The sequence below is a fragment of the Corythoichthys intestinalis genome, chromosome 8 (assembly GCF_030265065.1).
Source record: "Corythoichthys intestinalis isolate RoL2023-P3 chromosome 8, ASM3026506v1, whole genome shotgun sequence".
Lineage (NCBI taxonomy): Eukaryota > Metazoa > Chordata > Actinopteri > Syngnathiformes > Syngnathidae > Corythoichthys > Corythoichthys intestinalis.
This window is the reverse complement of record NC_080402.1, coordinates 21,790,700-21,934,146: the sequence shown is the minus strand read 5'-3', so window position 1 is coordinate 21,934,146 and position 143,447 is coordinate 21,790,700. Positions and strand designations below refer to the sequence as shown.

At 38.7% G+C, this 143,447-nt stretch overlaps 10 protein-coding genes and 1 non-coding gene across 17 annotated transcripts in view; 4 read left to right on the top strand and 7 right to left on the bottom strand.

The window, feature by feature from the left end:
• The window catches only part of LOC130919879 (uncharacterized protein C4orf54 homolog), a 25,456-nt gene extending 23,158 nt beyond the window's left edge, over window positions 1-2,298 (top strand). Inside the window, exon 2 of the mRNA XM_057842500.1 lies at window positions 1-2,298. This exon is cut by the window's left edge and continues 1,290 nt beyond it. The gene's annotated coding sequence lies outside the window, so the exon portion shown is untranslated.
• A 6,375-nt stretch (window positions 2,299-8,673) lies between these two features.
• On the bottom strand, window positions 8,674-35,370 carry mttp (microsomal triglyceride transfer protein). The gene is made up of 20 exons (XM_057843415.1): window positions 34,164-35,370; window positions 33,999-34,051; window positions 33,693-33,912; window positions 32,747-32,934; window positions 32,494-32,637; window positions 25,308-25,415; window positions 25,114-25,230; window positions 24,913-25,052; window positions 24,687-24,837; window positions 24,450-24,607; window positions 22,656-22,824; window positions 22,463-22,570; window positions 22,128-22,340; window positions 20,961-21,172; window positions 20,770-20,867; window positions 18,648-18,769; window positions 18,355-18,582; window positions 15,432-15,556; window positions 9,439-9,609; window positions 8,674-9,364 (listed from the first exon to the last, which is right to left on the bottom strand). Exons 3-20 carry the CDS (start codon window positions 33,751-33,753, stop codon window positions 9,217-9,219), a joined length of 2,661 nt encoding a protein of 886 aa, XP_057699398.1. The 5' UTR covers window positions 33,754-33,912; window positions 33,999-34,051; window positions 34,164-35,370; the 3' UTR covers window positions 8,674-9,216.
• A 143-nt stretch (window positions 35,371-35,513) lies between these two features.
• Window positions 35,514-58,768, bottom strand: LOC130920308 (tetraspanin-5). Its single transcript, XM_057843416.1, has 10 exons — window positions 58,367-58,768; window positions 49,904-49,954; window positions 46,075-46,221; window positions 45,818-45,988; window positions 45,576-45,701; window positions 41,618-41,665; window positions 40,938-41,054; window positions 40,778-40,839; window positions 39,999-40,050; window positions 35,514-38,288 (listed from the first exon to the last, which is right to left on the bottom strand). Exons 1-9 carry the CDS (start codon window positions 58,448-58,450, stop codon window positions 40,038-40,040), a joined length of 819 nt encoding a protein of 272 aa, XP_057699399.1. The 5' UTR covers window positions 58,451-58,768; the 3' UTR covers window positions 35,514-38,288; window positions 39,999-40,037.
• A 2,455-nt stretch (window positions 58,769-61,223) lies between these two features.
• On the bottom strand, window positions 61,224-74,883 carry acer2 (alkaline ceramidase 2). Its single transcript, XM_057844602.1, has 6 exons — window positions 74,555-74,883; window positions 74,177-74,291; window positions 72,441-72,582; window positions 71,010-71,147; window positions 65,285-65,422; window positions 61,224-63,084 (listed from the first exon to the last, which is right to left on the bottom strand). Exons 1-6 carry the CDS (start codon window positions 74,666-74,668, stop codon window positions 62,898-62,900), a joined length of 834 nt encoding a protein of 277 aa, XP_057700585.1. The 5' UTR covers window positions 74,669-74,883; the 3' UTR covers window positions 61,224-62,897.
• Window positions 74,884-75,431: 548 nt separating this feature from the next.
• rps6 (ribosomal protein S6) lies at window positions 75,432-79,543 on the top strand. Its single transcript, XM_057843565.1, has 6 exons — window positions 75,432-75,518; window positions 76,250-76,381; window positions 78,303-78,513; window positions 78,813-78,959; window positions 79,067-79,224; window positions 79,419-79,543. The coding sequence occupies exons 1-6, from the start codon at window positions 75,513-75,515 to the stop codon at window positions 79,512-79,514; spliced, it is 750 nt and encodes a 249-aa protein (XP_057699548.1). The 5' UTR covers window positions 75,432-75,512; the 3' UTR covers window positions 79,515-79,543.
• A 2,266-nt stretch (window positions 79,544-81,809) lies between these two features.
• Window positions 81,810-87,343, bottom strand: LOC130920778 (perilipin-2-like). 5 transcript variants are annotated; one of them, XM_057844233.1, is made up of 8 exons: window positions 87,179-87,343; window positions 87,052-87,083; window positions 86,694-86,889; window positions 85,235-85,317; window positions 82,961-83,005; window positions 82,765-82,888; window positions 82,547-82,683; window positions 81,810-82,301 (listed from the first exon to the last, which is right to left on the bottom strand). In XM_057844233.1, the coding sequence occupies exons 2-8, from the start codon at window positions 87,067-87,069 to the stop codon at window positions 81,936-81,938; spliced, it is 969 nt and encodes a 322-aa protein (XP_057700216.1). In that variant the 5' UTR covers window positions 87,070-87,083; window positions 87,179-87,343; the 3' UTR covers window positions 81,810-81,935. The 5 variants fall into 5 exon arrangements, with proteins under 5 accessions (XP_057700216.1, XP_057700217.1, XP_057700215.1 ...); XM_057844234.1 differs by having other exon boundaries at window positions 82,765-82,885; window positions 87,179-87,340; XM_057844232.1 differs by having other exon boundaries at window positions 82,765-83,005; window positions 87,179-87,317.
• A 1,767-nt stretch (window positions 87,344-89,110) lies between these two features.
• LOC130920437 (WD40 repeat-containing protein SMU1-like) lies at window positions 89,111-103,950 on the top strand. Its single transcript, XM_057843658.1, has 12 exons — window positions 89,111-89,226; window positions 90,499-90,709; window positions 91,293-91,445; window positions 91,524-91,640; window positions 91,931-92,050; window positions 94,195-94,314; window positions 94,399-94,515; window positions 94,601-94,728; window positions 96,421-96,547; window positions 100,616-100,777; window positions 101,031-101,183; window positions 101,308-103,950. The coding sequence occupies exons 1-12, from the start codon at window positions 89,201-89,203 to the stop codon at window positions 101,404-101,406; spliced, it is 1,533 nt and encodes a 510-aa protein (XP_057699641.1). The 5' UTR covers window positions 89,111-89,200; the 3' UTR covers window positions 101,407-103,950.
• Window positions 103,951-105,074: 1,124 nt separating this feature from the next.
• On the bottom strand, window positions 105,075-114,331 carry dnaja1 (DnaJ heat shock protein family (Hsp40) member A1). Its single transcript, XM_057843278.1, has 9 exons — window positions 113,715-114,331; window positions 113,472-113,623; window positions 113,180-113,372; window positions 112,958-113,062; window positions 108,511-108,738; window positions 108,313-108,427; window positions 106,231-106,346; window positions 106,052-106,152; window positions 105,075-105,956 (listed from the first exon to the last, which is right to left on the bottom strand). Exons 2-9 carry the CDS (start codon window positions 113,601-113,603, stop codon window positions 105,723-105,725), a joined length of 1,224 nt encoding a protein of 407 aa, XP_057699261.1. The 5' UTR covers window positions 113,604-113,623; window positions 113,715-114,331; the 3' UTR covers window positions 105,075-105,722.
• Window positions 109,176-129,188, top strand: aptx (aprataxin). 3 transcript variants are annotated; one of them, XM_057843281.1, is made up of 7 exons: window positions 109,176-109,261; window positions 114,805-114,851; window positions 114,941-115,207; window positions 115,757-115,816; window positions 115,887-116,113; window positions 116,278-116,381; window positions 116,686-129,188. In XM_057843281.1, the coding sequence occupies exons 1-7, from the start codon at window positions 109,237-109,239 to the stop codon at window positions 116,862-116,864; spliced, it is 909 nt and encodes a 302-aa protein (XP_057699264.1). In that variant the 5' UTR covers window positions 109,176-109,236; the 3' UTR covers window positions 116,865-129,188. The 3 variants fall into 3 exon arrangements, with proteins under 3 accessions (XP_057699264.1, XP_057699262.1, XP_057699263.1); XM_057843279.1 differs by lacking the exon at window positions 109,176-109,261 and adding an exon at window positions 109,268-114,557; XM_057843280.1 differs by lacking the exon at window positions 109,176-109,261 and adding an exon at window positions 109,268-114,557 and having other exon boundaries at window positions 114,941-115,198; window positions 116,686-129,187.
• On the bottom strand, window positions 119,494-119,567 carry trnai-aau (transfer RNA isoleucine (anticodon AAU)). The gene has a single exon. It is a non-coding gene; the product is annotated as a tRNA-Ile (tRNA).
• scpp1 (secretory calcium-binding phosphoprotein 1) lies at window positions 120,812-126,570 on the bottom strand. Its single transcript, XM_057843425.1, has 10 exons — window positions 126,517-126,570; window positions 126,308-126,352; window positions 126,029-126,088; window positions 124,963-125,019; window positions 124,842-124,865; window positions 124,680-124,745; window positions 124,479-124,544; window positions 124,309-124,371; window positions 122,934-123,273; window positions 120,812-122,786 (listed from the first exon to the last, which is right to left on the bottom strand). Exons 1-10 carry the CDS (start codon window positions 126,568-126,570, stop codon window positions 120,970-120,972), a joined length of 2,592 nt encoding a protein of 863 aa, XP_057699408.1. The 3' UTR covers window positions 120,812-120,969.
• Window positions 129,189-143,447: the final 14,259 nt, after the last annotated feature.

Sequence of the window (143,447 nt, the reverse complement as noted above, 5' to 3'; positions counted from 1 at the left end):
CATGACTTGATGCATTTGGAAAAGCAACACTGCACAAAATGTGTACATGTTAGGAAAGCTGTCATTTGGGACTACCTTAAAGAAATTGTGTGAGTAATTATACAGCCATAGACTTCACTATCAGTTGACGGGTTGAGGGGCCGCTCCCTAGGGGGGCCTATTTTCAAAAACTTAAAATTCAACTAATTTTCAAAACCAAAGCCGCTAGCAACCTAAAACTCACACAGGTACCGATGAGGCTAACACAGTGCCCGCCATAATTATTGGCACCCCTGAAAAAGATGTGTTTTTTAGCTTCTAATAATTTAATCTTTAATTCAAATAATATGGGACCTAAATGGAAAAAAAAGAGAAAAATCCAACCTTCAATACAAGTGCATTCATTCAGTGGGGAAAAAATCCCACATAAAGAAAAAAATTATTTAACATCAAATAATGTGTGTCACAATTATTAACACCCCTGGTGTTAATACTTTGTACAACCCCCTTTTGCCAACATAACAAGGTCTGGGGACTAAGATGGCCATGGGAGGAGCTTGATTTTGTGTCTGGTGAACCGTTTCTGTGTAGATTTGGCCATATGTTTAGGGTCATTGTCTTGCTGAATGACCCAGTGACCACCCATTTTCAGCTTTCGGGCAGAGGGCAACAGATTTTGATTTAAAATGTCCTGGTATTTCAAAGCATTCATGATGCCATGCACCCTAACAAGGTTCCCAGGGCCTTTGGAAGCGACCCATACTGTGAAGTATGGGGGGGGGGTCAGTGATGCTGTGGGGCTGTTTCGCTTCCAGTACTGTAGCCGATAGCCTACAAACTACGCCCACATGATGCTTCGGTAGATATCACATATATAAAGAATTAGATGCAAATTACAGACACGGCGGCATTAGCAACATTTATAATAAAGAACTAGATGCGTTAGTAAACAGCCGCCATCTTAAAGCAGTAAACTTCTCAGGAAGGCTCTGTTGTAGAGAACCTTCCGAGCGAACCTAAGTAACTTTTTATCTAAAATGCTCCTAAATCAGCAATACTTTTAATCTATCTTTAAATAGTTTAAAACTTACACATGTCATAAGCAGTGTTGGGCACGTTACTTTAAAAAAGTAATTAGTTACATTACTCACTACTTCTTCCAAAAAGTAACTGAGTTAGTAACTGAATTACTCTATAGTAAAAGTAACTAGTTACCAGGGAAAGTAACTATTTCCGTTACTTTAAAAAGAACTTGCTGTATGTCACCGAATTTGAAATTTTCTGAGCAGTATTTGAGTCAGTGGAATAGAGAAGAACAGACGAGTAGTTAACTCGTTAGGTGCTTCAGCAGATTTGAATTGCTTACCACAGATGTCGATAAAAGCTTTGCCCCGGGACTTAAATTATACATTACATGCAGGTTCTGTCCTTTAATTTCGACAAACTTGAAATAGTGTCTATATCTCCACCTCTTAAAGGACAATTTTTCTTCTGAATGCTCTGCCATCCCGACCCTATGCATCTGTTTTGCGTGTGTGTTTGCCGCACGCACTGTTCCGGTTTGCTTGTGAAATCACCGGCTCTGATTGGCTTTCCAAGACACATGACTCTAACCCTCAGCCAATCACAATCACTTCCATCGCATCTCTCGAGGGGGCCGCATTCAGGTAGGCTCGTTTCCCGACAATTCACGTCACTTTCAAAGCGTCTGCCGTCCTCAAGATGGATGCAGAATTATTGCTGGCTGACAGTGGGAGATGGGAACGAGGCTAGCATCAGGTGTAGCAAACACAGAAACGTTACCAAACTTTGGAAAACATTGTCTAATTGAATGAGCAGGGACAAACAGCTTGGAGTCAGAAGTACGTGCGCTATTCTCGAACCTGAACGCACCCCAAGTCTTGGATGACAAATCAAAAGAGCAGAGAATCAACTCGACACGGCTGGTAGCTTCTTCAATTTATTCAGAGTAAGTAACGCACCGCTTTTGACCGTCAGTAACGGTAACGGCGTTGTAACGGCGGAAAAAGTAATTAGTTAGATTACCCCGTTACTGAAAAAATAATGCCGTTACGTAGCGGCGTTATTTATAACGGCGTTACTCCCAACACTGGTCATAAGTAGACAGAAGGGAACTAATGCAATAACGGGAGCAAATTTAACAACTTTAACGGTTGATTCACAACATTAAATGACTGCCACACATAGCAAAGGTTACTATCTAGTTATCGCAATATCCGCAATACCCCTGTGTCTACTTAAGTTTAGGGTAAAGAATTGGGCTAGGGCCATTTGTCCCAAAAACCCTTTAAACTTCACATTGTGTGACCTGTTTTTTTTTTTGTTTTGTTTTGTTTTTTTTTGAGAAAAAAAAAAAACCCATGAAATTTATCACCAGTTACTCTGCCAAGTAACTAATTACGCTTACATTCAGGTAACTGAGTTACTAACGCAATTACTTTTTGGGAGAAGTAATTTGTAACTGTAATTAATTACTTTTTTGAAGTATGAAACCAGGGATGTGACAACCAGTGTTGTTAATAACGGCGTTACAATATAACGGCGTTACTAAAGGCGTTTTTTTTTTCAGTAGTGGGTAATCTAATTAATTACTTTTCTCATCTTGGCAACGCCGTTACCGTTACAGAGGACAGAAAGGCATGCGTTACTATGCGTTACTATATTGGTCGAAAAGTCTGAGGGAGACGGACTCACCGAGAAGACAGAGCAGAGCAGGAGTGGGGAGGAGGCAAGAAAGTTGTGACGCCGAGCAAACGCGATGCTAGGTAGCTCCAATAATACATGTTGTAGCCGATAGCCTACAAACTACGCCCGCATGTTATGGTAGATATGGTAGACATGGTAGATATCACATGTACTGTATATAGATATAACTAGATGCAAAATGACAGACATGGCAGTCAATGCGTTGGTAGACAGCCGCCATCTTAAAGCAGTAGACTTTTTAGGACGGCTCTGTTGTAGAGAACCTTCCTAGCGAACCTAAGTAACTTTTTATCTAAAATACTTCTAAATCGGCAAAATCTTGACTTGAATCTATCTTTAAATGATGAAACAGTTTTAAAACTTTCATATGTCGAAAGTAGAGAGAAGGGAACTAATGCAATAATGGGAGAAATTTTAACAACTTATAACAGTTGATTCAGGGTAAAGGGTAAATTAGGGTAAAGAATTGGGCTCGGGCCAATTGTACCAAAAACCTTCACAAAAAACTTCACATAGTGTGGCCAATGTTTTTTTTTTTTTTTTTTTTTGAGAAAAAAAAAAGAAGAAGTAATTATCACCAATTACTTTGCCAAGTAACTAATTACTCTTACATTCAGGTAATTGAGTTACTAACGCAATTACTTTTTGGGAGAAGTAATTTGTAACTATAATTAATTACTTTTTTTCAGTAAGATTAACAACACTGGTGACAACACTGTTTGTCACACCCCTGGTTTCCACCTAAATCCGGCGTTAGAACACGGCGTGTTTGAGTTTATCGAAATTAAAGTTTCCGGGATGCTCTGCCCGGTGCGGCCCCCTACGGAAAGCCGTGGCACAACTGCAAAAGGGGGCTGCCTCGTCAACTGATTGTGAAGTCAATGATACAGCATTGAGATCAATTCATGTTGAAGAAAAATAATCGCATATCCCTAATGTTTGCTCAATATGCTTTAACGCCAAGCTGTGCAAAGGAGGCTCAAATGTTTATTTATTTATTGTAAAATGTTGATTATATGCTTTTCATTTTGACCCTGCTAACAATGATTCTCCATTGAACCTGTGTTTTTTCTGATATGAACATAAAGGCCATATAATACTGATTTACATCTGCAGTTTTAGTCTGTTGTATAATTTCTTTCAATGAATATAAATGAACTAAATGCACTTGGATTGTTTCCGTGACATATTTTTTTTTCATGACATTTCCCAGAAGTAACGTGAATAAAATATTCTTAAAGGTTAAACAAAGCAGTTGATCAAAAAATAATGATTAAAAAGTTCTGTATGGGTGTTTGCTTAGCAAACAAAGAGGGTTACTGGAAGTTTTGATGGTTTGAAATAAGTCGAAGTAGGATGTGTTGTACTGTAATGACATTATAACACAATGGTGTTGTTCTGTTGCACTGTGAGCTACTGTATGTGGCATGTGCAGGAAAAAAAAGACAAGGTCAGGATGACAGCAGAGAGACATTTTGAAAGGAGAAATGCTGTAAGCTGATGCTGGACTGTGAAAATGAATGAGTGTAATGTAGACTGATAAGCCTACATACCTCTGGAATAAATTCAAAATTCAGGGAACTGAAGATGTTTGCATTTTTTGGTCGGATTTCAGCTGTATGTTCATATTTTACAGCAGAAAAGGTGAGCTATGAAATATTTCAATTGTATTTGTCTAATATAAACTCATGTTGCCTCTTTTAACACGAGCGAAAATTATAAAATGGTATTAATAGTTCATATAATAAATACCCCAAGATTTTGAAAAGGTTTGAAAAATACATATTTAAAGAAAATTGGCTAAATATTCAAGTTTTGTTGTTATGAATTAGTTTTTGCAAATCCTTTGAGGACAATGTGTAGAAATAAGATTTTCAAGTCATTTAATTTTTCTACGCAACGAATTTTCAGTAGGGATAAAAAAAAAAATTCAATATTCATACCGAGTGTTAAATCATGACAGATTTATGGCAGCAGAAGAAGAGCACATGTGCTGTCTTGCCAGCATGCAAATTTAGCTTTGTGGCGACACTGAAACATCACCCGGCTGAGGCTTAAGTTTAACCTGAGCGTTTCCTGCTGTGTTTACTCGGTCGTCATGGCTGCAACGAGACTGGCAGACAGCGCTATGCCCCCAGCTGCTCTCGGTGCTTTTGGAAGAATCTGCATCAATGTCCAGTTGTTGGCCTTGGATGCCAACAGGAACTCTGATGTTACGCCCTGTTACATGAAAAAATATATACTCTTACCTAGATGTCGCCAAGCTAATACTGTACAATTAATGCCTTGTTGGCATGGGGTACTACGAGAAATGTGTCAGTATGTACACTAGATAAGTGCTTAGTGTATTTCTTTAAAGGGAACCTCGGATTTAAAGACTTGTAGGCTCTAATAAGCCACAATTGTTCTCTTTTAATAAAATATGTTAGTAGGACCAAATAAAATATTGCCATTGATTTAGAAATTTGACTGACACAGGGCGCCATGATTTATGCGCGCAATGGACGCTTGGGGTGATGACGTAGTTTGTCACTGTCACTAGACCGGGGGCAGTGTTGTTAATAACGGCGTTACAATATAACGGCGTTATTTTTTTGAGTAATGAGTAATCTAATTAATTACTTTTCTCATCTTGGCAACGCCGTTACCGTTACTGAGGCGGGAAAGGCGTGCGTTCCTATGCGTTACTAAGTTGGTTGAATAAAAAAAGTCTGAGAGAAACGGACTCACGGGGACGAGAGCAGAGCAGGAGTGGGGAAGACGCCCTTGCAACCGCGATGCTAGGTGGCTCCAATGATACCTGCCTGTAGCCATAGCCGACAAACTACGCCCACATGACACCGTAGATATCATATTATAGAACTAGATGCAAATGATAGACACAGCTGCATTGACAACATGTTTTAAGGACTACATGCGTTAGTAAACAGTCGCCATCTTAAAGCAGTAGACCTCTCAGGAAGGCCCTGATGTAGAAATCCTTCCTAGCGAACCTAAGTAATTTTTATTTTATTTTATTTTTTAATTTAAAATGCTCCTAAATCGGCAAAATCTTAACTTAAATCTATCTTTAAATGATGAAAATGTTTTAAAACTTACACATGTTTAAAGTAGACAGAAGGGAACTACTGCAATAACGGGAGCAATTTTAACAACTTTAACGATTGATTTAAATGACTTCCACACATAGCAAAGGTTACTAGCTAGTTATCGCAATACCCTTGTTTCTAGTTAAGTGGAGGGTAAAGAATTGGGCTAGGGCCAATTGTCCCGTAAACCCTTTAAGCTTCACATTGTGTGACCTGTTTTTTTTTGTTTTTTTTTGGAGGAAAAAAAAAAAAAATCACTAGTTACTTTGCCAAGTAACTAATTACTCTTACATTCTGGTAACTGAGTTACTAACGCAATTACTTTTTGGGAGAAGTAATTTGTAACTGTAATTAATTACTTTTTTAAAGTAAAATTAACAACACTGACCGGGGGTCAGCATACCGTGGCTCTAGAGCCACATGTGGCTCTTTAGCACTGCCCTAGTGGCTCTCTGGAGCTTTTTAAAAAAAATGGCCTAGTTTAAAACCGTTTTCATGTATAGGGCGCACTTGTTATACAGTGTATCACAAAAGTGAGTACACCCCTCGTCTATCTTTTCATGGGACAACACTGCCAAAATGACACTGTGACACAATGAAAAGTAGTCTGTGTGCAGCTTGTATAATAGAGTTTATTTTCCCCTCAAAATAACTCAAAATATAGCCATTAATATCTAAACCCTGGCAACAAAAGTGAGTACACCCCTTAGAACAGGGGTGCCCAAGTCCAGTCCTCGAGAGCCCCCATCCAGCTTGTTTTCCATTTCTCCCTCCTCCAACACACCTGACTCAAATAATCAGGATCATTATAAGGCTCCTGCAGAGCTTGCTGATGAGCTGATCATTTGATTCAGGTCTGTTCAAGGAGGGAAACATGGAAAACAAGCTGGATAGGGTCTCTTGAGGACCGGACTTGGGCACCCCTGCCTTAGAAACTACGCATATCCCTAAATGTCCAAATTGAGTACTGCTTGTCATTTTTCCTCCAAAATGTCATGTGACTCGTTACAGGAGTGCTGTCAGCATTGCTGCAGAGATTGAAGAGGTGGGGGATCAGCCTGTTAGTGCTCAGACCATACGCCGTACTCTACATCAAATTGGTGTGCATGGCTGTCACCCCAGGAGGAAGCCTCTTCTGAAGATGGTACACAAGAAAGCCCGCAACCAGTTTGCTGAAGACATGTCAACAAAGCGCATGGATTACTGGAACCATGTCCTATGGTCTGATGAGACGAAGATTAATTTGTTTGGTTCCGATGGTCTCAAGCTTGTGTGGCGGCGACCAGGTGAGGAGTGCAAAGACAAGTGTGTCATGCCTACAGTCAAGCATGGTGGTGGGAATGACCCCCCCACCTCTTCAATCTCTGCAGCAATGCTGACAGCACTCCTGTAACGAGTCACATGACATTTAGGAGGGAAAATGACAAGCTGTACTCAATTTGGACATTTAGGGATGTACGTGGTTCCCATGCGGTGTACTCCCTTTTGTTGCCAGGCGTTTAGAAATTAATGGCTATATTTGGAGTTATTTTCAGGGGGAAATACATTAACTCTATTATATAAGCTGCACACAGACTACTTTTCATTGTGTCAAAGTGTCATTTTGTCAGTGTTGTCCCATGAAAAGATATACTTAAATATCTGCAGAAATGTGAGGGGTGTACTCACTTTTGTGATACATTGTAAGGCGCAGTAGAGGTAGTAGTAGTAGTAGTAGTAGTGGTTGGCGTTGCGTTATGAATCCACAAGATGGAGCTGAGCTAAATGGAATGTCATGCCACGATTAACCAATATTGATTCATATATAAGGCACATCGGATTATATGGCGCATTGTCTGCTTTTGAGAAAATTCAAGGCTTTCAGGTGCGCCTTATAGTGCGGAAAATATGGTAATCATGGAGGCTTATTATGTATTTGTAGCTAACTTACTCATTTCTATAGTAGGCTGATATAGCTAAGATCGATACATACAGCAAGCATGTGTTGTCTTCATTATAAGGCTCCAGACGTATTTGTTTTTTTGTTTTTTTTTTGCTTCAATATGGATCTTTCAACATTTTTGGGTTGCCAACACCTGCACTAGACGAACACTACCGCTGTACTGTAATTCCTTCTGTGCGGCGAGACATCCAACACATGCGCACATCAATTAAAAGTGGCGGGTACTTACTTTTTGTGTTTTTATTGAGTCTTTTATTACCTTTTCATTGCTTCAAAATACTTTTTGCATGTGTTTCCCTCTCATAATTTTAAGCATTGTGTTTTCTTGTGGTAGCTTTAAAGCAGATTGATCTGTTGACCATATTCGTCTCGAAGCGTATTTAAACCACGCCTATTTGATATTACAACATCGAAGTATTTTCTTAAGGCACATTTGTGTTCGGTCTGTATGGATCTAAACAAGCTAAAAGTGCATGGTGGTGCTTTGGGTGTAAAATTCGCTTCTTGTAGACGTTTCGCCGGTGTAGCACATTTTGGAAAAACTTTTTTTCTACTCTCGTCTCATCCCATCCCAACCCATCCCATCCCGTCATTCCTGTTCATTTTGCTTTTGCTGCTTGTTTTGTGAAATATCGACAGTGCTGTCATGCTCGTTGATGTTCCTCATGGGTTCAAACTGAAAGGGTTAAACAGATGACATGTTTATGTCGCTGGAGTCATACTCTGGAAGCCCGGCAGCGTAACCATTTGACGTCACCGCCCTGCGACGTCAACAACAATGGGGACCTACCAGTTAAACTAATTTAACAAATTGTATAAAAACGAAAACATCGAGAGGAGTTTTCATATCAAATTATTTTAACTCATAATGTTTCTTTTAAGAACTACAAGTTTTTCTATCCGCGGATCCCTTTAAAGAAAAAAAAAAAAATCAGAGTATACAGTATTTCATTAGACATGGAGTCATCAGTGTAAGTTTATTTCCATCAAATTCTATTAAAACAAGGTGTTTGCAAAACAAGACAATAATGTCATATTAGCGCAACATTTACAGAGCAGTGATCTAATGGGATTTTTTTTTCAAATGTAGATGGTTTAATTGTAGATTTTTCACCCCAGCCCAGATCTTGTAAGTACAGTGTAAAACAACAAGTGAATAATGTAATACTAATACAGGGTTACAGTACATTACATATCCAACCCATTTTTATACTGTAATGTTATGTGCCCAACATAAATATATTTTCAAATAAAGCCATAACAAGACAACACAAGAAGTCCCAATTGCAAACAAAACATCAGATTATTTAAATACTCACAGGAATGTAAACATTCATCACATTTGTCTCAGGGTGTTTCACTGTGTGATACCGAGGTATGATGTATACTTGCTGAAATGCACCAAAACCTCATAGAGGGGAAATATAAACTGCCCCAAAAATGAAAAATAACTCCTCTTGAGAGTTAGTGGTGTCTCCTCTACCCGCTGGAGTCAAAAACCTTCTTGCACATGTTTGAGTTTTCCTGGTGGAGTGGGAATTCCGAGCCGGGAATGAGGAACTTCTTGCTCTTTTGTGAAACTACGCTTTTCCCTGATGAGAGGCTCTCATGCTTCTTCGTGTACTCACTGAAAAGTAGTAAAGATTGTCAGATTGTTTTTTGGGGTTGAGGAGGTTTAATTAATTTGGGATTCTCTAGTACCTGACAGGAAAGGTGGTTTTATCCATCTGCATGCACACCAGGAAAGGATATTCAGAGAACTGGACAGTCGTGATGAAGTCAAGGGATGCCTCAGTTTCAAAGCTGACCTCCAAACCGGCACTCATGAAGTCCATGTCTACTGTAACATTACCGGAGACCACTAATGCTCCCCTGCAAAACATCACATATGAACGCTCAATGAAAATGATTATTTTTAAAAATGTACTTATCGTCTGCAATCTACATTGACTCTGTGTGAGGCCCAAAGAAAACAGCTACTGCAATTTCCGGACTCCAAGTTGCACTTTTTCTCATCGTTTGACTGGGCATGCAGCAATACTTAGGTGTGACTCACACATTGACAGCTGTGAGAATGGTGAGCTAAGCATGGTTATACTTTCAGATTTGGCGGAGTTGTTTGAAATGGATACTTATGACTTTAATGGATTTGGTAGAGATTTGGATTGAGGCTGAGTGTTTGGTAAACAAGTTTTGTAGTGCTGTCTAGGCTACAGTTTCTGAATAACTTAAGTTTACAGACACCTATTTAGCCTGTTGTTCTTCATTTCATTGTTATTACTATAATGTATAATGTAAGGTCTTGGTCTCAGATAATATAAAATCCACCCCAAAATGTGACTTCTACTCCAGTGTGAATTATGTATGATTTTTCCTATTCAATGTGCATTTTTTGGCTGGTGCGACTTTTTGTATAGTCCAAACAATACGTAATATAATACTACCAGCAATGACATAAACAGTGAAATAATATATTCATCCACCTTGGACTGGTCGCCTGACAATCAAGGGCAAATACACAAGCCACCATTCATTAGCAATTGAGAGCAGGGGTCCACAACAAAAGGCTACAATTTAAAACAATGCATGAACAAAAAAATCTTCCTGTGACAAGTGCTTCCCCATCTTTATTTACTTATTTACTTCATCCAAACAACTTCCCACATACTCAAGGGCACACGGTAGGGACATAACACTAGGAACTTTTTAGGATGTTCAAATTGTCCCCACCAACTTTTAAGCAACCTTATTTGCATTTCACTGCTGGCCAAAAGTATTGACACCCCTGCAATTCTGTCAGATAATGCTCAATTTCTCCCAGAAAATGATTGCAATCACAAATGCATTGGAAGTAATATCTTCATTTACTTTGCTTACAATGAAAAAACACAAAAAACTGAGAATTGAGAATTGGGCGGGGGGGAATTATTTTACACAAAACTCCAAAAATGGACCGGACAAAAGTATTGGCACCCTTTGAAAAATCATGTGATGCTTCTCTAATTTGTGTAATTAACAGCACCTGTTACTGGCAATAACTAAATCACACTTGCAGCCATTTAAAATGGATTAAAAGTGACTCAACCTCTGTCCTTTGTCCTTGTGTGTACCACATTGAGCATTGAGAAAAGAAAGAAGACCAAAGAACTGTCTGAAGACTTGAGAAGCAAAACTGTGAGGAAGCATGGGCAATATCAAGGCTACAAGTCCATCTCCAAAGACCTGAATGTTTCTGTGTCTACAGTGCCCAGTGTCATCAATAAGTGTAAAGCCTATGGCACTGTGGCTAACCTCCTTAGATGTGAATGGAAAAGAAAAATTGACGAGAGAGTTCAACGAAAGATTGCGTGGTGGATGAAGAACCTCCACTAAAAATTCAAACAAGTTCAAGCTGTCCTGCAGTCCGAGGGTACAACAGTGTCAACCCGTACTATCTGTCAGCGTCTGAATGAAAAGGGACTATCGTAGGACACCTAGGAAGACCCCACTTCTGACCAAGAGACATAAAAGAGCCTGGCTGGAGTTTGCCAAAACTTAGCTGAGAAAGCCAAAAACGTTTTTGGCAGAATGTTCTTTGGTCAGATGAAACAAAAGTAGAGCTTTTTGGGAAAATAAATCAACAGAGTTTACAGGGGAAAAAACAAGGCAAACAAGAAAATAACACGACCCCCACAGTCAAACATGACGGAGGTTCCCTGATGTTTTGGGGTTGCTTTGCTACCTCTGGCACTGGACTGCTTGACCATGTGCATGGCATTTTGAAGTCTGAAGACTACCAACAAATTTTGCAGCACAATGTAGGGCCCAGTGTGAGAAAGCTGTGTCTCCCCTCAGAGGTCATGGGTCTCCCGGCAGGACAATGATCCAAAACACACTTCAAAAAGCACTAGAAAATGGTTTGAAAGCAAGCACTGGAGACTTTTAAAGTGGCCAGCAATGAGTCCAGACCTGAATCCCATAGAACACCTGTGGAGAGATCTTAAATGGCAGTTTGGAAAAGGCACTCTTCAAACCTCAGAGACCTGGAGCAGTTGGCCAAGGAAGAATGGTCTAAAATTCCAGCAGACTATTGTAAGAAACTAACTAATGGATAGTATTGGCTGAGGGTGTCAATACTTTTGTCCGGCCCATTTTTGGAGTTTTGTGTAAAAATGATAATGATTTAGTTGTTTTTTTTTTTTTTCATTCTCTTTTGTGTTTTTTCATTGCAAGCAAAATAAATGAAGATATTACTACCAAAGCATTTGTAATTGCTATCATTTTCTGGGAGAAATTGAGCATTATCTGACAGAATTGCAGGAGTGTCAGTACTTTTGGGCAGCAGTCTATATAATGACTTCAGTTGTATAGGTAATCTAGATTGTCTTTCCATATGTTGTAAGGATAGAATAGATCCTTCAGTTATTAAGTGAATTGCTTTCATTATGTTCAGACTTACATTTATTACTTTTCACTTTCTGAATGTGCCAGTCCATTTTTCCCCCTCAAACGCACGTTTGATTGGCTGATGAATTGCCCCGCCCCCAACCACACAGACACACTCACACAGCCCTGACAGATTCATGTCCACAACATGCCGCCCGCTTCGAAAAGGAGGAATTTTTTTTTTTTTCAGCTAGCAGCAGCCACTGTAAGTAATGTAAAAAGACATCAATGTTGTGAAGGTGGTGGAAACACCCTTAATTTTGTTACTGAAAGTGCGACCTGCATCAGAGTTAGCATAACATTACGCTTTGTGAACTTGCTAACCTGAAAGTTACTGCGGTCAGCCCAGCATCCACAGGGAACAGCAAAGTCAAGACAGCAGTCCCTCATTTGGATCATTGTTTGCATTATGTGCATTACGGTAATGCAACACGTTGCCTTCAGAGTGCAAGTCCCATGATTAAAAAAAAGACAAAACGGGGAGCTATCCAAGAATGGGTCCACTTCACGGGGACACTGACATGAAAAAAAAAAAATCTGTGAAATGAAGTTACACATCAGAATTTAATGAGAGTACTTTGGTCCGAGCCTTAGGGTAGTCTCGTATGCCTCAGATGTAGATCGGTCCTTGGATATCACAGATTTTTTTTCATTTTTTCCCAAATCACTTTTATTTTACAATACTTCAGTTTGAGTCTAGGAGTGCACCAGTGTCCTCCAGAAGTGGACCCAATCTTGGATAGCTCCCAGTTTTTTTAATAAAGAGACTTGCACTGAAAAATGTTTCTTCAGTCGTTTTTGAAAACAAAGGTTTGAATTGAACGTTGTATCACCTGAACCAATACACATGAAAGTTAGTATAAATCAATACAGATTTATTTTGCATTGATCATTTAGCCCAGGGGTCCCCAAACTTTTTCCTGTGAGGGTCACATAATTTTTCCCTTCTCTGATGAGGGGCCAGGGTCAGTTTGTAACAGAAAAAGTGTGACGATTGCAGGAGTGCCTAAATGTAAACATTTATTGTTTTTAAGAAAGCCACAATCAAATAACCCTTTCTAGATTCTTCACGGAACAAAAGTAAATGAAATAAATATAATATAATATAATATAATCAGGGGTGCACATATTTTTTTTGCCCAGGTTCTCAGATGAGGACCTGGAGATGTGACTTGGTCCTCAATGAGCTTGAGAGCCGACCCACCTGATGCAACAGAATTATGACAAGCTTTACTAAGAGCCAATTACCTTTAATTAATTACATTGACAACTAACGCTTGACTAACATCAACTGGCACAACAACATTTCCATTACTTTGAAGTGAAATGTAAAGAAATAAACATAAAGGCTCTAATTCAAAATAAAGGGCATTATGCGGCTCCCACATTAACTCCAAGCCTTTGTAAAAGTGGGAAGTCCTCCTCATAAGAGCTCATTGAACGTGCATGTTTAGCTTTGTGAAATGCGAGCAAAAACACGTTTGTCAGTGGAGTGCATGGCGCTGTTCTTCATTAACTTTATTCCGCCACTTATTCATAGGGCGAGTGGGGTCCTGTCTGACATCGCCATATTGCCACAGGCTCTGTTTTTTTTCGTGCTTTTCAAAGTTTGGATGGCTGAAATTATTTGATATAAAATGCGCTGCTCTTATCAGCAACATTGGGATTCTCACGGCAATTTTTGCACCACATTTCCGTGCGAGCATCATTTGCTTCTAGCCATGGTACCTCCTGCAGCCACTTTTCAGCAAAAGTCCTTTTTTTCGATAACTCCGGTGACGTCTCTGTCGTCTGTCTGTCTTTTGACGGGGGTGGGGAAACACGGAAATAATTACTCAGTGGTGCCTGCCCCTTTGAAATTTTGAGAAGTGATTTTCTCGTGTACGCCGCAAATACAGTGGTCAGCCATCGGTACGCAAAAGCGTATGGAAGCCGTTGAGGGCCAGCGCGTTTGTCTACGTCCAGTATGCATGCGTGCATGCGGACCACTTATGTGCACCCCTGAATATAATAAAAAATAATAACACTATTAATTAAATAGATTAGAACCAAATAACCCTTTCTGGGTTATTCACAGAAAAAAACTAGGAATCATATAGCACTATTGAAAAAAAAAAAAAAAAAAAAAATTTTTTCAGGGGGCCGGAACAAATGTGGAGGCGGGCCGTACCCGGCCCGCGGGCCGCAGTTTGGGGACCCCTGATTTAGCCTATCAATTAATTAGGTTCATATTCGTGAGCAATGTAGCCTTGATCCGCGTTCAATAATCTGGTCCTATTAATGTCCCGTCCACAGCTAAAAGTGCACATGCATTTTATACTGTTATATGGTCCCTAACAACGTTGAGACCAAACCTACGCCCTTGCATCTACTCCATGCAACAAAGTGCACACCTATTCAACTCCATTCAAAAATCCACCTGTCTGTAACTTTGGCCAAGGGGGCATGCCCTGGGAAAGATGCATGTGTGTGGTTTGTTCTGTGTCTATAGTTAGGCCGTCAGTCTATTATCAGGGTGAAAGAGGCACAGTTATGCTGATCCATTCACCTGCTTCTGCCATTCGATTGCACTGACATGTCAGGTCCTGCTTTTTCCCTTAACAGTGAAAAGCCTAAAGCCCTATTTCCACTTTCCTTTTTGTAGTCATCCACCGACAATGGTCAGCAAAACGTCTTGCAACTCCAGTTTTATGTTTGACATTTGCACATCCCGACATTATCAAAGATACTTATGCATTTTAAAAAACACTATTTATGCAACCATACAATGAATTGTCACAGCAAATTTTCAATTCAGTGGCACTACACACCACCAAATACCACCAAAGACATCCGATACACATGCCTGCTCTCATGTATTATGTTCTAAAATAGCGAGCCAGACAGCGCTGACGTCACGTTTCATGCGAGGCCTTAAAGTGAGATAGGTGTGAAGCACAATACTGGATCACTTCCAACTTGTCAAGTGGAACAAGTGAATCAGACAACACTTATAGAGCGTTTAAAGTTCACATGACTCCTACATCAACACGGGTCTATTTGAGGCGCATTGACATGGCAAGAACTTCAGAAACAACCATAAAGGTTATTTTTCTAAGAATTGCAGCAGAGGTCTCCAGAGGTGTTCCATCACACTTGTATGTGCAGTTGTTAACAAACATACCGCAGCTTATGTAGACAAGGTTGTGAACTATTCACTGTATGTGATCATTACAGAAAGGAATTGCTTTGACTTTGGACTGTTTTATTGTGCGGTTTCTGGAATTTACCTGTTATTTACGCTGGTTTTTGACTCCCTGTACCACAAACTGATCTCCATGCCACCAGAGATGTCAATGGCCAGCCCTCCCTGGAACTCTGCGCGTGCCTTCAGACCAGACTGCAACTGAATGACCTACAAGTAAAAAAGTAGGATGATATCCGAAACAGTGTTATGCATATTGTATACATACAGTGGGGCAAATAAGTATTTAGTCAACCACTAATTGTGCAAGTTCTCCAACTTGAAAATATTAGCGAGGCCTGTAACTGTCAACATGGGTAAAACTCAACCATGAGAGACAGAATGTGGGGAAAAAACCCAGAAAATCACATTGTTTGATTTTTAAAGAATTTATTTGCAAATCATGGTGGAAAATAAGTATTTGGTCAATACCAAAAGTTCATCTCAATACTTTGTTATGTACCCTTTGTTGGCAATAACGGAGGCCAAACCTTTTCCGTAACTCTTCACAAGGTTTTCACACACTGTTGCTGGTATTTTGGCCCATTCCTCCATGCAGATCTCCTCTTGAGCAGTGATGTTTTGGGGGTGTCGTTGGGCAACACGGATTTTCAACTCCCTCCACCGATTTTCTATGGGGTTGAGATCTGGAGACAGGCTAGGCCACTCCTTTATTGCCCTGGCTGTGTGTTTGGGATCATTGTCATGCTGAAAGACCCAGCCACGTCTCATCTTCAATGCCCTTGCTGATGGTAGGAGATTTTCACTCAAAATCTCTCGATACATGGCCCCACTCATTCTTTCGTTTACACAGATCAGTCGTCCTGGTCCCTTTGCAGAAAAACAGCCCCAAAGCATAATGTTTCCACACCCATTCTTCACAATGGGTATGGTGTTCTTCGGATGCAATTCAGTATTCTTTCTCCTTCAAACAAGAGAACCTGTGTTTCTACCAAAAAGTTCTATTTTGGTTTCATCTGACCATAACACATTCTCCCAGTCCTCTTGTGGATCATCCAAACGCTCTCTAGCGAACCGCAGACGGGCCTGGACGTGTACTGGCTTCAGCAGGGGGACACGTCTGGCAGTGCAGGATTTGAGTCCCTGGCGGCGCATTGTGTTACTGATAGTAGCCTTTGTTACTGTGGTCCCAGCTCTCTGTAGGTCCCCCCTGTGTGGTTCTGGGATTTTTGCTCACCGTTCTTGTTATCATTTTGAATCCTCGGGGTCAGATCTTGCATGGAGCCCCAGATCGAGGGAGATTATCAGTGGTCTTGTATGTCTTCCATTTTCTAATAATTGCTCCCACAGTTGATTTCTTTACACCAAGCGTTTTACCTATAGACCCTACCCACCGACGTCACAAAACCACGTGCTCGCTGTATGGTTCCGCCCACTTGTCCGTCATTTTGTCTCTGTATTAGCATTGGTTTCAATTGATCGAGGAATTTAAAATGCATTTCATGGAAGACCCGGTGCTTTCTGATGTAAACTCCGTAAACTCATTGGATGTGTTGCATAAAAGGCGTTATGTGGAAAAGCTTCGTTCTATACAGTCGCCAGATCCATATTTGATGCCCAAATCGATGTTTTTCGACCCACTGTCTTCGCCCTGTCTGCCTGACATCTGCTACGCTGATATTTACAATTATCTTGTCCACACAAAATCAGAGCTTGGAGGCTTATAAATACTTCGTTGCTGGTTGGGTGAAACAGGTCCTCGTCCACGAAAATTCGGCAGGAATCTATCTTGTGCTTGGAAAGGTGAGTTACGAAATTTTCAATTCAAAATCTTTTGTTATTGCTAACATCCACTGTCAAGTCTAATGTATTTCATGTCGTTTGTCAATGGAGTTAAGGCTTTTAATGTTTATATGGTTTAGCGATAGCACTCTCACTGCATACATACGTGTATGTTGTCGGCGATTAGCCTAGCAATGATCTTAATTGTGGTTATTTGTCAGCCCAAAACCCTCTAAGTATATCTTAAATGCATCTTACCGGATATAAAATGACTACTACATAGTCTGTGGTGATTTTTTGGTGCCCAGTTTTCACGTCGAATTGCAGCCGTCCATTTCGCTCTCCTCTTTGGATCCCTCGGAATACGGTAAAACTTCAAGTCTCTCCTTCCATCTTCTCTGTTGGTGCAACCAACAGCCACACACGCCTTCACCATTTTGATTATTAATGTTAAGGAGCAGAAAAACACGCCGTAAATAGGAGGAATGTACGTAGCCGTAACAGGTTAACACTATGTTTTGACGGACAATTGGTAGGGTCTATTGCAGATCCAGTCTTCCCACCCTGGTGCAGGTCTACAATTTTGTCTCTGGTGTCCTTCGACAGCTCTTTGGTCTTGGCCGTAGTGGAGTTTGGAGTGTGAGTGACTGAGGTTGTGGACAAGTGTCTTTTATACCGATAATGAGTTAAAACAGGTGCCATTAATACAGGTAACGAGTGGAGCCTCGTTCGCCCTTGTTAGAATAAGTTAGACCTCTCTGACAGCCAGAAATGTTGCTTGTTTGTAGGTGACCAAATACTTATTTTCCACTCTAATTTGGAAATAAATTCTTTAAAAATCAAACAATGTGATTTTCTGTTTTTTTTTTTCTTCTCCACATTCTGTCTCTCATGGTTGAGGTTTACCCATGTTGACAATTACAAGCCTCTCTAATCTTTTCAAGTAGGAGAACTTGCACAATTGGTGGTTGACTAAATATTTATTTGCCCCACTGCATTACAGGGTTCTTGCACTTTTATAAGTCAAATTTAATGCTTTTAAAGACATTTTTAAGAAGTTAAAAGTATAACTACACTGCTTTGTCCAATCAAAGGTTTAAAAATGATTCATCTTGGTCTCGTGTTTCAATATCATAAAAACCTTGTATTTGAACAGCGGCGTGTAGTATTTTCATATGCACTGTGTGCATGGAATGGACGTTCGCCCAAGTGCGTCAGCTGCATACCTCGGAATGATCAGTGAGCAGAATGAGACCCTTCACCACATTCATGGGTTCTCCAGTCATGGAGAACATTTTGGACATGAGGTCGCTGTAACCCTTGAAGAAGGTGACAGGTCTCAGCTGGACATCAAAGAGCAGAGCCGACATCCCAGCAAATGACTCCAAGTCTCCCTCGCCCTCATCCGGTGTGGCGGCAATGAGGGACTCCAAACCCTGTGCCTCGATCGCAACCTAGAACACAGCAGAAGTAAAATTTGATCTTCGTATGTTTCTCTAAAATGGCTGATTATCCAAACCTGCAATCCGTGTAGTGTGGCTCCTTTACTAGCAGCGTAAATGTTCATATTGCTTCTTCTCAGGATTCCAGAGCCGGAGTACAAAATGTCCAAACTGTATGTGGAGGTAACGTCAACAGATTCTGTGGGAAGGGAAGGATAACAGACACTTCATTTTTCTGCCTTATTATTTTGGTGGATATGTGACAGCATTTAGGAGTTTTAATAAAATACAAGTTATCAACAAACAAACAAAAAAATCAGAATAATGCACATGAATGAATCACATTTACTGCCAGCCCAGGTAATTATATAGTCCAGTGATCCCTCGCTACTTCACGCTTTAAACTTCGTGCCCTCAGTCCATCGCAGATTTTTTTCCCCCAATTAAAAAAACAAATAAATACAGATGAGATATCCTGATCCGATCACGTAGTCTCACTCTCAGTCCTGCTACTTTTCTTAGTCAGGCAGTGCACTGGACTTGCTTATTAAAATTAACAATGACTGACAGACATTAAGGTTTCATCTTGCCTCATGCGTCAATCATCGTTTAGCTTGTTAAACAGTTGCTGTGGCAACTCATTGTGTGTGAGTGAGCAACTTGAGAGGATTTGAGTGGACACACTCAATGAAGCATTTAATAAAGACGAGCATTGTTCTACTTTATTCTTGTTTAAAAAATAATTTGGTGGGCAATAACATGTTTAAAACATCATAATTATTAAATTTGAAGTGCTTAAAAAAACATTTATTAAAATATGTATGAACGTTTAAGTTTTTTTTATATGATCTTTTTGGGGAAAAAAAGTAAAAAAAAACATGTCTTATACAGTGTTGTTAATCTTACTGAAAAAAAGTAATTAATTATAGTTACAAATTACTTCTCCCAAAAAGTAATTGCGTTAGTAACTCAATTACCTGAATGTAAGAGTAATTAGTTACTTGGCAAAGTAATTGGTGATAATTACTCCCCCCCCCCCGCCCCCCCCCTCAAAAAAAAAAACAAAAAAAAACATTGGCCACACTATGTGAAGTTTTTTGGGAAGGTTTTTGGTACAATTGGCCCGAGCCCAATTCTTTACCCTAATTTACCCTTTACCCTGAATCAACTGTTAAAAGTTGTTAAAATTGCTCCCATTATTGCATTAGTTTCCTTCTCTCTACTTTCGACATATGAAAGTTTTAAAAATGTTTCATCATTTAAAGATAGATTCAAGTCAAGATTTTGCCGATTTAGAAGTATTTTAGATAAAAAGTTACTTACGTTCTCTACAACAGAGCCGTCCTAAAAAAGTCTACTGCTTTAAGATGGCGGCTGTCTACTAACTCATTTAGTGCCATGTCTGTCATTTTGCATCTAGTTATATCTATGTACAGTACATGTGATATCTACCATGTCTACCATAACATGCGGGCGTAGTTTGTAGGCTATCGGCATGTATTATTGGAGCTACCTAGCATCGCGTTTGCTCGGCGTCACAACTTTCTTGCCTGCTCGGCTCTGTCGTCTCGGTGAGTCCGTCTCCCTCAGACTTTTCGACCAATATAGTAACGCATAGTAACGCATGCCTTTCGCCCTCAGTAACGGTAACGGCGTTGCCAAGATGAGAAAAGTAATTAATTAGATTACCCACTACTGAAAAAAATAACGCCGTTAGTAACGCCGTTATTAACAACACTGGTCTTATATCATTGTATCTCTTTCCGATGCTAAATCTAAATAAATACATTGAACACACAATACATAAATAAATTTAAAAAATTGGGGGCGGGGAGGGGCGGGCTACTTCGCGGTTTTTCACTTATCGCGATGGGTTCTGGTCCCCATTAACCGAGAAAAACGAGGGATCAATGCATACACAAAGTATGTGCTGTTGTAGTTAGTAAAATTGATAATTAAAAATACACATTCATTTTTATAGACGTTCAATCCATTCACTTCCATCCAACCCTCCCATTTCAAAGGGACTGGACGTTTATAGCTGTAAATGGCAGCCAAAGAGTTAATGTAATGTGCATATTTGAAACTCTTATTTACTTAAATTTAGATGGAATAAAACCAAGTTATTAGATCCATTACAATGGCTCTAGTTGTACTTGAGAGCAAAAGCCATGAATGCTTCAAATATTGACTACTTACTTGCCATGAATCCTGAGTATGCAGATGATGACCCGAATTTTGAAAACCGATCATAGTTGTGTGAATTTATCTCTCGCATAACTTGTTTCAAAACTTTGCTGAAAGAAAATAGGATATAGTATGTTTTTTTGTCCCCACGTTACTTTTCTGCTCAGAGCAACAATTTTCAATTTTAATGATGTACAACGCACCTGGCAGGCATGTGGAAGCGGAGGATGTCCTGGATCTTCGACAGCATATACTTGTTCATCTCATGTGGAAAGTGTCCGATGGACAACAGGAGATTTTTGATTTCCATGTAAGAGGGGTTGCTGCTGAGGATGACATCTGCTGCGGCAGCTCGCACATTTTTCTCATAAATCCTTCGATTCTGGTGGTAAATTCTGTTCACCGTCTTTTTAACCTGAAATCACAAATATATAGAGCCATCCTGTATATTTGTCCGACAACCTATCCTCCATATTGTTCTCATAGATTTGGTGTTTTTCAAAATTTATTAGTAAAACAATTCATTTGAAGATTCTTTTGAAATGTTATAGTAGTAACTTGCTTTGGGATATATGCTGTAATAATGTTTTGGCGGTGTCAAATATGCTAGCTTTAGCAGGGAACCACAATGTCTTAAGAAGAACTACCGCAATTTTCGGACTGTAAGGTGCACCTGACTATAATCCGCCACCCACCAAATTTGACACAAAAAACAGCATTTGTTCATGGATAAGCCGCAGTTGTCCTCATTGTATTATGGGATATTTACATCATAAGATATGAACCAGGAACACATTATTTGACAGCGGTATCATAACACTGTCGTAAGACCAAATGAATCACCATGATTCATTGCTTCAAGAAGCTTCATTTGGCCATCACTTGGGGGAGACAGTCAACCTCTGCTGACACCTGCTGTCAACACTGTTGCCATCCAACATGCCTCCTAGCATGCATTGCATTGCTACAGATGTAAATAACAATCAAAATTCATGTTCTGTGCTAATTATTTCTTCAGTTATCCTTCCAGTTATTTCATTAAATGGTAGCTCTAGTATTTGGCAACACTTTGACAGTGGTGCCATAAAACTGTCTAATGTTTGAAAATTACATCTTCACTTTTACTAGCCGTTTCAACACATTGTTTTATATGCCGTTGTTTACAAATGTTGCTATTCCTTGAAAATGCTTTAATATTTTCTTTCCAAATTTGCCACAAAATGATATGCTTACTAGTCTAATTAAATTATTCGCTTTAGTTTTCAAGTTGTTGCTAGCAGAATTCTGATGGGACATTGTTATATGAAAAAAATAATTAAAATTGTCGTTGTGATGTATGAGTATCAGATGAGTATGTGCTGATTATTAACCTCATCACTGATAAGTGAGACGTCGTATCTCTGCAGGCTGGTAAGTGCGATGGTGCTGTATGCGCCCACTTCAGACTCTGTGTATTTGGTAAAGATGGGAATGGCCTCAGGGAGCAGAGAGTTTTTTAGAGCCAGAAGGAACATCTGGACCTCGGACTCTTCTTGTGTACTGTCTGGCCCCTCCAGAATCATCTTCTTAACCTCAACGACTGTCTGGGAATTTGAAGATCATCAGTCAGACAGAAGCGCTAAACCTCATCATGAACATAAACAGGCTTTGAATGGCCTAAAATTATAGCGCCACTTTAGTTTTTAAATGTTTGCTTGCTGCTCACCGATAAGTCACATCCTCCTTTCTGGCAGAGTTTTTGGACAAGGGCTCCCATAATAATCACCACAGACTCCTTGATGTCAGGGCTACCAATCCTTCCTTTCGAAATGTCCTGTAAGGAAAATCCAGCATCAGCACAACAAATTTTTGTCAGCTAGTGTTTTTGTTTGTTTTTGTATTTCATAAGATGGACTCACCAGCAGTGTCTGAAGCATCCTCTCATTAGGATGTGAAGCAAATCCACAGGCATAAAGAAACCTCTCCTGCAGAACCATACCTTTGGCATCGGTGAAGTTGAGGAATTCAAGCATGGCATCCAGAGATGCTGTAGTTTGGGAGGAAGTGACAGCATCCACCACCTGAGGACTAAAATTAAAGACAAAAATTTAGGGTTAAACACTCTACTGAACGTAAAGAGAGAAAGAGATGCAATCATTAAAGTGCCTATGACAGCAAAAAGCATGTTTATTTCATATTTTACGCGGTATTTTATGCTCCTGAATGAAATGGACCGCTTGGATGTGTGTGGAAGCGATCGATATATTTATTCAATTTTTTGAATCCCGCGCCATGAAAATGAGTGACTTCCTGGATTGACGAAGAATGCGAAAGTGACGTCAGCCGGCTAATCATCTTCAGTATACAGCCAATACTACAGTATGCAGAACGACTGTGGATTTATCTGATTTTGCAGATTATTTCGTTTATTTTTCACATCACTCCAGCCCAATGTGCTGCAGACTTTTGTTGCTGCACCAGGGAGAGGCGTGTGTGCCTTTTTGGGTTTCAAAAAGTTCACGTTCACCGCGGATAATGGCCAAAACAAGTCCGACAACTGTGGGACCATTGGACCTACAAGGAAGTGAGTAAGATAAGTGTTTTGTATTATGTCAAAAACTGGGATCATGGCACACGTTCTAATAAAGAGTTGGCTTGCATTTTGTGGGTGACAAGGCTTCTTGTCCACTGAGAAGGCCACTCGGCCGACAACCGGCGGCTTGTCACACACCATGGTCACTTCCACCCCCTCGGTCCTATCCGCGTGTCCGCCGAGAATGCGCTTTCCTCGGCTTGGCGTCGAGCAGTCCCCCGCTCCAATGTTTGGCTGGCCGATGCAGCTCGCTCGGTCCTATTTGCGTGTCCACCGAGAATGGGCTTTTTTCGGAGTTCATTCCCTCGACGAGCACTGCCATCCTGCCGTGGCCGCAGCAGAACGACAAGCCATAACTTGCTCACCACTGGGAGCTGGGCGATCGGTGAAGACAATCAACCCCGCCAGCGTTTGTGACATGAGTCGGGGTAGTTTTGTGTCATTTTTCTTTTCGAAAGGCAACGATAAGACTTAAAAAAGCTGCTCGATTTGAGTTTGCATTTCGGCTAGCTGTCACGCCTCATGTTTTGTTTACGCTCTTTCCTCTGTCTCCGAAGCCGGGGAAGGGAAATGACAAAAGCTGGATTTACTCCGGTGGCATAAAATACCGTTCGGGAGAGGAAGTTTTGACCATTATGCAGTAATTTTGCCCTGTCGTACTGAATAAATGCATTTTTAGTATTTCATATTCCATTTAGCACAAGACTGTTATTCGTCATTACCATACCATTTATTTAGTAATTGGGGAAAAATACTTAGATAAAAAGAATATGCTGTAAATATATTGGAGTAGAGAAATTGAAACAATCATGACATTTTGCTGCTCTCTGTTGTATTTTCCTCGTTCTGAATCTTTTCCCTCAATGGGCTGAATTCTAAATCAGATGAAATCGTGACCCCGCCAACGTTATCCAGCTGGGGACGCTAGAGCACTATAATGACAGGCGGGTCTAAATGGCAGATTAAAAGACTAATTTCTTGTCATCTGCGCTTTGCCGAATTGTTGTATATAGTCGAATCGTCTCAAAATATGATTCTAATTCACATAATAATGCTATTAAGATTTTTTTATGCCGTCACAGGCACTTTAAGTTAATGAAAGGGAAATCCAGCTACTAACAGAGATGTTTTGCTGGCACTCTTTAGCACTTTGAGAATATCGCCTTTGGTCGCCTTCCTGATGCTCTGGATAAGCTCCAGGAAGCTGCGAGGGGCTGATGCCTTAGACAAGCTACCCGGCTCCAGTTTAGTCTCTACAGCCTGCCAGTGTTCGAAGAGCTGAAAGAGGACAAAGTTAACTGATGAGTACATTAACCGGTGATATCTCCAAAGTATACAATAGAAGAGAATTACTCACTGACGGACAAGTCTTGCACCGAGTTTTCATCTTCTCTGCTCTGATACCAACAGCTGCTAGCTTGGCATCGATAGACTTGACAACCATGGCCGCATCTTTTCCAGCACTCTCCAGAGGTCCGGCTTCCGTGCCTATCAGTGTGAATCTCTGCCTGTGAAGCCATCAAATGCATTTACGTCTTCAGAACAATTATGTGTTTAGAAGAATTCTCGCTGAATCCCTTTACCTGGATACAACATTTGCAGATGAAGACCGGTGGGCGTTGACAATCAGTAAGTGTTTTTCTCGGGACACGGCTGAGCGGATGAAACCATCTTCGATTGTGAACACAGTGATGGAGCTAGACTTCCGGGTCACACCCAAAACCTGAGGCGTGACCCAAATCAATACAACGAATCATGGGTGAGATGGTTGTCCACTAACTGACCTGGCTGTGTGTGGTGAATCCAGTTTCTTCGGTCTTACATGACTCCAGGAACTTTGTCCTCGTCACTTTGTTGTTTTCTGCCTTGTATGCAACCGTGCACCTTCCGGACACATCATTCTGTTTCCACACAATTTCTCTTTTAAACTCATCAAACGTCCATCTCATCAAATTTCGTGTCCGAGTATAACGTTTACCTCGATAACTTTTCCCGTATTGAGTTGCAGTTGCAGTAAACTGGACACGCCCCGTTTAAGGTTCTTGATGATGACAGGTTCCGCCCAGTAGGAGTAAAATGCTTTAACCTGCAGAAAAAAATGACAATTGAATTTAACCTACAGATGTCACAACCAGGCATCCGGGCTTCAACCCGAGCATTCCTTTATCATGGTGTCAGAATTCCTTTGCACACTTGCGCATAATAGTGCCTGGTCATGACATCAGTTGCTATTTACATGACAATATTGGACATCTAGATTGAAGCAAAAAAAAAAAAAAGTCTTGGGTACACATGATATAGTAATTACTGAAGAGTAGAGTGCAGATGGACATAGGCAATGATTTGCTTGATTTAATCAGCTCTGATAGTAAAATGCCAAATTAGCTGACAATTCCAAGCAAAAAATAAGTGGATCCTACATGTTTGCTAAAATGCCTCTTTTCGGAATCTATATGTCAAATGGCATGCTATCATAAAAATACTGCCACAAGTGTGGGCCATTGACTGCAAAATTGTTTTGTCAATTTACAACAAATGTATAATTAACTTTTTATCTTGCAATGTTGATAACAGTTTGTGAAGCACCAATATCGACTTTTAGAAAACGAAAGCTTAATTTTAAAGCAATGGGTGTCAAATTCGCCTCTTGTAGGACGTTTCGCCGGTGTAGCACCATTTTTTTTTCTACTTTCGTCCAATCCAGTCTTTCCTGTTCATTTTGCTTTTGCTGCTTGTTTTGTGAAATATCAACAGTGCTGTCATGCTCATTAATGTTCCTCTCCGGTTCAAATTGAAAGGGTTGAACAGATGACATGTTTATGTCGCTGGAGTCATACTCTGGAAGCCCGGCAGCATAACTATGTAACGTCACCACCCTGCGACATCAACAACATTGGCGACCTACTAGTTAGGTAAACTGATTTTACAAATTGTATAAAAAACGAAAACATCAAGAGGGTTTTCAATTTCAAATTATTTTAACTTATAATAATGCAAGGGCGTAAGTTTGGTCTCAATATTGGTAGAGACGATATAACAGCATAACATTAATAAGACCAAACATATTGGGTGAACGGGGGACAGGGCCAAGTTTCTCACCAATATGAACCTAATTAATTGATAGGCTAAATGATTAATGCAAAGTAAATCTGTATTGTCATGTACCAACTTTCACACCTAAAATTTATAACGTCTTAATCTTAATCATTTTTGTTAAATCTAGTCAAATAATTTTCTCCATCTTATTTTGAGTGTTAAAGGCTAGTTAAAAGATTAATGCATCAGATTCTTCCACTTTAATATTACTATTTGTTCATATTGCGTCCATACATCTAAAAGTTAGTAATTTTTCACCCAAATCATGAAAACATTGCTATAAAATGTTTTGAACAATATTCTTGAATTATGAACATTTCTGACAAACAAGTTTTTCTTTTAAAATTAAATATACAAACTTTTTGCTTAAAATATGTCTGTTAAGCTTATTTTCAGCTAGCTCTTATTTCAAGAATTTTAAGTAAAAAAAATTGAATTGAAGCACTGTAGCAGTAGCAAAATTAGTGGTGTGTTCCCCACCTCCACAACATTGACGTCTTTTTACATTACTTACAGTGGCTGCTGCTGGCGGAAAAAACCCTTGTCTTCGAAGGGAGGCGGGGGAGGCGGCATGTTGTATTTCTGTCGGGCTGTGAAGGCGTGTGTGTGTGTGTGTGTGTGTGTGTGTGTGTGTGTGTGTGTGTGTGTGTGTGTGTGTGTGTGTGAGGGGGTCAAGTCATCAGCCAATCAAATGTGTTTTTAAGTGAAAAAAATGCACTGGCAAATTCAGCGAGTGAAAAGGGGTCAATGCAAGTCTGAACATAATGAAAGTACTGTAATTCACTTAATAATGGTAGGATCCATTCTCTCCTTACAACATATAGGAAGACAATCTAAAATCATTATATAACGCAAATAAGTTTGCTTAAAAGTTGGTGGGGATAATTTAAGCATCCTGAATAACTGGTAGTGTTATGTCCCTACTGTCCCTATGCAAACCTACGCCCTTTTAATAATGTTAATCTTTTAAGAACTACAAGTCTTTCTATCTGTGGATCTCTTTAATTACAGTCTTCAACTTTCCTATATTTATGAAACTCTGGCATACAGTGGCAGAACAAATGTGAACAGGGCCCGGGTGCGATAAGCATTGAACGAGACCCCCCCCCTCCCCCCGCCCCGACTGGACCGTCCAACACTGGGGGTGCACGCGGCCCCTCCACACTTTCACAGGCCTCTCAAGATGATGGTCTGGTGTGTGTGTGGGGTGCTAGTGGAAATGTCTTGGGGGCCCCTCCAGACAACCAGCCAAGTGGCTGGCAGAGATATTTTAACACTATATTCCAGCTCAGTGCGTCTCCTTTCAGTTTGACCCTCCCTTCGCCTAACCACACCCCTTCATACCCACAAGCCAGGCCCCTTAGAGGGGCTGGCCCAGTCGCACACCTAGCACCGCCCCTGCTGGGATACAAAGATATTAAATAAAACTTCTGCCTCATTTTTCAGGAACAATTTGGCCTGCTCCATTACAGTATTTTAATGTTGCTCATGAGCCAAATATTTTTTGAGGTGGTGTAAAGAGTTTGAGAACTTCTGGTGTATATCATATATCATATAAATATCATATTTTCAGGTCATGCTCCATGTGCTCTACAAGTCAAGCAAATGACATCATCCCAAAGTGACCCCCGATAACTATGTCATTAATTTGGTATTCAACCACAACATCAGATAGGACTACCAAAAATAGCACATCCATTGCTTCTGTCCCACACTATGTGTGTATGTGTTCTTGGCTTTGTGAATTCCCACAAATAACCACGGGGGAAGACAGTTTTTAGACTCATTATGTCAAAGATTACTCAAAAAGTAAAGCTTTATTCTCCGACGCAGCTGGAACTAGGAGTGTAAATCACGACAATCATGACGATACGATATTGCATCTTTGGACACCTATACAATATTTGCTGATACAACAATGTCTGCTACGATTCAATTTTGATTTGAGGGCCTCCTACAGATTTAATATGATATTATGTACATGCAGTATTTAATAAAACCAGTCAGATTGAAGATTATGCAGTAAAAAAACATTTTGGGCTATTTTCAGACGTTTGAATGAAAACTATTCTTTTTAACAAAATGGCATTTCTAAAATTTCATGATATTGTACAATGTTTTGTATTTCAATCAAGTGCATAGGTTTCCATAGGGACAGTAGGGACATAACAGTACAAACTTTTCAGGATGCTCAAATTGCCCCCACCAACTTATAAGCAACCTTATTTGCATTATATAATGAGTTCAGGTATATAGGTAATTTAAATTGTCTTCCCATATGTTGTAAGGATAGAATTGACCCTACCATTATTAAGTGAATTATTTTCATTATGTTCAGACTTACATTTAGGCAAGGCAAGGCAAGGCAAATTTATTTATATAGCACAATTCAACACAAGGCAATTCAAAGTGCTTTACATCACATGAAAACCATAAAAATCACATTTAAATCAACACAACGTAAAAACCAAGACAAAAGATCGCATTTAATCACAGAATAAAAATAAATAAATGAAAATAAAACAAAAATAGAAATAAAGCCAAAACTACTACTAATAATAATCATTGAAATCAGCAATGGAGATATGCACAAGAGGAATAGAAGGCAGGTAGATTGAAATATATAGACAGTTATGGATATGCAGTGCTAAACAAAAGCGTTTTTAGCCCTGATTTAAAGGAGCTAACGGTTTGAGCATACTTCAGACGTTCGGGTAACTTGTTCCAGAGGTGAGGAGCATAATAACTAAATGCTGCCTCACCCTGCTTGGTTCTGGTTCTTGGAACATGCAGAAGACCCGTTCCAGACGACCTTAGGGGTCTAGATGTCTCATAGGAATCTAACAAGTCAAGCATGTATTTTGGTCCAAGGCCATTAAGTGTTTTGTAGACGAGCAGTAGTATTTTATAGTCTATCCTTTGACTCACTGGAAGCCAGTGTAGCGATTTCAAAACCGGTGTAATGTGGTCCAGCTTCCTTGTATTTGTGAGGACTCTGGCTGCAGCATTCTGTACTAGCTGCAGCTTCCTGACTGATTTTTTATCAAGACCTGTAAATATACCGTTGCAGTAGTCCAATCTGCTGAAAACGAATGCATGCATAAGTTTTTCCATGTCTTGTTGAGTCAGAAGCCCCTTAATTCTGGTTATATTTTTTAGGTGGTAATAAGCGGATTTAGTGACGGACTTTAGATGGCTATCAAATTTTAGGTCTGAGTCAATAATTACGCCAAGGTTTCTGACTTGATTTGTAGCTGTAAGTGACATTGTGCTAAGTTGGCTGCTTATCTTTGACCTTTCCTTTTTTGGCCCAAAAATGATCACCTCTGTTTTCTCCACATTTAACTGGAGAAAATTCTCGCACATTCATTCATTGATTTGATGAATGCATTTACTCAGGGAGACTAAGGGACTATAATCATGTGGGGACACAGAAATGTACAGTTGTGTGTCATCTGCATAGGCGTGATAGGAGATGTCATACTGTTCCATTATCTGAGCTAACGGAAGCATATAGATGTTAAATAAGAGTGGTCCAAGAATTGACCCTTGAGGGACTCCACACGTGAATTTGGTTCGTTCTGACTGATAATTTCCGATTGACACAAAGAAATCCCTATCATGTAAATAGGATGTGAACCACTGAAGAATAGTGTCAGTAAGCCCTACCCACTGTTCCAATCTGCTGAGTAGTATGTTGTGATCAACCGTGTCAAATGCGGCGCTGAGATCCAATAGTAGCAGAACAGATGATTTGCCTGCATCGGTATTCTGACGAATATCATTTAGGACTTACCCCTTTTCATTTGCTGAATGTGCTGGTAACCCCCCCCCCCCCCCCCCAAACACACACACACACGCACGTTTGATTGGCTAATGACTTGACCCACCCCCACCACACACACACGCACCCCAACACACTCATGCTCACACTCACACAGCCCCGACAAAAATATATGTCGATTGTTGACAACATGCTGTCTCCTCAGCTCCCTTCGAAAAGGAGGGATATTAGAAGTTTTTTTTGGCCAGCAGCAGCCACTGTAACCAATGTAAAAAGCTTAACCTCATATGTTTCTCACACAACATAATTAACTATGTGCATTAAAATGATGCTGCATAACCTCATATGTTGTTCGCACTACACAACATAATCATAATTACCTTGGGATGCTGCAAGCTACCTACACTAGCGTTGCAATCAACTGGTCGATCGCAATCAAGTGGTCGATCGCGATCAACGTAATCAGGGCCCCTGATTTAGCCTATCAATTAACTTATTTGCTCCCAGAAACGTATAAATACGTTCTATTTTTAAATGCTTCATTGTCCCCAAAAACATATTTTTACATCTTTTGCGTTTTTTTTTTTTCCCCCCCAGAAAAGAATCTATAGCTTCCGATTGATCTGAGAAACAAAAAACAAGGCTCCAAACCCATTTTAAAGCAATAAAATTGGCCACTGGAGGGCAGTAGTGCATTTTGTAAGACATGCAACCTGATTCAACAGCAATGAACGGCCTAGCAGCACGATCGGAGCGCTGGCGGCATGATGCCAGGCGGCGTTCCAACCGAACAAAACAAGCGAGAGGATGCCTGGGAAGCCAGGCGCTGGACGACCGAGCAAAACGAGGGGGACCCCAGTGCAGCGGCTCGCCGAGCAGACCCCGCAGAGACGCAAAAATAATCCATCTTTGTGAGAGACAACGATGAGGGAAAAGTTTACACGGCTGACGCGGCGACAATGGCGTCATCTCAGCGACAAGGCGTCATCTCTCAGTAGTCAAGTGTAAATAAATTGTTACTTTGCTATCAAAAGCTCTATTTGTCTGGTTGTTCATGGTATTTTGTAAAAGGAAAACATTCAGATGTTTGGGATGTAACTAATTAAAAAAATAGCTTTGCTAAAGTCAAAGTTATGTTTGAATGTATGCATTTACATAAAGCTCATTTTCTCCGTTTTTTCATCAGAAATGGGAAAATTGCTCAAACTAAGCTATTTTCCAATGCTGATTTCTAAAGAATGGAAAAAGATATGAACTTACTTTTTTTCTGCTGAAAGAAGAGAGTCTAATCTTTCTTTTGGTGGGTTCCATGTTTATATAGCAATAAAACAGAATTTTCTGTGGGCCTTGCAAAATCAGTCAAAATCCAGAAAAACGGCCGGGAGCGAAGGGCCTTGCTCTGGTAAAAATGGCTAGGAGTGAATGAGTTAATTAGGTTCATATTCGTGAGAAATGTAGCCCTGACCCCCGTTGACCCAATCTGTTTGGTCCTATTAATGTCCTGTTCCCAGCAAAATGTTTACATGCAGGCTATTCTGTTATATCATATCATCCCTACCAATGTTGAGACCAAACCTACGCCCTTGGTTTCAAATTTTAATTGATTTGATTGGATCGTTTCTTAACCGATCGACATATCAATCCGGATCGATGTTCACCACGATGCCATACCCCATACAATTTCGTTTTTTTATTGGATGACAATAAAATATTTGCCGGATAGTCAGCTAGGACAATAGAAAGATCTCAGTTCGATGTATTGTTTCACTCCACTTTGTTCATTCTGTACATCATGATTATTATTTTTAAATCACACAACTCAGATGGATATGCCAAGGATTGCTCAGCATAGGTCTAGTCTAGTCTCTTTTTCTGTTCTAGACATCATCTGATTTCCAAAATTCTTAGCAGCATGTTGCTGAGCAATTGAAGGCCACTATTGAACGCCATTTCAACCCCAAAACAGACCTATCAAATACACCTATGACACAACCACTACGAGGCATCACACGATTGACAGTGGAAGTTCATTTTAAATCATATAGTGTCCTAGAAGCGTCTAAAGTGGAAACGATTGTGCCACCTGAAGCTTCCACAGGAATACCGAATGCGTTGTCATGCTCAAGGGCCAACATTTTACTGCCAGTGCCAACATCATCACCCATGAGAATCACGTGACCAAGTTAAGAGGACAACAGTCATTAATACTCTAGAAGCAACCATCTAAAACACTGATAATGAATGAGTATTTATGTCAATGTAACTTTTTAATTCTGACAAGTACCTTTCCATTTCTCAGGTGCAGAAAGAAAGGCTTTGTCAGGGCTTCCAGTCTTGTTTTACCCAGTAAATCTTCAATTGTGGTTCCATGGAGGACATTCTTATTCATGGATCGATGAGATACTGGGTCAGCTCTCACATTGGAGATCTAGCGGAGAGACACAAGAAGCAGGCTTGAGCAGTATTAAACCAAAGTGAAATCACATGTCCTGCTCAGGTAACTTTTTTTTTTCCGTGCAAAAAGATATGGAGACAACCTTCAGCTGGATTAACTGCTCATCCTTGTTGCCGGGATCTCTCCACACCAGATTGACATCCACATTACTGGAGATCTTGTAACCGACGCTGCCCTCTTTTGACCTCTGGGCTTTGTCCACCAGCAACTCGGTGGTGTAGCTGAATTTATACAGCTGGTTGTTATTCAGCTGGGGTCCCGCTGCACCACCTGTGGAAACACAACCATCTCAACTTGAGAATATGCAAAACAGCAGCATTCCCGTTCATTTAATAAATCCAAATGGATAATCAACTGATGATATAACTCCAATTAGCAAATTAACAACCTTAACTTTTTCCCCTTAAGATTTCCCATCCAAAATACATTGGGTACCGAAAGAACATGTTTGTTAGGAGGGGAAGATCACATTTTTTCTAGCTTTTAGTTTTAGGTTTGACAACAATTCTGACAGCTGTTTTTATGCTATTTTTTGGGTGTGGATTCCAACACTAGTTTTAGTATTTCCTCTATGATATCATGTTTTTGTTCTGTGTTATTACAAAATGCCCACAACCAGCCAAATTAGTTTCTATTCTATAAATGAGTTTCTCTTGTCATTTGCCTCAAACAAAGTCTTCTGATGCAATCAGTGGCCGTTTCACTAGGTGTGTTCAAGATAACATTTCGTCCTCTGTGCTACTAATGACCAGCTCTTTCTCAGATATGACTCTCGTAATGAATGAAGATGTACTGACGTGTCAGAATAAGATTTCGTCACCACTCATTGATTTCAACAAATCAGGTAATAGTACCTCCAAGACATTCACAGCGTCCACTCAAGGATGTTTTGATTTCATTTTTAAAAACTGGGGAATAAATTGATTTGTCAAATAGATCGACATCCTTAGATTACACAATAAAAATATAAACATCTGAATTTTCCAAAAAAAAACGAAGATAGCATCCTTACTGAGCAGAGTACTCACCACTGACTGGCGTTACCACACAGGAGGCTGCACAAAGCAAGAACACAGCAAGAGTTAACATCGTGTGTTCTCTCTGCAGCCAAATGAATCAAAGTGACACACAAACGTGTCCGAGTGTGTCAAGTGGCACCGAGGGCCAAAAAGAGGCAAAGAAAGTCCAAGCTTCTCCGATTATGTTTTATCAGAGGGGAGGGCAGACTCCAAACTCCATGCTCAAGTACTAAGTATACGAGATAACAAGCAAATCATTAACCTGATGAGCACAGATTTGGCAGGAAACAATGCTAGTGATTGGTGCTTACTTACCCGTCTGACCAAGTGATCAGTGAATCAATGAAATTATACTAGTGGTCATCAACCTGTAAGGAAGAGGATTTCATTTGGAAAACATGGCCAGATCAGTCAATAAATAAAAGCAGAAGTTATATTTTTAAAAAATGCACCCCAAAAAATGTGAATGAGTCTATTTACCCAGCAGATGTGAAGACACGTCCTCTTGTTAGATGCCTTATTTCTACTTGAGGGAACAATTGTGACTTTGTTGATGCAGAATAGCAGGAGGTCTGTGCTGAGTGAAACCAGCCCGACTCAAATTACACCTCTTCAGAAAGCACCAGGTTTATTGGCATTCCCCCAAAAGTTGATTGTGAATTAGGAAAGTAATATGTGTGAGCAATTAAAAAAAGATTTAAAAAATTGTGAATACTCAACTGTCAATTGACCACAAAAATTGTTTAATTGGGGGGGAAAAAACACAAAGACAATGTACGAATTTTATATAAAGACCGACATTTATTCAGATATAGTTACAACTTTCCACAATCCAGTTATTCACACACGAGACGACAAAACAAAAATTTCAGAAAAAAATATTCAAACTAATAACCAAGAATATGCTGAGCTCACATATTTGGCACTGAGTGGTAAGAAAGAGTGATCAATCGACATTAACAATCGTTTTAAGTTTTTGGTGATTAAAAAAAAAACATGACTGCAAAACCCTGTCAAGTAAATTCTGCAGTATTTAAATAATGCTGGTGATGGTGCATGTGTGCCTTTCTTTTAAATGCCATTTATTTATAAGCTATAAATTACTTTAAGTGCAAATACCAACATGTTATACATTACATGCCTTTAAAAAAATCTCCCAATTTCCTGTGAAAATCTACCAGCTAATACAAAAAAAAAAACGGAAAAAAAAAAAAAAAACGCTGACTTTTCTTTTTGTTCTCAGAGTTCAAAAACAAACACACACCTGAAAACCATCAATGGAGAAGAAAGCTGCAAGTGTGATTGACATCACTTGTTGGCAATACAGCACCAGAGGTTACTGCTTCCGAACAGAGTGCCTCCTCTAGTGGTCTCCTGCTGAACTAATATGAAGAATTGAAACAGTAGCTGATCCGCCCAATAAGCGTCATTATTCCTCCATGAGGATTAAAGTGCTTAAAATTGACTTTTGCTGAAAACATTTTCATGCTTCTTCTAAATGATATATATATATATATATATTTACTTTTTAAAAAAAAAAGTCTAAAATAGTAGAAACTTTTCAATACCTACAATAATCACCTTCATTATATACAGTGAGGAGCAGAAGTATTTGCACCCCTTGTGATTCTGAAATAGGCATATGGGGCGTCGTTTGTAAAGCAGCACATGCTCAAAATTACGACATTTTCTCACATTTAGCGCTACAGTGTTTAAAATGGTGTGAAATTTTTAAAGTCACTCCCCCCCCCCCCACCCCCACCCCCCCACCCCGCACATTTACAACATTGTTTAGCACCTTAAATATTCATTTTTAAATAAGAAGTATTGGACCTGATTGTTTTAATCCAGAACTAAATATTTAATTTAAATCAAAAACTTCTATCCTATATCCTAAATGTTATATCAGCAAACGGTCGGAACTAAATATTTAGCTTATAATATGCAAATTCACATGACTGGAGACAGGGAGTAACTAAATAAAAGCTGGAGCACACAAAATACTCTTTAAATAGTTTCTCCTAAATATGTATTTTACCTATATATTGTTATTATCACAATGACTCATGTCCAACAGCAGACTTTCACCGTTGAGTAGGTTGTATTCATTTTCAAGCAACGTAAACAGACAGTCTGAGCTGCTCCACCAGCTTTTATTTTGTTACTTCCGGTCTCCGGTCATGTCAATTTTCATACTAAGCTAAATATTTAGTTTCAACCGTTTCCAGATTTAGCATTTAGGATATAAATTTAAGGTTTAAATTAAATATTTAGTTCTGGATTTAAACAATCAGGTCCAAAACTTCTTATTTACAAATAAATATTTAAGTTTCTAAATAATGTTGTAAATGTGCACAAAAAAAAGTGACCCTAAAAATTTCACACCATTTTAAACAGTGTGTCGCGCTAAATGTGAGAAAATGTTGTCGTAATTTTGAGCATGTGCTGCTTTACAAACGGCGGTCTAAAATTTCAATCACAGATGCATTTCCACTCATAGAGACATAATCTAAAAGAAAATCCAGAAATCACACGAAATTATTCATTAAATAATTTATTTTTAATTTACTGGGGTTCATGAGTATTTGTACCCCTGAGAATCAGCAATAATTATGACACTCAAAGAGTTGTCAGTCTACCTTAAAAATTTTTTTAAAAAAAAGCCACCTTTACCCCATGAGTAACCACCCACCCACCACCCGTTTGAGCTCATAATTATCACCTGTGCACCCCACACTCAGTCATCAAACTGCTACCATGGGCAACATCAGACAGTTTTCGAAAGACACCAGAGAAAAAAATTGTTGACCTCCACAAAGCAGGAAAAGTCTATGGGACAATTGGAAAGCAGCTTGGTGAGAATAAATCAACAGATGTAGCAATTGTTAGAAAATGGAAAAGGCTAAACATTGATAATCCACCTTGGACTGGGGTTCCATGTAAAATCTGTCCTCGTGAGCCATCATTTACGATGAGAAAAGTGAGGGCTCAGCCTAGAACTACACACCAGGAGCCGGTCAATGACGTGAAGAGAGTTGGATGCACAGTTTCAAAGGCTACTGTCAGTAGAACACGACGGTACAATGGTATGGTTATGTATGGTAATGGTAAATCATGCATTGCTCAGAAGGTTACCCTGTTGAAGCCAGTACATATGAAGGCCAGTCTGAAGTTTGCCAGGGACCATCTGAATGATGCAGAGGGGTCATGGGAGAAAGTCATGTGGTCAGATGAGACCAAAGTAGAACATTTTGGTGCCAACTTTACTCGTCGTTGAGGAGGAAAATGAAGGATTAGTACATTCACAAGAACACCATCCCCACTGTGAAGTATGGGGGTGGAAACCTCATGCTTTGGGGCTGCTTTTCAGTAAAGGGGACAGGATGACTGTAATGTATAAAGCAGAGGATGAATGGTGAAATGTATCGTCAGATTTTGAGCCACAACCTTCTTCCCTCAGTCAGAGACTTGTAGATGAGTCTTGGCTGGATCTTCCAACACGACAATGATCCGATACACACAGCCAAACGGACCAAGGAGTGGCAGCGTAAAAAGCATATCAAGGTTCTGGAGTGGCCTAGCCAGTCTCCAGACTTCAATGCAATAGAAAATCTTTGGATGGAGCTGAAACTTCGTGTTTCTCGAACACACCCCCAAACCTGACAGATCTAGAGAGGTTTTGTGTTGAGGAATGGGGTAAAATCCCTGTTTCCAAATGTGAAAACCTGGTGAAGAACTACCAAAAGTGTCTGACCTCTCTAATTGCAAACCAAGGCTTCTGCACTAAATATTAGCACTGATTTTCTCAGAGGTACAAATACTTATGAACCCCAGTAAATTACAAATGAATTATTGAAAAATCATACAATGTGAGTTCCGGATTTGTTTTTTTAGAGTACGTCTCTATAAGTGGAAATGCATCTTTGATTGAATTTTCAGACTTCTACCTATTTTCTATGTGGGTGAACTTGCAAAATCACAAGAGGTGCAAATAATGCTGCTCCTCACTGTGTATATACATTCATTTTAGGACTGCTCAATACCAATGAATGTCACAGTTTTATAAAGTGATGCTATAAATAAATTTAAGTTAAATCTTGGCAACTTCGAATTACTGTTCGTCACTTTACAAAGTGCTATCCAGCCAAACGCACCATGAATTAACCACTAATTTTACAAATGTTTTTCTAATACTTAAATGGCTACTACAGATCGGCGAGCCAGTGTCCCACCAGTAGACAAAAGGCATGCAGTGCTTGCTCAGAACAGACTTAAATTTATACAAGAAGCATTAAAAACTACACAACTATAAAGTTGTGTCCACTCTCAATATAAAGAATTGTTTTGTGAGAGTGCAACATGATAGTCTCTTCTTCTGCTTCCCTTACAAAACAGTGTCGCTTGAACGCTACTTCACCAACATAATCACTGCATTGAACTGCTTGATGCACTGTACTCACAATACATTTCAGAGGCTGTGCATCTTCCAAAAATAGGTCCACAAATTGACTCTACATGTACTATTTACAACAAAAGTGAGTCTCTTCATTTTGGACACTGGATTTCGTCAACGGTCTCGCTTGCTGGTGTACAATCTGAAGAGTCCTGTAAAAGAGATGTATTCAAAAATTAACCAACCAAACAAACCAATTGCTAATTATATCAGCGGCAAACTCGACAAACTGTTCTTTTGAGCCACAGAGGCACTATAAAAGATAGTTGAATATTAATGTTAATTTTGTTGTGAAAGCTTATATGACACGACATACAGTCATGTGAAAAAAATTAGGACATCCCATTAGATAATCGGTTCTTTATTAGGAAATGTTCAGATATCAATGTCAGATCTTGTTTTTCTTTATCTCTGGAAATGAAAGTTATTTAATTGCAGGTAAACAACAAAAAATAACATTGTTTTACCCATTAAACCAAATACATCAACAAAAATGCATATTCTAACTGAGGAAAAAGTTAGGACACCCTACCACCTAATAGTTAGTGATACTCCCTTTGGCTGAAATAATTTCTGTGAGACGCTTTTTGTAGCCATCTACCAGTCTTTAACATCGGTCTGAGGAAAGTTTGCCCCACTCCTCAACACAGAATACTTTCAGCTGTGAGATGTTTGAGAGGTTCCATGCATGTACAGCCCATTTCAAGTCACCCCACAGCATCTCTATGGGATTAAGATCTATGCTTTGACTCGGCCATTCCAGGACTCTCCAATTCCTCCTCTTCAGCCAGTCCTTTGTGGATTGACAGGTATGTTTTGGTTCATTGTCAAGTTGCAGGGTCCGGTTTTGCTTCAGCTTTATTTTTTTCACAGATGATCTCACATGTTCCTCAAGCACCCTCTGATACACGACAGAATTCATGGTGGCTTCTATGATGGTGGCCTGGCCAGGTGCTGCTGCAGAAAAGCATTCCCAAACTCAAAATAATTCAATTTTAGATTAATCTGTCCAAAGAACATTCCTCCAGGAGTCCTGTCTTTGTCTACATTCACTCTGGCAAACTTCAGTCTGGCCTTTATGTTCTTCTTGGAGAGCAAAGGTTTCCTCCATGCACACCTCCCAATGAAGGTTAAACTTGCGAAGTCTCTTTCAGATTGTAGAGGCATGCACTTTCACATCAACAGTAGCAAGAGCCTGCTGTAGGTCCAGTGATGATATTTAGGGTTTTTGGAGACTTCTTTTAGCATCTTGCGGTCTGCTCTAGGGGTGAGCTTGCTTGGACGGCTAGACCTGGGCATGTTGGCAGTTATTTTGAATGTCCTCCACTTGGAGACTATTTTCCGGACAGTGGAATGGCTTTCCATTTGAGATCTTTTGAAATCCCTTACCTGACTCATAAGTGTCTACAATCTTCTTTCTGAAGGCCTCAGACAGCTCCTTTGATCTTACCATGGTGTTTTCGCTCACTTCAACAGTCAGGGGCACATCAAACCGAGGTCCAAACACTGGGTAATGATGTTGTAATCATGTGCACCTGATGTGACACCCCTGTGTGTAATTTTAGCTATTTTAAGTGGGATTGAATGTGGGGGTGTCTTAATTTATTCCTCAACAGAAATTGCATTTATTTAAAAAAGTTCTAAAAAATCGAATTGTTTTTCCAGTTTTAATTGTTTATTTCTGTTACTTGATTCTCTCAAGAGTGTTGAAGTTGATACTAACTATACATATGACTAAATATGTTAGATAACACACAGGCTTCCATAGGGTGTCCTAATTTTTTCCACATGACTGTAGCATTTTTGATTGGCTGTTACATTTGCGTAATTGTTGTCCAGTGTGCGGCGGGCCTAAGGCTCACCTGGTACATCCTTCTTGCCTCTGAAGATTATGTGGCAGCCTAGGTGAACAAACTGCACAAAATGAACAACATTTAGATTTATTATAAAATATAATCAACCTAACCCCTAACTAGGTGACACCACTTGATATCACTGTGACATCAAGTGGTGTTTATGCCATTTTCCAATCTGACATTTTCTAACGTCCCAGTTGTCCAGAAGGCAGCACGGAACTTTTCCCCCTTGATTTCAAAATTTAAAACAGAGGGGCAAGCAAGCTTTTGTGAAACATGACAAAATATAATTCCATGGAAATACAATGTTTTTTAGTAAAATGACAGTTACCCCCACCCATTAAAAAAAAAAAAAAAAAAAAAACTAATTTTTGGACGACTGGCATATCAGATTTTAAAGTGCACCATCAAAGAATTATTTAATTCTTATATGTAAAGTGCACCAGATTACTACACTCATTAGTCCATTCTTGTACATTTGTCAATTGTTATTGAGATGTTAACACAGTAATTTGAATTGTTTTATATTTGGGGGTTTCATGGAGGATGAATGTTTAAGCACTTTACTGGAGAAGTATATATACATAGTAATAATTCTAGAAAATAGGTTTGAGGCTATTAAGGACAACCACAATTTATACATAAAGTGCACTGGATTATAGGGCACACAGTCAATTTTGGGGTGATAGCAAATGATTTCAAGGGCATCTTATAGTCCGAAAAATACAGCAAGTGAATCCCCAAAGAAGTCATTATTTCATTTAAAATAAAATACAGAAACCTACCAACTTTCTCTTACTGCTTCAATGTCGCTCACCAAATTCTGTGCTAGACAGATGCCAAAAATCTATATAAAAGAAATTTTTAAAAAATGAAAAATAAAACACAAGATAATTGAAATTGCCATATTTTCACACACACAAAAAAGGTGCCTCGTGGATTCACCTGTAACAATGCAATCCCAATAAATATGCCTGCCACCACTGTCAGGTTGTCTTGAAGCCACTTCTCAAATTGTGGGACACACCCTTTGATGTAGATGAATGTCCTCTGTTCAGAGTCCTGAAAAAAACACAAAACTACACTTTACTGTCTGTTTACATTTGCATTCAGGTCACAGTGTACAGTACATTGTAGTTACACTGTGGTACACTTCGCACTGCCGTTTAAGTTCTGGCTCTCTGAAACCTTTCACAATAAAATCTTGTTGCGCTATGGTCACTAGCTTTTTGATACATTCTACATTTAGCATAATGCATCCCTGTAAGGGTGCCTCGCTCTGAATTCTTCGCATTCAAAGTACAAGAAAACAAACTCAGCCTTTTCCTCACATTATGCTCCTCGTGAGGGAGTGAGGCCAAAGCTAATGATGGGGGATGGGTTTCAAATCCCACCGCATTGCTGCAGCATGAGTAATACCACATCGGTACTGATGGGGACTCAGCTGCTGGATTTTAAGGAGTGAACAGAAATTTTCTGAAAGAAGTATATTGTGCTCTGGGTGGAGAAGCCAATGAGCTCATGCATCAGTAGCAAACTAAATGAAAAAAATACTTTCATGTAATGAAGCACCACTGTACTTTTGCATCTGAGGAATGAAAGCTTTCATACAAGTTTCTACTCACAGTTTTAGCTCGGATGTCGTATCCACATTGAGTGTTGATGACGTCCTCCTAAGAAGAAAGAAAAATTCTGAATATCTACCAGTCTAAGAGTACAAAATTTAAGTTTGTCTGCTTGTTAAAAAGAGTAAGAAGTGTTGAAGTTAAGTAATTTTGAATAGCTTGAAAATGTAAAATGAATAAATAAATAAAAATCAGGAAATGTAACACCAAGGAAAGTACTGTATAAGTATAATCAATAAATACCAATTTAAGAAAAAATGGAAAAATATTATTGGCAAAAATGTGATATCGCTCTTCATTACAGGAATTCCAGACTTAACTTTCTGGGTAACATAATTGTTGGTGAAAACTGCGTGTACAGTATGTTTGTAGTTGGTATTGGAGACGTCACGATCACATATTTTTGGACCCCAATACGAGTCACCTGATCTTAAGGATGTGCCGATACAGACTCTCGATCCGATGCCTTAGCAATATTAATTCATTTTATTAAGGAAAAAAAAATGCATACAAATCTAAACTGTTTCCATACTGCAGAGATTATCAATGTTGCACAATGCTATCTTAGTGAGAGCTATCAGAACGTTTGCCTTCTGACAGTGTTATTTAGTATAAAACATTTATTTTGGTTTCTTTTAGCAACATACTTGTACATATCAATGTTTTTTTTTGCTTAGTAGCCCTCATGATTTAAAAATAACTAACTTAAATACATTTTAAAAACCTGATCTTTTTCATCTGATTCCGATCCTTTGAACATTTTGTGATCGGGCCCGATTGTGCGATCACGTGATCAGATTGAAATATCCCTGGTTGATATGTATTCTATTTAAATTTTTACTGGGAAAAAAAATATATATATATATATATATTTTTTTTTTTTTTGTGGTCTTTGGCTTCTCGATTCACATTGAACTTTCCCAGTGTTGATTGAACTTTCCCAGTGTTGAGCCATTTTATCAAGCCTAAGAAGCAAGTTTATCTTAGTCAAGTTTTATGGTTGGAAAAAAAAGCAGTTGTTACCATTACTTGTTTGCTTTGTTTTTTAAATTTCATGGCCAAGCGCTCACATTATAAAAGTTATTAGTAACCTGAAACTTTACAGACAATACTTTAGCTAACATTTAAGATTGCTGTATTTTTTGGACATAAAGTCGCACCGGAGTATAAGTCGCATTTTTTGGGGAAATTTATTTGATAAAATCCAACACCAAGAACAGACATGTCCTCTTGAAAGGAAATTCAAAATAAAAATAACAGAGAGCAACAGTAAGTGTACCGTATGCTACCTTACATGATGCATAAACAATGAACTGACAACGTGCCTGGTATGTTAACATAACATTAGCTATAACTACCATGTTAGCATAACATAACAACAGCAATTAAGTGTTTGTTCAGATAACTATACCATAAAGAATATGCTGACAAGTTTACGAAACCATCAGTGTCACTCCATTACGATTTTTGTTGTTGTCTTCATTTCAGAAAGAGTAACCTCCGGATTTCGCCAGTCCCTAACAAGTTTCTCACAAACTCCAAATTTACTTTCTGCTGCTCGATTACCGTTTTCGGCGGCATATTTCACTACTTGCAGCTTGTAATCTGAAGAATATGATTTTCTTTTCGGTGCCATTTTGTTCAGCCCTTCTCAGTTGTTTTTACATATTGTTATAAGTTACCTCCAGTGTTAAAACACATTCCTTGAGTGCCCTCTTATGGTTTAACGTGAAAATAACATGTGAAATTATATAATGATGTGTTAATAATTTCATACTTAAGCCGCTCCAAAGTATAAGTCGCAACCACGACCAAACTATGAAAAAAACTGAATTATAGTCCGAAAAATACGGTATTGTTGTTAAAGGGACCGTCGGACTTAAAGACTTGTAGGCTCTATAAGCCACAATTGTTCTCTTTAACTAAAATATGTTATTAGAAACACCTATATTATTGCCATTGATTTAAAAATCTATAATATTTAGTACATGTTTTGACCTATGGGGGCACCATGTTTTACGCGTGCAATGCACGCAGGGGGTGATGAGGCGGTTGGCCTGGACTGGGAGAAAGGCTGTGCTAGCAAGCAAGTGAAGCTAGTATGACAACTGGCATGATATTGTCACATTCTGCTGCTGGTCAGATTGTTAGAGAGATGTGGGACGTGTTCCCAACCTCGTACCTGCATCCAATTTCAGCTCATCAGCAGTGTCTTTGATAAGATCCTAAGCAGCTCGTATTTACTTGCTGCCATTTGACAGATTGTATATCCCTTCGTTGTTAGTGGCATCATTGCCTCGTTTTTTTTCCCCCGCGCTTTTCTGCCTTTCACTGCGGTTTTCCTTAGTTTTTTTTTTTTTTTTTTTCAAATTGATCCCGACCTACTGTCACAGACCCTTTTTGTGTCTCCCTTTTCACGATTACGTGTGTTTTTGTGTGCAATAAAGCCTTTTACACAATCCTTATGTTCTTGTGGTCTGCTTGCTGTCTGAAGTGAGCCGCGTTTTTTAATTCTGTGGTCAAACGATCAATATTTCTTTTCAGTTGAGTTTCCCTTTCAGGTTTGACCGCACAAACTGACATCGCATGTGGGTTGCAATTGCTTTATAAAGAAAATCATGACTATAACTGCACGCAGAAGTATACTGGACTGTCTCAGAAAATTAGAATACACAATATTCTAATTTTTTGAGACAGTCCTGTGTATATATACAGGACTGTCTCAGGAAATTAGAATACACAATATTCTAATTTCCTGAGACAGTCAGGAAATTAGAATATTGTGTATTCTAATTTCCTGAGACAGTCAGGAAATTAGAATATTGTGTATTCTAATTTCCTGAGACAGTCCTGTATATATACACAGGACTGTCTCAAAAAATTAGAATATTGTGTATTCTAATTTCCTGAGACAGTCTCAGGAAATTAGAATATTGTGTATTCTAATTTCCTGAGACAGTCCTGTATATATACACAGGACTGTCTCAAAAAATTAGAATATTGTGTATTCTAATTTCCTGAGACAGTCCAGTAGTCCTGTGGTCTAAGTGTTCGTCTGTCGCACAGCAAAACTAGGTTCGAATCCTGCAGGAGACTTTCATTTAATTGCTTCTGCTGCTCGTTTTGTGAAATATCAACAGTGCTGTCCTACTCTTTTCCGCTCGGGTTTAAATTGGAAGGGCAGAACAGATGACGTGTATGTAACTAATGAGTGACACTGTGGAAGTACTGCTGCGCTGCCCAGTGACGACACCGCATTGCGTCGTCAACAACAATGGCGACGTACTAGTTAAACAAATTTTTCAAATTTTACAAAAACGAAAACAATAAGAGAGGTTTGGATATCAAATAACTCATAACTCATACTAGCATTTATCTTAAGAACTACAAGTCTTTCTGTCCGTGGTTCCCTTTAAAAGTAAAACATGAGTACAAAATATAATAAAATAAACAAATCTACTCATCCTTTAAGATCTCAGACAGTGTTGGACAAATAAGAGTATATCAACAAGCAGAACACGCATGTCTTGTGCTTTGTGGTTGGACACAAAAGGAGCATTGTTTGCCAGGTCTATTTTGCTCATGTACTGTCACAGTTTGCACAGATGTTGATAGACTTTGCTGCCGCGCACGAGGACAAAAAAGCCTTGAAAATGCCTTTCACACTGTACTACATCGGCAGGGAGTGAAATGACTTAACATAGACAGTCCTGTTGCACAACAGCCCAAATAGTTGGACAGTCAGATTCTGCAGGACACAGATAACCAAACTATCTGTAAAAGGGCGGAGCGTCCCCATTTCCCTTTGCAGTACAAGCCATCCAACTATTTCTGCATGACAGACCTTGACCTACGCAAGACTGTAAGACTTTCAGCCGCTACATCTGCAACATTGTTTTCATATGAATGGGCAGGAACTGTGTGGGAATGACAAAGACACTGAGGAGGGAAGTCATACCGCTGGATCTTTGGTGCAGCAGGAAAATGGCACGCCACATTTCTCGCGACTTGGGTTTGAATCTGTGCAGTTGAAGTAAATGTTCAAATTCCAGTCGTCAGCTCCGAAAGCACCACAACACTCCCACTGCAAAAAGGTCAAACGGTCAACATAACTTCCAGAGATATTTACAAGACATTCCAAAGCCAAGATAAACACGAAACTCAAGTCAAAATACGCTAAAAACAAACGTTGAAGCTCACATATTCCTGTGTGAAGTCGATCAGGTTCTGCAGATCAATATCATCCCTGTACGCCCGAATGTTGTTATTGATAAAAAAGTTCAGCTGGTCCTTAATCCAGTCTTTAAAGACGAAGGCCAGGACTCCTGCCGTCAACTCCAAGAAGAAGATGATCCCCAAGAACACAGAGAACTGAACACATGCAAAACATAAACAAATAGTGTAAACCAACAAGCACAACTTTATTATTCCACAATGTCATTGATGAAGGCGCATACAAATTTGAGCAGGAAAGAGTTTTCACGCAGTGCTCCAATGCAGCCTGCGAATCCCAGAATAAACATCACACCACCAACCACCAGGAAGAGCCACACTGGATCGAAGCCTCCCAGGTCTGTGATTGATGAGATGTTGGAAAGAACACCCTGGTGTGGGAGTAAAAGCAAGTGTGAGAAGATATTACACATAAAATTACACGAATACAGATATAGTGAGCGTAACTTATTTTGCGTTTCAGCTGGTTGGCGACAAGTTAACACTTTCATGTCGAATTATGACAAAAAAAAAACACAAAAACTTACAGGGCATTTGTTTAACTCATTGGCTGCCATTGACAATACTAGACCTTGAGTCCCTGTCAAAATGGATTTAATGTTTAGCGCCGTGAATTGCATGCAATGAGTTAAATAAAGCCTTATGTATATATATATAAACCTCAGTGTTACTTTGGGCCATAACCAATGTATATTTCTCTTTTATTCATTTTAAATTTAGTTTTTATTTACATTGTTCCAATTTATTCTTAATTATATATAACATAAGTTATAACAAAAAAAGAAAAAAAACAAATAATGAAAATAATACAATATACCGTCATTTTCGCACTATAAGGTGCACTTGACTATAAGCCACTACCCACCAAATTTGGCACGAAAACAGCATTTTTTCATAGATAAGCCGCACTGGACTAACAGCCGCAGCTGTCCTCTCTGTATTATGGGATATTTACACCAAAAGATATTAACTGGTAAAACTTTATTTAATAGCGGCATCATACAACTGTCATAAGACCAAATGAACCACCATGAAGCTTTGCAGCCAATTGGTTCATTGCTTCAAGAAACTTCATTTGGCATCACTGCTCCCTTGGGGGAGACAGTCAACCTCTGCTGTCACCTGCTGTCAAAACGTCTGTCAAAACTGCTGTCCAACATGCCTCCTAGCATGCATTGCAGAACTACAGATGTAAATAAAAATCAAAATTCATGTTCTGTGCTTATTATTTCTTCAGTCACTGTTCCAGTTGTTTCATTAATTGCTCATTATGGTATTTGGCAACACTTTGTTTGACAGTGGCACTATACGACTGTCAATAGACCATTATGATTTTGACAGGACACTGTCATGAGCATTAATGAATGCTTCTAACAGATGCAATTTAGTGTTATCTGGCAAATTATCTCACTTTTGAATAAATGTAAGAGATCCAAGCTGAGCATAAATGGAGTTAGTGACATAATTTGCTGGATGACATAAGCATTCAGTAATGCCCGTGATAGTGTCATGTCATAATTATGACTGTCTTATGCAGCCGCTGTCCAAAATCAGTGTTTTAATTACAAAAAAAAATTAATTTGCTCAATAAAGGGTTAAAGGTCTTAAAGGGCAGGTGAAGACTTCAATTCATAAGCGTTTTACTTGGTTTAATTGTATTGAATGCATCATTCGCTGTCTCAAAACTCACATTATCAAAAATCTTTTTGAATTGACTGCATCATTTTTGAGTTACTGCCATAGCAACACCTTAGCAACGGGGGATGCGCCTCCCTGCTTGCCGCTGCCTGATGACGTCATTTCCTGAAGACCTCGCCAGCACTCCAATACGAAAGTAAAGCACCACGCTATCCTCGCCATATATTGCAAACATTTTCTAGGTTTTACTGTATGCTCACACGAAGGCTCGAGACTATGAGTGGCCCAAAAAACCTTCTTCTGCAAGGATTTGGACATTTTTTGTGAGAGTCAAGCGGAAGAACTCACCGACTCGTCGATCGCGCCTTTGTTTTCAACATTTCAGCGACGACAGCTTTGAAGCCTAGAAGGATACAACCTTGGTTTCTCAATGACGTAAGTAGACCCTTACTGGCTTTTCTAATTCTAAAATTTGATGCAATTCTGTTGATAAAGGAGGGCAAAACCAACTGCTCGTTGAAGTGTGACCTGTTTTTTTTTTGTTTTGTTTTGTTGCTTGCCTGTCAATGCTGCTCCCCCCGCGACCCGACCTCGGAGCAAGCGGAAGATGATGGTATGGTATGGTATGGTATGGCTTGCCTGTCTTAAGACAGCTGAGAGATTGTTTATTCATGTCAATTTGATATAATCATTACTAGATCTATACAACTATGGTACTTGTCTGTTTTTGCAATTACTGATAATTATATCACAGAATGACAGGGGAAAGAAAGGTTCTTAGAGAAATCACGATGCTAGACATAGGCCTACTACTCTTCATTTCGTGAAGTATCGAGCTTTCAACCGGTATCATCACCAACGTCTGCTGTGTCGAGTAAATCGTTGTCATCTGACGCCTCAGGTATAAACATGTGTAGGGAATATTTGTATATAATCTTTCCTGGGAGCCATTGTCGTCGTTAGCGTCACGAAAAGGCGATCCTGAATGGATTTCGGTGGAAATAGCACTGATATCATTGCTGCTGCTATGCTCGCTGTGGATAGTCTTACCGGTATGTTGCGTCCGGGAAATTACGTCACACCTCTGGGTTTGTGAATGTAGTATTGACGGAGTGCTAAAAAAAACTTTAAAAAACGCAAATTATCCACGCAGCTACGCGTTAGAAATGACATGGTTGTTTTGACGAACTTGTCCGAAGTTTATATTTGTAAAATTACACCAAAATCCGAAAAGCTCTTCACCTGCACTTTAAGTGTTAACTTTTGAACAGCTGTCCACTGTGGTGAACACTGTCCCTGAAATGGTTAATCAATATTTACTACAAGAAAATTCTGTTTATTCTTAACTAACTGATAAAGTTTCTTTCACTGAAATTATTCTACATTTAAACTCACACGAAATCCAAATATGATCTGATGACATTTGATTGCGATTTGAGTATTGGAACATGTTACAGTCTTCTGTTGTTCTGTTCACTTCATGTTGAACCTCTCCTCCAGCCCGTAGTTAATTGGGATAGGCTCCAGCACCCCTGTGACCGTCGTGAAGATAACGCCACACAGAAAATGAATGCATGAACACTTAACAGTGGAATCCCATTGGTAAATTTTAACTGGATGGAAGTCCAAATGAATTGTCAAACCCTTTTAATTAATATATAACATGTTATTATTGTTGTTAAAAAAACAGAGTACCATATCAGCAGCTCAATACACAAAAGTATGAAGCACCTGTAAGGTTTTGCATCACATCAGTGTTTGAAATTAATGCCGGATTAATTTTATTAATTTTTTAAAAACTTTTCCACAGTAAATCAATCTGTTTATGTCAAATGCCTATGAAACAACAACAAAACATTAAATTCCAAAACCACATAGAAAGTAAAGTAATAATATTGCATTGTACACAAGCGTGAATACGTTTTTGATCATCAAACATAATCTTTGTTTAGTCCACTAATCTTAGCAGCCCTATTGTGCAAGTAGCTTGAAAACGCCCTTCATTCACTCCTCTTTGCTCTGTGTGTAAGCTCTGTGCATGCACAGCTTTCACTGCTGATTATCTTTTAGCCATGTCATGGCTCTGCATGTAAACAATCCAATGCTGGAGACAGAGTAGTGACAGTAGACACAGAGGCTCGGCTGCATCAGAGTCAAAACATTCAGGTTTTAAAGGGGCCCTTATCGCACGTCGGATTAAAAAACGAAACGCTGAGACCGAAATGCAGAACAGAATAGAAGCTTGTATGATAATCGGCTCGGCCTATAATAGGTCTATCACTAAGAAAGTGAGTGCAGATTTTATTGTTAAGACACATTTTCTAGTTTAGTGAAAGTTGGTCTTTGGGACACGATAAGACACATCCGAGACATCTAACTGAATCTGTGTGTGTGAATTCATTCATAGAAACCAACCTTCTCGCTCCATGCCCACAATCCGATGCCAAGAAATGCTACTCCAAGGAACTGGAAGGGAAGAAGCGATAAGAATAAGATGACATAAACAGTTTTCCTGGCTGCCATGCAAAAACTAATTCCTGTCTGCAGCACTAGCAAGAGACTCCCACGTCAGAAAACATTTCAAAAAGACCAAATAAATCATGAATGAATGAAAGGAAATTCCAGCTCAAACTACCACTTAATAGCTTAAAAGCTCCAAAACACATTCCAGGAGATGTAACTAGTGGCCAATATAGCCTAAAATGCATTTTGGGAGCAAATCCCAAAACTATAAGAAACTAGGCAATACATGTAAAACAGTATATTATAAGAAAGCTACTTTTCTTTGTTCTTGTTGAAGTCAAATGTTTTACAAAATTAAAATAAAAAAACACAATATGATTTGATTAGGTTTCATGAAATGTCCACTTAGAATGTTACTAAAACACATGTTTTAATGACAAATAAACATGGATAAATTATCCCTTTTAATTTAGTGGATAGCATTTAATCAATATATGATTCATGTTAACAAGATTCTTGAGCCCTAATGGATTTTCCTCTGAGCAACAACCAATAGAGGGCACAATTAAATTAAAACAAAACAAACTAAACCACTTTGCTGCATACACAGGCTGTGAGCAGAAGTAAAACAGGACGTAAACAGGATGAAAGCACTAAAGTGATATCAGTTTGGAATCAGGAAAGCATTTTCCCAAGCATCTTTTTAACTGTTAATTCACCTTTAGCACAAGGTACCCTTGATTAATCAACTAATCAACACCTATCAATCCACAACATTTTGATGATCGATTAATCATTTGAGAGATACTGCATTTTACCTAAAAATAGTCCAAATCATCTTCTTTGAGCCTCTTATCTCAATGTTAGTCTTAAAATGATTTACACCTTGTTGTTTGTTTATGATATTTTGGACTTTTTCATAGAAATAAAAGATGGTGCTGTTGTTTTTTATCTTTAGCATGAGACTCATTTAGATTCGGTAAACTTCGTAGGTGACTGGTTTCTTTAAACAGTAATACACGATAAGTAACATATCTGCTTTTGGTCAGAACTCAGCAGAAACTTATGATCCATGTACATTAACGCTTTCAGTGCCACTGATGATGCTGGCCATCCGGTCACGGGCCTGCAACCAGCGGCTCCAGAGCCGCATGTGGTTGAGTTAATTGTTTCTCTGTGAATTTCAATAAATTTTTCACTCAAACTTACAATCTATTTTGACTGAGAGGTGCTAGCAATGATCATTCGATAAGAAGTCTATTGCCTATGAGTTAAAGGAAGCATCCAAAGCACGTTTTCATCTCCTCTTTATCCTGCTGATATAAAGGCTTAGACTAAAGAAAGATTGCAAGGGTTTAAGACTGGGTCCCCAAACTTTTTCCTGTGAGGGCCAAATAACTTTTCCCTTCTCTGATGAGGGGCTGGGGTCAGTTTGTAACAGAAAAGGCGTGACGATTGCAGGAGTGCCTAAATGTAAAAATTTATTGTCTTTCAGAAAGCCACAATCAAATAACCCTTTCTGGATTCTTCACGGAACAAAAGTAAATAAAATAAAAATAATAATAATTAGGGCTGTCAAACGATTAAAATTTTTAATCAAGTTAATCACAGCTTAAAAATTAATTGTAATTAATCGCAATTCAAACCATCTATAAAATACGCCATATTTTTCTGTAAATTATTGTTGGAATGGAAAGATAAGACACAAGACGGATATATACATTCAACATACTGTACATAAGTACTGCATTTGTTGATTATAACAATAAATCAACAAGATGGTATTAACATTAACATTCTGTTAAAGCGATCTATGGCTAGAAAGACTTGCAGTTCTTAAAAGATAAATGTTAGTACAAGCTATAGAAATTTTATATTAAAACCCCTCTTAATGTTTTCGTTTTAATAAAATTTGTAAAATTTTCAATCAAAAAATAAACTAGTAGCTCGCCATTGTTGATGTCAATAATTACACAATTCTCATGGTGCTGAAACCCATAAAATCAGCTGCACCCAAGCGCCAGCAGAGGGCGACAAAACACAAAAAAACACAAGTAACAAGTGGACATCACACTGTGCTGTCATTTTAATCTGTTTGAGCGGTGCATGTGCGTTAATTGCGTCAAATATTTTAACGTGATTCATTTAAAAAATGAATTACCGCCCGTTAACGCAATAATTTTGACAGCTCTAATAATAACACAATATAATATAATAATAAATAAATAATAACACTATTAATTAAATAGATAATAACCAAATAACCCTCTCTGGGCTCTTCACAGAAAAAAGTCAGGAATTAAATAACACAATTGGAGGGAAAAAAAAAAAAAAATTGTTCAGTGGGCCGGACCAAATGTGGAAGCGGGCCGTAGTTTGGGGACCCCTGGTTTAGGAGATCTGACTTTCTCTAAATGAAAAAAAATCTTTCTTGTCATCACAATTTGAACTACAGTAATCTCTTCTTTATGGCAGACATTCCGAACCACCGGCTGCATCACCATGGATCATAAAGAGGACTGAAAGTGCACCGGCAGCTGTGTCTGTCCTTGACAACAAGTACAGGGATTACAATTGTTTAGTGCTGCAATGATTAATCGATTAACTCGAGTAATTTGACATGAAAAAAAAAAATTGGGATCAAATTTTGCTGCTTCGAGTATTCGTTTAATTAGAGTGGTGTAGTAATGGTTTGTTTTGAAAGTGTTTGCATTTAGTTTTATTGATTTGGGTGCATACACTGCCCTCTAGTGGCAACAGTGAATATGGCAACTCATTTAACATGGCTGAATCCAGCTGCTCCCTGTTAAGACCAATATAAGGTAAGTTTTTGTTTGAGCTGTTATTTTTTAATTGTTTTATTTTTTTAATGCATTCGTAATTTAGTCAAAGGTATATTTAGCCGTTTTTTTTTGTGGGAATGTGTTTTAACGATTTTTAAGAGCATTGTAAAAAATAAAAGTTAACATTGTATGGCATTTAAGAAAGCGGCTAAGATCAGGTATTTAAATCTATTTTTAAATGAAAGTGCGATTCTGCATAGTTTGAAGAAACACTCGGGAGTTATATTTTTTCTTCACATTTAATGGTCTTTTGAAACTGAAATCTTAGCAAGCCTTTTCTTATATCTCCTAAAATTTATTCTGCAACGCATCAAATGTTCCTAATCCAATTACTCGATTATTCGGACTACCAAATTGATAGATTAATCGACTACTAAAATAATCGATAGCTACAGCCCTACAAAAGTTCTAACGAACTCTGGCCATTTTCTGTGCTTTACGCACTCAGTGTTCATGGTTTGCTAATATTGTTCTGCACCTATACCCAGAGGTGGGTAATAATGCGTTACATGTACATGTTACATTTACTTGAGTAACTTTTTGAGAAAACTGAACTTCTAAGAGTAGTTTTACTAAACCATTTTTTTTAACTTTTAGTTGAGTAGATTTGTGAAGAAGAAAAAACGAAGAAAAAACACATGAGTCGTTACATTATTCCTTATTTATTACATATTTGATTTGTATATTTATTTTGCCAGCAATGCCAAGAGTAGCTCTACCAGTTTCACCAATGAGACGTCGCAACAATAATCCCATGACTCCATTATACCAATCAGACGCAAGCTGGCCGTTCTATGTTCGTGCCAGCCTGTTCAATCATGTGGTGTCTTTAAAGCACCGCAAAAATGAAGAATTTGATATAAAGCGCTGCCCTCAACATGACACGAAAGCGCAGATTTTAACCTCTCTCCCAGTATTTATTTGCCACCGACTGACCATGGAAAACTGGCGATATGATCCTTTTAATTTCATAATAGTAATTATGAAGGAACTATTCACTATTCAAACTCGGAACTATTTTGTCCACCAAAGGGCACATATGCTCTTTGGATGAATAATGCTTCATTTATATAATTTTTTTCTCTCACATCAGAATTCTTTTTTTTTTTTCTTCTTTAGCTTAATGTGGTTTTGTCATGGGTTATTGTACACTATCATTATAACAACAGTTCACATAGTATTCTTTTCACCAAGTACTTTTTTACTTTTACTTGAGTACATTTTTGGGCGACTACTTTTACTCTTTCTTGAGTGATATTATTTTGAAGTAATGCTACTCTTACTTGAGTAAATTTTTTGGCTACTCTACCCACCTCTGCTTATCCCGCACAGTCCCACATTATAGCAAATAATCCTCCAAACAATTTCAATTAAAAAAAAAAAATAAAAAAATCAAATATGATTATCATTAAAAAACCAAAATAACACACTAGATTTATTAAAACTAGAACAATTTTCACCAGATGACTTGAATAGCTGTTTGGGAAGACTTTCATTGACTCACCATGTTTGTGTATTAGTGTATTGCATTTAGTATTTTATTAGATTGTTTTCCCCTTGTTTTTCTCATTTATCCTTGTATTCTTAATTTTTTTCTTTATATTTGTTAAACCATTTGTCATATTTTTCATGATAAAAATGTTATCTTAGTTTCGGTAATTCTTTTATTGTTTATATATATATATATATATATATATATATAAATTATTATTATTATTATTATAGATTTAAAGCAACACTAGATAACTTTTCAGTTTTGGTCGATTTTAGCAACGCAGGTGGACCAAAGCGGTAGTGTTTTGCCTTAAGGAAGACTGCGTTTCCCATGAGGACCAGTTTACAGTGTCATAAAATCCTAATCTCCCGGTCGCCTGCAGATGGATTGAACGACATTTCTGTTTCCAGCGTCTGTGTGAAGGATGAAAATTAATGAGGTAATGAATCCAGTTGATGCTAAACAATAGCATATGACGACAATGAAAATAAGGAATGTTTGATTTTGTACCGTATTCCCCCAGCCCTTTGCCTAAGGGGGTTTATCTGTGGAAGATTGCTGTACAGTGGTACCTCGACATACAATCGCTTCGACACACGATCTTTTCGACATCCGATGTAAAATTTGACTTGCTCCAAATACGACGACAGGACTGCACAGCAGACCGACGCACAGCAAATTTTCCTCTGAGAAATCAACACAGGTTTCAAAAAAGGTTGGTACAGGTGGTCAAACAAGGAAAAAGGTGACGCTTCCCATTGAAATGAAGATGCAAATTACTGAAAAATATGAGCGTTGGGTGCGCATCCATGATTGGCACAACAATACATCTCCATGGTCCTCCTCCGACTACCATTCACCAGTCTTTATAAGTTAAGATGACAATTATTATTGTCGTAACATAGCCAAAGAAATAGCCAGCTTCATCAGGTGTTTATCATTTATTTTAGAACTTATCCAACACTAAACGCCTCCTGACCGCCAAAGTTGACAGTGCTCTCAAGAAAACATTGAAAGCGAACGTAAACTCAACCGCTCAGTCTCTGTCACGTCAGCCACGCGGTGCGTTCAGGTACGGAAAAAAACGTCCGCCACATTAGAACCGGATTCGTTACACTATTACAGGAATTATTATTATTAACCTTCTGTCGAACGATAACATTTTTAATTGAGTTAATCACAGCTTAAAAATTAATTAATCGCAATTCAAACCATCTCTAAAATATGCCATATCTTTCTGTAAATTATTGTTGGAATGGAAAGATAAGAGACAAGACGGATATATACATTCAACAAACTATACATAAGTACTCTATTTCTTTCTTATAACAATAAATCCACAAGATGGCATTAACATTATTAACATTCTTTCTGTTAAAGGGATCCACGGATTGAAAGACTTGTAGCTCTTCAAAGATAAATGTGAGTAAAAGTTATTGTAATTTTGTATTAAAACCCCACTTAATGTTTTTGTTTTAATAAAGTTTGTAAAATTTTCAATCAAAAAACAAACTAATAGCTCGTCATTGTTGATGTCGCGAGCGGGACATCACATGGGCTACCTGCCATTTTTTCACAGTGTCATAAACTACGTAAGGTAGTGAATGAAATACACCACAAGGTAAATATTGCCATCTAGTGTATTTGTTGAGCTAAAAGAAATGTTTGAATAGAGTTTGACCAAAGTCTGTGTTTTATGTATATTTTACATAGCTATTTTGATTGGGAATGTCAGTTCTCTTTGCATTGAGCGCTTTTCTTTTGTGAACTTTTTTTTTTTTTGAGCGATAGGAAAATTATTTTTGTTGTGCTTTCACTAAATGATACTGTAGTGACTTAACTGTTCCGCCCAAATGCATGATGGGAAGTTGGGCAACCATGACTGTCAGTGGTGGCTGCAATTGGTATATGTTCTGCGTTGTGTTCAATAATGCGTGTTGAGAAAAAATCATTTCCTGTCATTCTTCTCCCCGTCGCTGGCCACAATAGTTATATTTGTTGTGAAAGAGTTGCCAAAGCTTATGCCAGGGGTGGGCAAACTATTCCACAAAGGGCCGCTGTGGGTGCAGGTTTTTACTGCAACCCATCAAGAGGACACCTTTTCACCAATCTGGTGTGTTATAAGTGCAATCAGTTGATTGCAGTCAGGTGCTTCTTGTTTCCATTGAAACCTCATTGGTTAAAAGCTTGGTGCTGGATCAGTTGGAACAAAGACCAGGACCCACTGCGGACCTCGAGGACCGGTTTGCCCACCCCTGGCTTATGCCAATAAACGGCGCGGTGCAATGAACGCCTGTGTCGACTCGCATTTCTCTGCCCTTATCTCTCATTGTGCAAAAAAAAACAGCGTCATTGTAATCTGTTTGAGGAAATGCATGAGCGGGTCATTCTGCGCATGCGTTAAATGCGTCGAATATTTTAACGAGATTAATTTTTAAAAATTAATTACCGCGATAAATTTGACAGCCCTAATTATTATATTATTATTATGATTTTTATTTCATTTTCATTCATTCATTCATTTTCCATGCCGTTTTTCCTCACAAGGGTCACGGAGGTGCTGGAGCCTATCCCAGCTAAATCAACAGGGTACACCCTGAACTGGTTGCCAGCCAGTCAGTCGCAGGGCACAATGAGACATACAACCATTCACACACACTCATACATACAGGTGTGCAAAATTTCCGATTCTTAGATTATTCGCGATTCGGCCGTGGAAAATTCGAGAACGATTCACAAACATCCAAATTCCGATTATTGAAATATGCCAAGTAAATCGGAAGTACAACACACTCAGCGCGCCGCGCAGTCTTCGGGACAGAACGGAGCGAGAGTAGCTAAACATCATGCTTCTCATTACCCGGCCCCTCGGGTAATGCCAATGCTCAACTCGCGGCTCTAGCTCAACTCATGCCACGAGATAAAAAAAAAAAACACAACAACATACCTGACTGCTGCCGAAAAGCTGCTACAAAGTACAGCCACATAATGTTACGGTAGATATCATTTATATAGGACTAGCGTTAGCAGCACATCTTCAAAAAAGCTAGATGGGGGCGTTAGTAAATGGCCGCCATCTTAAAGCGGTACACTTCCCTGCAAGGCTGTTGTAGCAAACCTTCCAAGCAAACCTAATTAACACAGGCACGGGGAGAGAATGCAAACTCCACACAGGAAGGCCGGAGCCCGGGATTGAACCCTTGATCTCAGAACTGTGAGGTGGATGTGCTAAACACTCAGCCACCGTGCCGCATTTTTTGATAATCCCCGTGCTGTGATTTTTATTTATAATGTATTTGTTTTGCTATGTGTAATTGCCATTTGTAATAGTACCAGCAGTATTTATTGAGGATTTGGTGTTTTTGGGCTTTAGAACAAATTAATGGGATTATAATGTATCCTTATGGGAAAATCCTGCTCGACATACGACCATTTCGACTTACAAACAAGGTCCTGTAACGAATTAACTTTGTATGCAAAGGTACCACTGTATATAAAAGAGATACAGGATGCCATGTCTTGGCCCACTTGCTGCATTTATGAAGCAAACTCAAAGTTTATGTGTTCAATAAATAATAATAATAATCGCACATCCCGCGATAGGTAATCGCAATGGCGACATTCAAACGATATATTGGGCAGGCCTAATGTGAGGTATAGTTGCCGTTAAAAGGCTTTGAACTCTTTTATTGTATAAATTGACACCAATTAAAGCCCAACAAGAATTTGGTCAGGGCAGCTGCTAAATCTAAGACCAATCACAAATTTTACCTTGGCTCATAAAGTCCCACAGCATGCCCATATGAAACTACCCTTACACCTACAAGAGCGTTGTTTGATGGATGTAAACAAGAGCGGTGGTCATCCAGTTATGGCAGCAGTGTACGAAAACAAAAGAGCCTGATGGAGGTAGCAAGTGCACCCAAGCAGCAAGCTTTGTTACAGCCATGAAATTATCGTGAGACGGCTCGTCAGCCTCACAAACATCCTGAATCTCCCATTAATGCAATATGAAACAAATCACGTAAGAATGTTCTCACGTGTTCGTAGAAACCTAACAGCGAGCGAAGGACTTACCCAGAATATGATGTTGAATCCGAAAATGAAATACTTAATGCAGCAGCTCACTTCGTGAGCCTTAAAATGCTTTCCTGACATCATTGTGGCTGCTTTGTTCCATCAAACGCCGCCCTCGCTGGCTAGAAATCACATCGATGCTCCTCTTAGGCAAAATACTGTCGCTTGAGGAAACAGCCGTTATATTTTGTCTTTACGGTGACAAATACGAAACATTATCCCGTTAGACCCATAAGAAAATACGCGGAGAAAGCGTCTACACGTCAGTCTCTTAAGCGCTCAACGCTTTGCGAAAAATAGAGGCGAACCTAAACATTCACGGTGAGATAAAAGCCACAGAACCAAGAAGATTAAATTCGCTGGTTTTTCTATTAGAGCCATAAACTTGACATGGCAGTTTGATTGACGTCCGTGGGAACAAATGAGGCTTTGTGATGTTCACAGGGGGCGGGACTTTGTAAAATATCGTCAATTATGCTTTTTGAATAATTGAACGATCAAGTGACTCAAATGAGTTAAAACATTTCATTTCAGCCAGGGTGACTAATGACCTTTATGAATCAAAATGCTTATAAAAAATTCTCATTATGCTCAGTATTTTCACATTTACTATGTTTCAATATTCTAGTGGTGCTAATCAGAAATGTTATTTTTATTTAATGTTTTTCAATTACAATTATACTCCACCGTCTTGTTTATAGAGTTAATTAATTTGTGTCTATATTATTAAATAAAAAGAAGTTGCTTCAATAAAAAAAAAATGCTTTAATCAATATACAGTACGTATTTTCAATTAGAAAAAATGTGTCTTAATGCAAAAATAAATTATAGACTAAAAAAAGAAAGCATTTGAAAACAAATTTTCTTTGATTGATTTTTTTTTTTTTTTTTTTTTTTTTTTTTGATTGAAGCAAGTTTTTGGGGGATTGAAGGATTTAGACAAGGGGCGTAGGTTTGGTCTCAACCGTAGGGACGATAAAACAGCATAAAACAGCATAAACAGCATGTGACATATTGACTTATACTAACTTTCATATTTATTGGTTCAGATGATACACTGTTCTATTCAAACCTTTGTTTTCAAAAACTACGAAAGAAACATTTTGCAAATTTCCAGAATAAATGGATTTTATTAACACATTTAAATTGCAGTGTTTGAACATAAATCAAACTTACACAATAAATACAAACTTGTTATCTCTTAACTATCCAGGACTGCAAAAAATAAACATTTGTCTTAAGACTTAATATTGTCTAAATAAAGAAATTAGATAAAACAGAAAAATATTAGTCACGGAATGACAAAAAGAAAGCCTTCCTTCAGGTAAAACACTACTGCATTTGTCCACAAGGACAGCCAAACTCAGCAAAAAAAAAAAAAAAAAAAAAAAAAAAAGCTCCTTTGGGCTTCTTAAAGACCACATAAATAAAATAAAAATGAACATTGGCGAGAAGGGGGGAAACCTCGGTTCACTGCATTTTTTCACAGTTTGTTTAACGTTAACAGTAGAATACACATACACGAGGACACTACTCTCTAAGCAGCTTCGTACTCGAGTTTTGCAGTTAGCAAATTCACACAGTTTAATATTATGCTACCTCTGATGCAGGTTGGACTTTCAGTAGCAAAAAATAGTGGTGTGTTCCCCACCTCCACAACACTGATGTCTTTTTACATTACTTACAGTGGCTGCTGCTGCTGTTGGCCCAAAAATAATGTCCTTCCTCTTCGAAGGGGGAGGAGGAGGCGGCATGTTGTCGACATGTATTTCTCTCGGGGCTGTGAGTGCGTGTGAGTGCGCTTGCGTGGGGATTGGGGGAGTGGTGACAAGTCATCTGCCAATCAAACGTGCGTTTGCGGAGAAAAAATGGACTGGCACAGGGCTAAATGCCAGTAGTCTGAAAATCATGAAAATAATTATATTTGGGGCAATTCTATCCTGACACCTTATGGAAGACAATCTAAATGACCTATATAACAGGTCATTATATAATGCAAATACGGTTGCTTAAAAGTTGGTGGGGACAATTTGAGGATCCTAAAAAGTTGGTAGGGTTGTGTCCCTACCGTCCCTATGCAAACCTACACCCTTGGATTTAGACAGAAATATCCAACCCATAATATGGCCCAAACACAAAAAGGATTGCTTCAATCAAAAAAAAAAAAACATTTCCAATGAAAAATTAAGCGCTCAAATATTTTTTCGCATTGAAAAACTATTTCTATGACTGATTTTTTTTTTTTTTTTTTTGATTGAAGATATTTTTCTTTAGACATTTTCTGTTTGTTTGAATCAACTTATTTTTTGATTGAATAATAAAGACACAAATGTGCTTGCCAAAATATGGGCCAAACGCAAAACAACATTACTTCAATAGAAAAAGTGTAAAAAAAAAAAAAAAAAAAAAAACTTCAATTAAAACAAAAATCAATTAAAGAAAAAAAAATATTTTTTTTAAGTCTTAAATTTATTTTTGCATTCAAACACATTTTTTGATTGAAGTGACTTTTTTAAAAATTGAAAATACATATTTTGATTGAAGCGATTTTCTTTTTTTTAAATTCTATTTTATTTTATTTTACAAAGCAATTTTTTTTGATTGAATAATAAAGACACAAATATACCTCCAAATTTATTTGGATGAATAAAGTCAGCACCTGGGAAAAAGTACCGAAGGGGTTTGGAGTTCTGGGTAAATCATTAAGTGGTAAAACTCTGCCTCGTAGTGGACAAAAGTAACAATTCGCTTCATGGTAATTAGGTTCAATGCAGAGAAAATGGTATTCATAGTTTCCATTTATTGCATAAAATAAAGTACCAATATTATAATTTATTACAAATATTTTTTACTTGGGAAAAAAAAAAAAAAAACAGGATAAATTATGAAAATAAATAATTCTGTGCCGTGTGCCTGTGTCACTAATAAAGGGGGAAAAAAACATCAACATACACAAAAAGCCCGTGTGAAAATACACAACTTACTGCTACACTGCGTTGTGATCATAAAAAAGACAGTTAACACGTATCACTTCAGTTATTTTCTGCACAATGTTCACTGCAACTCATTCAAAACTACACAGTCATGTATTCTTCAGCTCCACAATGAGACACTGCTTATATTGGCAATGTTTTAAATACTGTAAGTCCAGAGGATACAATAAAAAATAGTATTTGGCAATACAAAGTTAATAATACAATATAAAAAAAAAATCATATTTCACACACTGTCTTTTCAAAAAATTATTATTCTTGGGTTAAGCTATATTAATTTGAAATATCAGGACTGCAGTTTCTGTGTCAATCCTTCATTCGCCCTGTCATTTATACATGTGAGCCTGAGTTCATTTCCTCACATGGAATACAATCATTGAGGTGAATATTCTGTTTTAGGTTTCAGCACCCATCATTCCCTTTATAATTTTACAACTCAGTTGATTTTTGGTCAAATAAACAGCCTTAAATTGGATATTAAAAATCTGCCCAAAATGTTACTACATAGAATATAATACACAAATCAGCTTGTGATTTCAGGCACTGAGCCTACACTTATTCCCTTAAGAGGAACAAACATCAACACTGGACAGCATATAGTTTGAATATACTGTGCCATTTTTATAGGGCAGCACCGTGCTCGTTTCTTTGTCCATCCATTATCCTGTTTGATTTCAGCTTTGAAAATAATTCTCATACAGCTTATTGTCAATCATTATGAGTCTGGAATAAATAAGACTCAAAGAGCATGACATAGTTTGAGATTTCTGCCTAAATTAGTATATAAACACTTCCAGTTATAAAACATTTGAAAGATACTTACAGCTTAACAAAATTATCACGAAATATTGACAATTGACCTGAAATGTTGTGACAGTGGTTTTGCTGTTTTTTTGTTTGTTTTTTTTTAAAATTAATTTCTTTACCTAAAGCCAATCGATTTAGTCAACATTCCCCTTTTTGGTCATATGGCTCTCTTTCATTGTTATATAAAGACATCATTGATTAACAAAGTACAAGAATAGTTTTGAAAATACTGTAGCATTCCAATCAACCACATTATCATGCTGGCACCAAAGACATCAATAGGAGAGTGGCACGGAACTCTGAGCAGCTGATTTTGTATATGATGTAATAATCACAGTTCTTGTATCCAGTGCATTATTGTCTATAATGCTGGTTTTCATGGCTAGAGTGCATCCATGAGATGTGGGAGTTTGTAAAGGCAATAAGATTTTTTTTCATACCATACCATGTACAAAACATAATAAAGCAAACAATGCATAATACTTCAATCACATATCACATGCTCCTTCTGACAAGCTTCATGGCATGTTTAAACACTGACATTGTAGGAAGCCACCAAGATTGTCCCCTTGTTATGTTGTTTGTGGCACGGTTTGTTTTGTTGCAGAAGTACTGCCTGGTCATAAAGACCTTCCGTTATCCAATCCAAAATGCCTAATAAAGTAGGCAGAAGGTCTGGTGATGAATCTTGAACTGATAAAGTGCAACCAGCTGAGCAGATTTGGATCACCTTAGGTCACCTTGATAGCTGACTTCTTGTGTACAAAGAGGAATGAAACATAGGGGACGCCAATGAAGGCCCATTTCTCGTTGGGCCAGAACATGATGACTGGACCTCGCTCCGGGGCCTCGCTCGCAACGTCAAAGTAGGCAAAGCAGACGCAACCCAAGTAGGAGGCCAGACAAATGAGGATGTGCCTGCAAAAGTACAACCTTGTGAATCACAACAAGAATTGATAGGCCTATAAACCCAAGCAAAAACACATTTTACCATTTCCTACTGTTTATGATAGGGGCCATGAGTTGGGGCGCAACTCAAACTGGCCATCACAGAACTGTTTCTTACATCTTTTTAGGAATGTTATCATATCAAGTCAACGTTATTTACAAGTTTATAGTGCTGAAGCTATATCACAGAGCTTTGCAGGACACATAACATGTCAATTACCAAAAAGAACACAATCAGCACTAAGAAACGCATTCCTACAGTGGTATGAAAAAGTACCTGAACCTGTTGGAATTTATCACATTTCTGCATAAAATCAACATCAAATGTGATCCGACATTTGTCAAAATCACACAGATGAAAATACAGTGTCTGCTTTAACTAAAACCACCCAAATATTTATAGGTTTTCATATTTGAATGAGGACAGCATGCAAACAATGACAGAAGGGGGATAAATAAGGAAGTGAACCCTCTCCCTAAGGAGACTTAGAGAGCATTTGAAACCAATTTTTACCAAACATTTTAAGTCAGGTGTGTGCCCAATCACTGATGAGAGGTTTAAAGCTGCCCTGGCCACTATAAAACAAACACCTGGTAAGAAATATCTTGATGAGAAGCATTGTCCGATGTGCATCATGGCTCGGTCAAAAGAGCTGTCTGTAGACCTGCGATCAATGATTGTTGATTTGTATAAGGCTGGGAAACGATACAATATCTCTAAAAGTCTGTATGTTCATCAATCGACAGTCAGAGAAGTTGTCTACAAATGGAGAATTTGGCACTATTGCTTCTTTACCAAGGGATGACAGAAGATGCAGCAAATATTTCAGCGCAGAATACTCAGAGAGGTAAAAAAAAAAAGAACCCTAGCGTGTCTGCTAAAGACTTACAGAAATCATTGGCACAGTCCAATATCTCCGTGCACACATCAACTATATGTAAAACTATGGCCAAAAATGGTGTTCATGGGAGGACTCCGCAGAGGAAGCCAGTGCTGTCTAAAAAAAAAAAAAATGTTGCTCGTTTAATGTTCGCAAAAAGGCACTTGGACACTCCATGGACGTTTTGGCAAAAATGATGAAACTTGGGGGTAACACACAACATCATGTGTGGAGGAAAAATGGAACAGCTCACTTATATCAACACCTCATCCCCACCTTGAATCATGGTGGAGGAAGCATCATGATTTGGGGCTGTTTTGCTACCTCAGGGCCTGGACAACTTGCAATCATTAATGGAAGAATGAATTCAAAAGTTTATTAGGATGTTTTGCAGGAAAACATGAGGCCCTCTGTCAGACAGTTGAAGCTAAAAAGAGGATGGCTGCTGCAACAAGACAATGATCCAAAACACAGAAGTAAATCAACTTCAGAATGGTGTCAGAAGAACAAAATATACGTTGTCGAGTGGCCAAGTCAAAGTCCAGACTTGAACCCCATTGAGATGCTGTGGCATGACCTAGAGACCGCGATTCATGCCAGACATCCCAGGAATTTGACTGAATTACAGCAGTTTTGTAGAGAAGAATGGGCCAAGATTAGCCCTGATCGATGTGCCAGACTGATCTGCAGCTAGAGAAAACGTCTGGTTGAAGTTATTGCTGCCAAAAGGGAAGCCACAAAATATTAAATGTGATGGTTCACTTACTTATTTCCCCCCGTCTGTCATTGTTTGCATACTATCCTCATTAAAATATGAAAACCTATAAATGTTTGGGTGGTTTTAGCTAAAGCAGACAATTTTTTTCATCTGTGTGATTTTGACAAAGACCAAACCACATTTGATGGTGATTTTATGCAAAAATGTGAGAAATTCCAAAAGGTTCAGATACGTTTACATACCACGGTACATTGTCTCGTTTGTTTATTTGAAGCAGTTGAAGATGTAATGCCTTTATATCTGAGAGTTTGCCTGTCCATAATGTACAGCACAGTGCGTCATGAAAAAGAAATAAAACAATGCAATAGGACAAATGAGATGTCCATTACCTCTAATTACAAAAAATATAAACATATTCCACATAAAACTGAATTTTGTTCGCAAAATAATTTATAATCAAGCATGATTGCAGAATAGATTGTTAATTTCAAAGCAAAGAGTAATGAAAATCACTCCACTCCAAAATCGAATATATTTGTTTTGCTGTGTTGTGAATGTGAAGTAAGCTTACCAAGCACAGTGTAGGTAGGGAAAGTTGACAGATGACCACATTTCACAGAAAATCCTATCGCTGAGCCAGCAAAGCAGAGCCAGAGCCCACCAAATTCCTGAGATCAGACCCAGCTTGAATACACGAGGGTTTTCACACCTACAGTAAATAAACACTACTGAGAAACACAACAAGTAACGTATTTTTCGGACTATAAGTCGCAGTTTTTTTTTCCCCATAGTTTGGCTATGGGTACGACTTATACTCAGGAGCGACTTATGTGTGAAATTATTAACACAATATTATATCAGTTCACATGTTAGTTTGGTGTTTTGGAATGACACTGATGGTTTGGTAAACTTTTTAGCATGTTCTTTATGCTATAGTTATCTGAATAACTCTTAATAGCTATGTTAATTTAACATACCGGCCACATTCGCATTTGGTTGTTAATGCATCATGTAACATTGTTATATTGTACACTTATTCAGCATGTTGTTCTCTATTGTATTTTTATTTTAAATTGCCTTTCAAGATGACATATCTTTTCTATGTATTGGATTTGATCAAATAAATTTTCCCCCCAAAAATACTCCGGTGCGACTTATATGTTTTTTTCTTCTTCGTTGGGCATTTTATGGCTGCCGCGACTTATACTCAGGTGCGACTTATAGTCCGAAAAATACAATACTGTACACCAAAGCATATACAATACAGTGTCATCTTAATCTCATATAATTTTCATCTCTGATAGAAATGTTCATGTTCAGTATTTAAAAGGAGACTGCACAATATTTACTGCAAATAAATCAAAATCTTAAAATCTAAACAAAACAAAAAAATGGGGCGGGGGGCGCAATTAGTGAAATATTCACCAATTGAAACACTGTATTCAACAAAATGTTAATCAGACAATTTAGCATTATGGTCAGATAGTCTGTTGACTGTGTTTACAAAGAATCATTTGTTTCTAATGCAAAATAGCTCAATTGCTTTCATATAAAGCATTAAAACTGATCACAGCAAAAGCTGTGTATATGTTTAGAAGTAATCAAAAATACCTTCAAATTTGCCTGTGATTTTTCAGTTTATAAAGTAACAAGTCCTGTCAAATCCCAATATCGGTTTCTTGACATTTAAAATGGAAATACTGACTTTTAATTTGTAAATAGACCCTCTTTTTCCATGCAAATCACTGCCTTTCACACTGTTTAAATCATACAGACGTGGGTGGTGTGTTTCAGACAACACTGAGCTTCGTGTTCCCGCTTGACAAATCTCCCAGATGGTCCTGAGGCCTCCCAGCTGTGTGATCTGCTCCAGTTCTACTCACCATACTCGGGTGCTAAAGTGCAAGTTAGCACCCATTTTTCCTTCCATATTTAGAAGAATAGCAAGCTAAACCCTCTGATCTACTTCTCTGCATAGTGAGCATTTGCACCCTGTCATTGACCCTGAGACTAATCCACAATGCTGATGATACTGTACAAAACTATTCTTAGTTGTGTCCTTAAGAATTTGCACGCGCAGAACACACAAACACACACACTGCAGGCTGAACAGTGGAGTAACATGCTACAAGCTTTTCATTGCATTTGCCCTTGTATCATGGAGAAATTGACTAAATTTTGACACACACACATACACACAAAAAAAAAAAACCCCACACAATTAAAATGCACATAAATTTAAAAAAATAAAAAATAAAAAAAATGGATGTAGTTTGCTGTGTTTGTCCTTATCTTATCATGATATGCTTTGGTCCCTGACAAGCTTTGTTTTTGGTGGGGGTAATTCATTGGATAAAAAGAGCCTGAAGGGTCACGTATGTTCTTCTGCTAATTACCAATCAACCTATTATTTCAGAAGGACATCCTGTGTCCTCCCAGATATGAGAGGTTACTCCCGGGCAACAGGAAATACTGAAGAATAGCTGACTTGTGATACTTCCTCCCAAAGGGAAATGCCTTTAAGTGTCCATGGTATGATTTTAAGTGTTATGTCATAAGGAAAACGTCTGCCAAAAGCCAGTCAGCATCATCCATCTCGGCTTTTAGCACATGTCAACCACAAGCTTTTCCTTCCAACGAACCTGATGTGCAAGACACATTATGGGTAGTTCTCAGCTGGATGGATGTAGTGCGCTGACAATCAGGCATGACAAAGGGATGCGAGACGGGAAGAAGGACTTTGGACTTGTTTTGTGGTGAAAATAAGGAACGTGTGACAGTTAAGAGGCATAGATAAGTGCTAAAGAGGCTGGCATGTTTATCTTGGGTGGAGTCTCAAATGAGAAGCTTAAGGGTAGAAAGCGTAGTGACACCAAGATTTCATGAACATTCTACTGACAACATGACGCACAACCCAAAATATAAAAATCATTATAATTAGTTTGACTATTATTAAACATTCTATGAAGATTATTTTTCCACAAAGGGTAAATCAGTGTATTGGGTTTAATAATAATAACGTAATACATTTTATTTTTAGAGCACTTTTACAGATGCTAAAAAAACAGTATTGTTTTACTGTAGTTTCCATGAAGAAACGGAACTGCATAGGCTTTGGCTTCTTTTTTCTGATGCTCAAAACACCAGACTAACTTCTTCTACCTATTTGGCATGATAACATATTTTATTAATCAAACAGAACTGAGAACAGTGGTCAAAGATATTAATGCAATGCAATGGTGTGTAAGTTTGGCTCTGTTCACTTTTCAAAGAAATACACCTCACAGGCATACACAGTAGTCCCGTTTAGAACCTGACCCAACTACATCATTTGTGGAAACAAAGATGAAAAAAAACTCAAGGAGGCCAACAGGAGTACTCAAGAAGCTGCGGGAATTTTCTGCAAGGACCGGCCGAGACAACTATCTCTATTTTTGTTTCTCTTGGCTGCGTGTGGCCCAACGTAAAAAATACAGTGGGGCAAATAAGCATTTAGTCAACCACCAATTGTGCAAGTTCTCTTACTTGCAAACACTAGAGAGGCCTGTAATTGTCAACATGGGTAAACCTCAACCATGAGAGACGGAATGTGGAAAAAAAACAGAAAATCACATTGTTTGATTTTTAAAGAATTTATTTCCCAATTAAGAGTGGAAAATAAGTATTTGGTCACCTACAAACAAGCAAGATTTTTGGCAGTCAAAGAAGTCTAACTTCATCTAACGAGGCTCCATTCGTTACCTGTATTAATGGCACCTGTTTTAACTCATTATCGGTATAAAAGACGCCTGTCCACAATGTCAGTCAGTCACACTCCAAACTCCACTATGGCCAAAACCAAAGAGCTTTCGAAGGACACCAGAGACAAAATTGTAGACCTGCACCAGGCTGGGAAGACTGAATCTGCACTAGGTAAAACACTTAATGTGAAGAAATCAACTGTGGGAGCAATTATTAAAAAATGGAAGACATACAAGACCACTGATAATCTCCCTCGATCTGGGGCTCCATGCAAGATCTCACCCCGTGGCGTCAAAATGATAACAAGAACAGTGAGATAAAAATCCCAGAACCACACGGGGGACCTACTGAATGGCCTACAGAGAGCTGGGATCACAGTAATAGAGGCTAGTGTCAGTAACACAATGCGCCGCCAAGGACTCACATCCTGTACTGCCAGACATGTCCCCCTGCTAAAGAAAGTACACGTCCAGGCCCGTCTGTGGTTCACTAGAGAGCATTTGGATGATCCAGAAGAGGACTGGGAGAATGTATTATGGTCAGATGAAACCAAAATAGAACTTTTTGGTAGAAACACAAGATCTCGTGACCAAATACTTATTTTCCACCATGATTTGCAAATAAATTCTTTAAAAATCAAACAATGTGGTTTTCTGGTTTTTTTTCTTCCACATTCTGTCTGTCATGGTTGAGGTTTATCCATGTTGACAATTACAGGCCTCTCTAATATTTTCAAGTGGGAGAACTCGCACAATTAGTGGTTGATTAAATACTTATTTGTCCCACTGTATATGTTTAAGTGACTGACTACAATGTCACACCTGCCGCACTTTCTGATGTCTTCCACTGCTATTCAGCACATGGTGACAATTGTGAATATTTTTCTCTTGAAAAATGTTGATTGTTTTTATAGAATTTACCTATTATTCACATTATTGCTCTCAGCTAGTCATGACACAGTGGAATGGAATGTTATTTACATCAAAAAGGTTGTCTTGTTTTCCAGTGGATGTGACGCAAGTGAGCGGAAATTAGTCGCACTGTAAAACGCCGGCAAACAACAACACCTCACATACTTAGCAAAGGCAAAAGTCAGATGAAACAAGGCAGCGGGAATTCTGCCCCGACAAAAACAAGCCGTCACCGTGGATGACTGGCACCGACAATAATGTCAAGAATTATGATCAGGTTGAACAATAGAAGACTTGACGTCGGAAGAATGAATGGGGCTGACTCTGGAAGGAAACAGCTTCACAAAACTCCAAATTGTTGCGACGGAGGGAAAGGCTGCAGATTAGAAACGTTCTTGTTATGTGCTTTCAGGGACATTCTTTACCAGTATATGCTTCTATAACGACTTTGGGAAAACAAGACAATCGACAGGGCTAGTACAAAAGGTCAAATGGGTAAGAGTTAATGTACTGCTGACTACATGTTGACACTGCGCCTTGTTTGCCCTCTTGACAATAAACACACACAAACAATCTGAAAGAACTACTGTACTGTACAGCCATAGGGATAAGTGTTGTATACCGTATGCTACTTTCCAATGGCTTCCAAGTCAGAAACTGATGTTCACTTTTTAAAGCTGCCAAGAGAATAAAACAAAAGTACGCTCTTAGTAGCTATAAGAGCTGTGCAACTGATATGCAACCAGACCAGGGTGTACCCTTATCCAAAGTCAGCTAGAATAGGCTCTTGCTCTGTCAACACAAATGTTTTCATGGGAAACTGGTTTCAGTGTTTACACTTGGTTTAAAACCGTCCACTTCATGTTTGCCTTTTAAAACACTATAATGATGAAACTCTGTCCAGGTTTCCAGGGAGAGGTGGGGTGTTATTTTTAGTGGCCCTGAGAACCTGCCAATATCTAGAATCATATCCAATTGGTTTGGGACTTGTAATAAAAAAAAACAACAGCTTGCACAGGAAAATCAGAATATAAAAAAAAAGATATATTTTTGCCACCATTTATTTTCTGTCCTTTTTGAGTTCTTTATTGGCAGGCACAGAATTTACCCGATTGCCACAAGATTTGCAAACATGTTACAGCCATTCATTTTTGCACTAATGGAGACGTTCTTTAGGAATGTTCACTGTGTTTTAATGAGGTGATGATTATGTAAAACAGTAGCTCAGAACACAGCTATTCATTTCTTTGACATTGTGTGAGCCTAGTGTATACACTTCTCTGTACACAAAATGGCGAGCAGTGCTTGAGTCGTGCCAGTCATATTTATGACATCGTTCTTCATTATCACGCATTGGATCGATATGGCAGTAAAGCACGGCAGCAATGCTCTTTTTTTTCTTTCCTTTTTTTCCCCCAGCAGGGTCCTCGCTTCCCTCGACCTATGCAACTCTACTGCTGGTTTGTTTTGAATATCCTTCAAAATAATACAGCAAAAAATGGGCATGCCCAAGCACAACAAAGTGCACCCTTGAAATTAAAGTGGCACACTGACCAGTACTTCATAGAAGGTTGTTGTCTTGTAGCTATTCATGACTCCAAATACATTTAGCACAAGTGTTTCAAATACCAGCGAACAACTGACCTTTTAAGCTCGGTGATGAGCAGCACGGTGCATGGGATGCCCAGAGTCATGAGCGACAAGGAGTTTATGACAGGTTTAACAAAGGCCAATCCTGTAGTGATCCCTGAAAGGATGCCGATGACTACTTTGAACCTCGACCTAGAGCGAAGAGCAAACAGTATATTTCAGGATAACAGTTGTTTAGCCCACTTGAAAACAACACTCAACACTGTTTGTTAAATAATGTCAGGGTGGCTTAAAATCCTTCCAAGGTGAAGTAAAATTTAACAATATAGAGCTGATGGGAAAATAACAGAAACCAGAATGGCTGTGTGACAATGGAAAGAGAAGTAAGGACACGTGATTCTGCTTTTACTAGAGTCAGCTATCTTAGACTGGCCTATTATTAAACTGGAGGTGTGACAGCAGTCGATACATCTTGTGACAGAATAGTGAGCATAGGCCATATAGCTGCTTGATATCCTAAATAATCCTAAAAAAAATTAGATGTGTCAAAATAGAAAAAAACAAAACAAAAAAAAAACTGTTCGCTAATTCCAGATATCCAGGGGTAGCAACACATTTAATCTAGGACTGTCAAACGTTTAAAATTTTTAATCGAGTTAATCACAGCTTAAAAATTAATTAATCGTAATTGATCAAAATTCAAACCATCTCTAAAATATGCCATATTTCTCTGTAAATTATTGTTGGAATGGAGAGAAAGGTAAAGTAGTGATTGAAAATACACCACAAGGTGTCAATAGCGAGTTTTAAATTAATTAGAGATCGAGCCAAGGCAAAGTCTGAGTAAATTTGCTGTGTATTTTGCATAGCTATTTTGATTGGGAATGCCAGTTCTCTTTGCACTGAGCGCTTTTCTTTATTTTTTTGAGAGATAGGAATATTATTTTTGTTGCACTTTCACTAAATGATACTGTAGCGACTTAACTTTTCAGCCCAAATGCATGATGGGAAGTTGGGCAACCATGACTGTCAGTGGTGGCTGCAAATGGTATACCCATATCGTCGGTGTTGTGTTCAATTAAGAGTGTTAAGAAAAAGGTCATCTCCTGCTCTGTCCAAATGCATGATCCGAAGTTGGGCAACCATGACTGTCAGTGGTGGCTGCAAATGGTATAAAATATGTTCTGCGTTGTATTCAATTAAGCATGTTTAGAAAAAGATAGTCTGATTGTCGATGAACGCCTGTGTCCACTCGCATTTCTCTGCCTTTTTGCTCCCAATGTGCTAAAACGGCGTCATTGTAAACTGTTTGAGGCGACACATGAACGGGTCATTCTGTGCATGCGTTAATTGCGTCAAATATATTAGCATGATTAATTCAAAAAATTAATTACCGCCCGTTAACGCGACAAATTTGACAGCCCTAATTTAAACATCAGTTTAAAGCATCTAGAGGTGATTAATCGACCATCATGACATCCATACCGATCTCTTCTGAAAATCCTGGGTAAGTATCTTTTTGGGAACCACATAGCGATGGCACACATGAGCACCCATAAAATGGCCAACTCATCCAGCATCTGGCCCAGGAAGCTGAGGGTAGCGTGGAAATATGTTGAGCCAATACCTAGTGTAAAGAGGAGGGAGGGACGCGCTCATTAGAATAGTGAAGGGTGACAGTACAGCCAGATGAGAGGTGTTGTAAGGACTGCACTTTTCTAAACAGTTTCTATCATCTCTTCCCAAAGCAGTTTAGAAATAGACCATCTGATTTGTCAAGGGCACTTACAAGGAACGCAGCTTGTCATATATTTCTTTTGTTTCAAATAAAGGGACTTTTGTAGACTCAGTTTATGTATCCCATAAAACAAACAAAAAAACAGAACGGATTGTGTCTGCCTGGCAAACAGGCAGATGCTATACATTTCAAACATAAAACTGCCCCAAACCCCCCCCAACACACACACACAAAGCTTTTTGGTTTACCCTACCTCTTTTTGACCTCAGTAAGGCAACCCTTGGGGAAATGGAAAAGGGGGTTACTGTCGGTTAAAATCAACACTGAAGTAACAAGGCATCGTAATGCCTCTCGTACTTTGTTACATACAGAGGCACTATTTAAGACTGAAGACTACTGAGTCGAATCAAATGAAATCAAAGCCTCTTTCATTCAGCCATGGAATAAGCCAAGTTATTATAGAAGGGTTGAATGATTGAGGATAGCCTGTAGCTCCAATAAGACTACGTCAATGACTAGAACTGGTATGTAACTCATCTCTACATAGCAACCAATGTGCTATACATGTCTCAGTCCTGTTCTGTAAAACATGGCTAAGTATACACCTGACTCTCGAGCCCATCTTAGCCATGTGATTAGTTTTCTGTTTTTGTCTAGGTTGCGCAGTACAACATGTTTAAGCAACAAGTAGACAGTAACGATGTGATTGTCATGAAACAATGAGTTAACTACATATCTTATTGAGTTTACATGTGATTAGCAATATGGTTAATTTTGTGTTGCACTTGATTGGACATTGTTTGGTTGCTTGTAAACCAAATGTAAATTTACATATTATTTTTGGCAATATCTGAACTACCAGGACATTGACTGGAACAAGCTGTGCTAAATAGAGGAGGTTTCTTTTTATATTTTTCCATACTATCTTATTAATTCACCTGTTGATTGTTACAAAAGAATTCATTTGTGTCCCGTAACCTTTATTGTATCATTTTCTGTCATAAAAATATCTTTTTTTTATTATTATTATTTTTTTTTACATTTGCAATCATTCTTTTTAAGGAAACGGGGAAACAGTTGTTTTGGAAACGATTAAGTCATATATGTATATATATATTTTTAAGTTTATCACAAACTCAGTTATTTTCCCAAAATATTGAAACAAGATCATATTACATCATATGAACTATTGTCTTTAAAAATGACTACAAGCTTGAAAAACAATAACCTCCTTTCCTTACTATCAACTGTTTGTATTTACTGGAAATCCGCTGCAAACCTACAATAACCAGGTTATTGTGTCATGTGCTGTCATGAGTTGAAGCCTCATTGTAAACAGCTGGTTTGATATTGCATGTTTAAACTGCCATTTCTATGTAGAAAAACCGGAGTGTTATTTCTCCACAGCTACTGAGTTGACGAGTGTCACAGAAAATGGGTCAGCATCACATAATAAAGAATCATGTCAGTCAAGCCAACTTACCCACCACGACCAGCAGGGTCCAAATGAGGTAAATCCCACTGTTGAAATGTGTTGCATATTGGCGAAACAAGCACATTAATATGGGAGGCAAAACAAAAAACAAAATGTTGCTGATCTGAAATGACAAACAAAGGGAAACCTATGAGAAAAGAAACACACAGGCAGATGTTTTCCAGCGTGGGGAGCAGCAAGGACCTCTACACTAAAAATGTGTAACTTGATGCTGCAGCTCAAACGGTAAACATCAAGTTTTGAAAGCGGCAGAAATTCAATACAAAGAAAAACTAAGCCAGAAACGTGACAGTTGTTAATGGCAAGCCGAGCTGCGTTAAATATGCAGGGAAAATAGCACTGTTATGACTTAAAGTGCACACTGACCGTGTTGTAAAATTCAGCGATGCTCGGGTAAATAAGGTAATTGCCTTCACACCAATCCACATCGGAGCTGCCAGCCTGCAAGTGGTCCCAGAAAATAAGATTAACGTCACTCATGTCTGGACTAGTTGCGCTCAAAGAGAGACAACAGTGTTGTCGTCACGCTACGTAAAACAAAAACACGCGAGATGAAATTGTAATGGTTCCTCGTCGATCTCAAAAGAATTCATAAAAGTGGCGAGCGCGTTGCACATCAGATGGTGCGAAGATTTTCGAGACTAGACTGACAAGAGACTCAGCGCTGTGCTCGACGTAAACGTCAACGTCATCGCGTTGTCACTTGCGCTGTCTACCACCTAAGAGTGCCAGTCAAATTGTGAGAGTTCCCTCCTACACACACCATTTTTGTTTTCGGGCATGAAAACATCGTCTAAAAAAATTAACTACAGCAATAAATTGCTAAGCTCTTGCATCTGTAACAGTCTGTCACCTACAAAAACAACAATAAAGATCCTCGTTAACTAAAATGTTTACCAATACATTTTTGCTCGTAATTTATTGTAACATTCTTAATATATTCAATTACTTGTTTATATATTAGGTAGATAATTGAAGCAAAACTTTAACATCACACTTTATGCGGGCTATCACGTCATATATTCTAATAACTGTCGTTTTCAACCATAAATACATGATAAATACATGAACGTCACGTTTACATAAAAGATAAATGAACTCGTCTTTGAAAATGTTTATTAATGATAACTATATAATACATATTGCAAACTTTGCTTTTCCATCACGAGCGAGTTAGCATTACGGTGTTTTATTCGTGTCATTCAAATACACTATAAAAAAAGAGGAATCTGACATATCGCGAGAATTTAGGCCTACGTGAGATCCCGTGGCGGACATCCGGTCTCTTTTTCGTGGCGGACCGTCGTTGGGCCGGTTTGGCAAAATGAAGGTACGACATTTGTGCAAATGTATGTTTTTAGGAAACACATTTCCCAAAAATATTACTACATACGCAAAGCGATAATTGTAAAGAATCAAGCGGTCCTAATAATTGCATTTATAGTACTTAAGTCGCTGAGGATGGGCTTTGATTGTATCGCCAGCTAGCATCGTCAGGACGTTATCGAGTATAGAAACATGGCGGCTCACATACAGAAATGTGCACTCATTTGAAGTCGCTTTTGACGAACACACGTCTCATTTCACTGCTGTTAGCGATGATAGAAGTCGACCATGTGGCTCTTTTCATTATTCTGGCGTTGATTTAAATTAGTTCGGAACTAGTAGACGTCTAATCCATTTGTCTGAGGGCTGATAGTCATTCAAATCTTGGACTTTTATCGCCGTTTAATAGCAGTCAGTGAGTCAACTATGTATTCAAACGATGTACTCGGGGTCTAATTACGCGGCAAAGTTGGAATCACTTTAACAAATTTTATAGCACGAGCAGCGAAGCAGCTAGGAAGGCCTTCCTGCATGAGCTTTCCATAAGAAACAATTGAGGTCCACAACGCGGCATGCTAGTAACTAATTAAACTTATGAAGGTTTCCATATAAGATTTAAAATGGGAATCTCCACCAAATACAACTGTCCAGTTTTGTAGATGAAGTAGGTTCTCGTCAAGTTGTCCTTTGTACGAGTATCTCATGTAATGATGCGAATACATTGTTGCTTTGCAGCTAAACATCTCATTCCCAGCTACTGGCTGCCAGAAACTCATTGAAGTGGACGATGAACGCAAGCTCCGTACCTTCTATGAGAAGCGCATGGCCACTGAGGTGGCTGCTGACCCCCTGGGAGATGAATGGAAGGTAAGTTGATATGATCGTCACTTAAATTGTTTATTTTGAAATATCAGCAAATATGGCACACCAGCGGAACCTTTTTGCTTGCACTGGTCTGTAGTCATTAAGGTGGGACAGAGTGTTGCCAAAGGAATTGTAGAGGACTCGCCAGATACGACCAGACCAAAAGAGTGGCTGGTTGAAACGAGAGTTCTCTCACATGCTTAATATACCGTATTGGCCTGAATATAAGACGGCCCTGATTATAAGACAACCCCCTCTTCTTCAAGATTCAAGTTAAAAAAAAAAAAAAAAAAAAAAGACTTTTTGAACACCAAATTAATTTTTATACAGAAAATAATTACAGTGCATCTGAAACAAATAATTATAACAATATATTCGAGAGAGAAAGCATGTTAATTTGCCTCATTCAAATCTTAATATCTGAACATTAAAATATATAAACTAAAGTGCAATCACATTCGTAAATGAATGGCTTCTGTTTTTTTTTTAAATGTAAGTAAACCAATCTATTGTGAGAAAACAACAAAATTGCAATAACTGCATTAACCATCAAAGTGTGGTCTAACTTACTGTGGTCTTGAAACAAATCTGAATATGGAAAAACATTGCAATAAAATAATGCAAACTTGAGAATAGCTGAGATCTGTCATAGCTAGAGATGTGATGCCGATCGATCGGGTCCGATCACGTCATTTTCAAAGTATCGGAATTGGGGGGGAAAATATCGGCCATGCCTTTTTTTAATATATATATATTTTAATTAAATCGTTTTCTAATTGTATTTAACGTTAGACATAATATGTTACTTATCCAGAGTCTTTAGTTTAGGCTTAAGGTAGGGTTATCAAATTTCTCCCAATAACGGCGGTGATTAATTTTTTAAAAAATGTATCACGTTAAAATATTCAACGCAATTAATGCGTGCGCTGCACGACCCACTCACGCATTGTCGCGCGCCATCTGTAATGGTGGCGTTTTGCCTATATAGAGAGCTAAAAGGCAGCGTAAAATGAGTAGAGTGAATTTTGGCAGCCTTTGGAGCCCTATTTTAATTGGCTAAAGCCTTACAATCCCTCTCCCTTCGATTACAAACATCATGGGAAGCAATGTGGGGAAGCAAGGTAGCAATTGATCATTTTCTTAACACCTTATGTTATATCCCATCGCAGAGAAGATATATGGATTGGTAGCACTACGCAGTCATGGTTCCACTTGTCATGGTTCCACTTCCCATCATGCATTTGAGCATGGCCTTCAGTATCATTTACTGAAAGCTCAACAAATACACTAGATGGCAATATTTAGTCACACTATACAAAGTCACAAGTCTTTCTATCCGTGGATCCCTCACAGAAAGAATGTTAATAATGTAAATGCCATCTTGACAATTTATTGTCATAATAAACAAATACAGTATTTATGTACTGTATGTTGAATGTATATATTCGTCAGAGTTTTATTCTTTTTTTTCTTAATGCATTGCCAAAATGTATATGATCGGGAAAAATTATCGGGAATGATTGGAATTGGGAGCAAAAAAAAGCAATCGGATCGGGAAATATCTGGATCGGCAAATACTCAAACTAAAACGATCGGTTTTGGATCGGGAGCAAAAAAACATGATCGGAACAACCCTAGTCATAACAACATTACTCAAGTTCAGCATTCGCTTCAATGATATCTAACGCGTGTCGCTAACGGGTATAATGTCTAGATCCCGAATATAAGACGACTCCCACTTTTTCAGTCTTATTTCAATGCAAAAACCACTGTCTTACATTTGGGCCAATACGGTAAATGAATTATTAGAAACCAAACCATTGAGATTGGTGGGATTCTTCTATATTTTCTGTAGTATCAGAACCTTCATGTCTCTGGTTTTCTTTGCCCACCACCCTCACTTTTCCCTTACTTTTGTTCTAAGGGTTACGTGGTGCGCATCAGCGGAGGCAATGACAAACAGGGCTTCCCCATGAAGCAGGGTGTGCTTACGCACGGCCGTGTGCGCCTGCTGCTCAGCAAGGGCCACTCCTGCTACCGCCCCCGCAGGACTGGCGAGCGCAAGCGCAAATCTGTCCGCGGCTGCATCGTAGACGCCAACCTCAGCGTTCTCAACTTGGTCATTGTCAAGAAAGGTAACATTTAAGCTGTCATTTGTTGAGAAAGTGTCCCAGTATGGTGATTTTGGTGGTTTTGAGGGTTGTTCATGGCACACCAAGCGGAACCTTTTTGCTTGCACTGGTCTGTAGTCATTAAGGTGGGACAGAGTGTTGCCAAAGGAACTGTAGAGGACTCGCCAGATACGACCGGACCTAAACAGTGGCTGGTTGAAACGAGAGTTCTCTCACATTGACAGCAAATGTTAATCCACACTTTCAATGCTGAATAATTACTGGAGAATCTTTAATCTACTTTTTTCATCCGCTACCACCAGGCGAGAAGGATATCCCCGGGCTGACCGACAGCACCGTTCCCCGTCGCCTCGGTCCTAAAAGGGCCAGCAAAATCCGCAAACTCTTCAACTTGGCCAAGGAGGATGACGTTCGACAATATGTTGTGAGGAGACCCCTGACCAAGGAAGGTATGTCTTCAGTAACCATTTGGACAGTGACTCGAGCTCATCAGTAACTCAACAACTCTCACTTTTAATTTGATATAAACATGCACTCATGTTGTCGGTCTTTTCAGGCAAGAAGCAGAGGTCCAAGGCTCCCAGAATCCAGAGACTGGTGACCCCTCGTGTGCTGCAGCATAAACGCCGCCGTATTTCCCTCAAGAGGCAGCGCACCCAGAAGAACAAAGAGGAGGCGTCAGAGTACGCCAAGTTGCTGGCTAAGAGGATGAAGGTAATGTCTCTTTTCGTGGATCACCTATTTCTAGAGTATATTTGCTATGGTTCCTCTAGACACCGTGCCAAATTAGTGTCTGAGCCGTATGATGTATTTAGGCTTTACATTTCAATAAGATGTAAGAAAATATCAGGTGATTTTTTAAAAAAACAAAACAAATTTCACTACATGCATTTTCTCGGCATCACCAGGAAGCCAAAGAGAAGCGCCAGGAACAGATCGCCAAGAGGCGCCGCCTTTCTTCTCTCAGGGCATCCCAATCCAAGTCTGAGTCCAGCCAAAAGTGAACTTAGTCAAATAAAATGTTTGGTCTAAATCCACTTGTTTGGTCATTTTCAGAAGTTTTCACAGTTAAATGTATACAATTTCAAGCAAACATGTTAATGTTTAGAACACACAGGTTAATGTTAAAATAAAGTTTGTCCCAATATAATTAAAGCTATGAGGTTGGTTTCACTTTGCAGCATTTATCAAATACAAATGTTAAAATGAAACCACACCATGTTGCAGTGTTCATTAGTGATGGGTCCGTGAGACCTCATGAAGCATGTCGACAGTGACACACTGTGTTGACACCGTGTGGATACTGTCATTGAATACTGCCACCTGCTGGACATAAAAAATCCCTACGGGCAACCCACTTGACAGACTGACACTGAATTGATGACAGCATGTAAAATCAATCTTTGCATTCGTATTGCATATCTTTATGTGAACATACATTATGTGAAAATTTAAGAAATGAATGGGTGAATGAGGATGCTTGTGGACTTTTCTGATATTTTAACAATAGTTTTTTTTTTTTTAATGTTTAAAATTTGGTTGTTCCTTTTTATTTTTTAAACAAGCAATTACACCTGCTGTGGACAACACACACTCCCAGGAAACCAATGATGCCGGCATGCACAAGAATTTCTCGGCCAGTTGAAAGAGGTTTGGATAAGATGTCCAGTATTGAAGAAAATCTGCATTGCGTGCCATGTTCATCTCAGCCATGCATCGTTGCACTTTTGCAATTTCATCTACAGTTGCATTGCCTCCCTGACTCCCCACTTTGTCATCTAAGTGCTACCATAGCCCACCAGGGGAAAAAAAAAATGAAGTGGACAATAAATAGCTTAATTGCCAATTTCTAATTATCAAAAAAGCTACTGTGGGTAAGTAAAGGAATGACTCTATACCTGTGTTTATCTTGGGATTATAAGAAACTTCATTCTCATGCTTAGCCCAATAATGCTTCAGCATTGAGGAGGTGGCTACTGTTTGTCTTTGACAGCTTGAAAGTACAAATGCGACATTTCACCTGCAAAAACGTTAATATAACCAGTATTTTTGAAGCCGCGCTGTTGAGACACGATCCGTTCAACACGTTCACACCAGGACTCGGACCCGCGCGCACGACGCCTTGAGGATTATAGACGAGTGCTTTGACCACTAAACTAGCAGGTTATATGCCAACTGACCCTCTTGAAGACATGAAAAGGGATGATGTTATACTTGTATAGCGCTTTTCCACCTTTCAAAGCGCTTTACACTACATTGCCATATTTCCACGCGCCGTAAACGACGGCCCTGTGTGTACCCGTCACACTAATGAACTGAGTTACCTTAAAATTGTATTTTGATTGGAAGGTGACAAGTGCGTTTTCCCTGTGTTACGCCCATTTCCACAGTATGTAGACAACGAGGAAGTAACAGATGTGGATTGTTTCAGCAGCTCCGTCGCGTTGACAGACGCGCTTCCTTTTGAACCAGTTTGCCGCGTCATGACTGTCGAAACAGTTGGATGAGTTCATGCATCGGTCACGTGATTTTCTTCTAGCGATACGCGCACCGACGCAGGGATGTCTCCATGAGCTCGGCGCGCGCGCCGGCGCATTACTGTCGCTGGACCCATCACTAGTGTTCATGACAACTTTTCCGCAAGCAGCACCATTTCCCTTAAATACCTGCAACATGAAGCTATTAACAGAATCCCAAAATTCGACAAATAAGGTCCTAATGAAACCCTTTCACATTTGTAAAAACAAAAAAAGTCAAAATGAATATAATAAGCGCTCTGATATCTATAACCCTTGCTAAATCCTGTTTTTTCCTCATGGAACCTGCAGATGCATTTGTTGACTTGCATCCATTTTTATTCCCCAAAGAGAATTGTAAAAATTCTGAATTAGTCTCAAAATCATGAAATTTTAGGTGTATCAAATGTGATACGTTTGGCAATAAAGGGTTATGCCAATGGTGCCCAAGTCCGGTCCTTGAGATCACCTAGCCACCCTATTTTCAGTGTCTCCCTCCAACACACCTGAAATAATCGGCATCGTTATCAGGCTCCTGCAGAGCATTTCATTCAGGTGTGTTAAAGGAGGGAGACATGGAAAACAGGTAGGATAGGTGATCTTGAGGACTTGGGCACCCCTGCCCTATAAGTTCAATTTTAAGGGGTGCAATTAGAAAATTGTAAACATTCCCACTGTATGACTGCTAGGTACTCAAAGGGCATTTGTGCATCATATTCAACCGGACTAGAGTGTGGAGCAGATTCATTGAAGAATTTTCAAAAAATTCAAATTTATTGGTCACTCAGGAATAAGTAAGTACATGACAATATCTGCACTGTCAAATAGTGGCAACGTACAAGATCAAAAGCAGATCTATTGTTACAGCTCTGGGATCGTTGAGCCCAATCAATTACATAGAACAACCATTTAGTGAAACCCTTCAACTCTGCCCATTCCTTTTCCTGACAATTGGGTTGACCGGCTTACAATCACGGAAATGCTAGCTGGTCTTCTTGCTCGCCAGTTAGAACTTGTATGTGGACTATTTTTGGCAACCTTGTGTGGAGTTTGGGTTGCCACTGGTACCTTTGTACTAATGCCTACACCTCTATCTGGTTTGGAGCAGCTTTGTGGGGCAACTCTCAAGTTGTAGAGTTGCGTAAAGTTGAAAATCGCAGATCCAATCTGCTGTTGTACTAGTGGAGGGAGCTGCTCCAAGCTCCATGTCAGGGCCATCCAGCTCGTCTGCAGGATACGAAGCTGACCGGAAGATGTGGAGAGAGCAGCCATGATCTGAAATTCCAAGAAACTGGTGTAATTAACCTGTTACTGGACAATATGCCTATCAATTTAAAACCACCGAACAAATCACCAAGAGGTCATAAAGCGCCATCTGCTGGACCTGATTTTTAAATATTGTGGAAATTTTTTCTAGTGAGGAAAAATTGTCCTCCCCTAAAAATATATTACACTATAGTAGTGCAGAATCTCTCCATGGAGTCCTGTATGATTTTTCATATTCAAATCTCAGTAAACACCTGCGCAGACTGCATTTTGGCTCCAGCCAGCTGGATGGTTCTCCTGCACAGCGTAATGGAAAGTGTCACCAGTCGCACAGAGTATTTTCTGCCGAATGAATCATCCTCAGAATCCTCCACTAAGACATCCTCTTCCTCTATAAACTCGACAATTCATTTCCAGTTTAGGACTAGGCAACCATTATGTACATTTGCTTCATACTCTCTCGGTCACTTACTTTTTTCCTCTTCTAGAGGTGGTAGCATTCGGTCCACAAGAGCTTCAGTTATGTTCAGTGCAGAAGCCAGTCCCATGCTGGATACACTTATGGCCCTTCCCATCAATGATCGGTCACCCGGCTGCTGTGCACTCGCCATGATACACATAACTGCATGCTGCACAGAGTCCACGGTTCCGTGTGCTGCAATGCTTACCGCATCCTGCATCTCCATCACCTTACTTCTGAGGCCAGCCACAAGCTTGGAAGGAAACATCAAAGTGGGAAGTACCAACACATGAGACAAAGTAGTCACATTGGCCAATATCACTCAAAATTGTCTTTAGTGTCCTCATCATGTCAGTAGAACAATTACATTTTAAGTCATATACTGTGTGCATATATATGTGGCCAAGGATATGCACACATAGCAGTGAAATGATCAATATTTATATAAAACTTTCATGTGCTAATTAAATGCTCTTAGCCAAATTAATGAAGTCAAAGGAAGTGACCTGTAAATGTTCTAAAATGAACAAAAAGTGACCTGTAAACACGCCCCCCCCCCCCCCACACACACACACACACACACACACATTCGAAAGACTGGTTGCAAATGCTCTGGTTTCAAATGAACATTCATTCGTCCCTCCCAGTTTAAAAGGATTGGGCGTCTAGGGCCGTCAATGGCAGCCATTGAGTTAGCAGAGAAACCATTATGGTGGAAGAGTTTGGTAACAACTCGTTTGTTCTTTTTTTTAAACATCGACACCTTTTTAAAATGATACAGTGATACCTCGCTACCTCGCGCTTCAAACTTTGTGCCCTCAGTCAATCGCGGTCAATTTTTTTTTCCCCCGATGAAAAATACTGATGATCTGTCCAGAGCCGATCGCAAATTCTCCCTCCCTCTCCCTGCTCTTTGTTCGTCAGGCAGTACACTAGAGTTGCTTATTAAAGTTAACGAGGATTGACAAGTTTTGGTTTGATCTTGCCAGAGACACTAACTTCAACGTGCATGTTTCAATCATCGTTTAACTAATTTAACAGTTGCTGTGGCAGCTCACTGTGTGTAAGTGAGCAGCTTAAACAGATTTGAGTGGACTCTGAAGCATTTAATAAAGCCAAGCATTTTTCTACTACTTTATTCTTTTTTTAAAAACAATAATTCGGTGGGACAGTAACATGTTTAAAACATTTTAAGTGACTAAAAACCATTTATTTGAAAAAAAAAATATATATATATATATATATATATGCATTTTTTAATGATACTTTTTGGGAAAAAGTGAAAACATGTCATATGTATGTCTTTTCAATGATAAATCTGAATAAATACATTGAACACACACAACAAAACTACTACTACTATATCACGGTTTCTTAACGCAGCGGGTTCTGGTCCCCATTAACCGCAAAAAACAAGGGATCACCATCGATTTTTTGCAGGAGCATATCGATAACCTTTTGGGATACAAAGTATCACAATATATCATTTCGATATTTTGTCACACCCCTAGTATATACACTACAAGGGGCGTAGGTTTGCATAGGGACAGTAGGGACATGACACTACCAACTTTTCAGGATGCTCAAATTGTCCCCACCAACTTTTAGGCAACCTTATTTGCGTTATATAATGACTTCAGTTTTATAGGTTGTTTAGATTGTCTTCCCATATGTTGTAAGGATAGAGCTTACCCTACCTTTATTAAGTGAATTACTTTCATTATGTCCAGACTTACATTTACCCCTTCTCACTTGCTGAACATGTCGGTCCATTTTTTCCCCTCAAACGCATGTTTGATTGGCTGATGACTAGAACCCCCACATTCACACAATACTGACAGAAATACACGTCCACATGCCGACTCCTTGCCCCCTTTGAAGAGGAGGGGTATTAGGTTTTTTCGGCCAGCAGCAGAAGCCACTGTAAGTAATGTAAAACGACGTCAATGTTGTGGAGGTGGGGAACACACCACTACTTTTTCAACTGAAAGTCCGACCTGCAGAAGAGTTAGCATAACATTAAACTGTGTGAACTTGCCAACCTGTAAAACGATTAGAAAGCTGCTTAGTCTTCCTGTATGTTTTCAACTGTTAAGGTTAATTCAACAGCGCATTTTGTGCATTTATTCATTAAAATTTATTTTCTACATTAAGAAAAAATAATTTGCAGCCTATACACATTTTTTAAAAAAAATTTAAAATCTCACCCCCCCCCCCCCAAAAAACAAAAACAAAAACAGAACCACTTTAACTTTCCTTTAAATCAAGCAAGCATTTTGAAAAAACGACTTTGTCCCATGAAAATAATTTTAACTTATTTCATTTTTATGTCGAAACCAGCTATTTTTGAGAAATGTACCCAATCTGTTTGGTCTAATTAATGTCCCGTCCCCAAAAGGTGTACATGCAGGTTATGCCGTTATAGCGTCCCTACCAATGTTGAGACCAAACCTACGCCTGTGATACACTATTATGTAGTCACCTGGTCTGATGATGTTTGCAGTACAGGGAACGTTGCCTCCAACCAGTCCAAAGTTTTACAGGCAACATCATTGGCAAGGGAAACTTATAAGGAGATGCAAAGGACAGAGAGGTCAGTAGTATTTATATGTTAAGTAAAATGAGACCATCATTACGATTTTGCGGACGATGAAATTTAAAGCAAGGACAGCAGTGATATGGGGGAAACCATTTTTATTTTCCAACTTAAGCAGGGGTGAAAGTGGGCCAGAACGGTCAGGAATGCAGTTCAGGTATAAGATTCAGGGCCGGAATGCTGTTCCGGTACATGGTGCTTTGATTCCGAAAATATGACTGCAACTGTCAAAACGCTATGTAAAAAAAAAAAAAAAAATGCTACGCTGCCACAAATGCATTTCATCTCCAAGAAAAAAAATGATCTACCAACATCAGATTTACATACACAAGTGTTAACAACAGTCATAATAAAGTGCTTGTGTAGTGTCATCCGTTTCCAACAGTATTTTTTATTTATTTTATTCCACGAACGGCATGGAGGTTTCCCCAGCTTCTGCAGTTATCCGAGTCTGACGATGATGAGTCACGTCAATGCGCGAATACGCGCAGCAAAGCAAAACGCCTGGACTCATTTATCCGTTCAACTGGCTGTCATACTGACATGTGATCAGCAAAGATGGCTAGCACTGATTGGTTCAAATGTGCATGTTTTCTGGAACAGCAAAAACAAAAAAACAAAAAAAATGATGTGACAAAAAAAGGGCAATGCAACTTAAAATGGATCAAATCTAAGAGCAATGAAAGACTTGAAGAGGCTCATTTATCATATTTAGTTTCATTTGCTCTGATGGGGAGGTTCAGAACATCTTAGCTGTCAATGTGCTCTTTGAAATTTGTTCATTAATGTTAGGCTACTTATTAATTTCCTTATGATTTAAAAAAAAAAAAAAAAAGTACTCATTTTTGTAGTCATTTTTCTGAATGTATGTTACTCATCTTTGTCATTTAAAAGAATGTTTACATTAACTTCAATTTTAATATTCCTCCTATGTTCTTAAGTAATTAAAATTGAGATTTGGCATTTAGTATGTGAGGAAATGAGGGAAAATAAAAATTAGGAGCTGGAGGTTGGGGTTATACATGTTTTTGTTAACTTTTATTTTGCAAATCATTGAAAATAATACAATTTTGAATGAAAATACGTTTTTGTATGTGTTATAGAAATAGCTGAGCTAAAATAGTTTTCTTTGCATTTCAGTAGTTTAAGAGGTTTGACCCCCGCCCACACACACACACAAATGAAAGAATAAAATAAAAATAAAATACAAATTCTGGCTTCAACCTTCGTGTCGGGGAGTTCCGGCAAGAAATTCTAGCCACTTTCACCCCTCAACTTAAGTGATAAATTTGTATCAGTAATTCAGCATTTACAATTTTTCTTGCACGTGTTTTTAGGTGCCCACCTTGCGGGTTGAGTTTGGTGATGGCAGGTGACACGCGATGACTAACCACCGAGGCCAACTGCTTTACGCTACTCTCCAGACCCTCACACACCGACCCGAAACCAGGATTGCCACTTTTGGCGTCCCCGTACAGATCTAACAGGTTGGTGAATGCTGAGCGCACCAGGGGCAGCTGGGCCACTCTGGCAGCAGCGTTCTGCGACACACAAATAAAGGGAAATATAAAACACCCGTACGGACATTTAGAAATAACGAGGTTTATAATCATGACATTTGCTGTAGTGAAGTTATCTAAAGAGTTTCATCCTAATAATAACGCTGAGACGGGAAGGCTTTAATCACAGTAAATTGCGCTCACCTGCTTGCTCAGTGACATGTCCTCGCCGCGAACTAAAATCCCAAAAGGAACAACATGTGAAAATAACAATATGTTTGGGTACCCATTAATTAAACCAAACGAAAACGGAGATTAGTCACAAACTTACCGTATTTTAAACAGCATTTATGGGAACAGTTCAGGTGACATGTTTCGGCGAAGAGCCGAAAATTGGGATCACGTTAAACGCTAATCTCGCGATATGTGCACCTAGGCGTTATTTAGTAATTGTAGGCCGAACTAGTGAAGACATTTAAGAGATTGATACGCAAATGTAATGGCTGTTTAGTGCAAATGCAACGTGAAGAAAATTATCATAATTTGTTAGGATGGAGAATCAACAATTATAAAACCTGAAAGTTTGTCACATCTTCGTTTGGTTCCCATTGACAGAGCAAATAGTGGTGGCTCACTGAAATCCTTCATGCATATGTGATCGGCCAGCAAATATGCTTTATTTCTCCACTTTACCCCTCGTCATACCCCACGAAACCTAAAAGACAACATTAACTTTTTTTTTTTCTAATTTGACAGTTTTGGCAAATATTTATCCAATAATTTTCTATATATGGCGGAAAACACAGACAAGACTGAAAAAGCAGTTTCTGCTCTTGCACTCCTCTTTAAAAGAAACTGCTGTATTTAAAGCCAAAACAGCTGTTTTGTTTGATAGAACAATCCGTCTATATGCTGCCATAGCAGATTCATGGCGCATGAAGCCCCCGAACTATTTTTAATTTGTCCATTTTACCCTGGAAACCCCCTGTTTACAGACGTCGCGCAACCGCTTTTGTTTCAACCCAGCCATAAAACGAATGTAATTAATTATATTTATCATTAAAATGTCTGTCATTTTTAGCTTTGAATAATTAATTGGTGTCTAATATTTCGTTTAAAAAAACAAAACAACTTTTAAAAATTATTCACTCGCATCTTTTAAACAAATGATGTCACAATGAAAAATTTGGCGTCTGTAAAAAAAAGTCACGGATATCGACCTCATAACTATTGCTTAATTGTATTTTTTTTGTTACTGTTGCATTTCCTCTGACATGTTAGATGATAATCGATCCAAACAAAGAAAATGGGGGGAAAAAAACATTTAAAAGGGTAAATATATTAAAAAGGAACATCTCGACCACTCCTTGACGTCTGCGATTTCTGCATTGCGACCCTTGTTATATATTACCATGTTTCACCCATAAAATCCCCTAAAAATCCAGCTGTGGTTATTCACAGCTGTGGCTTGACACTCAGTGATACATGCTACATGGAGTTTTTGATCGAAACAAGGTAAGTACGCAATAATATCTCGTCATGGCATCATAGTCATGGCATCTGTAATTCTGCTCTCGCTTGTTCTCACCTCCAGATAGGGTTTTGCTGTTTAAAAAACATTTATTATTTTTTTTAAAATGCCCTCCTGTTCAATTTTTTCTTCCCCCAGAAAACTGAGATTTTAAGCTTTCCAGTGATGTATCACACATGCATATCGGACAATTTTGAAATTCGGCCAAATTGGGGGTCTCAGAGCGGAACTTCAAGTCACCTGAGTGTTTTCTGCCATATAGTTACCCTCAGAATCAAACCCTGATCAATACTGGATCCAGAATTGCTGACCGCCGTGCTGCCTTTTTTGTAAAATAATAAAAAATTGAGAGAAATTGCCAAAGTATGACAATCCTTACATGAAAAAAAGTGTCGTCTGTGTTAAATGCATATGCCCATACACGCAGATAGTCATTTTGGATTTTAAACATCACGTTTATCTTCATTAAACGTATGTTTTGTCCACCGAGCACGCTCTGGTCCACGTGGCCCTTCCCGCGTGGTGCTGAGGCTGGAGAATGTTGAGTGATGGCGCAGCATCATCGCAACGTGCTCGTCCGGAAGATGTTTCTATGTGACGGTATGCGTCAAGGAGGAGGGCGGGTGTGCAGCCTCTCGCTCTTTTGTATAGCATGCAGTGGGGCGCAGTCACAAGGATCGGGACTGTTGTTGGAAGACGAACGACACGCACGAGAAACACGTGCAGTGGGCGGCTCTCGGAGGAGCAGCTGCACGTGGCTTTGACGAGCACAGTCGCCACGCACTTCAGTCTGTTGCTGCATCTGCAAGAGACAACATCAGCATGGCTGTGGAGATGGAGCCCTCAGAGTAAGAACAATTTTTAAATTATTACTTAATGGATAATTATATGATTAGAATAGACACAGGTTTGCATTTTAAAAGGTCTCCTTCAGAAATTGTTTAACTCATTTATGAATGCCAGACTTCCTGCAATTAAGGGAATTCTTATTGTATGTTGTTTCATGTGCATTCTGCCTGTTGAACTCCCCAACCTGTTAGTATGCCTTTGATGGTGCCTAATTACATTACGTTTTCCTCCTTTGGGGAAAAGCGTTGCGCAGAAGGATTTTTATATGAAGGGTTAATGGTAGGTTTAATGAGTTCAACAGGCATACGAGAGAAGGGACGTTAAACAGCTGGCAACATGTGTACCGTCTGTATTATAATCCATATGATCATAAATAAATTGTTGCTATACAAACACATTATGACCAGTTGCACAGCAAAATACAAACGCTATATTCAATATTGCATGCAAATGTACATATTTGTATTCGGCTATATATGACTGAGATATTGGAGAAAATCACGTATTTTGGGGGTGTGAAGTGGTTCAAAGAATTTTTTTTAACAGGATTGATATTGTTTTTAATATCACTGTAACTTACAGCACAACTATGTCAATGAATAGTTTGTTAAAGAAATCAACAGTGTCAACCCCAACTGAAATTTCAACAATTCAATTATTTGAAGCATGCAACACGTTTACTGAATCGTGATCATGTTATTTTTCTATAAAATACATATTACTGGAAACTACCCAGCTTTTCGATGATACACGCTTTATAAATTTAACCCCTTCAGGACCGCATTTTTTCTACTGGGCAAAAAAAAATCTGCCTGATTTTTACTCTACTCAAACACCAGACCAAAGTGCAATTTTTTTGGTCGGGGACATTTCATACTTTTATTGGTTATTTTTAATGTTAATGTGTTTTTGATGAGAAATGAGCACTTTACGTTATCCTTTTTGGAAGTTGCGTTTGGTTAGCCATTTTCAAAGAGCCAAAAATATCAAAGAGGGCGTGCCAAACATGATTTGATTTCGATGGGTAAAGTTTCACCTAATCATCTCCCAGAAGTGGCAATAGCAATAAAATTAGGTGTATCTATTGGTTTAGAGACGCGAACACGTCATGTCCTTCAGCAGCATGCTTAGGTCTTAAGGGGTTAAACAGACCACAAACTACAGTAGAGTGCAAATATCAAAACAACACAATAAGTTGTGGCACGTGCAGTAAAGTCAAGGAGCTTGACCAGGACATATGTGATAATTAATTCCTTCCTTTCTCTCTGTAGTGTCATTCGCCTAATAATGCAATACCTGAAAGAGAACAACCTCTACAGAACCTTGACCACATTACAGGAAGAAACAACAGTCTCGCTCAACACAGTGGAAAGCATCGACAGCTTCATCGCAGACATCTTACGTGGCCACTGGGACTCGGTCTTGCTCGCAATTGAATCACTCAAATTGCCAGATAACATACTTATAGACCTTTATGAACAGGTGAAACACCTTTTGTGATACATATTCAATTCAATTGTAAGGGCTTCATGCCATGTAAAAAAAGGAATAATTTTCAAACGTTTTTTCTCACTCTGAAATGCATTGAAGGAATGAAGCCTGGCATGAATGTCATAGATGTGGTAACGCTTGATTTAGATTGACATTTTCTGTGACTGAATTGATTTAATGATATGTTTGTGTGATTGCGGCGCTTTGCTGCTTGTAGCAGCATCAACAGACTCATCACATTATAGACAGCTATCAATATAGTCGAGTGCAATTCTTGCGGCATGGCAAACTACAGCTATAGTTGTGAACGTATTGTTCCATTGCTACATCTAATATTAATATTGTCAGTAAATATGAGTTGTACACTCGTAGTCAAAAGTTTTGAGACACTTTCTCACCCAACTGATTGGTGAAAAGTCTAAAAATCTATGACTGCAGATGTATGTTCTTTATGAAGACAAAATATTTTATTCATCGCCCACACTCAATCCTGCCAGACTGTGACACTGCTGTGAGTGGCCACTATATGTTATATAATAGTTATATATCTTGTTTCTAAAATTCATTTCAAAAGGTGGTAATGGAGCTGATTGAAATGAGGGAGGTGGGCGCCGCGCGTTCACTCCTCAAACAAACTGATCCGATGATCATGCTGAAGCAGACCCAACCTGAGAGGTTTAGCCACCTGGAACATCTGCTTACACTCTCCTACTTTGACCCGCGAGAGGTGAGACGTCCAAGGTTCCCTAGATTAAACTGTTCAAAAGTGTTCTGGTAAAGTGACACCCTGGCCCCTCCACTGCAGGCGTACCTAAAAGGCAGCAGCAAGGAGAAACGACGCAGGGCTATTGCAGAGGAGCTGGCGAGGGAGGTCAGTGTGGTGCCGCCATCACGCCTCATGGGCCTTCTTGAAGAAGTTGGTGTAAGTATCCAAAGTCATTGTGCAGCACTATAAAACTACCTGCAAAATGGTTAGGCATTATTTTTTTATGTTAAAAGCTTAAGCATGAACATAAAAATGCACTTTTACCTCTCCAGGTGAGCTTCATTTTACTTTTGCATATTTTCATGTTCATCCCTCAACATTATACAGAAGGATAATATCCCTAGCTTTTTGTTTGCAGTTATATGCAAACTTATATACGTACACAGTATCCTAAATAGTGAATTTCATGTATTGCACTCAATAATTGGTTGATGTTGGATTTTTAGTCGTTAAGACTGAACTCCCCAGAGAGTCTCTCACCCGAAATGACCATTGAGAGCCCAAGCAACAAGGAAAGACATGCTGAGAAAGAGACTTATCCAACCCAACTGTACCGACATATTAAGGTAAATAACATATACAGTACAACAGCAAAACCCTGACTGGAGGTGAGAGCACACAAGAGCATAGTTAAAGACGCCACAATTTTACCGAAGTATTTTCGCGTACTTACCTCTTTTCGATCCAAAAACTCCATGTAGCATGTATCACCTCATGTCAAGACACAGCCAGATTTTTGTGGGATTTTATGGGTGAAACATGGTAATATAACAAGGGCCGCGATGCAGAAATCGCAGACGTCAAGGAGTGGTCGAGATTTTCATTTTCATATATTTACCCTTTTAATATAAACCCTTTTAAGCGATAGTTATGAGGTAGATATCTGTGACTTATTTACAGCCACAATTGTTTTCATTGTGACGTAATTTGTTTAAAAGTTTAAAATATGCGAGTGAATAATTTTTTAAAAGTTTTTTAATCTAAATATTAGACATCAATTAATGATTCAAAGCTAAAAATGACAGACATTTCGAATAATAAATGATATATATATATATATATATAATAATAAATGAGATTATATATATATATAATGATAAGATTATATATATAAATTAGGGGTGTCAAACGATTAAAATTTTTAATCAAGTTAATTACAGCTTAAAAATTAATTAATCGTAATTAATCGCAATTAATCGCAATTCAAACCATCTATAAAATATGCCATATTTTTCTGTAAAATATTGTTGGAATGGAAAGATAAGACACAAGATGGATATATACATTCAACATACGGTACATAAGTACTATATTTCTTTATCATAACAATAAATCAACAAGATGGCATTATCATTATTAACATTCTGTTAAAGCGGTCCATGGATAGAAAGACTTGTATTTCTCAAAAGACAAGTTATAGAAATTTTATATCAAAACCCCTCTTCATGTTTTCGTTTTAAAAAAATTTGTAAAATTTTCAATCAAAAAATAAACTAGTAGCCCGCCATTGTTGATGTCAATAATTACTTACACAATGCTCATGGGTGCTGAAGCCTATAAAATCAGTCGCACCCAAGCGCCAGCAGAGGGCGGCAAAACTCCGAAAAACACAACAAGAACACCTTTCACTGTGCTCTCATTATAATCTGTTTGAGCGGGGCATTTGTGGGTTAATTGCGTCAAATATTTTAACGGGATTAATTAAAAAAATGAATTACCGCTCGTTAATGCGATAATTTTGACAGCCCTAATATATATATCTATATATATATATATATATATATATATATATATGTATATATATATATATATATGAACAAAACCTTTTTATGGCTAGGTTGAAACTAAAGCGGATGCGCGATGTCTGTAAAAGGGGGCTTCCAGGGTAAAACAGACAAATTAAAAATAGTTCGGGGACTTAATGCGCCATGAAACTGCTATGGCAGCATATAAACATATTGTTCTATCAAACACAACAGTTCTTTTGGCTTAAAATACAGCAGTTTATTTTAAAGAGGGGTGCAAGATCAGAAACAGCTTTTTCAGCCTTGTCCGTGTTTTCCAAAATATACGTATATTTAAAAAAAAAAAAAAAAAGTATGATATCAAATTGTACAAATTCTATACAATTTATTTATAAAAATGGATAGCCAATAAGTATTGGGCAGCCAGCAAAAGTTACATTTAGCACTTTGTAGTGTATCCTGGTTTGGTAATGACAAATGTTTCATGTAGTTCTTGACCTTTCTACACGCATTTAGTTGATAATATGGCACACTCCTCTGGGGACTGGCTAGGCCACTCGAGAACTTTGATATGTTTTTTTATGGAGCCAATACTTATTGACGCTACTGTATATAAATTCAGTATAGATATATTTAAGGTATCAATCTTCCTCTGTGCATACAGAAAATAAAGTCTTAAGTCCTTACATCATCAAGTATAACTCTGAATATGTTTCTAAATCATTACAAATATTGAAAACCCTCCTCACAAGCTTTAATTCTATGCAGAACGTGATACTATTTACTGCTAATCGATTTTTAGCCTCGTTAGAATTGAAGTGCAGGCACTCTGGAGCTGAAGGTCAATTTGAAAAATAATTAGATGGGTGGCTCAGTGATATATTAGATTAAACTCCTTTTCAAGCTGTATAGATGTGTGCTCAGTGGGTTGAGGACAATTAATTGAGCTAATTATTCATGTGCAGTTTGGACGGCGGTCACATGTGGAATGTGCCCGTTTCTCACCCGATGGCAAGTACTTAATCTCAGGCTCGGTGGACGGCTTCATTGAAGTGTGGAACTTCCACACAGGCAACATAAGCAAGGTAAAGTAAATAATGTTATATGAAATATTTCTGTATGAAAAAACATTCAGACAGTCTATCCTTTTTTCTCTCTTAATAATTCAGGATTTAAAATATCAGGCCCAAGACAGCTTCATGATGATGGATGATGCAGTGTTGTGCATGTGCTTCAGCCAAGATTCAGATCTACTAGCCACTGGAGCTCAGAATGGAAAAATAAAGGTACACCCCTTTGATCAAGAATTGCATAAATGTACAAAAAAAATAATTTTCCCACGGCGCTTTTTTTTTGTGTCGTTTATGTAAGGTTTGGAAGATCCAGAGTGGTCTATGCTTACGCAGGTTTGAGCACGCGCACAGCAAAGGTGTGACTTGTCTGAGTTTCTCCAAGGACAGCAACCAAATTCTCAGTGCATCCTTTGACCACACCATCAGGTGGGCTAAATCATGTATGTTCTAACAACAGATTACAAAATACACTGAGTTCCTTGCAAGGGAGAATAACAAATTAAATTTAATTCAACCTGAATGTGATAATCAGTGATTTCTTATACTAGAATATAAATGAGTGACCTCAATGATTATTTTGTTTGTGTGGTGTTTATGCCTGTGATTGACTTGCAAGCAGTCAAGGATGTGGTGTTTCTTTCATCAGACCTTGAACAGGATGACCAACATATATACTGTAAACCAGACATGTCCAAAGTCCGGCCCGGGGGTCAAATGCGGCCCGTGCTCAAATTTCATTCGGCCCCCAGCCTCTGTCATAAAATCAATAACGTCTGGCCCGCACACAGACTTAATAAATTGGTCAGCATTACTAATACCGTCATATGAAGTAGCGTACACAATAAATGCTGCTCCTCATTTACCCACCAAAAGTCAGCAGCACTCTAAGCAACATTACCCCGTGTGACCCTTCTAATTTTCTAAAATGGCGACAATCAACAACAAAAAAAGTTGACTGCGACAGCCGACGCTCCAAGGATAGGTGGAAATTGGACTATTTCTTCACTAAAATACGCAACAACTGTGTCTGCCTCATTTGCAAAGAGACAGTCGCTGTTTTTAAAGAGTTCAGTGTGAGGCGATATTACCAAACAAGACACTCTGACATGTACGACAAGATTACAGGGAAGATACGCACTGAGAAATTGAAGCTAGTTTAACATCACACCTGCAGTATTTCGCAAGAGCCCGAGAGTTGAAAGAGAACGCCACAAAGGTTAGTTATGAGATTGTTGAAATTATGAATAAAAAGAAAAAATAGTACAGCAAATGTGACACACAGATTGGTTTGCTAAAATTTGCTTAAATATATTGTTCTACGTAAAGGACGTCAGCCAAGGTCGGCCCCCACATTTTTACCACACCAAATCCGGCCCCCTTTGCAAAAAGTTTCGACACCCCTGCTGTAAACTGAGTGGATGGAACAACGGGAACTATTGAATATACAGTGAAGTAGCTTCATTTGAAATTGCACTCAACGAAAAACCAAAACTTCTTATAATTTTGAGGAGGGTTGGAATGCAATTATTGAGTTAGATCAAGCAATTAATTTTAGGAACCCATTACACTATGTTCATTTGTCAAATGGAGCCTATTTGACACTCTATGGCAAAACAACATTTGTCTTCATAATACCACCAAGCTGTATTTTAAAAAGCAATAAGAGCTGTGGCCTCACAGTCAACTCAAGTCAAATCAATACATGGATGGATCAATTGACAGGGGTTCAATAAAGATGCCCGACCACAGACAAGAAATTGGATATTTCTATATCTGTCTCCAGGGCAGTGTGAGCCGAGCTTCTCGTCTTTGCCAGATCATGAGCTGCGTGGGAGCAGAAAAGACTCCATGTGCTTAAGAATAACATTCCCACGTGCTCCACCATGCGTTATTGCATGAGTTGTAATTTTCTCTATCCTTGCGCCTCCTCCATGCTGAGATGACAGACCTCCCTTCCAGATCTTTTGTCACGGTCCAGCTCAACTCTCTGCTGGAGCTAAAAATAACTCCTAATTCAGCAACACATTTTGTCTGTTTCTAAAAAAATAATCCCCCCATGAGTTGACAAATCTTATTTGTTTGTTTATTTGTTCTTGTTTGTGATGATGTCATCCTCAGGATCCATGAGCTGCGTTCAGGCCAAACACTAAAGGAATTAAATGGACATCTATCATTTGTGAATGATGCCTCATTTACTGAAGATGGATTTCACATCATCAGCGCGTCATCAGATGGGACTGTTAAGGTATACTGTAGTAATCAAATGAAATGCGATGCCAATTTGTAGATTTTGAGTGGGAATTTATTTTCATCTATATTTGGTTGTTAATGATCATTGTGCATCGTGTAAATTCTATTTGAATTGTTCACACTTTATGGCCGTGACATCATGAGTATCAGCTCTTGTTTTGCATTTTCTAAAACTACATGTTTACTACAGTCCTATTTTTAGTGAGTTGGCAATACAGTGGGGCAAATAAGTATTTAGCCAACCACTAATTGTGCAAGTTCTCCCACTTGAAAATATTAGAGAGGCCTGTAATTGTCAACATTGGTAAATCTCAACTATGAGAGACAGAATGTGGAAAACAACCCAGAAAATCACATTGTTTGATTTTTAAAGAATTTATTTGCAAATCATGGTGAAAAATAAGTATTTGGTCAATACCAAAAGTTCATTTCAATACTTGGTTATGTACCCTTTGTTGGCAGTAACTGAGGCCAAACGTTTTCTGTAACTCTTTACAAGCTTTTCACACACTGTTGCTGATATTTTGGCCCATTCCTCCATGCAGCTCTCCTCTAGAGCAGTGATGTTTTAGGGCTGTCGTTGGGTAACACGGACTTTCAACTCCCTCCACAGATTTTCTATGGGGTTCAGATCTGGAGACTGGCTAAGCCACTCCAGGACCTTGAAATGCTTCTTGCGATGCCACTCCTTTGTTGCCCTGGCTGTGTGTTTGGGATCATTGCCATGCTGAAAGACCCAGCCACGTCTCACCTTCAATGCCCTTGCTGATGGAAGGAGATTTTCACTCAAAATCTCTCGATACATGGCCACATTCATTCTTTCCTTTACACAGATCAGTCGTCCTGGTCCCTTTGCAGAAAAACAGCCCCAAAGCGTGATGTTTCCACCCCCATGCTTCACAGTGGGTATGATGTTCTTCGGATGCAATTCAGTATTCTTTCTCCTCCAAACACGAGAACCTGTGTTTCTACCAAAAAGTTCTATTTTGGTTTCATCTGACCATAACACATTCTCCCAGTCCTCTTCTGGATCATACAAATGCTCTGTAGCGAACCACAGACGGGCCTGGACGTGTACTGGCTTCAGCAGGGGGACACGTCTTGCAGGGCAGGATTTGAGTCCCTGGCGGCGCATTGTCTTACTGATTTGTTACTTGGTTACTGTGGCCCCAGCTCTCTTTAGATCATTCACGAGGTCCCCCCGTGTGGTTCTGGGATTTTTGCTCACCGTTCTTGTTATCATTTTGACGCCACGGGGTGAGATCTTGCATGGAGCCCCAGATCGAGGGAGATTATCAGTGGTCTTGTATGTCTTCCATTTTCTAATAATTGCTCCCACAGTTCTTCACACCAAGTGTTTTACCTATTGCAGATTCAGTCTTCCCAGCCTGGTGCAGGTCTACAATTTTGTCTCTGGTGTCCTTCGAAAGCTCTTTGGTCTTGGCCATCGTGGAGTTTTGTCTGAGGTTGTGGACAGGTGTCTTTTATACTGATAATGAGTTAAAACAGGTGCCATTAATACAGGTAACGAGTGGAGCCTCGTTAGACCTCGTTAAAAGAAGTTAGACCTCTTTGACAGCCAGAAATCTTGCTTGTTTGTAGATGACCAAATACTTATTTTCCACTCTAATTTGGAAATAAATTCTTTAAAAATCAAACATTGTGATTGTCTGTCCTAACCCCCCCCCCCCCCCATACTTTCTCTCATGGTTTAGGTTTACCCATGTTGACAATTACAGGCCTCTCTAATCTTTTCAAGTAGGAGAACTTGCACAATTGGTGGTTTACTAAATACTTATTTGCCCCACTGCAGTTGTTAATAGGCTGTATGGCTGCCATTAAACTCTCTGTCTGGCTACAATTCTGTGACCATGAGGAGCTACGACTGCAAGGTGATGCAAAGTCAATGGGTCCACTCTAGATTCACACTTTCATTTACACCTTTGGACAATTTAGTCTTTAAGGGGATGAACATTTTTGCTTTTGTGTGAGGAAGAAAGAGAAAACCCAGATACAATGGGAAAAGCATGCGAAGTCCACAGAGCTGAGACCTCTCGCTGGTGCAGACATGCCATCCACTTTGCATGTGCTGCCTTTTTTGAATTGAGCTTTTCCGTTTTACATTACATCAGATTAGCAAGAGTCTTTTTCAAGCTGACTTTGGGAAGGAGGTGTAGTACATCTTTGACTGATATGCACAGCATAGTGATATTGGAAGATTATTCATGTGGATAGAACCTATTAGGCTCTGTATAATTGTCTAATTTTCAAATGTAACCACCCTGTTGGGACGTAACTGTGGACAGTAAACCTCTCGATTATGTCGAGGAGTTTACTGTACATATCTGGGAAGTCTCTTCAGTAAGGACAATGTATGTGGAAAGGACAACAACAACAGATTGGGGAAAGCTAGCAGCACCTTTGCCTGTCTCCGGACCATATGGAAATCCAAGCAATATAGCTTTCAAGGGATCCACAGATAGAAAGACTTGTAGTTTAAAAAAAAAAAAAAAAAAACGTTATTATGAGTTAAAATAATTTGATATTAAAACCCCTTTTAATATTTTCGCTTTTATAGAATTTGTAAAATTAGTTTAACTAGTAGGTCACCATCGTTGTTGACGTTGCAGGACGGTGACGTCACTGGGTTATGCTGCTGAGCTTCCAGAGTATGATTCTAGCGACATGTCATCTGTTCAGCCCTTTCAATTTGAACCTGAGAGGAACGTTAATGAGCATAACAGCACTGTCGATGTTTCACAAAACGAGCAGTGAAAGCAAAATCAACAGGAAAGACGGGATGAGACGAGATGAGAGTAGGACAAAACCGGTGTTCTGCCAAAATGTGCTACACCAGCGAAACGTCTAACAAGAGGGGAATGTGACACTCAAAGTATTACTGTGTGCTTTCAGCTTGTATTGTTTAGATGCATACAGACAGAACACACTAAAGATGCCTTTAAGAAAATACCTAAATGTAGTAGTATCAAATAAAGGTGGTTTAAATACTGTACGTGACGAATTTGGTCAACAGAACAACAATCTGCTTAAAAGCTACCACAAGAAAACACATGGGGAAACACATGCAAAAAGTATTTTTAGGCAATAAAAAGGTAATAAAAGACTCAATAAAAACACAAACAGTAAGTACTCGCCACTTTTAACCGCTGTGCACATGAAGGAATTGCAGAACACCGGTAGTCTTCGTCGAGTGACAGTGACAAACAACGTCATCACCCCCCGAGCGTCCATTGCGTGCATAAAATATGGCGCCCTCCGTTGGTCAAAACTTGTACTAAATATTCTACATTTTTAAATCAATGGCAATATTTTATGTGTTTCTAATAACATTTTAATAAAAGTTAACAACTGTGGCTTATTAGAGCCTACAAGTCATTAAGTCTGAGGTTCCCTTTAAGACCACGATTCGGATATACAACATCAGTGTTAAACCAGTCCTGCTCTATGGCTCGGAGTGCTGAAGAGTGTTTGAGAGCGACATGAAAAAGATCAATACCTTCCACAACGGATGTCTCCGGAAGATATGCCGAATCTTTTGGACAGATAAGATTTCAAATAAGGACCTGTATAACAAGACAAACTGCCGCAACGTGGTACAGGAAATAAAACATCGCCGGCTCAGATTGCTTGGACATGTCCTCTGAATGGACCAGGACTGTATTCCCAAAGTAGCCTTGAGATGGACCCCCTTTTCGCAAGAGGAAGCAAGGAAGGCCAAAGACAACATGGTGGAAAACTGTGACCTCGGAACTGAAGATGATCAATCTAACATGGAGTGAGGCACAACATGCTGCACAGAATCGAACCAAATACAAGCAGATAGTCACAGCCTTATGTTCCACAGGGAACGAAGAGGATTAAGTAAGTAAGTACAGTACTTTAGGACAGGACTACTTATTTGCCTTATTGTTTTCCAAATCTCAACAAGCCCCTTCTCTCCTGGGTATCAAATTGATGCCTCATGTTGTTAAAAATAATGACATTGTATCTGAAAGTTAACCGTCCTATTTATTGGATGATTATTATTGTGTGTGTGTTTTAGATTTGGAACAGCAAAACTTGTGAATGCATACACACGTTCAAATCTCTGTCCTGGGCTTCGGATGTACCTGTGAACAACGTGGTCACTCTTCCTCAAAATCCACAGCTCTTTGTAGTTTGTGACCACTCCAGCACGGTCATCGTCATGAACACGCAGGGTCAGGTGAGAGGCATCACAAATGAACGTGGCAGGCCAGACTGGGCCCGCAAACTGTAGTTTGATAACCCCTGCTGATTAGGAATTGTAATATGAATAACTTTCTTAGCCAGAACTAGAGTTACTGGCTGCAATTCATAGGAAATTAAGTAAAACGCTTTACTAAGGGATGCTGTCATCCGTCCAGTAGAGTATTCATTATACATTCACAATTTTTCCACTGGGAATATCCGAGTTTTCTTGCTTGGTTTCTTCTCAGACTGTCAAGACATTCAGTGCAGATAGAAAGTCGGGAGCAAAGTTTGTGTGCAGCACAGTGTCCCCGCGAGGCGAGTGGATTTACTGTGTGGGAGAGGACTCTGTGCTCTACTGCTTCAACTACATGACAGCAAGACTTGAGAAAACCCTAACGGTAGGCTCTGTGGAAAATAGTCATTCATTACCTAGAGCCTTTCGGGAGATGATGAGTAATGGAATTTATATAAGAGTTCACAATTGGACGGGAATATGCTTATTTGCTATTGTGCTCATCGCAGGTCCACGAGAAAGACGTAATTGGCATCACTCACCACCCACATGAGAATCTGATCGCTACTTACAGTGAAGACGGCCTCCTGAGGCTGTGGAAGCCTTAGACTAGTGATTTCGTATTTTATTGGAGGATGTGGAGAACCTCACACCTGACATTTCCATCCCGATGTGCGATAAGAGTAGTGTAATACTGAATTGAGACACTACAAAAAAAACAAACAGATATTAACAACTACAGTGGGGCAAATAAGTATTTAGTCAACCACCAATTGTGCAAGTTCTCCTACTTGAAAAGATTAGAGAGGCCTGTAATTTTCAACATGGGTAACCTCAACCATGTGAGACACAATGTGGGGAAAAAAACAAACAAACAAACAAAAAAAAAAACAGAAAATCACATTGTTTGATTTTTAAAGAATTTATTTCCAAATTAGAGTGGAAAATAAGTATTTGGTCACCTACAAACAAGCAAGATTTCTGGCTGTCAAAGAGGCCTAACTTCTTCTAATGAGGTTCCACTCGTTACCTGTTTTAACTCATTATCGGTATAAAAGACACCTGTCCACAATCTCAGTCAGTCACACTCCAAACTCCACTACGGCCAAGACCAAAAAGCTGTCGAAGGACACCAGAGACAAAATTGTAGACCTGCACCAGGCTGGGAAGACTGAATCTGCAATAGGTAAAACGTTTGGTGTAAAGAAATCAACTGTGGGAGTAATTATTAGAAAATGGAAGACATACAAGACCACTGATAATCTCCCTCGATCTGGAGCTCCATGTAAGATCTCACCCCGTGGCGTCAAATGATAACAAGAACGGTGAGCAAAAACCCCAGAACCACACGGGGGGACCGAGTGAATGACCTACAGAGAGCTGGGACCACAGTAACAAAGGCTACTATCAGTAACACAATGCGCCGCCAGGGACTCAAATCCTGCTCTACCAGACGTGTCCCCCTGCTGAAGCCAGTACATGCCCAGGCCCGTCTGCGGTTCGCTATAGAGCATTTGGATGATCCAGAAGAGGACTGGGAGAATGTGATATGGTCAGATGAAACCAAAATAGAACTTTTTGGTAGAAACACAGGTTCTAGTGTTTGGAGGAGAAAGAATACTGAATTGCAGCCGAAGAACACCATACCCACAGTGAAGCATGGGGGTGGAAACATCATGCTTTGGGGCTGTTTTTCTGCAAAGGGAATTGAAAGTCTGTGTTATCCAACGACAGCCCCAAAACATCACTGCTCTAGAGGAGATCTGCATGGAGGAATGGGCCAAAATACGAGCAACAGTGTGTGAAAAGCTTGTGAAGAGTTACAGAAAACGTTTGGCCTTATTGCCAACAAAGGGTACCGAACAAAGTATTGAGATGAACTTTTGGTAATGACCAAATACTTATTTTCCACCATGATTTGCAAATAAATTCTTTAAAAATCAAACAATCTGATTTTCTGTTTTTTTTTTTTTCCTCCACATTCCGTCTCTCATGGTTGAGGTTTACCCATGTTGACAATTACAGGCCTCTCTAATATTTCCAAGTGGGAGAACTTGCACAATTAGTGGTTGACTAAATACTTATTTGCCCCACTGTATATACAAGTGAATTCTTGTACAGTACGCTAAACTAGAATTCCTAAGAAACTGCATTTGAATGCTGAGAAATGGCAGTTTAGTGGTTTACACAGATAACTTTCATACAGCCGGCGTGGGCTCACCCTGTAACTCACTGGCCTGATCATGAACAGTGTTACTTAAAAGGGATGGCATCAAATAAACATAATAAATATAGTAGTGGTAATTTAGGATCACTATGGTAATCACATGACAGCATATTGTAGCAGGCTGGCGATAGTAAATATGGCCGCTTTGAGCCACAGGGCAATTCACCTATGATCTTCAGGTGGATATATACTATACACAGTATTCTCCATATTTCAAAAATAGTATTTTGTTGTTTTTTTAAATGAGCTTTATAATATTAACATTTGATTTACACCAGCGATAAGCAATATTAAATTACAGGTAAAAAGAATATTATGGATGCAGGTTGCCAACAAGACAACAAAATGTGGATTAAAGCCTTTAGTGAGAGCTTTTTTTAGTCATATTGTATGAAGACAATTTACTCCCTCAATATTTTACTTGTTTCCAACTTAACCAGTGCAGTAAAAATATCCCCCATTTTCATTTCTTACTTATTCATAGTGGATATGAAAATGCATGATGGTGATCTGTTGTGAGTCAAGAATATGACGTCTTTTACAAATCTATACCGGTTCTTTGTTTGGCCGTAAACAAACAGCATCAGGAATTAGAGTATCATTTATAACATTTTATTTCTAAGGCACTTTTTATAAATGTTTTTTGTATGACTTTTTCAGTCTCATCTGTTTTCTGCATGCTAAATAGCGTTTGCATGCTTTCAACACTAGTTTCAGTGAAGCTCCAGTGACACTTGCTGTATGTACTATATGTGCAATTAACGCGATGCCACATCACTCGTTTGTGGTGGAAATTCTCAGATATGTACAGGTGCAAGTCTGATAATATACTATATGTCCTGTGGTAGTCATCTTTCACTGTTGTTATGTGCATAATATGCCACTGGTCCCAACAGTCAGAAATGATTATGAATAAAACTTCCAAAACTCCAGTTGGTGTTTGTGTGAATACATTTTCACATAGTATTTTTATACATGGCTCATTCTTAAAATTCAGAATGGCTGTCAAGAACACACCCCTTTTGTGGGGGGTGGGTGGGCAAACATGTCAAACATGTTGAACGCTCAAACGTAGTGTCAGCTGTTTACAAACACTCTCCATCCAACCTCATTGAGTTCAACCTGTTTAACAAGGAAGGATGGGCAAAATTTTCAGTCTCTCGATGTGCAAATCTGATCGAGACATACCCTGAGAGAATTGCAGCTGTAATTGCAACAAAAAGTGGCGCTACAAAGTATTAATGCAAGGGGCTGAATAACATTGCATGCCCTACTTTTTAGGTTTTTGTTAAAAAAAGTATAAAATAGCCCAAAAAAAGTCTGTTCCACTTCACGATTGTGTCCCAATTGTTGGTTCTTGACAAAAATTTCTAATTTTAATATCTTTATGCTTGAAGGCTGAAATGTGGCAAAAGGTTGAAAAGTTCAAGGGGGGGGGGGGGGGGCAATACTTTCCAAGGCACTGTATACAACGTTATATATTCTACGGGTGTATACACTACGATACTCTGAACATATTTTTGATTAGTCTCCAAGCTGAATATTTGTTGCATTTTTAAATGCAACGTTGAATGGACAACGAAACAGGGCTGGGCGGTCTTAGTTTTTTGTGAATTCAGAATCAGTAATAGTATTTCTAATGATTTCAATATTGTCCAAATTGATCTGAATTTGACTCGTTAGTATACGTTTGAAAATTCCAAAATTCCAAAGCAATGTCTATGAAAAAGTTGAAATTTTATATGCATTTCAGATGTTAAACTATTTTAATAAGAATATATCTGATTTTCCACACTTGCCAACGTTCCTTAAGACATTTATTGAGGTAAGAGGTGCGCACCTGCAGCCCCACCTATCAACGTGGCATTTGCAGTCAAAAACAGTTACACGACAACAGACAAAATGGATGAGTTGCTAGCTTTTAAACACTTGTAATGAAAACTGGTCACGTTAACTTCGAGATGTTGTTCACAAAGGTAAACATTCTCATGTTTCAGGGTGATATTGTAACAAACATTTACTACCCCCCCCCCCCCCCCCCCCCAAAAAAAAAAAAAAAAAAAAAACTAAACTAAAATGTCAGAAACCTAAACTCATGGAACAATAGAAAGCCTGGCTTTTTTCTCTCCATTAAAAAATCTTTCCCCTTTAAGCGTGCGTACAAAAATCACAATTGACATGGCAGTAAATTATCATGTAACTCCTGTTAACCATCAAAATTCCAGTAAACTAGTTAAAAGATATAGTATTTCTTGGTTTTGTCAGTTTCTAGATTAAGAAATGTTTAGAAAATAGCCCTTTGAAAAGGGTAAAATAGCAGAAATGTATTAAAATAAAGTCAGCATGCACACTCCAATTTAAACACACACAGGATTGAACAGGTAATTGACAAGATGTTCACAACAGCAAGTGATTCAATAACACTATAAAAGGTAATTCTTGTATTGGCATTTTACATGAACAAATGCTCCTGCATTATGAAATTACCGGGAAACACAGAACTTTCTTTGCCCTCTACCTTTTGTCACATGGTAGCAGCAACAACGAAGTCCATCAGATCAATTCCAAAAAAATGGTCACAATCAACAGTTTTGTGGTTCACCTCAATTTGAGAAAAGTAACAAAAGAAAAAAAAAGTGCATGAGATCTCTAAAAAGGCGCTTAATTTTAGATCATGGAATGTAAGGTTGTTTTTGTTTAAGACGTCTGGCACTGAACACCTCCGGTGCTGGCATAGTCATCTTCATCCATGTAGTAGTGCTGATGCCTGTGCCGTTTCCTGTTGCTGAGGTCACAGTCTTCAAGGTCAGCGTAGATGTAGAGGTCGTCGTCCATGCTCTCAGGTTGCTCCGCGCCCACTTTCACTGGAAGGTAACTCTCAAGCTCCTTCAACTTCTCATTTGGGAGGAAATTGGATTTGGGAAACACCACCTGGAGGAAAGGAGTTTTTTTTTTTTTTTTTTTTTTTTTTTACATGAGATTAGGTCAAACTTGATTGATATTGTACACACATGTCGCTCGCTTACCGAAAAGTGAATAATGAGTCTGCCTTTCTCAAATGGCCGACGGTGCATTGGCATCCCCTCATTCCATACGCACTTTGTCTCACCGGGTTTGATCAGTTCCCCTGTTAAGAATATATAGTCTTAGATGCATTACTTTATTTTTGTTAAGAAGAAGAAAAAAAAAACAGTCTGGTTCTGACCTGGATGGGAGGTGACAAGGAGAGTTCGGTTGTCAAGTGTCTGGACAGGCTTCTGGAAACCGCATAAAGCTTCCACCAGTTGTAACTCCATACACATGGTCAAATCCTCTCCTTTCCTGGAAGGACAATTACAAATGAGAATGGGAGTAAACCTGGGGATTACCGCCTCCCCAACTAAACACTGCACGTTCATTAGTCCGGACATGAAAATGGGTAAGGGGTTAAAAAGGTGAGAAGGGTGTGGATTTTCTCCCGATTAGTCAGCAGACTATTTTTACGATTAGTCAACTAACCTAATTTCCCCCCCTTTTTTCCCCTAATTTAGCAATGAAATTATCAATGACTCTTATTAATTCCCAAAAATATTTTGGAACACTTAACCCTTAAATACCTGCAACATGAAGCAATTATCAGAGAATCCCAAAATTTGGAAAAAGAAGGTCCGAATGAAACCTTTTTTTCAAATTTGTAAAAAGATAATTCAAAATTAATATGTGTAATAAGCACTCTGATAGCTATAACCCCTGCTAAATCCTGTTTTTTTTTCTGCAGATGCATGTGTTGACTTGTGTAATCAAGTCTCCGTATAAATGCACATGCTCTGTGATAGTCTCAGGGTTCTGTTTAAAGTGCAGAGGGCATTATGAAAACCAAGGAACACACCAGGCAGGTCCGAGATACCGTTGTGGAGAAGTTTAAAGCCGGATTTGGATACAAAAAGATTTCCCAAGCTTTAAACATCTCAAGGAGCACTGTGCAAGCCATCATATTGAAATGGAAGCAGCATCAGACCACTGCAAATCTACCAAGACCCGGCCGTCCTTCCAAACTTTCTTCTCAAACAAGGAGAAAACTGATCAGAGATGCAGCCAAGAGGCCCATGATCACTCTGGATGAAATGCAGAGATCTACAGCTGAGGTGGGAGAGTCTGTCCATAGGACAACAATCAGTCGTACACTGCACAAATCTGGCCTTTATGGAAGAGTGGCAAGAAGAAAGCCATTTCTCAAAGATATCCATAAAAAGTCTCGTTTAAAGTTTGCCACAAGCCACCTGGGAGACACACCAAACATGGGGAAGAAGGTGCTCTGGTCAGATGAAACCAAAATTGAACTTTTTGGCCACAATGCAAAACGATATGTTTGGCGTAAAAGCAACACAGCTCATCACCCTGAACACACCATCCCCACTGTCAAACGTGGTGGTGGCAGCATCATGGTTTGGGCTTGCTTTTCTTCAGCAGGGACAGGGAAGATGGTTAAAATTGACGGGAAGATGGATGCAGCCAAATACAGGAACATTCTGGAAGAAAACCTGTTGGTATCTGCACAAGACCTGAGACTGGGAGGGAGATTTATCTTCCAACAGGACAATGATCCAAAACATAAAGCCAAATCTACAATGGAATGGTTCAAAAATAAACGTATCCAGGGGTTAGAATGGCCAAGTCAAAGTCCAGACCTGAATCCAATCGAGAATCTGTGGAAAGAGCTGAAGACTGCTGTTCACAAACACTCTCCATCCAACCTCACTGAGCTCGAGCTGTTTTGCAAGGAAGAATGGGCAAGAATGTCAGTCTCTCGATGTGCAAAACTGATAGAAACATACCCCAAGCGACTTGCAGCTGTAATTGGAGCAAAAGGTGGCGCTACAAAGTATTAACGCAAGGAGGCCGAATATTATTGCACGCCCCACTTTTCAGTTTTTTATTTGTTAAAAAAGTTTAAATTATCCAATAAATTTTGTTCCACTTCACGATTGTGTCCCACTTGTTGTTGATTCTTGACAAAAAAATAAAATTTCATATCTTTATGTTCGAAGCCTGAAATGTGGCGAAAGGTTGCAAGATTCAAGGGGGCCGAATACTTTTGCAAGGCACTGTATATATATAAAACGTTGTAAGATTAGTCACCAATTTGTAAGGGCATACATTACTATTTGTAAGATTGCCAACGGCCTCAGGTTGACAGGAATGGGTTTTGGCACATTCTTTTTGAATCACCCTGTATCATATATCATGTGATAAACTACTACTCTTCATTCTGCATAAATAACGGGATGGTTAAAAGTGAAAATGCTACCTGGTGAAACGTGGATGCTCTTGCTGGTCCAGGACAATGATGATGTCACCTGGCTCAAGGCCTGGTTCTTGGTCTCCCTCCCCATGGAACACTATCTTCTGACCATCTCTCATTCCTGTACAATGACACATTTGGCTTCATTGGAGAACACCTCTCAATTCAGAGATACATCCAGTTTCATTCTGCATTCATTCTCACCCTTGTCAATATGGACCTCCAGAATCTTCTTCTGACGCAGGATCTTCCGACCCGCGCACGCTTTGCAGCGGTCCTTTTGGCTGATTCGCTGTCCTTGGCCATGACAGCCGTGGCACACTGTGGACACCTGCTGGACCATACCTGGGACCAGCTGGTGTACACGCACCTGAATGCCTGTACCGTGGCACGACATGCACATCTGGGCTGCCCCTTTACGACTGCCGCGACCTGGCGAGGGCATATTAAACAAACCGTTAAAAGTTTAATTTGTGTGGTACGCTGCCAACAGTTGTGGCAAAGATGATTTAATGTCAAATTGACGCAAAATAATTTGTGGGATTTTCACCCACTGAATAAATTCACTTGAATGATTAGCTTTTACTCATGTTCATTTTGTTCCTTTTTATTTAGAGGGAAAAAAAGATGGATTTATTATAAGCTAAAGAACAGATCTTGCCATTAATTGTGAAGGGTGCTGTAGATATTTTCCTGCCTTGTTTACTGTAAAAATCTATGAATAAGCATATTGTAAACATTGTTTTTTCATTTAAATATCTACCATTACATCAAAAATTAAAGATGTGACGGAAAATTCTCTCATTAATAACACGATGTCATAAAGCTTTGTTAGGTATGGCATGTCAGCAAAGGACCAAAGAGGTAATCTTAGTTATCTAAGTCATCAGACACGAGCGACAGAAGTCTAGTCGAATTATTAAACCTAGAATGAAGAAGCCCAGACGTGCCACTGGTATGTTATAACAATCATTTATCAATAATTTTTTTCCCCCAATGTAGGCACAGTTTGATGAAAATAATCTTTGTTGTTTGCTTCATACTGGACAATGTTTGTGTGTGATTCGAGGTCAGATATAACCCTTTAACTCAATGTATGCCATTGACGATGAAAGGCGTTGTCTGTCTACTAGTGACAAGCTAATTTAATTTTAGTTTTTGAGAGTAACATGATTGGACATCCATCATGGTCAATGGCACTGAAAGAGCTCTCCCTTCTTCCTCTACGCATGTGACGTCAGCGCGTTGAGCTGCATTAAAAGTTGTCCGGGCAAAACGTCATGCTCAGAGCTGGCAATATCAAACGATTCCTTGAGGCGGAGAAAATGCCTTGATCAATTTTTAAAATCGAGTTACCCGAATTATTCGAGTAATCGTTTCAGCTCTAGTACGTAATAAAGACTCTTGACAGTTTTGACTATTTAAAGTACGTATGACACCAAAAAGCATGTTTATTTCATATTTCACGCAGTATTTTATGCTCCTGAATGAAAGGAACCGCTTGGATGTGTGTGGAAGCGATCGTTTTATTTCTTCAATTTTTTTAATCCCGCGCCATGAAAAGGAATAACTTCCTGTTTTAAAGAGGAATGCGAATGTGACGTCACCCGGGTCAGCATCTTACAATACAGTTGAGCTGTCCCGACTAGTCGACGTTGTCGACGTCATTGATGACGTAAATGCGTCGACGGGCAATGACGGGTTAAAAAAAATTACATGCGGATAAAGTTTAGAATGGCGGGCGCTCGCGATGCAAGCGGTTGTTACTGGCACCCCCAAGGGGGCTGCTGTTATTTCAATGTGACCGGCATTGTCAGATTGAGCAAATAGGAAGAAAGTGGGCGAGCGAGAAAGGGAGTGAGATCGGTGAGTTGGAAAAGTTCGCGGGTAGCGCGGAGTTGAGTGGCTGCATCCCCCACCGACGTCACAAAATCACGTGATCGCTGTATTGTTCCGCCCCCTTGTCCGTCATTTTGTGTCTGTATTATCAATGGTCTCAATTGATCGAGCAATTTATAATGCATTTCATGGAAGACCCGGTGCTTTCGGATGCCGTAAACTCACTGGATGCGTTGCATAAAAGGCGTTATGTGGAAAAGCTTCAGTTTATCCATTCGCCAGATCCATATTTGATGCCTAAATCGATGTTTTTCGACCCGCTGTCTTCGCCTGACATCTGCTAGCTACCCTGATATTTACAACTATCTTGTCCACACAAAATCAGCCTATTCTCACGAAAGTTTGAAAAACTTTAAGAGCTTGGAGGCTTATAAATACTTCGTTGCTGGTTGGGTGAAACAGGTCCTCGTACACGAAAATTCGGCAGGAATCTATCTTGTGCTTGGAAAGGTGAGTTACGAAATTTTCAATTCAAAATCTTTTGTTCTTGCCAACATCCACTGTCAAGTCTAATGTATTTCATGTCATTTGTCAATGGAGCTAGGGCTTTTAATGTTTATATGGTTTAGCGATAGCACTCTCACTACATACATACGTGTATGTTGTCGGCGATTAGCCTAGCAATGATCTTAATTGTGGTTGTCAGCCCAAAATCCTCTAAATATATATTAAATGCATCTTACCAGATATAAAATGACTACTACATAATCTGTGGTAATCGTTTGGAGCCCAGTTGTCTCGTCGAATTGCAGCAGCCCATCTCGCTCTCTCCTCTCCGGGTCTCTCGGAATCCGGTAGAACTTCAAGTCTCTCCGTCTATCTTCTCTGTTATTGCAACCGACCGCCACACACGCCTTCACCATTTTGATTATTAATGTTAACGAGCAGAAAAACACGCCGTAAATAGGAGGAATGTACGTAGCCGTAACAGGTAAACACGATGTGTTGACGGACAATTGGGCGGCACCAGTCAGGAGGGCTGAGTTGTGACGTCACGTGGGTAGGGTCTATAAAGAGCCATCCGACACCTCTCGGTGTTTTTATGCACGCCGCCGCCTTCCTGAGGAGGAAATCGAACGAACCAACGACAACGAGCCAAATGAATCGGTGGTTCACTCCTCACTACGGCAAGGAGTTGAAAACACCGCCAATTACCAAAAAGGGCAGAATTGGTAACACGTGAAAGCGGCATAAAGCCAAAAAAGCGGACCAGAATAGCCAGAGCCTGGAATTATTTCAAGGAAAATATGGAGGGTGACACCGTGTGTACTCTTTGCTAAACTGAGCTCGCATACCACGGTAGCACGTCGGCTATGAACCAACACTTGAAGCGCCGTCACCCAAGTGTAATTTTAAGAAACAACAAGCTAGCGGATTGTAAATCCATACAACTTTCTAACGATTTTTTAATGGAAGTTGCCTTTATGTGCGTCGTATCAACGTGCATTTTTATTTAATAAAATAATTAATATATATGTATATAAAATTGTATAATATTTTTTTAAATTATTATTAAATTTATTAGGATCATGGAAGCTCCCACTTGGGGAAAATATATACATTACATATGTATTATGCAGTAAAGCATTTACGCCATATTCATGTTGACCATGTGGCAGCTACACGCTCCTCAAACGTCGGCCGGTTTGTCCTGCGGTCATTGTCCAGCTGCTTCCCCACAAACGAGCCCTCTGCCCGCAGCAGGGGAACGACGTGCTCCAACTTGCCAGCAGCCAGGCAGGTTGCCGATCGGCGAAGACAGTCGAAAAACCCACCGCCGTGTGACATGATCCGGGCTAGTTTTGTGTGATTTTTCACTTCGAAAAGCGAAAATAAGACTTAGAGACATCACTCGGTTCATTAAGTGTCAAACCGATCCCAGAAAGGGCCTAGTGGGTGCTGGATTTTGTTCCAACCGATAACGCGCAGAGTTTAACCAATGAACTTCCTGCTGAAACAAGCAGCACCTGACAAAGTTTAACTGATTACACATGTAAAAGATCTAATTGATGAAAAGGTGTCCTCTTCTTAGGTTGGAAAGCAAGCCTGCACCAACTAGGCCCTTTCTGGAATCGGTTTGGCACCTGTGGGTTAGCATGTTGGCTAGCTGTCACGCCTCTTGGTTTGTTTACATTCTCCGGAGCCGGGGTGGGGAAATGACAAAAGCCGGATTAACTATGGTGGCATAAAATATCGTTCGAGAGGTGCGACAGTAAAGGTGAAGTCCACAGATTTGACCATTATGGAGTAATTTTGCCATGTTGTACTGAATAAATGCATTTTTAATATTTCATATTCCATTCAGCACAAGACTGTTATTTGTCATGACCATACCATTTATTTAGCAGTTGGTGAAAAATAATTGAGTATGACGCTAGAGCCCTATAATGGTAGGCGTGGCTAAACAGCAGATTAAAAGACTTAATTTCTCGTCATCTGCACTTTGCCAAATTGTTGTATATAGTCGAATCGTCTCAAAATATGATTCTAATTCACATAATAATGCTATTTAAGACTTTTTTTTTTTTATCCTGTCGTATGCACTTTAAAGCTACATAACAATGCACAATAAACGAGTTATGTGTTAATCCAACTCCATAGAATGGTTGATCATTGTGGGGTTCTTGTCGTTTTTGTGCCTTAGGAAAAGATTTTACTTGTGGTGCGATCGATCGATAGTTCGCAATAGGATAAATGGATGGCGGTCCTTTCCTAAATTAACAATGAACTAGTTGTGTGTGTTAAGACATACCTTCACATCTCTCACACACCATATTCTTCTGGACTGAGAGTTTCCTTGTGACTCCATTATAAAGATCTTCCAGTGTTACTGAAATCTGATGAACTATGTTTTTGCCTGCAGTGGGAAGACCAAATTAGTAGTTATATTTAAAACGATCACAACACATTTGGATAAAAATACTAATACAACTGTGATTCAGAATTTGAAGATTTCTATATTCTGTATCTCCACCTTTTCTTTCTCTGTGCATCCGACTCCCGCCTCCAAAAAACAAGTCAAAGATGTCAATCGGTGATGCAAAGCTTCCTCCTCCACTGCCACCACCTGGTCCACCTTCCTTTATGGCCTTTTCTCCTCCACGGTCATAAATCTCCCTTTTCTTGGCATCTGACAAGACCTCGTATGCTTGTGAGATTTGTTTGAACTACAAATGATTGAAAATACTCTTTAGATATGATGACATGCCTGATGGGGTCAATCTGCCATGACACAAATTTGTATTTTGTTCAAATTGTTTACTTACCTTCTCGCCTTCTGTCGGATTTTTGTCCGGATGATATTTTAAAGCAAGTTTGCGGTAAGCCCTTTTTAGTTCATCGGGAGTTGCATTTGGTTTTACACCCAACGTGTCATAGAAACCCGTTTCCTTCACCATGTTTACCTTGAGATGATAACCTTGGCAAATCAGAGATAACAAGACAATTATGTACAAGTCGTTTTACGACATAATACACTTTCAGCCTCAAATAGATCAATAGATACTTACTTTTAAAATGAAAAGAGTCAAAGGAGTGGCCAAATCCTAATTTGACATTTATTTTAACGTTAAATCAAACGCTGTAGAGAAACACGTGTCACAAAACTGTCCCCGTGAATTGATCGCAATGATCGGCTATGTGCCGTCTTTAGTGTTTGTCAAAATCTAAAACGAAAATGACACCTTAGGAAAAACGAAACACATTCAACTAAAACGAATGACAAGTCTTAAATGCTGCCATTTGCCATACTTGGGGGAAAATGAATATTCGCAAATAAACTCAATCGAAAACAAGAAAATTGACTTGTCAACTAATATTTAAAAGTGGCGAACTTGTAACAACGTAGCATAGTCAAACTATTCCCAAGGTTTCGTTTCTCGGGGCCTGCCTACGTTAGCCTGGTAGCTAAGGCTAATATGCTAACCAGGATACGAGAGATACGATGGCAATACTTTTAAAATGAACCAATTAGCGGAATTAATACGCCAACATTTACGAAGCGTGCACTCATGTAACCAACAACACGTTCCAACCTAAGGGGAAGCAACACGTTGACGCCGCCAAAAAGTCAAGCGAAGACTTCAAATTCCAGAATTTTCTCTGCCATGGGGCAAGAACTGCAATGACGTCATTATCAAGCGACCTCACCGGTCAACAAAGCAAGCGTGGGCTTGTTTGCTAACCGGACTAATTTATAATTTAGTTCAAATATAATGATAAAATGTCAATTTGTAGGTTTATCAGTCAGGAAGAAACGCACAAACCTATTCTGCTTCCTCACCTTCAATCAGTTATCTTGGGTCGTGGGCCCGAAACTACCATTAAAGACAAAAAATGCTCCAGGGAACAAGGTAAATACTATAGTTTCACTTGAGCTAACGTTATCCTACATATTAGATGATTACGGTTTATTGTAAATAACCCAATCCAAGATTTAGTTTTGAATCCCCAAATGCTGTAATCCGATTTGCATAAATGAAAAATATTCGACTCTTGTAACCTAGTACTTTACTTAACATCAAACTTGAACTAGGCTAGTATAAATGTAATATATTCAAATTATTAATTGCAAACTTTACCCAATCCCCTCTCACCTAGTTGAGTTAAAAGCAGACTGCAGCAAAGGTTTTGTCATTGTTAAACAGGTAAGAGAAAGACAAACAACTCATTGCAAATTGAATACAAACTCTTTGCTGGGTCTGAATACTGAATTTCTTTATTCTTTATTTCAAAGCTGGGTGCAAACCCCACCTCCATCGACTCTGAGATGGTGGGTCAGGGGAAGGAAGTCCTGATGAAACCTGGCCAGTTGCTGCACTTTGTCAATGCTATGTACCCATACACTGTGAAGTTCACAGAGAATCCTAGTAGTTGTAAGAGACCTCATGATACTTCTTCAAATGAAAAAGAAGGCTGTCCAGATGTTCCCAGTGTAAAAACAGCCAAAAAAACAGAACAATCGCCTCGTCCTGTCAAAACACAAGTGTCGAAGGTGATCAATGTGAGACCTAGAATTGTAAATGTTATGTTGATCTGTTAACTTTTTTCTTTTAACCTATTATATATTTGAAATAATTCTTAAATTTAATAAAAATGGATAGAAGCATCGTTGATATTTATTAATGACTGCTTACAATCTTATGTAGTGGCCAGTACCGTACATGTATTGGGTTTATGACCACTCCAGTGAGGCACATTTTTGTTTTGACATCAGATCTGGAGTTTCTTCTTCTCAGTTCACTTTGAAAATGTGTTGTGTTGTACACTGCATACATCAGATATTTATAAAATACACAGTATTTATTTTATTTTTTTTTAATTTAAGCCTTACTGATAGTTGAGCTGATAGTATGTGTTGTTGTAATGTTTATTGTACAGTGATCTTTACTGTGAAAATCTAATATGTAATTATATATTTAGGATTTTTTTTTCTGGTCTGGGAAAACGTAGGCCTTATGATGATGCACCTAGCAATTAATGGGCAAAATATGTTTATTCAAGGAATTGTGTTAGGATAGTGCAGAAAACCAAAATAAATAATATGTTGCAGGAAAATGTTGGACATTGGAGCCAAGGGTTGAAAACTTCGATGCACGACCCTAATATGCAGGTGCTTAAAATATAATGACTAAATAAAACAGAGTTTGTATTATTAATTTACATACTCTCAATTCTTCTAGGTGTATAAGGATGATAAAGTAGTCGTAATCAAGGACAAATACCCCAAGGCACGTTACCATTGGCTGGTCCTCCCTTGGGAATCTATTCCTAGCCTGAAGGCGCTACGGGATGAGCACTGCAGCCTGGTTAAACACATGCACCAAGTGGCTGACCAGATGGTTAAACAGTGCCCGCATGCGAAATCCCTGAACTTTCGCAGCGGCTACCATGCCATCCCCAGTATGAGGTAATTCAAGATTTAATTGTTTTTTTTTCTCATAGGTAGGGTAGTGGGTACCCACAATAATATCTTTCTTATAGAAAGACTAGCATAACCATTGTATTGTTAGAATCTTGGCAGACACACACATATAACACACATGCAAATTTGTGATTTTCTTATATTTGCAGTCATGTGCACCTACACGTGATCAGCCAAGACTTTGATTCTCCTTGCTTAAAGAACAAAAAGCACTGGAACTCATTCACAACAGACTATTTCATCCAGTCTCAAGGTACTGTTGCTTGTAAATATTTTTAATCCTATTATACACAATTGGTTTTGGCTCAGCGCTGTGTTAGCATACCCGAATTGCCACTTGCAGGGATTCTTACGGTGCAAAATTGTTAAGAAAACAATTTTTGTGATAATTCTGAAAATATTGTCAACTGCACTGGTGATTTAATGTTCAAATAATCCTTGGAAGAATTTCACGCATGCTTCTCAGTGCAGGAATGATTTTACCTGCTTAATTTTGCCTTTGTCCCTTTTAAATTAGCAAAAGAGGTTACTTTTTCTTTTTTGTGTTTTCTCTGCAGATGTCATCCATATGCTTGAAACTGATGGAAAGGTAACAGTTAAAGAAGGCACCAGTGAAATGTTGAAGCTACCTCTGCGTTGCCACATTTGTCAAAAGGAACTTCCCACTATACCAGCTTTGAAGCAACATCTCAAGTCCCATTTATCAGCTGAGAGTACTACCTCAGATGCAACATAGTCACACTTCACATGTTTATAGATTCAATATGAGACTCCTGGGATTGACAACCAGTCTAGTGTCTACCATGCCTCTTGATCAGTCAGCTGGGATATGCTGCAGCTAACTTTTATTATTATAACTATTGAGACATTTAAGTTGACCTGGACATAATGTATATTCAAGGATCCGACCAGGGCCGGAGTGGGACTCATTTTCGGCCCTGGAATTTCATGCCTCAGACCGGCCCACTCATTTAAAATAATGTCATTATGCATACACGTGTTGAGTTCAGTGTTCTCTAAAGCCGTGTACTGTAATTCTGTGTATTCCAATTCAGTGCAGGTAATGGTTGTTTAACAAGGTGGCTTTATTTTAACAAGTGCAACAAAACATATTTTGAACAAATTTAAAAATGGATTTAAAAAAAACCATATTAAATGATACATTTGAAAAATAAATTAGGGCTGTCAAACGATTAAAATTTTTAATCGAGTTAATTACAGCTTAAAAATTAATCGTAATTAATCGCAATTCAAACCATCTATAAAATATGCCGCATTTTTCTGTAAATTATTGTTGGAATGGAAAGATAAGACACAAGATGGATATATACATTCAACATACGGTACATAAGGACTGTATTTATTATAAAAATAAATCAACAAGATGGCATTAACATTCATAACATTCTGTTAAAGCGATCCATGGATAGAAAGACTTGTAGTTCTTAAAAGATAAATGTTAGTACAAGTTATAGACATTTTATATTAAAACCCCTCTTAATGTTTTCATTTTAATAAAATTTGTAAAATTTTCAATAAAAAAATAAACTAGTAGCCCGCCATTGTTGATGTCAATAATTACTTACACAATGCTCATGGGTGCTGAAGCCTATGAAATCAGTCGCACCCAAGCGCCAGCAGAGGGTGGCAAAACTCCATAAAACACAACAAGTGGGCATGTCATTGTACTGTCATTTAAATCTGTCTGAGCAGGGCATGTGCGTTAATTGCGTCAAATATTTTAACGTGATTAACTTAAAAAATTAATTACCGCCCGTTAACGTGATAATTTTGACAGCCTTAAAATAAATTACAAAATAAGACCTTTTCTGCAACATCAAATATTAACAAAATGAGTGCTTACAGATAAAACAAACATAGCAACATAACAATATGAAAAATAAGGAATACGTATTGCACATTGTAACAACTTCTAATGATACTATTATCCATTTTCTATTTCCACTTTAAAAACGCCACGTAATTGATTATATTAATTCTAATTTTCACTCGCTGAACGACATGGCAATCCTACCTTCCAGCTCTACACCTGTGCTGTGTTCATTTTGGCTAATGCTTGCTCCTATACATATCTCTTGTGAGGTGCTACAAGAAGCCAAAGTTTCCACAATTACATATTGTCGTATCACACGGTGCAAGTTGCATTTTATTCGCCATCTGGCCTTACCATTTTCGTTGTAATCCTCTGTAGTTTGAGGCAGCAAGGTCGTTGCATGAAAAAAATTGGCTATTTTCGCGCATTTTGCCGATTCTTTCACAAGTGCTTTTCTCTTTTTAATTCTTATTTTTCAGCGCCACCCTTGCTCTTTTTATCCATCCGAGCACCGAGATAGCAGCTAATTTGGCTCAATACAGGCTACAATTAGGGGGCGGAGCTGCACGCTGTATTTTTCGTCTGCACACGTGAGGTTGAGACTGGAAAAAAAAAAAACTATATATATATATATATATATTTTTTTTTTTAAGACGGCCCACAGGGACAGCGGTAACAGAATGTAAGTTATACTCAGTGACACTGTCATAAATAAATACCAGGCAAAAAATTATAACACTGTAATTTTTTTTTTTTTTTAACAAAACCCGGACCGGCCCATCTGGCCGGCCGGCCCTTCGGGAATCGTCCAGAAGCTCCCGATTAGTCACTCCGGGCCTGGATCCGACATAGTATATGTACATCATCTTTCTGCTTTTTCATTTAAAAAATTTTTTTTTTTTTGTAAACCTTTCGTTTAGATTAAAAGAAGCGTGTATCTTCCTACTTGGTCACTGAATATGTTTCCCTATTCAATTGGACTTATGTGTTTTGATGAGTAGGCAATGTTTTTTTTTTTTTTTTTTTTAATGTTTATACAGTTGTCTGAACATTTAATGTACTTTCTTAAGTAACGCATTAAACCTCTTGGGGACAGTGGTCACTACAGTGGACAGCTATTCAAAAGTTGACATTTAAAGACCTTCTTCAACTCTTTATAGGGCAAGTGACAATTTTTGGTCATTTAAAACATTGTATTTTTAAATTTTTATGAATTATAAATAAATTAAAGTTTAATCCAATATTCATGAAAACTAAAATTAATTTAACTTAATAAAAACACACATACTGGATATATGGCCCCAAGTAACATTAAAGTTGATTTGTCTTTTTGTTATTGCATGCAATTGATGGCGCTAGACGTCCAAATGATAAAAACAAGGCGGTCGGAATATAACGGGTAGACCTAATAAAGTGGCCATGTGAGTGTACACCGCGGACATTTATTTGTGTAACAGTAATAGCTGTTATAACTATGTTACAGTGCGGCTAATCAAACGGTTAAAGCAAGTTATGACGGAAAAAAAAGCTTTGGCCCGTACGGGGATCGAACCCGCGACCTTGGCGTTATTAGCACCACGCTCTAACCAACTGAGCTAACCGGCCACGTCATCATTAGTTGGTCATAAATTTTTAAACATTCGTATGACCAGGTCAAGAGAATAAAAAAATCTCACTCATCAGATGCAAAGAAGCTAAAACGCTTTCAATAATACATTTTCAAATGCTATGGGTAGATATAATCAGAAACGGGTAAAAAGGCTACGCCATTTCGGCATGTGAAGGGTCTTCTCCTGGGTCTTCCGCAATAACAAGATGACGTTGCAGTTGAAGTGCCAGGTGGGATGGAGTTTAAAATTTTTCTTATAATTTTTTTTTTTTACCCCCCAGAAGCAATTTGTTTAAAGTAAACGTTTGGTTGTCATGATCATCTAATACTACTTTTACGTCCATCAAGAAATAATGCACTAAACAAATGATTCAATTCAAATGCGGATATTTTTCTTAAAATTGGTTGATCAAAATACATTCATCCTTATTAATTAATTTAAACAATAATGCGTTAATTTCATTCAAGAGTATAAATAAAAACTCAATATTAATAACATAATGCAATATTGAATATGAAAAAGAATGAATATTGCATAAATATTCTTTTATACAACAAAATTAGGTATTCCCGCTGTTCTGAAATTTTCACGTGAAGATATTGAGAAACAATTGTAATTTTCAGTGATTTGGGGTCAGTTTTCACTTGAAAAACAGTAATTATCTTTGCTATTGTAACAAAACAAAAAGAATCATTTTTTTGTTGTCGCTGTCTTGAAAATTCCACTTGAAAATATTGAGGAACCATAACGTTTGTCCCTTTTTAATAGCCATGTGCAATCAGTTTTCAGTTCAATTTCATTTGAAAATATTGAGAAGCAAAAAAGTGATGTAGAAGCAAAAAAGTGATGTATTTTTTTTAGCCATTTAAGATCAGATTCCACTTGGAACCCAAGAGAATACACGTGACTGTTACACTGTTACCCCCCCCCCCCCCAAAAATACAGAAAATAGCTGTAACGTTTTTGTTTGTGAACTGATTGTAAACATTTGGTGTCACTGTAGTACCCTTTCCAAATCCTATCTAGTAAAAAAAAACAGTATGTTTAAACATTTAATATTAAACATATTGATATACCCGCCTCATACCTAACACAACATACTGGTTAACATCAAAGTGTAACTGGGAAACAGCACGACACATTTTTTTCCTTGAAAGAATAGACAAAAAAATTAAAAATTAAAGATTTATTTTTATAAAACACATCAAATGCAGTTAACTACATGGATACACTGCAGTCAGGTAAATATAAGTACAAAATATTTTCAGTAAACACAGTAACATGATGCCACGATCAACATTCAGAAGTAGAAATAGAAATAGCTTATGGTCCATTTAATACCTTCAAACAGCTTTTCTACAGTCTTAAAGGTATTGCGGGGAACTTTTTATGTGAGGTCATCTCCGCAAGCGTAACTCCATCTCATCTTCATCTAGCACCATGAGATGATCCACCGTGTAGTGGGCGTCATCGCCTATGTCCTGAAAGAAATATTCTTCGCTCTCGCAGCTTTCATTCGCATCATTACATGCGACGCCTTTGCTTTGGTGAATCTCATTGCTTTCATGACTGTTGCTGGCCTTGCTGGTTTCACTGTTTTCATGACTGGATGAGTCACTGTTCTTGGTGGATTCGGTAGTAGTCTCATTTGATTCACTGCTTTCATCACTAGGGGAGTCACTATCTTTAGTGGTTCCATTGTTTTCCTCACTGGTGTTGTCGATGGATTGGCTGCTTTCATGACTTGAGGTATCACTGGACTCACTGCTTTCAAGACTGGTTGAGTCACCGTCCTTGCTGGCTCCACTGGTAGTCTCATTTGATTCACTGCTTTCATGCCTGGTGATGTCACTGGCCTTGGTGAGTCCACTGTTTTTAGGAATGCTGATATCACTGGATCCACTGCTTTCATGGCTGCTGGTGTCACTAGATTCACTGCTGTCGTTACTGGTTATACCACCTGTCATGTTGGTTTGAGCGATTTCTTCACTACTCTCACTGCTGTCAATCACATCACTTACCAGTGAGCTCTTAATTGAATAGCTTACTTCACTGACCTTAGCTGTCTCATGGGTTTCACCATTACTGACCTCAACAGACTCTGTGCTCTCATCACTGGCACTCTGACTGCTCTTGTCTGCCTCTTTATTTTCATGACTTTTGCTGTCATGAGTGTCAATTGTTTCACTGCTTTCACTGCTGGTTTTGTCACCACCTACGTTGGTCAGACCGGCTTCCGCACCATTGCTTCCACTTTTGTAAATAACTTTATTAACCAATGGTGCTCTGATGGTATAACTTTGGTCATCGGTTTGACTTGATCCATGGCTGTCACTACTGATGTTCTCGTTGGATTCGCTGCTTTCGCTGGACTTGATTATTTCGCTGATCTCAGGATTCACACTTCCATTGCTGCTGATGTCACTCGTCTGAGTTGTTTCTTCACTGGCGCTCTCACTGTTGTCAATCAAATCATTTACCAGCGAACTCTTGATGGCAAAACTTACTTCAGTGACCTTATCAGTCAAATGGGTTTCAGTATTGGGGTTGTTACTGTCCTGACTGGACTCGGTGCTTTCATTACTGGCACTCTCGCTGCTGTTGTCTGCCTCGTTGCTTTCTTGACTTGAACTGTCACCAGCTCCTTTTGTTTCACTGCTTTCACTACTTGTGCTGTTGCTAGCCATACTGGTCTCACTGCTTTCACTGCTGGTTCCGTCGATACCCTCGTTGGTCTGACCAGGTTGCCCATTGATGCTCCCACTTTTGTAAATGACGTAATTCACCAGTGGGCTCGTGATGGTAGAACTTTTATCATCGGTTTGACTTGAGCCATTGCTGTCACTATTGGTGCTTTCATTGGACTCGCTGCTATCACTGGCCTTACCAATATCACTGATGTCACTTGCCATGCTTGTTTTGGTGTTGTCGCTAGTAATGTCAATGTTCAGGCTGGTCTGAATGGTTTCTTCACTGGAGCTCTCAGTGCTCTCAATTACATCGCCTATTATTGAGCTCTTGATATCATATCTAACTTCACTGACCCTAGCAGTCTGATGGGTTTCAATACTGGGGGTGCTGCTGGGCTGTACAGACTCGGCGCTCTCATTGCTGTCACTCTCGCTGTTGTTGTCAGCCTCATTGCTTTCCTCACTTTGACTGTCATGAGTGTCACTTGTTTCACTACTTGTGCTGTCACTGGCCTTACTAGACTCTGTGCTCTGACTGCTGGTTCCGTCATTTCCATTGATGGTCTGATCAGGTTCTCCGTTGTTCTCACTTTTGTAAATAACTTCTTTTACCATTTGGCTCTTGATAGTATAACTTTGATTATCGGTTTGATTTGGCTCATTAGTGCCACTTCCAGAGGTCTCGTTTGACTCGTTGCTGTCATTTTTGTTGGCCTCAGTGATGTCACTGCTCTCAGTGCTTTCACTACTTGAGCTGTCAACGTTTTGATTGGTTTCGTCGCTGATGCTGTCACTTTTGTCAGTTGCATGATTCTCCCCTTGGCCCTTGATGGCATGGCTTATGTCACTTAACTCATTGCTCTCACTGCTGGTGCTCACGTCTTTGACAGCAGTGTCAGTTGTGTTTCCGTTGTCCCCTTCTTCACTTGTGGTTTCACTGACATCGGCTGTGTGCGGCTCTGACTGACTTGCGACCTGGTTGTCAGCACTCGCAGAAGCTGGATCCCAACCCTGAGGCAGAGAGAAAAACAAAATTGTCTTACTTGATAGGTTCTATTTGATTTTAGTTTGCCACCATGTGGCTTGCATTTCTCCTTTTTGGTGTGTAGATGGCAGTATAGATCTAGATGCAGCCATTTTTTTTTAAGGGACTGGGTTTTAAAATGGACCTTATCCAAGTAGACTGGTTGGTACCCAAATATAGACTGCACATTTAGCCTGCTATTTACACTCACACAGAACGTACAGACAATTTAGTCTTCACTAAATTCTAACAATAGAATACAAACTGTAACAATGGAATGTGAAAGTAAGCTGTATAGTACTCAAAGAATAGGGAGCGCATACACATGTAACCTAGATAGGAAAATTAACCTGAAAAATATTAGGTTATAACATTCTATTTAGTCAACACCTATGCTGCTTGCATGATAAACTAGCCACATAAGTAAACATTAGACATCAAAAGTTGTAAACCACTGATGACAGATGACCAAGTGTATTCTAACTTTACCCAGAAACCACAGTTTTCCTAAGATAATATTTTAACGTCTCCCTATTTACGTTGCTGAATTGAATGTGTTTTACACAAGGGTCCTTTGGATGTACAAAAGTGAAAACCATTTTGAATTATGGTCAGACATAAGTCTGGAAATGCAATAAGATAAAAAAAGACACAATGTAGAATAATTGCTATTCAATTAAAGTGCTAAAAAAAGAACAAAAACAACCATGGACTATATGACAAACATCTTAAGTTCAGCAAAGTGAAGGGATTTTTCGGCGCAATTGGCCAAAAGAAAATATTTCAAAATTCTGCCTTCATTCCATCTTTTCATACACACATTGAAAACAACAGACAACAGACAATTTAGACTCTATCATTAACGTACAATGCACATTTTGGGAGGAAACCGGAGTGGCAAAACCAATGCAGGCAAGGGGAGAACATGCAAATGGCACACAGGAAGGCTGGAGCCTGGTTTCAGTCTAACCCTCTGAACAGTGTGCCTCACATTAAGTTATAGATAGAATACTATAAATCACCTTTTGGTACTGTTGGATGTGATGTTGATAGGATTGTGGATCATAGGAATCTCCATTGTAAGCCTGAGAGAAATGAACACAAAAACATTCAAAATGAAGCTCTTTAACCTCATCTTTGTTGATAACTCTTAAAAAAAACAAAATATTAATTATGATTATGACTAAATTACCTGCTGGTAGTATTGGTATAAGTACTGCTGATAAGACTGTTGATCATATGAGCCTTCAGTTTGCGGCTGAAAGAGATTAACAGAAAGAAACATTTAATGATATACTTTAACATCAACATCAACATGATTACCCTGTTGCATTCTTTCAAAGTTCATTACTGTCAGCAACAGTAAAAACACTCAACGTGCCGACTTAAATACCTGTGGGAGGTGCTGGTAGGGGGAATGTTGATGGGATTGTGGATCATTTGAACCTCCAGATTGAGACTGTAAGAAATTAACACAGAGACATTTAATGATACCCTCAAGCATCTAGTTTATTTGTCGAAGGTTCATTACTGTGAGCTATTGAAAAACTCTTACTTGATGTTGATTTTCTTCAGAGCTCTGTAACAAAAAAAAAAAAAAAAAAAAAAGAAGGAAATGTCAAAAAAGTGCCTTAAACAGCAGAAAATCACAACTGAAACATAGAGACAGTAATGACCTGCTGATCATGGTAGGGGTGATGTTGATAGGACTGTGTATCATGCGAACCTGCATTCTGAGACGGGGGAAAAGTAAGCAAGAAAAGAGAAAAAAGACCTTTAATGATGATCTTTAACATTTACGTAATTAGTGCTTTGTTCTTGTCAGGTTAATTGCTCTTGTATATAGAAGAAGACAATTTTACAATTTTTAAAGCTTTTAATTTAGCTTTTTTCTAGTTCAAGAAACCAACTATGCTTCTCTATTTCATCTTATGATCATGAGTAGGGTTGGGCATCGTTTGAAATTTAACGATTCTGGTTCCGATTCCGAGTCCACGTTTGGATTCCGGTTCCAAATGATTCTCGATTCCGATTCTTTAAAGAGGCAGGGTCAAAAAAAAAAACAAAAAAACAAAAAACAAAAAAAAGGCAGGGTAAATAAAAATTAAATGGTTTATATTAAAGTCTTAACTTCTCTATGATTTTTAAAATTATATGGACTTCTCACAGGGCTAATTTTAACTTGTATATAAACATAAGTTTAAACTTTGAACTTGAGCAATTTTTTCCCGCTCGGCGGTCAGGGCATCGAAACATGGAATCAAAATTTAAAAATTGGAACGATTCCGGGAGCATCGGAGTGTTAGAATCGGTTCCCATCGATACTCGATGCTTGATGCCCAACCCTAATCATGAGTTACTTAAAAAAGCTAAAGTTGACATGACAACTATTATAAACAAATTGTTTGGGAAAAATTGTAATAATGTGGCTTCAAAGTGTCCAACATTCGCATTCCCAGTCATAATTATACTTGTCACTTTAAAACAAATCAATGATTTTCATAGGTTATAAATCACTTAAAACAAAATGGTGTTTTTCACATTTGTCATATTGTAGATTATGCTAACTTTCAAATGACACTCATTAAAGGAAATCTGATAGGCAAAAAAGTTGAATTATTTGACATGTGGAGTCAAGGTGGGTGCACTAGTATTGCTTCCCAGAATTTCAATTACAGTTCCCCCCTACTCATCATCAAGAAGAGACATGGCAGAAAATCATATCTAAATTGAGTCAATTACCTGTTGGTGGTATGCAGAATGTTGATAGAGTTGTGCAACATAAGAACCTCCATTCTGGGCCTATAAGAAATAAACAGGGGGAGAAAGAAACAGACATTTAAAGACACTCATTACTCCTGGGCGTTCTTTGAAGATTGGATGCAATTATGGGCAGATGTGGTTGCAAGAATGCAGAGTGCAGACAATATAATCTCTACACCATCAATCTAGTGAGATGTTGGATTTCTAAAGTTAAATGCATTAAAAAAGAGGAAAAGGTTGGGGAGAAAAACCACTCACTGATTCACTTGATTCACTGGATTCTGCGACTCCATTAATTGAAATCTAAAAGGAAAAAAAGAAAAATTCAATTTGACATTTATTTCAACTGATCACAGGTACTCAAGCTATTAAATTGACAACATTCTATTCAACAAATTATATCTAATACAAGTTCAAGATTTAAAAAAAAAAATTGTTATTTTTATTTTTCCAAAATATTTACTTACAGGTTTGGAAAATACAGCCCCAATAAGGCAAAGCGTGAGTACGATGACCCTCATTCTGTAATGCAAATGTATAATTCTCATTACTATAAAGTTGAATCAAACTTGCAATTTACAGTGACAAAAACAATATACAAAAAAAAATAAAGATAACATTAATATGATTATTAGAGCTAACTAAAACAATGCAATTTACATCAAATTTTCAAAAAGACATTCAACATCTAGTTACACATTGTTAAAAGACTGAATTAATTCAAAATTAAGAACAATGCATTCAACCAACCAAAATACAGAAAATATAGCTAAAAATATTACCTGGATCGAAGCAATCAAAACTTTCTGTATCGATCAGATGCCAAAGTGATAAGCTGTCAGAGCTTCAACTTGTATGTGACAGCTAGGACGAGAAGCCAGCGCCTATTCTGAGCTGCAAGCTGGTGGTAGGGACATACTGTAGGAAACCCCGACAGCTACTGTATATATGCAAACCAAATTATGTTTTCGTTACATCACTTCCTTCCGGATGTCTCCTCTGTGGACACGCCAAGGTATATTTGTGCTCGAAACACATTTTGGCGGGATGGTGATGATTACACACATAAACCACAAAAAGACGCACCACAAACATGCGCACACACATGCACACAACACACATATACACATACTTTTTCTTTGAAACTAAATCCAAATGCCAATAAACCAAGCGTTGTAAAGTATGATAGAACATTAAGTTAGAGAAAACATTTTTTCAACCAGACGTCAACCAAAACAACATATATTAAAATACATATGGTATAAAATGGATTATTACTTAAATCCAGACTCTGCCCCCTCACTTGTCATTTATGAAATACAGATGAGCAAACTATACCGTAGGGTTAACGTTCCTTCGGTGTTTGTGCCCTTCGCCCACCCAGAGCGGAAACGTGGCACAGACTAAGTTATGGTTGTTTCCTGTGAATTTATGTTTTCACCACTTTTACCAAAAACCGCTGTCTTTCTATGATGATGAAGTTCAGTGGACAGTACAATTTCTTTATACTTAGTTTCATAACATTTTAATGTTCTTAGTCAATGTGCCGTCTTAATACTCATTCTTCACTATCAAGGTAGAATTCCTTATGTTCATTACTTCACTGGTTTATGTATTAACAGCCACATACATTCACATAAATGGTTTGAGGATCACAAGGCCGAACAAATCAAGGTTGTCCAATTAGCTGTTGATCACATTCTTTGATGTGAAGCCTGTGACCTACTCCAGAATTGTTGTCCCTGACCAAACCGGCAAATAGACAATTAGGACAACCTGTGATGTTTGCTCTGACAGTTGTGGCAGGACAACGTGTGGCTGCTTCACCATGACAACACACCTGATTGAAACACGTAGCATCTGGCCGTTGCTTGGTATGAAGAACATCAACATTGCTATCTCCCTACTTAGCCAGGCTGGCTCTTTTTTCCTCACTTACATCATAGCTGTGATTGCCCATCCAGAAAAGCACGGCAGGGAAGGCTGGAAATGTGTGTTGGATTACCGATGGATTACCGTAATTTTTGGACTATAAACCGTAGAGCTGGGAATCTTTGGGCACCTAATGATTTGATTACGATTCAGAGGCTCCGATTCGATTATAAGACGATTATTGATGCACCCCCCTCCTTTAAAAAAAAAAAAAAAAAAGTTTTATGTTTTGTACATTAGTTCCAAAATTGTTCAAAAATCCTCCCAGGCTAAGCCAAACTACTATTTCAGTATCAAGTTAACATATAACAGTAAACAAATATACAAAAATAACAGTAAATAAAAAACTCCAGTCCCCATTCTGTATCAGCAGCTTTAAACAACATTCAATTAATTTAATGTTGTGAATCAACTGTTACAGTTGTTAAAATTAGTCCCGTTATTCCATAATTTCCCTTCTACTTTTGTCAAAGTTTTAAAACTATTTCATCATTTAAAGATAGATTCAAGACAAGATTCTGCCGATTTAGGAGTATTTTAGATAAAAAGTTAATTAAGTACACTACAACAGAGCCTTCTAGAGAGGTCTACTGCTTTAAGATAGCGGCTGTTTACTTTCGCCGGAAAGTCTGTCATTTCGCATCCCTGCTCAATGTTTTAACACCGACGTCGTCTGTCATTTTGCATCTAGTTCTACATATATATGATATCTACTGTAGCCGTATGTTTGTAGCAACTAGCAACTGGGCGTTGTTTGTAGCGGCTGTCGTCAGGTATGATTGTTTTTTTTTATCTAATGGCATGAGTTGAACATGATATTTACTCTCGGTCCGTTCCTCATTGCGTCCCAAAGACCGCACTGACTGTGTTTTACTTCTGCTTTACCTGGTATAATTCAATAATCGGAATTTGGACATTTGTGAATCGTTCTCAAATCTTCCACGGCCGAATCGCGAATAATCTAAGAATCGGAAATTTTGCACGGCTCTAATAAACCGGTACTTTTTTCCCTCATTTTGAATCCTGAGTTTTATAGTCCAGTGCGGCTTATTTGTTGATTTATTGGGTTAATAGGTAACACTTTATTTGACAGCGGCGTCATAAGACTGCCAAAAGTCCGCCATAATTATGACATGACACTACCATGGGCATTAATGAATGCATATGACAGATGTCATTAACACATTTGCTCCCAAAAATGTATAAATACGTTATATTTCTAATTGTTTCAGTGGACCAAAAACGTATTTATACATTTTACATTTTTTTTTCACAAGAGACATCTCTAGGTTCTGATGCAACTTTGCTCCAAAGCACAATGCTCGAAATCCATTTAAAAGCAATAAAACTGGCCACTGGAGGGCAGTAGCGCATTTGGTAAGAACTCATATCGGACCATGAAAGGAAATGAATGAAGAGAAATAGTCAGGAAACGGAAGTTGGAAGAAGTAAGAAGCGTGAGAAAAATGTGGAGAACGATGTAAAACACAAGGCACATGCCCCACACAAGTTCCCTAGGTGAATTCTGTTATGAGGTAGTGGTCACTAAAAAAGAAAGATTAAAAAAAAATCTATCTTGATGAGAAAGGCGGTGATGAAGGAAAAATTTACCCCCTCTGCCGATACAGCCGCGGCCACAACAGCGTCATCGCTCAGTTAGTTTAGTTATATGTAGGGATGGGAATTGATAGGATTTTTACGATTCCGATTCCATTATCGATATTGCTTAACAATTCGATTCTTTATCGAGTCTCTTATCGATTCTAATTTGGGGAAAAAGAACAAACGTTTTGATTGGCATCGAGTTTGTTTAATCAGAAGTCACAACCTTACAAACTCACAACGAGATCAAAAGAGGCCCAAAGCCTCAATGTTAACTGTGGCAATAAGTGGCAAATACACAAGAATGTGTAACATTTTACTGAAACATTTATCTAATAGAAATAAAAAATATTGGTATATATTGGCAGATAGGTCGTTGTTCTCCCTTTAGCAATATGTGTTAAAGCAGGGGTCCCCAAACTTTTTCCTGTGAGGGTTTTCCCTTCTCTGATGAGGGGCCGGGGTCAGTTTGTAACAGAAAAAGTGTGACGATTGCAGAAGTGCATAAATGTAAAACATTATTGTTTTTCAGAAAGCCACAATCAAATAACCCTTTCTGGATTCTTCACGGAATGAAAGTAAATAAAATAAAAATAATAATATAACATAATAATAATAATTAATAATAAAAACACTATTAATTAAATAGATAATAACCAAATAACCCTCTCTGAATTCTTCAAGGAAAAGGCCAGGAAATAAATAACACGATTGAGGAAAAAAAAAAAAAATTCAAAATGGCCGGACCAAATGTGGAGGCGGGCCGTATTTGGGCCGCGGGCCGCAGTTTGAAATGTATACTTTTACAAAAAGCTCAATTTCTCTGTTTTTTCATCAGAAATGGGAAAATTACTCAAACTAAGCTATTTTCTAATGCTGATTTCTAAAGAATGGAAAAAGATATGAATTAACTTTTTATTTCCTGCTGAAAGAAGAGAGTCTAATCTTTCTTTTGGTGGGTTTCATGTTTATATAGCAATAGATCAGAATTTTCTGTGGGCCTTGCAAAATCAGTCAAAATCAAGTCAAACGGACGGGAGCGAGGGGGTTGCTCCGGTGAAAATGGCTGGGAGTGAATGAGTTAAGTGTCATTTGGCAAGTTATGTCACTAACTCCATTTATCTCCAGCTCAAATCTTTTAAATCCATTCAAAAGTGAGATTATTTGCCAGATGACACAAAATGATTTTTGTCATAAACCATAGACTTCATAATGGTATTGACAGGTTGGATCGGTCATGCGTTGCGCCTCGCATTCAAGTAGGGGGCCGCCCACATCAAGAAGAGCTATTCACAAACACACGCACACAGCGATCTAATGCCGGATTTTTGTTGAAAAAGTTCGAAAGCTGTACCGCATGCTAACAGGAAGGATTGTCTCAGGAGTGATTTGTACGAGCATTCAAGGTAATTATATTTTTCGTACAATGCATGCATTTTGAAATGTTGTTAAAAAAAAAATCAATGGGAAAAATAAGCTGCTACCGTATTGGTATAATAGTTCGCAATATTTACGTAAAATAAATGCTCACTGCATGTTTTTTTTTTTTTTAAATTTGCTTTTAACCTAGAATCGAGACTGTTTTAAGCATTTTTTCACACGAATTTTCACCGGAAAAGCTCTGCTGACATAAGGCGCTGGCTACATTCACTAACAGACTAGCATTGTACTTTGACATATTTACATAAAATAAATGCTAACTGCATGTTTTTTTTTTTTTTTTTTTTTTTGCTTTTAACCAAGAATTGAGATTGTTTTATGTCCATATCTCTAAAGAATTCAGGGCTTTAAGCATTTATTCACAAGAATTTTCACCGGAAAAGCTCTGCATACATAACGCGGCTGCTAGCTACATTCACTAACAGACTAGCATTGTACTTTGACATATTTACGTAAAATAAATTCTAACTGCATGTTTTTTTGTTGTTGCTTTTAACCAAGAATCGAGATCGTTTTATGTCCATATCTATAAAGAATTCAGGGCTTTAAGCATTTATTCACAAGAATTTTTACAGTAAAAGCTCTGTTTACATCAGGCGGCTGCTGGCTACATTCACTAACAGACTAGCACCGTACTGCGACGTATTTACGTAAAATAAATGCTAACTGCACATTTTTTCTTTTTTGCTTTTCACCAAGAATAGAGACTTTTTTACATCCATATCTATAAAGATATAAAGTCCGAAATAAAATTTTCGATAATTTAACTGATTATGGAATTACATGGCGTGTACATTATGTGCATGCATGTGTGAATGCAAGTGCACATACCTTAATTCGCGCTGTAAAAAATGTCCTTTTAATATGTCTACCCTTCAAGGATTTACTTTGTATTTATTCATTCTGTCAGGTCAATTGAGTTCAATTTTCCAATGATGCCCTGATTACATAACACATACAACAACAGCAATATACGTATTTATACAATACAGCACATACAATACAGATCAAAATCTGATTAAAATCTTAAAACCAGTTGAAAAATAGCTATAATTTATCTTTTGCACATTGCTAAAGTAGAACTACAATATACAAAAACAAGAAGGGGCAGTATGACAAAGCACAAAAAAGAAATGTAATTCATTGAAAACAAAAATTACATTGAAATAGGCTGTTTAGCTGATCAAATGTTTAAGACATAAAAAAAACCTCCCAACTTGAGTATGACTCAGTAATGAGAAGCTCTACCGTTCTTGTTAATCACTTCAAAAATTTGTCTGGGCATGCTTGATGCGAGTGGTTCCAGGAATCCAGTGGGAACATTGCTCCAAGTGGTGAAGATGGCTTCATGAAGGACATAAACTGTCTGGAACATTTTTATAAACTTCCCTTGCCCATCCCGAACATCGCTGCAACATCTTCATCTTTAGTATCACCACTGAACAACTCGACCAAAATGTGGAGAGGACACACAAAGAGGACACACCTACAACACCCTTCTCACAGCTGTCAGTGTAACAAAAAAAACAAACAAAAAAAAAGCCATCAAAATGCGGTAATTTTGAATTGTTTACAGTCCGAATTTCGTTATTTAACCTACCGATTTCTTAATTTTCAGACTTTTAACTGATAACCGATTTCCCAATAATGTCCGACACCAAATATCCGATACCGATATATGCGGTCATGGACTTAACATATACATAATTTTTTAATAATTTATTGTTCATTTAATTTTTGCACCATGAATGAAAATGATCTGCCCGCATAACAAATCGCAATTTAGTTTGCAGACATCTAATGGTCAATAAGCATACCTGCTCTGCTAAGCTGTGACCAGCCCTTGTACATTGGCAAGGCTTCTACATTTACTTTAAATGCAACATGGTTCGTGTAGCTTTCGGCCATTCATTTATCCTTCTAATTTTGGGAAACAAAAAACGTAAAAAGAGCCAAAATCCGTTTTTTGTTTGTATATGTTTTAACGGAAAACGAGAAATTAATTGTCTACTGTTTCCTGATTAAAAAGTGGTAATTCATTAACGGAAAACGAGCCTTGATCCGATTTTCCAATATTAGTTTATTGAAGAGAAATCGAAAAACAAACTACTCCCATTATTTGTATTCCACCAAGTTCACTTTAAAATGAGCCTTGGCCAATCTGCTTTCTCTTATAAACTGGCAAGACCCTGCTGCTGTTCTAAGAAGAACAACAACGTCTTTCGAGTCATGGCTCATTGCAAAATCAAACTTGGTGGAAAACAAATATTAGGTGTATTTTGTTTTGCTATTTCAGTTCAATAAACTAATATTGGAAAAACGGATCTTGTTTTCCGTTATTGAATTTCTAGTGTTTAATCAGAAAACGAGAGAAAATTCATTTCTCGTTTTTTGTTAACCACATTAAAAGAAAAAAAGGAATTGGGCTCAATTTCCGTTTTTTGTTTTCCAAAATTAAAAGAAAAAAGGAATGGCCGAAAGGTACACGGACCCAACATGCCTAAAATATGACGTCGATATTCCTAAGTGGATTTTCAGAATGGGGCCTAGGGGGGACAGCCCCCCCCCCCCCCCGGTGGCCGAAAAGTGTCATTCATTGCATGTAATTGACTTTCCTATACAGTATATGATTTTAAAATTAAGAATTTTCAGATAAAATATTGTCTTTAAAAGTTGTAAAGCAATAAAACAAAAAACAAATATGAATGAAATGAACAAAAATATCTATTTTTATAATGGGTCAAAATTATTTTTCGAACAGATTATGTGACTACCACCTTAGACAGTCATTTGCTTTGCTTAGCCAAAACCACCCGAGGACCGAAAAGGCAAGATGGATATATGTAATTTTTTCAAACGTAAGCTTTCAAAAGCGACAATAACTACGGAGCAAGAACCAAGGATTGAAAATGTGGACCATGAAACGCTAGAGACCACCGTCAAAATTATGAGCGGCGTTTCAATTTGCCCCACTAAAGACGCTAATTGTACAACAGAGCCACCACCGGTGTCTTGCCAATTTAGTTACCCCCGTCAAAAATTGTGTCCCCTGGCCACGGGAGCGCGCACACCCACATTAGTTATGAGGATTTTCGACTTAAACAATTAATAAAAGCCAGAAAAGAACCACAGGTATAGTATATTTTGGACATCGACTTTTACTAAACTGGAGAAACTCCATACAGGACTTGAATTACACTAAAAACAGTTATACGTCATCCGACGTGTAAAACAGTGAAAATTTTTTTTAACGTTCAGTACGTATGTTACGGTATACGACAGAAAAAATAAGTGTTTTTTTGATGGATGTGCCATGTTTTAAAACCTCATATATAACTACATCACCAAAACGTGGAAATCAAGCAAATCAGTGCAGTGCAGTGGCTTCACCCAGACTGGGGTAACTACATTGGCACGACACAGGCGGGCATGCCATATTCAATGGATAACAATCTTGGCAAAAAATATAGCCTGAGCAGCCTGATTTTAGAATTCCCCTCAAGAATGATGGCAAACAAAAAACGCTCATTTTCAACTTGTTAATATAAATATTTTCGTAAGTTAATTTTATTGCTGACGCTGCGTTTCGGGGTCATCAACATATTGTGCCCCCCTTGCCCCAAAAGTCAAACTTCTCCTATGTCGATATTATCCAATATCATTTTAAAATGCTTTTATCAGACAGCTTTAATTGTAACTAATACGTAGTTTCCGTTAGCATGTCTCTCTGCATAACCTGTTTTTGGTACTAACGGCTTGGTCTGTGGAAATAAGATATGTACACTAGTACACCTAAATAAGAAGGTCTAAGTTTCCTTCCTGAGTCAATCCAAATTTCCTGTCTGCCCATATATGGCCCGACTTTAAATAAAGCTAAAAAAAATTCCTTGTTTAATCTCTATGGAGTTTGGCTATGCACAAGAAACATGTAATTAGACTGGGGATGTTCGCTAAAGTCTGGAGCACTTTGCAAACCGCAGCCGCCGCTCAGTGTCCTGCTTTAGAAAGGGGCGGAGTGAGCTGAGGCTGATTGATGCTTGTTGTGGCACGCAGACATGCGGTTTACTATGTCTGTGTGTTCGCCGTGTGGTTACGTGAAGTTGTGTTATGCGCTGACCTTCACAGTTAAGAATACTGCACGGTTATGCAAGGGAAATATCTTGATGTGATTGAACGTGTGGCGCAAGCTTGGTTTTATGTTTTCAATGAATGATATTTTCTGTTTCCACTGGTGATTTGGAAGAAATTGGTGGGGTTTTAAGCGGAGCTAAGTATTAATGAAATAAATAGAGATGATGATTACTAGAGAAAATTGATATCTTAGGAGAGATATGAATACGTTGAGTAGTGAATGTTAGCACTCTGAACAGAAAACACAAGCGTTCAAATGACACTTGGCCTCAAATACAACAGGCACTTGCATAAAACATACAGTTGGGCAAATAAGTATTTAGTCAACCACTAATTGTGCAAGTTCTCCCACTTGAAAATATTAGAGAGGCCTGTAATTGTCAACATAGGTAAGCCTCAACCATGAGAGACAGAATGTGGGAAAAAAATCAAGAAAATCACATTGTTTGATTTTTAAAGAATTTATTTTGAAATCATGGTGGAAAATAAGTATTTGGTCAATACCAAAAGTTCATCTTAATACTTTGTTATGTACCCTTTGTTAGCAGTAACGGAGGCCAAACGTTTTCTGTAACTCTTCACAAGCTTTTCACACACTGTTGCTGGTATTTTGGCCCATTCCTCCATGCAGATCTCCTCTAGAGCAGTGATGTTTTGGGGCTGTTGTTGGGCAACATGGACTTTCAACTCCCTCCTCACCCTGTGGCGTCAAAATGACAACAAGAACGGGAGCAAAAATTCCAGAACCACACGGGGGGACCTAGTGAATAACCTAAACAGAGTTGGGACCACAGAAACAAAGGCTACTATCAGTAACACAATGCACCGCCAGGGACTCAAATCCTGCACTGCCAGCCGTGTCCCCCTGCTGAAGAAAGTACACGTCCAGGCCCGTCTGCGGTTCGCTAGAGAGCATTTGGATGATCCAGAAGAAGACTTGGAGAATGTGTAATGGTCAGATGAAACCAAAATAGAACTTTTTGGTAAAAACACAGGTTCTCTTGTTTGGAGAAAAAATAATACTGAATTGCACCATACCCTCTGTGAAGCATGGGGGTGGAAACATCATGCTTTGGAGTTGTTTTTCTGCAAAGGGATCAGGACGACTGATCTGAGGAAAGAATGAATGGGGCCATGTATCGAGAGATTTTGAGTGAAAATCTCCTTCCATCAGCAAGGGCATTGAAGATGAGACGTGGCTGGGTCTTTCAGCATGACAATGATCCCAAACACATCAGCCAGGGCAACAAAGGAGTGGCTTCGTAAGAAGCATTTCAAGGTCCTGGAGTGGCCTAGCCAGTCTCCAGGTCTCAACCCCATAGAAAATCTGTGGAGGGAGTTGAAAGTCCGTGTTTCCCAACGACAGCACCAAAACATCACTGCTCTAGAGGAGATCTGCATGGAGGAATGGGCCAAAATACCAGCAACAGTGTGTAAAAAGCTTGTGAAGAGTTACAGAAAACGTTTGGCCTCCGTTATTGCCAACAAAGGGTACAGAACAAAGTATTGAGATGAACTTTTGGTATTGTCCAAATACTTATTTTCCACCATGATTTGCAAATAAATTCTTTAAAAATCAAACAATGTTATTTTCTGTTTTTTTCCCCCACATTTTGTCTCTCATGGTTGAGGTTTAACCATGTTGACAATTAATTACAGGCCTCTCTAATATTTTCAAGTGGGAGAACTTGCACAATTAGTGGTTGACTAAATACTTATTTACCCTACTGTAGATGAAAATAAGTCAAGCTGTTGTCAAAGAAATCAAGTTGAATACTTTATTGGGAATTGGATTGAAAAAGAGAGGTGATGTCACCATAGGAAGAGTTTCACTTTTGTGGCGGGTTGGATAGTAGCTTAGCATGCTTGTACATACAGGCATCCCAGTTGTGGGCGTGTGTGAGTGCGCCCGTTACCTACTGGAGAAGTAGACGCCGCATCCTTTTTGACTAAATATTCCAGCCAGGAATATTTATAATAATGCGTTGAATATAAACATTATTATTTTGTTTCCCATCTTTTTTTAGGGGATTTCTAAATCAGGCTGCTTAGGACAGCCATGCGTTTGGCCAAGATCATCGTCCATTGACTGTGGTACGCCCGGTTAACTGTTGTATAGTTAACGTCTTTAGTGGGGCAAACTGAAACTCTTTTGGTGGTGCTCACTGGCATTTCATGGTCCACATCTTCAATCCTGTGTTCCCGCTCAGTCATTGTTGTCGCTTTAGAAAGCTTAGGTTTGAAAAAAAAAAAATGCGTAGCTCCATCTTGCCTCTTCTGTCCTCAGGTGTTTTTTTGGCTAAGCAAAGTAAATGACCGTAACTAAGGTGCTAGTCACATGATCTGTTCGAAAAATTATTTTGACCCGTTATTAAAAAAAAAAATCACTCATTTTTGTTGTTTGTTTTATTGACTTACAGCTTTTATAGCCAACATTTTACCAGCAAAGTCATAATTTTAAATTCATATAGAGGAAAGTCAATTACATGCAATGACATTTTCGGCCACCGGGGGGGGAGACACATGCCCTGCGGCCCTGTCTAAATCTCCGTGCATGATTGTCACATCGATTTTAACACTTTGAGTCATTCATTGTCTGTATCGCTCACGCTAAAACTGCAGAAATCCTTACCTAATAATTTGAACTATGGGATTTATTCTAGTCACAGAAAATATACAATCCAGGGCTAATTATCTTTAAAAGCATACACTGACCTTACTTTGACCTTGGCAGATGATTAGGCACAGTTATGTATGATCACAGAATGGAGGGAATTATGCAGTAAAACATGCTAACTTGGAAAGATACAAACTCATCTGCATGTTGGAAATGGAGGCGAATGCCAAAGATAAGAAAGATTGATCTAATTGGTCCCCTTTTTGGAGCTCTGTCAAATAACATAGGAAATATTACCAACACAGTTCACAGTGAGTCTTTCTCTTTATCTAAGTTCTTATCCTACAGTTTTTATTTATGTTTAAGTAGGAGCAGATTCTTAAGGCTGTAACAAAGAGGTGATTGAAACCTGCAGAACCCATGATAAATTAATGAATTATTTCCTACATTTTAAAGGTGGAAATAATCACTTTTGGTTGACAACTGAAACATAATGTGTTTGTGGAAAAATTGATTATGCATATTACACAAACACAGCCATTTCTAATCTAAGGCGGAGCTTTTTTTTTTTTCTGAATAAAAGATGTCTGCTTTGAGAACCAGTTTTTAATGTTTTTGCTTTTACTTAGAAAGACAGTTATCATTAAACAATGGGCCATCCATTTTCTTTCTAGGCCAATGACAGTTGTGCGTGGTGCCGTTTCAAGAAGGGAAGGCAAAGTGGTGACGTCTAGGGATTGGCGTCACATAAAATTGGGTGTGTTTTTTCTGGCAGTTTTATGCTAGAGCTGTTGTATCTAATTTTCTACGCTAAAATGCCCAGAGGGAAAAAAAACCCTGTAGAATCGTTTCCAGTTGGCTGCAATTCAAGGTTAGTTTATTGCATTTTTTTTCAGCTGGAATGATTGTGAAAAGGTGGAATACGGCTTCAGGGGCCTCTGCTTGAGCCCAAATTTGTATTTTTTTGGCCATTTCATCTGACCCAAAGGCGGTTTGTTTTTTATTTTGAAGCCATAGTTGGTGGTGCCCTTTACTTGAGCCAAGACTGCAGCGACAAGGTTGACTCTCGGTCCAGGGACCTTAATTTGACCCAGAAAATTGTATTAAGAGTTTCAGAAGCTTGAAATGGTTTTCTAGCAATTGCTAGAAACGAACCAAAAGATACATTTGAGATCAGTCACGGTGGTAGACGTTAGGCATGTACAATATATCATTTGAACATCTCCATTGTAATGTGCGCATGCGCAATAGTCACATTGCAGGAAGTGCAATTGTTTTTTGTTTTTTGACACTTTTGTTTTATTTCAGAAAAGCACAACGTGTGCGGATCCTGGATCAATTTTTTTATATAGCAAGCCTGGATTAAACGCCATCATATGAATTAGGAAAGTCTCCGATCCAATCACGTGATCGGAAATCGGGCCGATCGCGCCATTTTTCAGATGGTCGGAATCGGGTGAAAAGGATCGGGTTTTTAATTACAAAAATATATTGTTGTTTTTCTGCTTCATGCTCGTACAGCGCCACAGCCTCTCACTATTCCTCATGCTAGGCAGTGCGACCAAACTCTTTTTATTAGTCGCCAGTGCAGCTGGCAGTTGGTACTTAACTTTAACGATGATTGACAAGTTTGTAGCTTAGATCTGGCCCAGGGGCGTCACTAGGTTTTAAGAACAGGGCGGGCTTAGTACCTAGGAGTTACACAGGATGTAAGTGAACATAGCGTACAATTACGAAACTTCACAAACAGCAATATGTATATACAGTGGGGCAAATAAGTATTTAGTCAACCACTAATTGTGCAAGTTCTCCCACTAAAAAATATGAGAGAGGCCTGTAATTGTCAACATGGTTAATCCTCAACCATGAGAGACAGAATGTGGAAAACAAACCCATAAAAATCACATTGTTTGATTTTTAAATAATTTATTTGCAAATCATGGTGGAAAATAAGTATTTGGTCGATACCAAAAGTTCATCTCACTACTTTGTTATGTACACTTTGTTGGCAATAACGGAGGCCAAACATTTTCTGTAACTCTTCACAAGCTTTTTACACACTGTTGCTGGTATTTTGACCCATTCCTCCTGGCAGTTCTCCTCTAGAGCAGTGATGTTTTGGGGCTGTCGTTGGGCAACATGGACTTTGAACTCCCTCCTCAGATTTTCTATGGGGTTGAGACCTGGAGACTGGCTAGGCCACTCCAGGACCTTGAAATGCTTCTTATGAAGCCACTCCTTTATTGCCCTGGCTGTGTGTTTGGGATCATTGTCATGCTGAAAGTCCCAGCCACGTCTCATCCTCAATGCCCTTGCTGATGGAAGGAGATTTTCTCTCAAAATCTCTTGATATATGGCCCCATTCATTATTTCCTTTACACAGATCAGTCGTCCTGGTCCCTTTGCAGAAAAACAGCCCCAAAGCAAGATGTTTCCACCCCCATGCTTCACAGTGGGTATGGTGCAATTCAGTATTCTTTTTTCTCCAAACAAGAGAACCTCTATTTCTACCAAAAAGTTCTATTTTGGTTTCATCTGATCATAACACAGTCCCAGTCCTCTTGAATGAATGGATGTTTATTTGCTGGCAAACCTCCTAGTTCAGAGGGATTGGACTACTTCGAGTGACAAATTATACATTCGCAATAGACGGATGAAAAAAGTCACATTATTGGACATCTGCTCGGCCTGAATGATATTGGAAAAAAAACTATTTTGGTTTCATCTGACCACGTTCTCCCAGTCCTCTTCTGGATCATCAAAATGATTTCTAGCGAACCGCATACGGGCCTGGACATCTGCTCGGCCTGAATGATATTGGAAAAAAAACTATTTTGGTTTCATCTGACCACGTTCTCCCAGTCCTCTTCTGGATCATCAAAATGATTTCTAGCGAACCGCATACGGGCCTGGACGTACACTTTCTTCAGCAGGGGGACACGTCTGGCAGTGCAGGATTTGAGTCCCTGGCGGCGCATTGTGTTACTGATAGTAGCCATTGTTACTGTGGTCCCAGCTCTCTGTAGGTCATTCACTAGGTCCCTCCGTGTGGTTGTGGGATTTTTGCTCACCGTTCTTGTTATCATTTTGACGCCACGGGGTGAGATCTTGCATGGAGCCCCAGATTGAGGGAGATTATCAGTGGTATATACACATATGCTGTATATATATATATATATATATGCCCCACTGTATATATATATATATATATATATATATATATATATATATATATACAGTGGGGCAAATAAGTATTTAGTCAACCACTAATTGTGCAAGTTCTCCCACTTGAAAATATTAGAGAGACCTGTAATTGTCAACATGGGTAAACCTCAACCATGAGAAACAGAATGTGGAAAAAAACCCCCACAAAATCACGTTGTTTGATTTTTTAAAGAATTTATTTCCAAATTAGATTGGAAAATAAGTATTTCGTCACCTACAAACGAGTAAGATTTCTGGCTGTCAAAGAGGTCTAACTTCTTCTAACGAGGTCTAAAGAGGTCTAACGAAGCTCCAATCGGTACCTCTATTAATGGCACCTGTTATAACTCATTATAGGTATAAAAGACACCTGTCCACAACCTCAGTCAGTCACACTCCAAACTCCACTATGGCCAAGACCAAAGAGCTGTTAAATGACACCAGAGACAAAATTGTAGACCTGCACCAGGCTGGGAAGATTGAATCTGCAATAGGTAAAACACTTGGTGTAAAGAAATCAACTGTGGGAGCAATTATTAGAAAATGGAAGACATACATGACCACTGATAATCTCGCTCGATCTGGGGCTCCATGCAAGATCTTGTGTCAGGTTATGGAGAAAAACTTTCCTAACCGAGGATGGCAAAAACGGGTAATTTATTATTTACAATGTCTTGTGAAATGTGTTCTCTGCATTGACTGATTCCATGCTGAAATAGCAATAGGATTCTGAGCAAATCCAGACCTTGTGTCAGCACCTTGGTCAAGACAACAGGTTTGAAATGGGCTGACATATTTTTAGAATGTGGGAGTAGGATGGGGCACCCAGAGAAAATCTACAGACGCATGGAAACTCCTCACTGAAAGGCAAAAGGTCAGATTTTAAGAGCAGCTGAAAAGCTGGAATTAAACCAACCACTGCCACCACGAACCATGTCCTGAAAAAGTTGAAATGTAGCCCCTTTGTGTGGTCTTCAACAAAGCTTACTGTATTTTATAATTCTAGCCTCTTTTTTTCCTGAGGCCGGAAGACTTGAAAAAGGAATCTAGCTTGAGGCAAGCCAATTTGAAACAGAAATGCTAGCATTGCAACAGACGAGTGCATAATTAATTTTCTCTCAAATGCTGGCCTTGTCTATTTCATTATGCTCCAGTGGTCTCGGTTGGTAAATTTGCCTCTCAGTTGAGATGATCTGGGTTCGACTCACGGTTTGAGACTTCTGTTTGGAGTTTCTTAGAAGGACAAAATGTGATTGGTTGTTTGTCTTCATGTGTCATGAGTCCACACCATCTCTTGCTCCAAAATCAGATCTATTAGGCTGTGGCCCATGACCCAAATAAGTGAAGATAGAAAACGAATAGGTTCCTGATTACACTCAATCCATGGTGAAAGTGGGCTGTAACGGTCCGGAATGCCGTGCCGGTAAGAGATTCGGCGACGGAACGGTGCTTTGATCCGGAAAATATGACAGCAACTTTCAAAACCCCACGTTAAAAACAACCTGCTTGGCTGCCACACAGTCTTCTCCAAGAGGAAAACAATCTACTAACGTCAAATTTACGTACACAAGTGTTAACAACAAGCATAATAAAGTGCTTGAGTAGCGTCATCCATTTCCACCGATGTTTATTCTTTATTTATTCCATGGACCGCATGGAGCTCTCCGTAGCTGCAGAGTTATCGAGTCTGACGAGCTCAGGTACAAGGAGTTGCGTATACAGTCCCTGACAAAACTCTTGTCACTTACCCATTTTGTAGAAACAATTGCTAATAACCTGACTTTTAATTATTCAATTGGTTTCAGAAATGGCTCATATGAAAGCTAAGACCCTCCCAAATGATGTTGAATGTACAAAAATATATTTGTTTCTCTGAAAAAAGATTTATCATTAAATAAAGACATAAAGGTCAAATTTTGGCAAGACAAAAGTTTTGTCGCCAAAGGAGACACTGTCATTAACCATCTTATGTACGCAGATGATGTGGTGGTGCTCTCCCCATGCAGTGCTGGCTTGCAGGAGTTACTCTCGATATGTTCCGAATTTGGTGATCATTTTGACATCAAATATAACGCAGAGAAAAGTAATATCATGATTGTCCGTTCTAAAGAAGATAGGGCGGCTATATTCCCTCAGTTCTTTCTTGGCAAAATAGCTATGAATATTTGCAATGAAGCTAAATACCTCGGCCACTTCATATCTGAAGACTTGTCGGATGACAGGGATATTCATCGTCAATGTTGTAAACTTTATGCACAGGCAAATATGCTTAAAAGAAGATTTTCTATGTGCTCCCCCCACGTTAACACCTCGCTGTTTAAGGCACACTGCACACCGTTTTACACAGCTCACCTATGGTCAAGGTACACAGCTAAATCCATGCAGAGGCTAAATGTAGCCTACAATGATGCCCTGAGGCTGTTACTGCGTGTGCCTAGATGGTACAGCGCCAGTCAATTATTTGTTAGCTCT

Bases quoted from the DNA above. Each gene is read 5' to 3' on its own strand.
- mttp (XM_057843415.1), bottom strand. From the start codon at position 33,753: ATGTTAACTCTTGCTGTGTTCTTGCTTTGTGCAGCCTCCTGTGTGGTA. The intron at 25,231-25,307 runs GTAAACGTTATA...GTGTGGAAACAG, and splicing joins ATACGGGAAAAGTTATCGAG to AATGATGTGTCCGGAAGGTG. The intron at 24,608-24,686 runs GTGAGTAATTCT...GTCCTCTTTCAG, and splicing joins GGTGCAAGACTTGTCCGTCA to CTCTTCGAACACTGGCAGGC.
- LOC130920308 (XM_057843416.1), bottom strand. From the start codon at position 58,450: ATGATGTCAGGAAAGCATTTTAAGGCTCACGAAGTGAGCTGCTGCATT. The intron at 45,989-46,074 runs GTATGCGCCTTC...GCATGTGTTCAG, and splicing joins ACTCTTTCCTGCTCAAATTT to TTCTCTGTGTTCTTGGGGAT. The intron at 45,702-45,817 runs GTGAGCTTCAAC...ACCTTTTTGCAG, and splicing joins TCGACTTCACACAGGAATAT to TGGGAGTGTTGTGGTGCTTT.
- acer2 (XM_057844602.1), bottom strand. From the start codon at position 74,668: ATGAGTGACGTTAATCTTATTTTCTGGGACCACTTGCAGGCTGGCAGC. The intron at 72,583-74,176 runs GTAAGTTGGCTT...TCTTTACACTAG, and splicing joins GACCCTGCTGGTCGTGGTGG to GTATTGGCTCAACATATTTC. The intron at 65,423-71,009 runs GTCAGTTGTTCG...TATTTACTGTAG, and splicing joins CTCATCACCGAGCTTAAAAG to GTGTGAAAACCCTCGTGTAT.
- rps6 (XM_057843565.1), top strand. The intron at 76,382-78,302 runs GTAAGTTGATAT...TTTTGTTCTAAG, and splicing joins CCCTGGGAGATGAATGGAAG to GGTTACGTGGTGCGCATCAG. The intron at 78,514-78,812 runs GTAACATTTAAG...CGCTACCACCAG, and splicing joins CTTGGTCATTGTCAAGAAAG to GCGAGAAGGATATCCCCGGG.
- LOC130920778 (XM_057844232.1), bottom strand. The intron at 83,006-85,234 runs GTGACTACATAA...TTTCCTTCCAAG, and splicing joins TGCAAACATCATCAGACCAG to CTTGTGGCTGGCCTCAGAAG. The intron at 82,684-82,764 runs GTAAGTGACCGA...TCGAGTTTATAG, and splicing joins ACCTCTAGAAGAGGAAAAAA to AGGAAGAGGATGTCTTAGTG.
- LOC130920437 (XM_057843658.1), top strand. From the start codon at position 89,201: ATGGCTGTGGAGATGGAGCCCTCAGA. The intron at 89,227-90,498 runs GTAAGAACAATT...TTCTCTCTGTAG, and splicing joins GTGGAGATGGAGCCCTCAGA to TGTCATTCGCCTAATAATGC. The intron at 96,548-100,615 runs GTATACTGTAGT...TGTGTGTTTTAG, and splicing joins CATCAGATGGGACTGTTAAG to ATTTGGAACAGCAAAACTTG.
- dnaja1 (XM_057843278.1), bottom strand. From the start codon at position 113,603: ATGGTGAAGGAAACGGGTTTCTATGACACGTTGGGTGTAAAACCAAAT. The intron at 108,428-108,510 runs GTGAGAATGAAT...GTCATTGTACAG, and splicing joins GGAGGTCCATATTGACAAGG to GAATGAGAGATGGTCAGAAG. The intron at 106,347-108,312 runs GTAGCATTTTCA...TTGTCCTTCCAG, and splicing joins GAGCATCCACGTTTCACCAG to GAAAGGAGAGGATTTGACCA.
- aptx (XM_057843279.1), top strand. From the start codon at position 114,428: ATGTCAATTTGTAGGTTTATCAGTCAGGAAGAAACGCACAAACCTATT. The intron at 114,558-114,804 runs GTAAATACTATA...CCTCTCACCTAG, and splicing joins AAAATGCTCCAGGGAACAAG to TTGAGTTAAAAGCAGACTGC. The intron at 115,817-115,886 runs GTGCTTAAAATA...CAATTCTTCTAG, and splicing joins TGCACGACCCTAATATGCAG to GTGTATAAGGATGATAAAGT.
- scpp1 (XM_057843425.1), bottom strand. From the start codon at position 126,570: ATGAGGGTCATCGTACTCACGCTTTGCCTTATTGGGGCTGTATTTTCC. The intron at 125,020-126,028 runs GTAATTGACTCA...CCCCCGTCTCAG, and splicing joins ATTCTGCATACCACCAACAG to AATGCAGGTTCGCATGATAC. The intron at 122,787-122,933 runs GTGGCACTAATG...GTCAGAGCACAG, and splicing joins GTCAAACGAGACCTCTGGAA to AGTCTAGTAAGGCCAGTGAC.